This window comes from Ceratotherium simum, chromosome 31 (genome assembly GCF_057802395.1).
Source record: "Ceratotherium simum simum isolate JZ-2026a chromosome 31, ASM5780239v1, whole genome shotgun sequence".
Taxonomy (NCBI): domain Eukaryota; kingdom Metazoa; phylum Chordata; class Mammalia; order Perissodactyla; family Rhinocerotidae; genus Ceratotherium; species Ceratotherium simum.
In genome coordinates, this window is record NC_141930.1 from 32,792,992 (window position 1) to 32,894,671 (window position 101,680).

At 37.7% G+C, this 101,680-nt stretch overlaps 1 protein-coding gene across 7 annotated transcripts; it reads left to right on the forward strand.

The window, feature by feature from the left end:
- The first annotated feature begins 17,587 nt into the window (after positions 1 to 17,587).
- On the forward strand, positions 17,588 to 92,245 carry PCMTD1 (protein-L-isoaspartate (D-aspartate) O-methyltransferase domain containing 1). Of its 7 annotated transcripts, none has more exons than XM_014791526.2 (6): positions 17,588 to 17,733; positions 67,077 to 67,179; positions 73,131 to 73,322; positions 78,661 to 78,832; positions 80,681 to 80,804; positions 88,814 to 92,245. In XM_014791526.2, exons 4-6 carry the CDS (start codon positions 78,779 to 78,781, stop codon positions 89,179 to 89,181), a joined length of 546 nt encoding a protein of 181 aa, XP_014647012.1. In that variant the 5' UTR covers positions 17,588 to 17,733; positions 67,077 to 67,179; positions 73,131 to 73,322; positions 78,661 to 78,778; the 3' UTR covers positions 89,182 to 92,245. The 7 variants fall into 7 exon arrangements, 6 of the variants coding, with proteins under 6 accessions (XP_014647012.1, XP_014647011.1, XP_004435748.1 ...); XM_004435691.3 differs by lacking the exon at positions 73,131 to 73,322 and adding an exon at positions 53,545 to 53,975 and having other exon boundaries at positions 17,590 to 17,733; XM_087420576.1 differs by lacking the exons at positions 17,588 to 17,733; positions 73,131 to 73,322 and adding exons at positions 51,091 to 51,149; positions 53,545 to 53,975.
- Positions 92,246 to 101,680: the final 9,435 nt, after the last annotated feature.

The window sequence follows — 101,680 nt, forward strand, 5'->3', positions numbered from 1 at the left end:
TATACACCCTCCAGAAGATCTAACTGCTCTGTAGATTTCACAACCCCTGCTTGTGCATGTACCTCCCAGCTGGGATAAGACGATAACTTTGTTCTTTTGAGTTCCTTAGGAATGTGATGACCCCTGAACAGAGAGTCTATGCTGATAGCCATCATCAATGAAAACTGCAAGATCTGGTGTGGCACTCCCAGTCTGTAACACCCAAGGGTCAGCATTCCTAACCCCCTTCCCTATAACCCACCGGCCTATATAACTGCTGTAAGATTTTGTGCCCCTTAAGATGGTTCTTTGGACATGAGTTGGCCATCTTCCCTCTTGCTAGCAAGCTGTAATAAAAAGTCTTTCCTTGGGCCGGCCCCGTGGCTTAGCGGTTAAGTACGCGTGCTCCGCTACTGGCGGCCCAGGTTCGGATCCCGGGCGCACACCAACGCACCGCTTCTCCGGCCACGCTGAGGCCGCGTCCCACATACAGCGACTAGAAGGATGTGCAACTACGACATACAACTATCTACTGGGGCTTTGGGGGACAAAAAAGAGGAGGATTGGCAATAGATGTTAGCTCAGAGCTGGTCTTCCTCAGCAATAAGAGGAGGATTAGCATGGATGCTAGCTCAGGGCTGATCTTCCTTACACAAAAAAATAAAAAATAATAAAATAAAAAATAAAGTCTTTCCTCTCCTACCACCTTGCCTCTTGACTATTGGCATGTCTTGTGGCGGGCAGATGAACCCCCTTTTTGGGCGGTAACAAAATCTCCATTTGTTTTTTTTTGTGAGGAAGATTGACTGAGCTAACATCTCTGCCAATCTTCCTCTATTTTGTGTGTGGGATGCCACCACAGCATGGCTTGATGAGCAGTGCGAAGGTCTGTGCCTGGGATCCGGGCCTGCGAACCCACGGCTGCTGAAGCAGAGAGCTCAAACTTAACCACTACACCACTGGGCCGGTCCCCAAAGTCTCCATTTGTAAGGGTGCCTTCCTCTCTGTGCCAGGAAGGAAAGGATGACTAAGTCTCCAGAAACTCTTATCAATAGAGAAGGCAATGACTTAAATCTACGTGACAACTTTACCCTTGTTTACTCTGCTAACCTCATCTTAACAACAGAATGTTAAAGCTATTATTCAGGGGCAGTGAGACAGCCAGGAGCAAGCGCAGAAGAGAAAATTTTGATCTGCCAATTGAAACTCATCCTGCTAGTGCTTCTGCATACCAGCCTGACCTTCCTGATCTCTTAAACCTTACCCCATACCCTGAATTGGGGAGACAGAGTTGAGAGCCTTTCCTTCTGTCTCCTTCCCAATTGATTGCATAATAAACCGCTTCTTCTCTGAAATGCCAGTAGACCACAGTGTTGGCTTCTGTGGCTTCTGTGCACATCGGGTGGAGAGCCCTCGCTCTGTAACACAGGGGCTCTTTGAAGAGATTAGGCATTTTACTCTTGGATGTCCTCAGGCATCTAAGCATAAACCAGGAATATATATGGGATTATCCAGGAAAGATTTGTAGAGGAGCCTCTTAGCTAATGGAGTGAATCCCTAAAACATACATAGGAGACTCACAAGGTTCTTGGCAGAAACAGTGAGCTGAACTGAACTGAACCGAAATGGACAAAGATAGAGCAAAATGAAGGAAAGCTGCCAAGGCTGTCAGACACCCAAAATTCTACAGGCAGAAAACAGGATGATCCATTGGAAATACTTGCTGCCTTTCATGAAAAAGGAAGGATGACTCCAGGTGTGGAGCCAAGAGGCCAGAGGGAAGAACTGCAAGCTCAGAGGACAGAGTTAGGAATTCGGAGAGTGAATCAGTGAGTACAGATCATTTGTTCCCAGGCCCTGAAACCTAATGGAGTTTGTCCAGTTGGAGTTCTAAATTGCTTGCAACCCGTAACTCCTTTTTTTCTTCCATTTTCTCCCATTTGGAATGGGAATGTTACTAAGTGGTATCCTATACCTGTCCCACATTACATTTTGAGAGCAGATAACTTGTTTCCTAGTTTCACAGGTCCACAGATTGACAGGAGTTTTGCCCCAGGATGGATTATACAAATTTAAAAGAAGTCATACAGAATATATTCTTTGAGTATGTTGACACAAAATAACCACTGACCATTCTATAGATAAGAGAAATAAATTGAGTTTTACTTGAGCCAGAGGGAGGATTATAACTCTGGAAGGCCTTGGAAAGCATTCCAGAGAAGCATGGTTTTCAGTACAGTCTTATATATTTTTGGAACAAAGAACATGCATTAAATACACCCAGGATACATTTTCATCAAGGTTTCAAAGAGGTATTTAGTTGTAAATTAGCAGGTCAACATGACCCCGATGTTGGGAAAGGGACTAATCCGGACGTTACCAACAGGGTGTAGGAGGGGAAGTGTGCATTCTTACCTTAAGAGAGTGCATTCTTACCTTAATGCTTAAAGCAGATGTACAATGTATGTTTGACAGGCCATAAATCAGGCTTCTTTAGTTCAAGCTGAATCAGTTTTGAACCCAAATAGCTACCCCATATATCTCAATGTGTGAAAATCTCTTGTCAAGCACAGTGGAATCAGATAGAAATCAGCGGCAGAAAGATAACAGGAAAAATCACCAAACTTGAGAATTAAACGATACACTTCTAAGCAGTCCATAGATTGAGAAGGAAATCTCAAGGGCAATAAAAAATACATTAAACTGAATGAAAATAAAAACAATATATCAAAATTTGTGACACACAGCTAAAGAAGTACTAGGAGGAAAATTCCTAGCAGTAAAATGCTTATATTAGAAAAAAGTTCCAAATAAACAATCTAAGCTCTCGCTTCAAAGTACTAGAAAAAGAGCAAAATAAATCCAAAGGAAGCAGAAATATTAATAAAGATAAGAGCAGAAATGAATGAAATTGAAGACAAAAAACAATAGAGAAAATCAATGAAACAATAAAACTAGTTTTTTTGTAAAGTTCAATAAAATTGACAGACCTCTTGGAAGACTGACAAAGAAAAAAAAGAGAGAAGCACAGATTACTAACATAAGGAGTGAAACAGGGAATATTACCACAGATCCTGCATTCATCAAAATGATAATAAAGGAATATGAAGAAAACTCTACACACGTTTGACAACTTAAAAGAAATTACCACAACTCATCCAGTATGAAATAATTTGAATAGCCCTATAATTACTAAGTAAATCGAATAATAAATTGTAAATAAAGGCACACAAATTGGAAGGTAAGAAATACACTGTCCTTATTTGCAGAAGGCATGGCAGTCTACATAAAAATCCCAAGAAATCTACTCACACACTTACAAATCTCCTAGAACTAATAAGTGACTTCAGCAAAGTCACAGGATACAAGGTCAACATACAAACATCAATTGTATTTTATATACTAGCAATTAATATGTAGAAACCAAAATTAAAAATTCAATACCATTTACAATCACTCAAAAAAAGTGAAATAAATACTTAAGTGTAAATCTAACAAAATACATACTGGATTTGTATGCTGAAAACCACAAAACTAATAAAAAAATCAACAATATTATAAATTGAGAAAGATTCTGGGTTCATGAATGGGAAAACAACATAGTATGTCAATTCTTTCCAAATTTTGAGATACAGATTTAACATAATCCCCACCAAAATTCCAGAAATATATTTCTGTAGATATAGACAAGATTATTCTAAAATTTATACAGAAAAGCAAAAGAATTAGAACAACTAAAAGAATTCTGAAGAATCAAGTGAGCAGAATCACTCTGATTTCAAAACTTGTTTTATATATACCTAGAATCATAAAGACTATGTGGCAGTGACAGAGGGATAAACTCATAAATTAGAATAGAGAACCCAGTAAAAGCTCCATATACATGGTGCCAACCAATTTTTGACAAAGATGCAAAAGCAATTTAATAGAGGGAGGATAGTCTTTTCAATAAATGGTGCTACAGCAATTGAATATTATAGGAAAAAAATGAAACTTAACCTAAACTTCATACCTAATATAAAACATTACGTCAAAATTAATCACAGATTTAAATGCAAAATGTAAAAGTGTAAAACTTTTAGAAGATAACAATAGGAGAAAACCTCTGGGACCTGGGGTTTGGTGAAGCATTCTTAGGCATGATCTCAAAATATCGATTTGTAAAAGACAAAATCGATAAACTGAACTGCATCAAAATTAAAAACTTTTGCTCTGTGAAAGATCCTGTTAAAAAATAAAAAGAGAAGTGATAGGGAGAAAATATTTGCAAACTACAAATTTGACAAAAGACTTGATGGGGTTCAGGGCAGGCCGCCCCAAGATGTGCCACTCTGGTATGCAGGTTATTTCAAGCTGAAGACAATAAAAGCTCAGAAGACTCTGAAAGAAACTTTGACCTCCCTCCCAACTAACCGCCTATAAGAGTTTAAGGTAAGAGGCCTGTCCGGGGGATAAGTTATCCATCACTATAGATAACTCTGGGTATCGATAGACTGGGAGGGTCCTTGCTAAGCCCATTCTTATCAAAGTTCTGTTTACCAAACATTTATATTTGTAAGGGAAATCTCCATTTGTAAAGGTACCTCCCTCTCTGTTCCAGGAAGAATGGGGGATGACCTCATCTCTAGAAACTTTTCAATGCAGAAGGCGAGGCCTTAAATCTGCATAATAACCTTACTCTTGTTTACTGTGCTTTTCTGGTAATCTCCCATAACTGACTCCCCCACCCCCAACATCCTCCTTTGTCTTTACTTGAATCTATTTAAGAAGAGAACCTCTGCCATTTTGTCGAGTTAAGCAGTGGGTCTCTCCCATGTATACATGTTATAAAGATTTGTTTGATTTTCTCCTGCTATTGGGTCGCATGTCACTTTAATTTGTAGCCCAGCCAGAAAGGACCCAGAGTAGGTAGAGGATAGTCTTCCTCCCTTCAGACTCACATCTAGAATATGTCAAGAACTCTCAAAGTACAACATTAAAAATATGAAAAATTCAATTAGAAAATGAGAAAAAGACATAAAGACACACTTCACTGATATATGCAACAACTTGGGTAGATATTAAAGACATTATCCTTAGTGGAAAATGCCAATGTCAAAATGTCCTATATTGTATGATTCTATTTCTATAACTTTCTTTATATGACAAAATTATACATGGAAAACAGATTAGTGGTTGTCAGGGGCAGGGATTGTGGGGGAGGGGTTCGTGAGTTTATAAAAGGGCAGTAGATGGGAGATCTTTGTGATGATAGAATAGTTCCGTCTTGATTGCAGTGGTTGTTACAGGAATCTACACATGTAATAAGACTACGTAGAGTTACATACATAAGTAATGTCAGCAAGATGATAGACTAGGAGGTCCCAGCTCTCCTCCCCTGATAAAAACAATGATTGAACAACTACCTATGGAAGAAAATAGCTCTGGGAAAGTTCCAGAGCACAGTTAAGAAGCTACAGTAACCCAGAATAAAAACCAAAGACGGCTGCATAGAAAAGTTTAGGAAGCATTTACCTGTATCAACCTCATCCCCCAGACTGGCATGGCTTGCTATTGAGAGGGATCCCCTCAGCTGCAAGTTCCCCCTGTGGGGGAAAGGGAGAGCAGGAGGACCCCAGCAGCCATCGCCACTGCAGCAAACCCCTGCAGCCTTTGCCACTGAGGACCCCCACAATCTTTGCTGATGCTGACAAAGATGCCCAAACACCACACTGCTGTGCCCCACCTTCCTCACTTGGAGCCGCCTCTGTACTCGCTGCCCTTGCCCAGCTGGAGCCATCCCTGAGACCCTCTCACCAGGGCTGGGGCCGTCATATGCACACACACCACCAGCCCCTAGAATGGGTGCCACCATGTGCCCCTAGGAACTAGCACCTCCATGGAGCACCAAAACTGGTGTCCACACACATCCCTGGACTGGTGCTGGACTTGTTGCTGCCATGTACCCCATCCAGCAGGCAACTTCGCACTACTGCAGGTGAAGGTCTTTCCCCTCTAAGCCAGTCAGTAAAGTCTGGAAGAGGTGGCTGTTCCTTCAAATGTGCAGACACCAACGCAAGGCTACAGGAACACAGAAAATCAAAGAAACATGACACTACCAAAGGAACACAAGACATTTCCAGTAACCAACCCTAAAGAAATATAGATATGCAAACTGCCTGATGAAGAATTCAAAATAATTGTTTTAAAGAAGCTCAGTGAGCTACAAAAGGACACAGATAATGAAATCAGGGAAACAATACATGAACAACACGAGAAGTTCAATAAAGGGATAGAAATCATAAAAAAGAACCAAACAAAAATTCTGGAGCTGAAGAATACAATGAATGAAATGAAAACGCAATAGAGAGCTTCAGCAGCAGACTTGATCAAGCAGAGGAGTTACACATCTATATTGCACTAATGTCAAGTTCCTGGCTTTGATATCGTATTATAAATACGTAGGATATTAAACTGGGTAAAAGGTACATGGGAACTCTCTGTACTACCTTTATAATTTCCTGTGAATCTATAATTTATTTCAAAATAAAAATTTAAAAAGAAGAAAAAGGTTGAAATGTATTCAAATAACAACGATTAAGAATCTTAAAGACATTAGAAACATACTGAAGAAAGAATGTATTTTTCTTACTAATAAAGAAAACAAAAGTACTCTTCAAATAAAGATGACAACAAAACCTGTAATAAAGCAAAATGAAAACATGGCATGATTTTGAGAAAATGATAGACTATAACAAAGCAGCATCAATTTAAACATTTCTTCTTAAGTGGTACACTAATGGTTTCTGGAGTGAGCAATATTTGCATAGTCCTAGTGATAGCTGGACTGAGATACTGATCTGGCATCATCAGACAACAGCCGTCAGACCCCTTGGCAAGGTTCTCAAGATCACCCTGAGGGGAGAAAAACTATGTGAACCAACATGAAGAATTGAAAATTTGATAAGGACAGACAAAATTTGCAAAACAGCAGGATCCAGTCCAATTTACAGGTAGGTAACAAAACCATGTAGCTTATAGAGGTGACAGATAGCTCAAAGACAGTGAACAGGACTAGAATCTCATAACCCAAAGGGTGGGCTATAGTTGTCTATTGAAACATAAAATTTCTCTCTACAGTCAAAACAAATGGTTAATTTTCACAATAGATATGCTAATAGACCAGTAATGCAGGTGCATGAAACAGCTTATGGTTTATGCTCCTGACTACTATTTAAGTTAGGGGGCTATACAATATACATATATTTATGATGTATGTATTTCTGTTTTATGATTTTTTATTTTTTATTGTTAATGCTATTAGACTCAAAGGATCGTGAATAATATTTTGGATTTTGTTTTCTTGTCTGCAGTTGATTCTCCTACTTGTTTAGTGACAAACACAACCTTAAACTCTCTCATCTTGACGCTAAGAACTGGAACTAGGGTCCTCAGAGTCATTGTTCCCAAGATTGTGACTAAGCATGAAGGTAGTGGCAAAGGAACTTACCTGTCCACGTGAGAGTATATTTTTCAGCTTCATAATACCAACAATATATAGGCCCCTTGGTACCTGGCTTCTTGTTTGCAAATCTAACAATGAGACTTTTTATGCTCATATTCTGTTCTTCTCGGAAAATGGGAAAATTACTCCCCCACCCCCCTGCACCTTGCAGATAGACTGAGCCATATGAATAGTTCTGGCTAATGAGTTGTGGGCAGAAGTGATGTGTCACTTCCAGGCTGGATCATTTATTCACTGGCATAAGGTACTCCAAGAGCTCTCTTTTCCTGCTGTAACCATTGTGGGAAGCACGTGTTAATATGGTGGTGTCTGGAAAGCTGAGCCAGTCCGTGGAGGACAGCTGCCTAGAACGGCACCTGATAAACTTCTGTTGTGCTAACACTGCAATTTTGTGTTATTTGTTAGAACAGCATAATCTAGCCTATGCAGACTGATATAATTGAATGAGTTATGTATCAGGAAACCATATAATTTATCATCCAAACTTGGACACTTTTGGGAGTGAAAGGGTACACTATCTATTAATAACTACAACAGGACAACAGACATAAACTGGGACTGTCCTGAGCAAACCAGAATATATGGTCACCTTAAGTGTGTGGTAAGTAAAAGCAGAGGTGTTGAGAACATCTGACCACCAGGCAGCTCTCTAATAATATTCTCTAGTGCCCTGTTGGAATGTAGTTAAAACCACAGCAGATTGTGCAAGTTTTAGATCATAAGTCAGTATAGTCAAATTTTTTTTCCAGTCAAATTAATTTTGAGTTTGAGCTTATATTCTCTGGAACTAATGAGAAATTCGAATTTGAATTATAGTTTCAGGTCTCCCACATTAGGATGATTGAAAAATTCTGAGTTCTTATCTAAGGTCAAATCATTGAGGAGGCTCTGCTGGCCATGAGCCATCAGTTCACAGTGGTTACAGCTGAGATGCCCGTTATTCCAGCTGGAGTGGATCCTTTACTTCTGGAGGTTCTGCCGATTTCCTTCTACCTTTGGAGCGTGAGAAAATGTGGTGAAGCTGGAAACTTCAAGTCTAAAAATCCAGTCTCCCTAGATATACCGTGCCTCTATTTCCTCTAAGGTTTTGTCACCTGCTTGGGTCACTGTTTGGTAAGCAGGTTTTTGTTTTGTTTCACTGCTCTTTGGACCCAGGGTCATCTGTTTCATTCCCATTCTGGGGAGGGCTTGGGGGGTTGTTGTGCAAGCAACGTGTGCTTTCTGCCCTGCCAATAACTTCACCTCTTCAACAAGGCAAGGAACCACTTGACTTGGCTACCTGCTAAAACAGATTAAGGGAAAAGGAAAAGATGTAGAATAAAAATATAAACTAGTATCTCAGCGATATATTTCATCCTTCAGCCTTTTAATCAGAAATTGAAGGAAACTAAGAAAACAAAAAGTCCTCCGGCCTATAACAATCTAGCTATAGCTTACACTGAGGCCAAAAATTATAATAGTAGAACATCATTATTTACTTCCTTTGTAAGAATTCTAGATTTTTTAAAGAGTTGTCTAAATAAAAATACTCCTGGAGGGAAATCAAGCTGATTTTATATACGAAGCATCTTGGTGTGAATTCCTTTATCATATCCTATGGTCTTTCCAACACGGTTCTAGCTGGGTCCTGGGTCCGACAGGACACATTATAGAGAAGCAGGGAAATGCTGGGTGATAGGACAACACAAATGCGGAAGGTGTGGATGTGACCGTGGAGGGGTACCTACACAGCCTCGGGCAGCATGAGAGCACTATTGACTGAGGTTCCCAAAACGAGGAGGATAGCTGTGACATACTGCTCATGTTACACACTGATTTATAGCTAGTCCTGGCACGGGCGTTGGAAGCCGTGTGATCCAACCACGTGTGCTTTTTTGGACTGCCTTTATCACTTAGCCATGACCTTCAAATTGGGCAACACTGAACACTTTTCCAGAGTGTTTGGTGTGGAACAGACTCTGTAAATATCTCCTTGAAAGGACACAGAATTTAAATCACATTCTGATTTATCCAGAATTTTTGCTAAAAGGAATGTTGTTGACTATGTAGGCCAAGGCTTTGTTTTAGAATTTTTCATTTAAAAGTCTCTGTTCTGCCCTAATAATAGATTTGTTGTCACAACTCCTGTTTTTAATATTATTTTTAGCAAAACTACCCCATTTAGTGGGATTTTTAAAAACACTCTATTTGAAGACCAGTTGGCTCTAGTCACTTCTTTATAATTACTGTGTTCAACGATTATCAACCTATTTAGAGCAGGAAGAATCTATAAATACTAGTTATCACTTCAGTGCCTGGACTCATTACTGTGGTTGAGTATCTGATCAATAAAGACACGCTTATTGACCGAAGAATTTATCATCTTCGTTTCAGAATTCAAATGACCTAGCTTAAAAAAAATATATACACACACAAATACAGTAACTTCATTTATACTATGAATCACTAAGGCAAATTCAAATGGTTTGATCTCATAGCAATAGTTATGTACAGTATAATTTTTACTTCTGATATAAGGCACTAGAGTCAATTACACGTAAATAAAAATGAACATGGCTCCTCATTGCCTGCTGCATGAAATCGAATGACCACCAAAGTCAGGTCCCAGTTTACCTTTCTAGACTTAGCTCCTATTATCCTTTTTGCACTCCGTGTTCTAGATAAATGAGATTAATTTCTGCTCTTTGAAAATACACCATGAATTACCTATTTCAATGTTACTCTTTATGCTATTCTCTACCCTAAAATGACCATTCTCATCATCTTTGTAGTGCAAAAATTCTATCTAAATTTCAGATCTTGATTCAAATTTGACTTCTGCCATGGAGAACTTCTATGAAACAATAACATCCTATTTGTACCCTTTTTATTATGTCATGGGTCACTTTCTTCCCTGTATTATTTGAATAAAAGTTTATTAAGAAAGTGACCATGTCACATATTCTGTATATCTTCAGCATCTATCATAGTTTCTCTGGAAAATTTCAAATGTTCAGATTCTTTAAAAATTATTAATTTAAAATTCAGTTACATTTAAATTTAAAAATATTTTTATCTATAGTTTCAATGCATCTAGTTTACAAACAGAATTTTTAATGAAAGAAAAGCATTTATATAGGCTAAAAACCATACTAATTTTAATTTTAGAGTTAGTCACTATTTACTACAGACAATAAATTAGTAATGCTTATTTTCCTAAAAGAAATTCCTTTTGTTGATAATTTTTATATTCCCTTTTATGGGAAGAATTTCCTGTATCCCATCAATATTTAACCTACTGTAATTGCCAAGTTACCATTAATACTCAATCCTTCTGTAAAACATGAGGAGCTGACCAAATGACTTCTAAGACAATGTTCAGTTCTGAAATTCCTTATACTAGTAGTCCATAATTCCATCTTCTGTTTTATACATAACTGTACTAAAATATGGTTTCCAAGAAGTCAAGGGCCTTTCTGACTTATTACCTGCTGTATCTCCCATGCAGATTAGGTATCTAATCTCCCATCTCCCATTAGGTATCTCACATCCTAATAAATAGTTGTTGAATGAATGAGTGAATTAATCAATTAACTATAGTGTTTGTCTTCCCTCCCCCAGAGATTTATGTATTATGGAAATTCTACTCAAAGCTTTTTTTGTGGAGCCCCTACCATGAGCAGGCCACTGTGCTAAGCCCAAGGCCCCTATTAAGCTTCTCACAATCTGTTTGGAGAGTCCTGTCAACAACACAAATTAAATGTGAACACTGCTCTGAGAAGTTGAAAACAAGATCATATGGGAAAAGTAATACAAAAGGATAAGAAGAATCAATTAATTTGGCCTATGTGAACTTCATTAAATGGAGAATGGGAGGTATAAATGGTTTTTAATTTTCTTTCTCTCCTTCCTTACTTCTCTCCTCCTCTCCCTCTCCTCTTTCCTTTTCTTAGCAGAGATGTAGTATTTTATTTATAGAATATAATTCTTGTGGTACCAGGGAACAGGAAGTATAGAAATGGGTACACTTCCAGTATTTTTCTCACACTAATTCATTCGTAAAAGACTAATCTTAGCAAATTTGAAGGTTACATGCTATTACTTTTTAAGTTTATAATAAAAGTTTGCTTATATGCAGCTCTGTGGAATAAGTCTTGGTATGAAAAAGAAAAATCTAAAAATGGATCTGAATCCAGATGCAAGATGAGGATTAGATTTCTCTTCTCTTAAATATTAATGATGCCTAAAAATGGAATAACTTACATTTTCTATTTACTAGTGCCTGAGCACCCATGGTAGAAAAGATAATGAAAATTTGGAAAAAGGAGGAGAGGAAGAGGCTAAAAGTCTTCCTGGAAATAGAATATCTTAAATGCCATTTTCCCCAACAAAATAACATCTTCATTATAGCTATTACTTTAGTAGCTTAAAATATATATACCTATGATATATAGTTAGCTAATTAGAGTAATTCCTTCCCTAAACTCATTCTAATGAAAGGGAAAACCACATAATCATATTTGATTCCAGAAAACAGCCTGCATTGCAAATTTTGAAACTAAGATATCATGTAAATATTTATCATAGGGAAATGATTTTAACTTATTGTACTTTTAATCTATTAGAGAAGGAGGCAAAATCTGATATGTGGAGGGAAGACAGGTTCTAGGGCAAAAGAAAAAGTAGGCAAAGATAACTATACAATCATTATACAATTATTTCAATTGTTTAAGATGAAGCAACTAAAATTCTTATGTCATCACTTCCAAATAGTTATTTCATATATTTAAATATATATAGCAATAAATTATCTAATTCATCAACTTCTTAGGCTCATGACATAAAAACATAAAAACATATAAATAAGCATGTTAGACACCCCAATCTCTCAAATCATTTTATAAGTGAAATTTTCTCGTTAATAAGACTGGCACTTGTCCTTTATTATTCTTATTTTCACTGAATCTTGATCAGTTTACTTACTAATAGAATAGATATTATACATCGCTTTAAATAACATTTGGTAAGAAAAGAAAAGAATTAAAGTACCAAAGTATGCATTTGTAAAAATAAATAAATAAATAAATAAATAACATTTGGCCAATTTAATATTAGTATACAATTATAGTGTTAGGCAAATGCAACAAGATGAGTAACCTCAAGACTTCTCAATTTAGGTGATCAAAGGGGCTATCTGTATAGCTTTCTTTAAGTATAATGACTACTCCGAACTTAACAGAAAAGAGAAACAACAGCTGATGTAGGAATCAGTAGTCCTTTATCAGGTAAGCTATTATTAAGTAAATTCTATAAAACTGAGAAATGCGGCCTAAAACAGTCATTTAAATGTCTTTGATATTTTTACGTATTGTTAGATAAAATAAGAGAGATCTATATACAAAAACAATATAACACATATGTACATATATTATGGTTTAAAATTATTAAAGAGATTACATTTCTTATTAAAATTCATTTCTAATTGGATATAGTCCACACAAACAGGTTTCATTTTTAATATTGAATAGAGCAGAAATTTTGAAAGTATCCACTTAAAGAATAAGATCAAATAACTTTATGAAAATATAATTGTACTTTTAATTGTACATATAATCTCTTTATTACTTAGATTTCAATGGTTACGGAATTTGAGAAGCTAAAAGCAACTTTTCTGCTTTTCAGTATTTGCTATGAACGCTTGGTGGAGGGAGGTTAGGACACAGCAAGGTATGTGTATTTACATTTGTTGTCTCATAAGAGTTGAATTCTTTGACGTTCCAGATTTTTTTTTTAAATTCTTTTTTTTTTTTTTAAAGATTTTATTTATTTTTTCCCCCCAAAGCCCCAGTAGATAGTTGTGTGTCATAGCTGCACATCCTTCTAGTTGCTGTATGCGGGACGCGGCCTCAGCATGGCCGGAGAAGCAGCGTGTCGGTGTGAGCCCGGGATCCGAACCCGGGTCGCCAGCAGTGGAGCGCGCGCACTTAACCACTAAGCCACGGGGCCGGCCCTAAAAATTCTTATAATAAAATAACTTTACATAAACTTTGTCCGTTTATTAACATATTAGGAAGTTTCAGAAAATTTTAGAATAGCTTTGAAATGCTGAGAAAGGCTTGAGAAAGACTCATAAAGGAAATGTGGCTCAAAGGCTTGAGAAAGGCTCATAAAGGAAGAAATATTGGGGTAGGTCCATGAACAATGAGTATAATTTCCTTAGACGGGAGATGATATTATAGACATTGGAAATACCAGGAATGGAATATTTTCACCAAAGGAAGGCTATTTCCTACTCAATTTCATATCTATTGAATTATATTTTAGAAAAAAAGTAAAGGATGTACTGAAAAAGTGTATTTCATGGTTTGAACCAATGGTTCTCAAAATTGAGCATTCATCAGAATTGCCCAGAAGGCCTGTTAAATTGGGATGGGGCCCCCGAATTTGCACTTCGAATAAATTCCCTTATGGTTTGATTCCTCTGGTCCCACACCACATTTTGAGAATCACTGGTTTAAACCAAGTCTTCTTCACTTTTCTCTGGAGGATAGCTACTTTTATATTGTCATAGAGATCTTTATCCTTAATTTTGGACATAATGTTTCTCAATATGTGAGGTAATAAGTGACAAGAGTGGAATACCAAAGAGACGTCTTGTAATAAAAAACAGTGCTAATGGCTACAGACAAGGGTTGTCAGTAAATTAGGGGATTCCCTTTCATCTCTGCCAGCTCTAAGACTGCTTTATATTTTCTCAATTTGTAAATTATAGATATCACTTATCTGGAATGTAGGGTCTTAAGCTCTCTCCTTCATTTTCAAATTCTAGTCCTACTCTAGAAAACATTACCATCTTCCCAAGTAACTAAATTTATGTTTCTTAAAATCAATAAGGAAATGCTGATGTGTTTTGTTTTTCAAACAGAGAAAAATAAGTACAGTGAAACGAATTCTCTTTTAGAGAGAAGTATTTGTTGTCTTTGTTTTTTTTTGAGGGGGAGGAGGTGATGGACTTGTAATTGTACTGAAAATAATACAGGGAAATAAAATTACAGAATGAAACAGTTCCATATTTAGTAGGATTTAGCTCTGGGATTTCCCCAGACATTGCAGGTCAAATCAAAGATATAAGGAAATTCTTTCAGGCCTCACAGACCAGACTTGGTACTATAAACCATAACCAAGGTCTATTAGACAACACAGGTGTTTGCAAATAACTAGATGATTGAAAGTTAATCTGGGCAACATACGGAGACCTACAATTCTGAGGCTGAAGAAGACATGTAATAACTCTGCCATGCCTGTGGGAACTGTGAACTCCTACATGGTGACAGTAGTTTGTATGCTTAATTTGATTTTTTCAATAAGCATTTGTTGAATGCCTTATGCATTCAAATAATAGAGCATTTCTGATTTTACAAGGCTCCTGTATACACAGTATTCTGTATTCACAAAGTATTCACTTTGGGTATTTTCTGCTTAATGTTAAAATTGAAGCAACCTGGTATGAAGAATTAAGTTATTACAGCAAGTGTTACTTGTTGCCAGGACTAGACTTGCTGCAACAATTGTCCACGAACTCTAAGAATAAATTGCCCATGTAGGCTATCTAAATTAATCAATGTCTAAATAAATCTCTAAATAATTCTAGATGATGGAATAATTTAAAATTTAAATTATCCATTCAACAACTACAGAGTACCAACATTGTAGCACTGTATTAGGCACTGGAGAGCCCTAGTGAACACAACAGGCACGTGCCCAGACTTTGCGGATTACAGATTAGTAGGAAAACACCCACCAGAAGTCAATTATACATGGCAGGTGCTATGCGGAGGCATAACCAGAAATGGTCTGAAGGTGGAGATAGGTGGAGCCACGAAGGGTGTGTATCATGGGAAGATACAGAGTTGATGGCTTATTTGCTGACAATTGGCCCACAAGAATAGCACTTGGTCCTGTTTACTAACAAAGTACTTACTAGTATTCTTATTAAAAATGATGTGTGGTCAACATTAACGAGTAGAGGAAGAAGAGAAAGGTCTAGAACTCTGAAAAATTCATATAGCAGAATGGAGAACACAAATACATATCAAGAAATGGGAAAAGAAACAGAGGCGAGGCTGTCGCAGTTGTTTAACTATTTTAGCTGTTTTCCTAACTTAACCATTTCTTCTTATTTTGCTTATGGTAAGATATTTTCATGTGCTAAAATTTCTGCTTGGAATAGCAGGAAGCTAATCTCGTAAGACTGTTATAGGATCCCACCACTGATAGGAGTGCCCTCGGACCAGGCAGAGAGCCAAAGAATCCAGATGAACAGAGACTTTGCAGTTAGGAGCTAAACGTCCACTGGATATGCATTTCTATTTTAAACCCAAATAAAGTTATGGAGTTGAATGGCACACCACCTTAGCAGCAGTTTTGTTCTTGTTTGTGAAAAATAAATGGCAAGCAATAGGATATCTTGGAGCATATGAGGAAGCCATTTGGGGTAAACCCAATTCCGCCTGAGTTTGTTTTTCCAACAGGGCCTGTTGCCTTCAAACATGGGTTGTGTATCTGCATATCCCAAAGAGAAGAGTAAATGCCCTTAAGATAAGGATGCAACTTCCCCCACATTGGCATCTCCTTAAGGATAAGCATTTCTCCCTAGGCTAGGATTTGATTGCTGCACTCATCCTGTGACCACCCATGGAGACAGCAGACCTGCTCCCTGCTGGGTCCATCAATAGCTATTCTGGCAGGGCAATCTGGCAGGCCATCTTGTGGCTATTGTAAAACCGACACTGCAGTCCTATGTGATACCTGCTCTTTGACAATATATAACCGCTCTGTACACCTGACTTCTTTGGTGCCCTTCAGGGAGGAAGGCCCCAGGCTATGGTCCTCAAAAGTTGGCTCATAATAAACTCACCCCAATTTTGATTTATAGATCCATTATGACTTATTTACGTTGACATTTGCAAGTTCTTATTTTGTGATTTCAGCTTTGCCTTGCTTGCATGTCCTTCTTTCATGCACATGTTAATGAAACACTGGCACACCATCAGCTCTGCTGGGAAACAGTAACCTGGGCATCAAGGACGTTGTAACCAACTCTAATTCACCTTAGGTAACCTATAGGCGTAGATAGCCCTCCATCACTGCCTACAATATCTAAAGTCAAAACCGAACAAACTCAAGCAATGCAAGCCTACTACTGGGCTGCAGGGGCACGAGCCAAGACTAGGAAATAGGAAAGCAGAACACCGGCACAAAATTGCAGTGCCTCTGAGCAGACACTGCCTTTTACGCACGCTAGAACTCACTGGACAAGTATGCACAGCTGGTTTACCGACGAGGTTCATGGGGCAGCCTCTTGACCCCCCGGCTCCCTCCCTCGTCTCAAGTTTCCCTCCCTCTCGCTCAGCAACCGCCCCCCCCCCCGTGGCCGGCGAGGGACGCTGAGGCGCCGGGCGGCCCCGTCCCGCTCGCCCGCTCCCCGCCGCGCCCTCCGGGGCACGCGCCGGCCTGGGACAGCCGCGTCCGCGCCGGGCCAGGAGCGCGGACGCCCAGGCAGGCGCGACAACGCCGGCCCCGGGACGCGCGGGCCTGGCGGCGGAGGCCCTGCCCGCGGCGCTGGGGACTTCTGACGCTAAGTGGCCCGTTCTGGAGAAAGACCCTCGGCTCCGCTCACAAACCGGCGAGCACTCTCCAGACAGCCCCTGTAGCTACCACGCGGGGAAATACCCCCAGCGAGGCTTCGACACCGAGAGCCCCTGGCCGGAGCGCAGCGGAGCTCCGCGGGACAGCCGGGTCGAGGCCTCTACCCTCAGCGTCCCCACCGCCCCGGCTGACCGCCTGGCGACCGCTCGGACCCGGACCGTCCAAACTCGGGGCAGGGGGCGGGGAGGCTGAGGCCCTGCTCTCGCGGGATCTCTCCTAACCGCCGCCGTCTCCAGGCCCTGTCAAGACCTCGCGTTGTTTGGGCCTGGGGGCGGAGCGATCGCGAAGTGGGCGGAGCCGGATGGGGGCGTCCCCATCCTTGTTGACTTCGGCGTTCTCTCGGGGCGGCCCTCGCGCCCGCGGCTCTCCGCGCATGCCCAGGTCCCGGACGACTCCGGAGGCCCCGACGGTCCGGCTGCCCCAGCTGCAGGGCCGGGCCCCGCCCCTCCCCCTGGCGGCGGCGGCCGTGTTGTTGTGGCGGTGGCGGCGGCGGAGCTGGCTGAGTCCTAGCGCCTGACCCAGCGCGCCGCTGCGGAGGGGCCGCTCCGACCGCCTCGCCGCAGGTAACGCCGCCGCTGTGGGCTCGGGCGAGCGGGGGTGGGGGGTCAAGGGAGGCCGGGAGGTCGAGGGTTGGGGAGTCGACGGGGGTCGAGGGCTGGGAGGTCGGGGGCAGGGGGTCGGGGGCCGGAGGTCGGGATCCAGGGGGCCGGAAGGGTCGAAGGGGCCGGGAGGTCGGGGACTGGAGAGTTGGGGGTCGAGGGAGGCTGGGGGCTCGTGGGGCTGGGAGGTTGGGGTCGGGGTTCAAGGGGCCGGGAGGTCGGGGACGGGGGAGTTGAGGGGGGTCGAGGGAGGCTGGGGGCTTCGAGGGGCGCTGGGAGGCCGGGGGGTCGGGGTTCAAGGGGCCAGAAGGGCCGAAGGGGCCGGGAGGTCGGGGCCCGGGGAATTGGGGGGTCGGGGGAGTTGGGGGTTCGAAGGGGCCGGAGGCCGGGGTCCAGGCGGCTGAGCGGGGCCGGGCGCGGGCCGTCCCGTGGCGCTGACCCGCAGACTGCCCGGCGCTGCGCCCCTCGGACGCCGCGGCCCCTCGGGCCTTTTCCGATCCACCCCGTGACTTTCTGTTGTTGTTTTGCTTTTGAAGGAAGAGTCCAACCCACGTAGGCTCGGAGCAGCCTTGGGGGCTGGGAAGGGCCTGCGAGGCTAGAGCAGGCGCCGAGCGGTTTCGTGCTCGGTGTTCTGTGTGGGAGCGTTTACTACTGTGTGAGTGCGGGGCCCGTCCTCGGGCTGTTTCAGACCGGCGTCGAGAGGACCGGGAGTAGAGCCGGAGGGAGTAATTTTGCAGATCCAAGATTTTTTGTTTTTTTAAGTTCTGATACTGTGTTTTTGTATGTCCCCTTTCTAAAATTGAGAAATCATAACTATGTTTTTAAAGTTACAAATTAGAAGAATTTGGGTCCGGAGGAGAAACTATGGTTTTGCCGATAGTTGTTTTCTCCCAGTTATTTATTTTTTAGAATTACAAGAGTGTTATGTGCTCTTTAAGAAAAAATAAAGCAGCCTAACAGTGAAGACCTCTGCGCCCCCCGCCTACCCCGCCCCATTTTTCCCTCTTACTGCTCGGGGTGACCAGTCTTCAAATGCAGTGTTTGGCCTCAGGACTTTTCTGTGCATATAAGTATGTTTTAAAAACAAAATTGGGGTCATATATAGTATATAGTTTTTATTGGCCAACAATACTCACAGATATTCCTCCATTTTATTACATACCTCATTGTTTTTAAAAGTTATGTAGCTGTATATGTTTTTATTGCTGAACATTGTCTCCAATTTTCCTATAATCTTTTAAATAGCTTTTAAAAAGGGTTACAAACCAATGTTTTGAAACATAATGTGATAAAACTAAGAATGTCTAAGGCCCTTTGGGGATACTTACATATTAGGCAAGTTGAGTAATATGTTTACACAGCGCTTAATCGTAGCTTACATGCGGCTTGGATGGCTTCATAAAGCAGGTTACAAAAATAGGTTACTTTTTGTTTTTTTAAGTGCATTTTTCAAAGTAAATTTAAAATCTGTACGGTCAGTTGACAACAAATTCACTTCCTTAAACATGAGCTGTGTGTGCCAGTGGCCCAGAAGTTTGTATTTTAGACAGGTGAAAAAAACAAAAAGCTCAGAAAACAGCCATGGATTAAATTTTGGTAGTGAACCGTAGAGTAAATTGTAAGTAGAAGGATGATAGTACACTGCTTACTATTAAAAAAGACAGAAAGCTGTATTACATTTTGTATTTCTGTGTGCAGAAGAGCTGGAGGCTTTGTTGACTTAATCACTGACTTGTATTTATTAAAAATGTACTGTGTGTTCATCTTGGTGCTAGCTTCCAGGGAAAACATAACTGAGTAAGATAATCGCAAAGAACAGTCTAGTTCTAAACATGTCTAGCCTGAAATCTTAGGCTCAATTGTGTAGCGTTTTATTATTTGGGGAACTGTGTTTGAAAGGAATCAAAAACATCCGTGGCATTTTAGTTATCGTTGCTGGTAATTATATGCTCTTTGTTATGTATTTCTCACAACATAGGTGACATTCTCCCCATTGTATAGGTTAATAAACAGAGTGTCTGAGAGATTAACTAAACTGCTCAAGATCCCATTGCCTTTTTAGTGGTGGTGACTGTATTAGACTCAGGCATGCTCAATCTTTGTTTTCTGCTCTGCCATCGTGCCTCCTATTAATGAAAACGACCTTACAAAACTGTTGATCTTAGAGTTTCCTCCTCTTTTTTTAGCTTGGAAATGTTCCTTACAAAATAGAGACATGGATATATCATATGCATTGAAAAATAAAGAATAAATAGTGTGAAATAGTAATGATATCTTTTTAGATGAGATTGCTGGTGGTGTATTATTAAGATATTAAATTCCCTGAGCTGATGCCATTAACCAAGAAGATGGGGGATTGTGTTACTTTAGTCACTCTGCTTGATGCCATGGTAAATTTGGGTATTCTAGTAAATTGTAGCTGTTACAGGTGCTTTTATTCCTTATAAACTTGGATGGATAATCTCATTTCACTTAACATTATTTTTATGAACCTAGTTGCACTCTTTAACTTCAGCATTTGCCATATTTGTTTAAACTACATAATTGTCACATCTGCTGGAAAAGTGAAACATTACTATGCCATAATATTATGACACATACTCTGTTGTCTGTCATGATGCATTTTTACGAGTCTATAAAATACCAAAAATGTAATAAAATTATAATCTTTTTACGGCCCTCTTTGTATTCTTTTCATCGTAGTTTACAAAGTATGATCAATTGTAATATGTATTCAGAAGAAACCCACATATGGGAAAATATTTGAGCTTTTATTTTTGACAGTTGTTAAGGATGGTGATTGGATTCACATCTATACGGCATATCTGCCATCGATTCTCTCTTGGACAGCTTACACTGGGTCTGAGTGGCTTTTATAGTTGTGGGACACAAAAATGTTTCAGCACCAGAAAGATGTCTTTAGAATATATTGAGATCTATTGACTTAAAACTATTGGAGAGCCAGGAATCCAATGCTGTGTGTGTGTGTTTTCAGAAATTAATAAGAGGAATCTTATTGCTGATGGGAGGAAATAGAAAGTTTATTTTCCAATTTAGCCTGAAAATCCCTTTGGGGACATATACTCATGAGTAGCCAGAAATCAATAAACTATTTAAGTCCTATGAATGATAACAAAAGAAGGACTGTGTATGATCTAGAGTTTAAAATCTAGTTGGGATTTGAAAACTAACAGTATAAAACAATTATTGTGGAATTGCATAGAGGACCTATTTCCTGATAGTTCTCTTTCTAGGGAGAAACTAGGTAAGATGAAAGAGAAGCCAGAGTAGAGGGAGAAAACATGAGAATTGGTGGTCAAAGCAGACAGGGAGGAGGGTTTCCTTAAAGAGTGGGTAATCGGTAGAGTCAGGTGTGTGGATGGGTGTCAAGGAGTATGAGAACTTAAAAGTTATAGTTCTTTGAGCTTTGAGATACTGAAAAAATATCTAATTATAATAATTATCTTGTGTTAGCTGTGTCCTGCTGGAGGTTGAGTTGGAATAATTAATACTTTTCAGTAACTTGCAGGCTCTTAAATACCTGTAATAATCACATTATCGTTAAGTCAGTTCAGTATAGTCTGCAGTTACAGTGAGCACCTGAAGAGCTGTGGACTGTCGAGTGCTGTGAAGTCCTTGTCCTGTTACTTCTACAAGCCAGCACCGCAGACTTGTCCTCCTTGTGGCCATTGTTTATTTTCTCATCTTGCCTCTTAAATACAGGTGTTACCTTAGATTGAGTTCTCATCTTCCGTTTTAGAGCTGTATTTTCTCCTTTCTGATCCCACACAAACCCATGCTTTCCACTGTTCATTCCTTCCTCATTGCTGAGGCCCCAGTTCTGCATCACCAGCCTCATTTTCTTTCCTAAACTTCAGACTTGCCTTTTGTTGTTCTCCTTTCTAGACTCAAGTGGCTGTAGTTTTATCTTGAGTCAGTGGATTCAGAATTAAACCGTTTCCTTTGCGAATGTAATTTTCTTCCTTCATTTCCTTGTTTTATATTAGTGATCTTTTAACATTTTCTTAGTCATCTAGGTTCAAAATCAAAGGTCTCTTTTGATTCTTCACTCTCCCCTTTTCTCAGAAATAATTTCTTTGCCATTTTATTGCATCGTGGTTCCTGATTCTCCTGCCTCTTTTCCATTTTCCCAGCAATGAAGTACTTTTAATCCCTTTGCCTCAACTGCCATTAACAGGAGACACCCCTAATCTCTAGGTTTTGCCATTCATCATGCACACTGCTATCAAATTAATTGTCCTAAGTGCAACCCTGATCATGTTGTTTTCCCTGCCTGACGGAAATAAACAAAACAAAAAACCCGAAAACACTTGTTTCTTTTTTTGAGGAAGATTGGCCCTGAGCTAACATCTGTTGCCAGTCTTCCTCCTTTTTTCCTTCCCAAAGCCCCAGTAGATAGTTGTATGTCATAATTGTACATCCTTCTAGTTGCTCTGTGTGTGACGCCACCTCAGCATGGCTTCATGAGCAGTGCGTCTGTCCACTCCCAGGATCCGAGCCGGGGAACCCCAGGCCGCGGAAGTGGAGCCCGCGAACTTGACCGCTGCGCCACCCAGGCTGGCCCCCTCTTGTTTCTGATGTCAGCCGCTGTGCTGAATGCTTTGTTCTCATTTGGTCTTCATAATAGTTTTATGTTGTAGATGCTACTGTTTTACTTTACAGGTGAGGAAATTGAGACTTCATGGGCCTGAAGGGGTTGTTAGTAAGTAGAACTGGAATTTGAATCCTAAGCAAGTCTTTGTTCCAAGTCTTTCTTGACCACTGTGCCTCCACTGAGTGGCTCCTGATCGACTCTGGAATAAAGTCTTTGTTCCTCAGTGTTGCCTTCAAAACTGCATTATTTGGCTCCAGTGTTCCTTTTCAAATTTATTTCTTGTTTTACTCAAACTTAAGTTTATATTCTTTCTCTTCCAGAAGAAAAAGAACTTTTTGATTTCTCATGCATTTCCACGTTTTGGAATTTTCTCCCTTTCTCATTTCTGCATTTTGAGATCCTCCAGGGAAAAGGCTAGCTCACACACCTTATTTCCCTAGAGCCTCTTTCCTGTCTGTATGGTAGTGAGGTCTCCTCTCATGTGTATGGTTGTTTAACCTCTTGACGATAACTTTCTACTCTGAATTTGTTTTTGAGTATTCTTAATGGTTGTAATTGGATTATAAAATGCTTTAATGCAGAAACTATTTCTTACTGTTTTTTCTATCTCCCAGTGGATGCTCAGGAAATATGTATGAACAAATATGAAAATGACCACTGGTCAACTGCACCTTTAATGGCATTTAAATAGTATTTGATTTTAGTTGCTGAATGGTACACAAAATAGTTTATTGGAGTTTTAAATTGTATGTGTATGTAACAAAACCAGATTTTCTTGTTGTAGGCTATCAAATGAGTTCTTTACTTTTAGATCAATTACTAGGTAAGTATGATAAGTTGTTTATTTTAAAAAGTTCAGTTTTGTTATTCTATGCACGTCTGAGTTGTATATAAAAATTCTTAAAATTAATGGTTTGACATTTGAATTCTTTTCCATGCTGTTGAATTAAACACATTTTCTAATGAACTACAATATTGTCATAAGCTCCCTGGCCTCACGGTTTCTTCTCTGCTTATATGGATATGAAAGATAGAATAAAACTGTGCCTATACTGCAGGGTCGTTTTATTCCTCTTGGTGATCTCGGGAAGCTCCAATTATATGACCACCTGAAATGCCCTCACACAGATTGTACATAACTCTTTGCCTCCTAGAGAGTTCATGAAAATTTCAGACTTATCTGAATCTATCAAGGTTAATGGTTCCCATGCAGAGGTTACAGTTTTATATTTCTCTTGTATCTGCCTTTGCGTTCTATATCGTATTATAGTTTAGCCACTTAAAAAGTGATTAATTCTTGCTTTATTAAATAAAAATATAATCTTGGCTGTTAGATTGAGAATGGAGGATATCTTGCTGATGGTGATAGGGTGAGACATTTGGGGTTTCTTTTTGGAATGCTAAGTGCGTGATTATAAAGGAGTGAGATTGATTTTCACACTAATCAATTGTCAGTCTGCCTGCTCTCAACTTTATAAAGTGTTAAAGTAATCACAGATACTCTGAAGATAAATGTTTTAAGCAAGTTTAAAATAATTCATTGATTTTAAAAATAGGTAATATAGTCACATGGTTTTAAGTGGTACAAAAAGTTTTATAAACTGAAAATGTCTCCTCAGCCTTCCACTTTTCCCAGTGGGAGGTAGCTACTCATCCATGGAATGATATAAAAAAAAATTATTTGTATACAAGTAATTATGAATAAATACAGTACTCTTTCCACTTATGTAAAGATGAGGTGTACTGTGAACAGTTTGTCACTCAGTATATCTCTAATATTCCATATCACTAGATAAAGAACTGCTTCATTCTTTTCAAAAACTTTTTTGCAGCCTCCAAGTTATATTATATATAGATTGTACATAATTTATTTAACCATATTCCAGACTGATGGGCATTTAGATTGTTTCCAGTTTTTTACTATTTTATCCATTGAGGCAACACTTTGAAGGAAGAGAAATAAAAAGTAGAAGATCTTTCCCTGCAGGGGAAAAGAAAGCTTGAAAGCTAAATGGATATTTCTTGGTGGGGAATGAAATGGATTCCTTTTCTGGCTTGATGATTGATGGGTAAGTGAACAGAGAGAAGGATGGAGTTACACGAAGATGCTCGCTCGAGTCCGTAGTTGACAGTTGAATTGGAAGCGTAGGGGTGGGAGTGGTGATTGGTAGCAGCGCCTGTCACCAGTTGTCTGCTCTGGGTAAGGAGCCCTGCATGTATGTGTTTAGAAGTTCAGTGCGTAGAAATGATACCTGATATCTGGAAACTTCTGGAACTATGGTCTTTAATAGTATATTTAATGTAGGAAGCCTGTTCCGGGGATGAGCTAATCCCTGTGTATCATCTAGAAGGAAATGTCATGGCCTACAGTGTGATATATTTTGTGTGGTCATTAATTTTCTTATTATTATTGTGTTCAAAGATAAGATTTAAACTACTAAAATAAAGTTAAATTCCTCCTTCAGCAGACCTCACTCGTCCACATCTGTTCCTCATTGGTGGTTTGCGTAATGGTTTTTTAATAATGTGGTGTGAATCCTTTCAGACTTTAACGTATAAACAAAAATAACATATTCATGCATCTTAAGAATGTCAGAATCCTATTGAATAACAAGTAAATGGTAAGAATGATGCAAGTCAGAATTGTATGGAATAACAGGTGAATAAGGTGATGGTGGGATACAAGATAAATAGTGAATGCTCTGATTCCTCCAGGCGCAGGGTGCTATAAATACAGAGTATTATTGTGCCAAGTGTAACAGCTGCTTAGCTTCTGCAGCTGGTCTATCAGGTTACTCCTAATAAGTCATTTGAGGTTTCCAAAGCTGTGCTTTTTTTTTAAGTAGTAATATTGACTTACTGAATCATGATGTATTTGTTCTTTGTCATTTTCCAGTCATTCTGTCCTGAGTACAGGATTTGGGTGTTTTTCTGATAGGCATCAAAAAATTAGTTTTTAGATGTTTGATAGATACGTCATTTCTTTTTATGATGGTGCTGTATATGCTGCTGAAGTCCATATGGTTTAGATTTTTTTAACAGTGGTTCATTTGCACTGTTTCTGAACACCTGTGACTCTTTTTGGTCACTTAACACACACTTGACTAGTCATTGTAGAGATAGTATGTAAATTGTCGTTTGTTTTTGTTTTTTCCCCCATGTAATAGCAGTAAGAATACATTGTAGAAAGACTAGAAAATAAGGGTAAAGAGGAAACATCATCAGGAATGTTATCACCCAGGGGTGTATATCCTCCAGTTAATTCTGAGAGACTTCTGTGTTACTGAGAACACCAACTATAAAAGCCTGCCTTTATAAATCCTGCTGCCATATAAGGCAAGTAGATTTGGTGATGGAAGCATGGAAAATGTGAGTGCTTGAGTATTCTCTGACCTGGATACTTTGCTAGGTAACCAAGGCAGTGTTAGGTCCTCGACTCAGCATGTCAGGTGATTTGTGCCCATGTACCGGGGGCTTGGTGGCTTCATGGTTGGTGATGGGAGCCACAAGTGTGTGGGTGTGTGGATCAGTCAGTGTGCCTCTATCACTGCTCCTAGATTAATAGTTCAGAGCCTTTGTATCACTGTATTTTTGTAGCCCATTTTTAAAATACTGGACCTTAAGTTTATTAGAAAGAAATACTTAGAGATGCCATAGCTCAAAAAATAAACACAAAACCATCTTTGTTTTACAGTATTTAAAAGGATGGTTTAGGGCTGGCCTAGTGGTATAGTGGTTAAGTTCAGTGCGCTCCGCTTCAGCAGCCCAGGGTTCGCAGGTTCGGATCCTGGGTGCGGACCTACACACCGCTCATCAAGCCATACTGTGGCTTCGTGTACTATAAAGTAGAGGAAGATGGGCACAGATGTTAGCTCAGAGGCAATCTTCCTCAAGCACAGAGAGGAAGATAGGCAGCAGATGTTAGCTCAGGGCCACTCTTCCTCACCTGTAAGTCCTGGTCCTCTCAGTTCTCATGTTTTCATTGCAGTCTCTTGATGACTAGAGTAGATTTTTAAATTCCTGATCACCTTGATACTCAAATATAAGAGCAAATTTTGGAACACATGAAGGTAGTAACTACAGTTTTAGTTTCAAGGAAAAGCCTGGCAGCGGTCTATAGTGATTTAACATATATTGTAAATCCCATCGTAAAAGAATTACTTCAAATACTTCTAAACCATTTTAGTGGACTTGACTTTTTTCCCTGAAAATAGAATGATTTGAACCTTTATTCTTCAGTGAACCAGAGAAATTACAAATGGAAAAAGAAAAATTTAGGCTTTTCTACAGTGATTTATATAGCTGTCTGTGTACTGTCACCCTTCATGAAATTGATTCAGTTCTAAAGGGAGGAAAATAACTATGGACTTAAAGTAGTTGAGCTACCTCAGTGTTTATGTTAAAAAAGCTTTACATAAGCTTTCTTTTTCTTGTTAAGGATTTGTTCAGTTATCACTGTCAATTTTAGTAATCACTGGTTTTATTGTACCCAGATAACAAAATGAATGCAGTTCACACTAATAAATAAATTGTGTATATATGTGGACACACACGGGTGCGCGTGCACACACGGACATCTGCAGTGCACAGCTCCAGGAGGCACTGTTCACGTGGAATACATTGTAATCCGCGTGCCCTGTACTGCTTCAGGAAAACTCGCACTGTTTTTGTGTGAATGGAGCTTCCTGGAATTGTGTGATACGAAACGGTAATCTTTTTGGTGCTTTAACATTTTCACATAACTTTCCATTTATTTATTTAGTCTTTACAACAGTCTTGTCAGAGGCAGATGAGTATCATTATTCTCATTTTATAGGTGCGTGAACTCAGACTCGGTTACTTCCTTTTCCTGAATTTGCTTTGTTTTCTGTAAAATGATCTACAGTGTTTAATGGTACAGGATTTGGTCCTTAACCACTTAAGACCTAGAACTTAACCTCAGTTCTGCCTCTGAAGCAATTTATTTAATCCCTTTCCTTGATTTGCTATCCTTGAAAATTATACTATTACACAGAGTTTTGTTAATATTAAGTGAATTAGTGTACTTAAAACAGGCCAATGGGCCGGCCCCGTGGCTTAGTGGTTAAGTGGGCGAGCTCTGCTACTGGCGGCCCAGGTTCGGATCCCGGGCGCGCACCGACGCATCGCTTCTCCGGCCATGCTGAGGCCGCGTCCCACATACAGCAACTAGAAGGATGTGCAACTATGACATACAACTATCTACTGGGGCTTTGGGGGGAGGGGAAGGAGGAGGATTGGCAATGGATGTTAGCTCAGAGCTGGTTTTCCTCAGCAAAAAGAGGAGGATTAGCATGAATGTTAGCTCAGGGCTGATCTTCCTCACAAAACAAAACAAACAAAAAAACAGACCAAAGCCTTGATGTGCAGTAAGTGATGATAGTTGCACTAGTAATAAAGGTAATATTATTTTGTGAGTCATACTGCTTTTCAAAGATTATGAGATGAGCCAACACTTGGCAGAGAGTGAGGGGTCTAACACAGCAATAGTATCCATTTAACTAGAGGCCACACTTGGGAGCAGGCTCACCATCAATATTGTAGGCATGGAGCCAGGAGTCAAAAACCGAACAGCCAAGGAAGAGCAAGGACAGAGACTGCTGTGTACTCAAGGACAGGCCGTGGGGCTGTGTGACGCCCGACGTAGTCGTGTGTGAAGTAAAGCAGATTTGAATCATTTGGCCACACAGAAAGGAGAAATGACTGCAGTGAAAGGGAGAGACAAATTTCTGAATTGTGGAGTATTTGTATTGCACCATTAGTCCCTGAGGTGTTCCTAACATACCGTTATCACTAATGTTCCTTGTAATGATTTGGAGCCACCAAGAAATGGTCGAATTATGTTGGATATTCTCTAAGACTGTGGAATTGATACACTATAGAAAGGCTTTTATTAATTTGTTTTTAATCTTTAAACTTGAAGAAGTTTCTTTCAGTTATCTCTAACATTAATTCTTTTTACTCTCAGTAGTGCTAGATAAAAAACATTTTGCTAAATTTAAATATGTACATTATTTCACTTAATTCTTTTTTTTTTTTAAAAGATTTTATTTATTTTCCCCTCAAAGCCCCAGTAGATAGCTGTATGTCATAGCTGCACATCCTTCTAGTTGCTGTATGTGGGACTCGGCCCCAGCATGGCCGGAGAAGCAGTGCATCGACGCGCACCCGGGATCCGAACCCGGGCCGCCAGCAACGGAGCGCACGCACCCAACCGCTAAGCCATTGGGCTGGCCCATTTCACTTAATTCTTAAAGCTGAGATATAGTTGGTGGTAAGGTTAATGGTGTTTTAAGGTAAAGGCCGGGAGTTCAGACCTTCAAAAATATGTTTGATTCTGGGCCTTTTTCTCACTGTTAGCCCAAAGCTTATTTGCTCAGGGTCTTCTTGCTTGCTTTTATATCCTTTATAGTGCCTTCTGTTATGTAGAGCATTATTAAAATCAAGTGCTCCTAAATGCCTTAATCTTCGTTTGGCTAGTGTGTCTTCCCATTCATTTTTTATTTATTTATTTATTTATTTATTTATTTATTTATTTATTTATTTATTTATTATTTTTATTTTTTTTAATTTTTTGTTTATTGCAGTAACATTGGTTTATAACATTGTAAAAATTTCAGGTGTACATCATTGTACTTCTATTTATGCATGGACTACATCATGTTCACCACAAAAATACTAATTACAACCCATCACCACACACATGTACCGAATTATCCCTTTCACCCTCCTCCCTCCCCCTTCCCCTCTGGTAACCACCAATCCAATCTCTGTCCCTATGTGTTTGTTTATTGTTGTTATTATCTACTACTTAATGAAGGAAATCATACGGTATTTGACCTTCTCCCTCTGACTTATTTCACTTTGCATTATACCCTCAATGTCCATCCATGTTGTCACAAATGGCTGGATTTAAATCGTTTCTTATGGCTGAGTAGTATTCCATTGTGTATATATACCACAGCTTCTTTATCCATTCGTCCCTTGATGGGCACTTAGGCTGCTTCCAAGTCTTGGCTAACGTGAATAAGGCTGCAATGAACACAGGGTGCATGTACCTTTGCAAATTGGTGTTTTCAAGTTCTTTGGATAAATACCCAACAGTGGAATAGCTGGATCATATGGTAGTTCTATCGTTGATTTTTGAGGAATCTCCATACTGTTTTCCATAGTGGCTGCACCAGTTTGCACTCCCACCAGCAGTGTATGAGAGTTCCCTTCTCTCCACATCCTCTCCAACACATGTTGTTTCCTGTCTTGTTAATTATAGCCATTCTGACGGGCGTGAGGTGATATCTCATTGTAGTTTTGATTTGCATTTCCCTGATAGTTAGTGATTTTGAACATCTTTTCATGTGTCTGTTGGCCATCTGTATATCTTCTTTGGAGAAATGTCTGTTCAGGTCTTTTGCCCATCTTTTAATTGGGTTGGTAGTTTTTTTGTTGTTGAGATGCATGAGTTCTTTATATATTTTGGAGATTAAGCCCTTATCAGATGTATGGTTTGCAAATATCTTCTCCCAATTGTTAGGTTGTCTTTTCGTTTTGTTGATGGTTTCCTTTGCTGTGCAGAAGCTTTTTAGTTTGATGTAGTCCCATTTGTTTATTTTTTATATTGTTTCTCTTGCCCGGTCAGATGTGGTGTTTGAAAAGATGTTGCTAAGACCGATGTCGAAGAGCGTACTGCCTATGTTTTCTTCTAGAAGTTTCACAGTTTCAGGTCTTACATTCAAGTCTTTAATCCATTTGGAGTTAATTTTTGTGTATGGTGTAAGGTAAGGGTCTAGTTTCATTTTTTTGCATATGGCTATCCAGTTTTCCCAACACCATTTGTTGAAGAGACTTTCTTTTCCCCATTGTATGTTCTTGGCTCCTTTGTCGAAGGTTAGCTGTCCATAGATGTGTGGGTTTATTTCTGGGCTTTCGATTCTATTCCATTGATCTGTGTGTCTGTTTTTGTGCCAGTACCATGCTGTTTTGGTTACTATAGCTTTGTAGTATATTTTGAAATCAGGGAGTGTGATACCTCCAGCTTTGTTCTTTTTTCTCAGGATTCCTTTAGCTATTCGGGATCTTTTGTTGTTCCATATAAATTTTAGGATTCTTTGTTCTATTTCTGTGAAAAGTGTTGTTGGAACTTTGATAGGGATTGCATTGAATCTATAGATGGCTTTAGGAAGTATGGACATCTTAACTATGTTAATTCTTCCAATCCAAGAGCACGGAATATCTTTCCATTTCTTTGTGTCTTCTTCAATTTCTTTCAGCAATGTTTTATAGTTTTCGGTGTACAGATCTTTCACCTCTTTGGTTAAGTTTATTCCTAGGTATTTTATTCTTTTTGTTGCAATTGTAAATGGGGTGGTATTCTTAATTTCTCTTTCTGCTACTTCGTTGTTAGTGTACAGAAATGCAACTGATTTTTGTATGTTGATTTTGTATCCTGCAACTTTACCATACTCGTTTATTACTTCTAAAAGTTTTCTGGTGGATTCTTTGGGGTTTTCTATATATAAAATCATGTCATCTGCAAATAGTGACAGTTTCACTTCTTCCTTTCCAATTTGGATCCCTTTTATTTCTTTCTCTTGCCTGATTGCTCTGGCTAGGACTTCCAGTACTATGTTAAATAGGAGTGGTGACAGTGGGCATCCTTGTCTGGTTCCTGTTCTTAGAGGGATAGCTTTCAGTTTTTCACCATTGAGGATGATATTAGCTGTGGGTTTCTCATATATGGTCTTTATTATGTTGAGGTACTTTCCTTCTATACCCATTTTATTCAGAGTTTTTATCATAAATGGATGCTGTATCTTGTCAAATGCTTTCTCTGCATCTATTGAGATGATCATGTGATTTTTATTCTTCATTTTATTAATGTGGTGTATTACGTTGATTGATTTGCGAATGTTAAACCATCCCTGCATACCTGGAATAAATCCCACTTGATATCAAAAACATAAAAGGAGGGAGGAGGGTAGTTAAAGAGTACAGCTTTCAGACAGAGGTCAAACTAAAGTGACCATCAATTCTGTATAGAAGAAGTAAGGAACAGAGAAGGACTACTAAAACACTGAGGGAAAAAAAAAAAAGTTAAAAAATGGCAGTAAGTACATACTTATCAATAGCTACTTTAAACGTCAATGGACTAAATGCTCCAATTAAAAGGCATAGGGTGGCTGACTGGATAAAAAAACAAGACCCATATATATGCTGCATACAAGAGACACACTTCAGACCTAAAGACACTCACAAACTGAAAGTGAAGGGATGGAAAAGATACTCCACACAAATGGCAATGAAAAGAAAGCTGGGGTAGCAGTACTCATATCAGACAAAATAGACTTTAAAACAAAAACTGTAAAACGAGACAAAGAAGGGCATTACATAATGATCAAGGGAACAATCCAACAAGAGGATATAACACTTGTAAATATCTACGCACCCAATGTAGGTGCACCTAAATATATAAAGCAATTATTAACAGACATAAAAACAGAAATAGACAGTAACACAATAATAGTAGGGGACTTTAACACTCCACTTACACCAACGGATAGATCATCCAAACAGAAGATCAATAAGGAAACATTGGCCTTAAACGACACACTAGAACAGATGGACCTAGTAGATATATACAGAGCATTCCATCCAAAAACCGAAGAATACACGTTCTTTTCAAATGCACATGGAACATTCTCCAGGATAGATCACATATTAGGCCACAAAACAAGTCTCCATAAATTTAAGAAGATTGAAATAATACCAAGCATCTTTTCTGACCACAACGGTATGAAACTAGAAATCAACTATAGGAAGAAAATCAGAAAAGCCACAAATACATGGAGATTAAACAAAATGCTACTGAACAACGATTGGGTTAACGAAGAAATCAAAGAAGAAATCAAAAAATACCTGGAGACAAATGAAAATGAAAATACGACATGCCAGAATTTATGGGATACAGCAAAAGCGGTTCTAAGAGGGAAGTTTATAGCAATACAGGCCTATCTCAACAAACAAGAAAAATCTCAAATAAACAATCTAACAATGCACCTAAAGGAACTGGAAAAAGAAGAACAAACAAAGCCCAAAATCAGTAGAAGAAGGGAAATAATAAAAATCAGAGCAGAAATAAATGAAATAGAGACCAAAAAAACAATAGAAAAAATTAATAAAACCAAGAGCTGGTTCTTTGAAAAGATCAACAAAATTGACAAACCTTTAGCTAGACTCACCAAGAAAAAAAGAGAGAAGGCACAAATAAGTAAAACCCATTCATTTTTAGTGATAAGACAGAAAGCATTTACCTGTGAGGTAGTCTATTTGTAAAAGGGTGCTCCCTCTTGAGGCCAACTTGGAATCACACTTATATTAAAGTCTGGACAGTTTTGAATCTGCTACAAATATCCTGGTGCGTATCAACAGCTAAGAAGAGGTGTGGACTGGCACGTACAGGGACTCACTCGTGCTGAACTGAATTTTTGCAAGTACTCGGAGTGAATCTGTGCAGTAGCTTTCCACTATTCTAAAAGTAAGGTCAGGAATTAAGCAAAACTGAGCCCTAAGCAGTTTTAAGCTTAAAATTTATATTTAGGCACAGTTTCTCTCAATGGTGTAAGATATTAAAAATGCTGAAAACTTTTGTGATACTGTGTTACAGGGTTACGACTGGGCATATGTTTTCTTTTGTAAGATGAAATGATTACATGGCTTAATAGTAACTAAACCAAAGGTTGGTTTGGTGCAGTGTTTCCACTTGGTACTTCAAATTGAGAGTCCAGGTCTTCAGAAAGTTCTTGTACAGTTAGTCTGTCGTATAGGTAGTATTGTTAGAGGGCTTTGGGCTGTCTTAAGAATGTGAACATGCATTCTATATAAGAGAAAATGAATTTCAAGTTCTTTCAAGGAATAAGAGCATATCTCTTGCTACTGATTATCCTTTCGATCTCTTATTTCCTTTCCTGTATCTTGGCTGAGAAATAGGAGAGGTGGGGATGGATTTGGGTTGCAGATGTACACATTTAAGTTGGATTTGTTTGATTTCCTATGGAGTAATGTTCTGCTGGAGAGTAGAGGGCAAATAAAGTTTGGGTAGAGTAGTAGACAAATCATAACCTGCACCCCCAAAAAAGATGTTCATGTTTTAATCCCTGGAACCTGTGAATATGTTACCTTATATGACAGAGGGGAATTAAGGTTGCTAATCAGCTGACTTTACGATAGGAAGACTATCCTGGATTAGCCTGATGGTCCTAGTGTAAAAACAGGGTTCCTTAAGAGGGGAAGAAGGAGGCGGAGTGAGGAGGACTCAGCCGGCCGTTGCTGGCTTTGAAGATGGAGGAGAAAGAGGCATGAGCCAAAGAAAGCAGATGCACACTAGATGCTCAAAAATGCAAGAGAACAAACCCCCTAAAGCCTCCAAAAAGAAAACTTGTCTGCACCTTGATCTTAGCCCAGGGATACCTGTGGCAGACTCCTGACTTTCAGAACTGTGATACAGTAAACTTGTGTGGTTTTAAGCCATTATATTTCTGATAATTTGTTATGGCAAGGATAGACAACTAATACAGGTAAGTATATTGTGATCATTTGATTCCTTAGAGAAATGACTGCTAAGCAACCCCTGCCCCCAACAAAATGTTAAGATGATATTTACAAAAGTGATAAAACTAGTGCTACTAGTTTAAATGGGGGTGGCCTTGAGTCCTGCCAGGTGGGATTTCCTCTCATTTTTGCAGCATCCTGGAGGCACTTCTGAATTTCTGGAGCTTTTTCCTTTCTTTAATGATAAAAGTAGTGTATTGGGCAGGTGAATCAAAATGGTATGCAGGATGCTGTTGAAGTTGGGAGAACCACAGGTATAAAGTTAGTTAGAGTAATCCTGCTTAAAGTTGACAAGGATAGTGACAGAATGGGATTTTCACTAAGAGGAATGGGAGTAATTGAAGAGAGTAGCTAGTTTGAAAGGTGGGGGGCTATGTAGAAGGTTTTGGTTTTGGACATATTAAATTTGAGTTTATGATGGGAACCTCCTCTCCTGTGAAATTAATCTGGAAACTTATTAAATACACTGGAAAATTTGTGCTGAAGAGGATAATTTTGAATCAGGAGAGCAGGAGAATGGAGAAATACATGCCTGCCCTAAAATCTTTGAGACAGTATGTTGGAGGAAGGCAGGGACCAAATTGACAGCTAGCTACTTAAATTGTTTTTCTGGCAGACAGAAGCTGGGGTCCTTGTGAATTTGCTACAGTGTTTCCAGTTTGGGGGAAAAAAGTCTTGTACTTGAAGAAGTTGTATATACCCTTTGTTCTCACTAGGAAAGAAAGACTATCCCTGTGCATTCACTGTAAATACACAAAAATGAATTGCCACCCTAGGCTCACCAGCTGTAAAAAATGTTTGGAGAAATTACAGTAAGGTAGTTGGATAAGACAAATTACTAAAAATTACCATCTTTGAAAGTATTTTTGTTCCTCTAAAACACATACCTTCCCATCCAACATTCATTAAAACAAAACAAATGTTTATAGAAACATAAGGCTCTCTTTCTGGAAATTACCACTGTTTGGTGTTCAGTACATCGCATTGTTAGTACAGTAGCAAAGTGTGTGGCTTATTTACTGACATTTACTATTGCTTTCTTCCAGAATTGTTTTCTGCTCAATGAATGATATAAGAAATTTATTGAATTCTTTAGTGCCTGTTTATGTATTTAGTTTTCCCTCTGTTCCTACAACTCAGGGGCTGTTTTTTCCAATAAATATTTTTGATGGTCTTTTCTTCTTTCAATTTGAAATGGCACTAACAAGAAGTAACCTTTCGCTATTGCTTATCCCTGGCATTTGTTTAAAGAATTTGACTTTGCTATTTCCCTGCTCCTTTATTCCTTTGTGGATTTCTATTTTTAGCCTGCCTACTATGCCTACATGAAATGTAATGCATATTTCAGTGGTTTTATTTTGTCCTTTTCCAGGTGTGCTAATAATCATTACAGTCTACAGAGGGGAAACAAGGGCACCAGAAAGATCATGGGCTTCAGTTAACAAGCTCATGTTTAAGCTGACTCCCAGTAGATGAGGCCACTAAGTCATCCTCCTGTCTGCAAGTTGGACTCGGATGGATTTCCTGAGCAGGAACTTAAGATGGCAGAATTGGCAGCTGCTGCCCTCAATACTCTTAGTCACTGTTGGCTGTCTAACTTTTCCTTTGTGATCAGGATGGACAGCTCTCATAGCACAGAAAAGCTGGTGACAAGTATTTAACATTTTGCCAAGAAAATAAGATAAAACACACCCAGATACTTAGAAGTTAAAAAAAATGGGGAATGTTGAGCCAGCCATGATGGCCTAGTGATTCAAGTTCGCCACGCTCCGCTTTGGCAGCCCGGGTTCGGTTTCTGGGGGTGGAACCACACCAATTGTCTCAGTAGCCGTGCTGTGGCGGCAGCTCACATAGGAGAGCTAAGACTTAGAATTAGAATATACGACTATGTATTGGGGCTTAGGGGTGGGGAGACAAAGGCGGGGGCATGTCTGCAGGATATGGCAGTTTAAGTCAAATCCAAGGGATTGTGGGTATTTTGGCTGGCAGAGTCTCTGGATCTCTGTTGTATTCTTAGTTCATTTTATTGCCTAATTGCTTGTCCTTCATTTCCAGATTGACCTGAGTGTAGTTTTTCTGGGTTTCAGGATTGTGTCAGTCTAGTCCAAATAGGAAAGAGAAACCACAGAGTACTTGAATGGGGAAAGTTTAATGTAAAGAATTATTAAATATAATGGGATTAGCTAATAAGTAAAGAGAGCTCTGCAGTATAGAAATAGATAAAAGGAGCAGCCACTACCCCTAGGGCTGTGATTGAGCACCCAAGGAAGAGGCCCACCCAGGGCTGAGATCCAGACTTTGTTGAGAGGGTGTGTGGCTCATTGGACGTCGGGGAAGTTGCTGTGGTGCCTTCTTGATGGAAGTGGCAGGAAATCTGTTCTCTAGGGTACCAGGGAAAAGTGTTAACAGAGAGGTGTTTCACCGGGGGCTGTCTTCTACAAACTGCCCAAGGGAGGGAGCTGGGGGAAGCTACTGGCTATTGGGCACTGCAGGAGGCTGGTGTTGGAGAACCTTTAGCCACTGTAGAAGTCTGCCAAATACAGCAGCTGACCAGGAAGCGAAAGCCCTTTCCTCCTGCAGTGTCGCTCTGGCGCCATCTACACAAGCTCTGGTGGAATATTACCCATCAGTTGAAATTGATACAGGAGTTTTTTTTTTTCTATTTTCTTAATTGAATAAATTTGACATATAAATTTAAGGTATAGATCATATTACTTTGATACAATATAATTGCCTTTGTAGTGATATTTATCACATTACATAATTACAGTGCAATGTGGTTGTCTGTATTCATTATACTGTGCGTTAGATCTATGGCTTATTGACTGCTTGTTGCAAGTTTGTACCCTTTAACAACATCAGTCTTTTCCCGCTGCCTGCATCCCCTGGTGACCACCATTTTTTACTCTCTGGAAGTAGAATATTTTTGATTTGTACTTAATCTCTGGTGGAATCAGGGCAATGTACTGCTGCTCTGTGCCTTTCTTACAACACAGCTCCATTGCTCTTGCTCCCTTTGCCTTATAGAAACTTCTAGCGAAAATGATGGTAGACTCCTTTTGACTTAGAGGCAAGTTCCTACTTGTGTATTTTGTGCTCAATCAGCTGATCTTGGCTATTTCCTGCTAGTCTCCTGTATTTGCACATTTAAATGTCAAGATGGAGTCATAGTCCTTGGACCAAATGTTTGAGCATTCTCCTTTCTTTTTACTATACTTACTCAGCTTAGTGACTCTATCTACAACTTGAGGAGGTACTTTACTCTTCCCTAGTTTATTTTAACGATATAAGGGTTTTGTTGTTGTTTTAAAAACAGCAAAGGCATTTTATCTTAGAAAAGTTATCACCTTTTGAGCTTTTATTTCATGATGTATTGGAAAGAAACTCAACCAAGATGCTAGAGCCATGAATTCTGTCAGTATGATTGAACAAGTAGTTTTCCCTTTGCATGACCGAGTGAACTAGGAATTGTAGGGTTTTCTTCTTTACAGTTTTATTGATGATTTTTCTTGCTTCTCACAAATATTAAAGTGTTGTTATTTATTTGGGTTATAGGCACAGGAAAATATATGGACTATGCCTTTGCTGTCATGGATACAGACTTTTAAAGTTCTAGAATGAGATTTCAAATGTCAGCAGTGTAGTTTGTTTTTGACTTGGCCTCATTTTATTGCTACTGCCATAGTACTTCAACTATGAAGAATTAGAAAATGTAGTATGCATGACTAGGTTGCTTTCAGGTTGACTTTTCTGAACCCATTTTTTAAATCTCTTGAGCATTTTACCAGCCTTTGTGTACCTCCATATACTTCTAGTATTTGCAGAACTGTTTAAATTGTTTGTTCTTCTGTGGTTTAATGTTACATTAATAATTCAGAAGAAAGTATGTTGAATTTCTTTCCTTCCCCTGTGTGTTTGTGTGTCTCTCTCTCTCTGTCTTTCTGTCTATCTTTATTTTCCTATTAATTAATAGTCTCCCTGTTTCCCATCCTGAAGACACTGAAGTGTCAACTCTTCCACCTTTATTGGGGACTCGGGCATCTCTACTGTTGTCTTCTCTGCCTCCTGACTTACCTATACCTATAGTATCCTTAATTCGAACTGTTGAAAATTACTTGTAGGTTTAAATACTTTGTGATAATAACTTTTGGTATCACAGGTTTATCAGTCTCTGGCTATTACATTCCTTGTTGATTTGCTTTTATTTTGAACTCCTGAAGCATTTTCTGTGCCTTTTTTTTGGTACTGTATCACCAACTAAATTGTAAGCTCCTTAAGATGTTTGTCTCTTCTCCAGTGAAATACCCCAAAGCAGGCTATATTAATAAGCGTTGGAGTATATAACTTGTCTAGTGCATAGATATGTCTACCGTTCTTGCCATATTTTAAATAACTGGAAAACTAAACTAAATTATTCATTAGTGGGGGTCTTGAATTATCTCTTCTTTATTGTATAAGGCACACCAATCTTAGAGGCAAAACAGTCAGCCTTTGGGGTCTGTGTAACTCAAGTATTAGTCTCACCCTTTCATTTTTATTAAATGAATGTCATGACAAAGGTATTTTATTCATTTGTTTAGTCTCTTTTTCATCATTTACTGATTGCTTCCTGGATATTAGGCCCTTTGCTAAGTGCTAGAAGTAAACAGGTGAATAGCATGTAGAGCCTTCCCTTGAAGAGGCCACAGTCAAGTGGGTGGGAAACAGGATAATACCCTTGTGGAGAGGTGATATGGGGATATATTCAAGGTTTCTTGAAAGCACTGAAGAAAGGCATTGTTGACTGGAATATGTCCCTGCAAAATTTATATGTTGAAGCCCTAATCCCCAATGTAGCTGTATTTGGAGATGGGGCCTCTAAGGAAGTAATTAAGGTAAAGTGAGGACAAAAGATTGGGGCTCTGATTCTATAGGATTAGTGTCTTTATAAGAAGAGCCACCAGTGAGTTTGTTCTCTTGCTCTGCATGCACACACCAAGGAAAGGCCATGTGAGAACACCGTGAGAAGGCAGGAGGAGAGTCCTCACTAGAAACTGACCATGCTGGCACTTGATCTTGGATTTCTAGCCTCCAGTACTGTGAGAAAGTTAGTTTCTGTTGTTTAAGCCACCCAGCCCAGTCTATGGTATTTTGTAATGGCAGCCTGAGCTGACTAACATAGGCACCTAAGGGTTCTGGAGGTGGGCCTAGAGAAAATTTCTAGGAGGAGGGGGTTACTTCTCCTAGAATGGTTGAGAGATAATTGTAAAACACTGGGTTGGGTGCTAGGTATCTAATAAGTGTAGTAGTTATTTAGTAAGGTACTTAAATATTAAATTTTAATAATGAGATAGACAAAATCAGGTTGTTGAGTTCCAAACAAAGGTTGAACTCATTACACTCTGTCTGCCTGTGGATGCATATACAACTGCAACCATATTTGTAATACTGTTGTCAAATGGGTTGGGGTTGGGGTGACAGTCTGGGAAGTTGAGGCTTTTGTGTCATGACCTGTTTTTCTGTGGAAGAGGAAGTACGACTGTTGAATGTGGAAGATCCACCTTGAGAGGGTGGTGGCAGTGCTAATGAGTTGCTGTGAGGAATGGGAGCCGGAGGTGAATAAAGACATAGGTATTGCTGGGTGCTATTGAAAATCCAGCTGAGATTGGGGAACGTAAATTTTTAGTGATAGTAATCCAAGTAGTGGATTTCTTTCTTAGTAACACTCCATAGTATAAAAACTCCACAGAGAAGAGAGATTATTGGATTGGTCCTGAGTCAGGAGTTTGCAGCAGGAGTGAGGCAGAAAGTTAAAGCTTAAGTGAAGCCATGTTCATGGGACCTCTTTGGTGTGGGAAGAAAGTAATATTGATAGGTGTCAGCAGATTATGGCCAATGGGCCGAACCTGGCCTGCTGCCTTATTTTGTATAGTCTACAAACTAAGAATGATGTTTACATTTTCAAATGGTTGAAAAAAAATTAAAAGAGTAATATATTATGATGTAAAAATTATATGTAATTCAAATTTCAGTGTCCATAAATGAAAAATTTTTGGAACAAACCATACTCTTTCATTTACATGTTGTTTTGGCTGCTTTTGCTCTACAAGCACAGAGTTGAGTAGTTGTGACAGAAGCTATGACTTGCAAATCCTAAAATATTTACTATCTGGCCTTTTACAGAAAAAGGTTGCTAGAGGACTAGTGACACTGAAGATTAAATGTAGTGCTAGAAAAAGAATGAGCAAACGAAATGTAAGATGTAATTGTAGAATAAAATAAGGATTCAGAGTTTGGACAGTGGGTGAGTAGGTCCTCAGAGTGTAAGGAGTTGAGGTGGTTCTTACCTTTGGAGCTTGAATAGTTGTTGAAGATGCCCAGGATGATGGTAGGAGTTGGGGAGCAGAGAGTACTGCAGTTGAGATGCCAGAATTCCCACTAAAGATGGAAGAGTTGATACTCTAGTGTCCTCAGTATGGGGAGTTGAGATATTATTATTAATAGATAAGAAAATGTAATAAATAAAAATGCAAAACATATTTTCCTACGCCTTTGCTAACAGGAGTTTTGTTTTAAATTATCAATTTTTTAGGCCTTCATTAACAAGGAAAAGTATGTATGTAATTTGTGTTTTCTATAGCTTTCTATTTTATATATGTATGTGCATATGTGTATATGCATTTCTGTGTGTGTGTGTGTATAAATGTATATTTTTTCTTTTTTACTCAAATCATGAGTTCATACTGATTCCTCCAATTCCATCCAACATCACAGGGCATATCCCCAGGTCTTTTCCAAATCTTTCCGTGCTTTGTTTTCCCTCAGAAACTCCATAGAGCTGTTGAGGTCGCATTGAAAATTGGCACCTAAAATCCAAAGTATTTTATATATATCATATATTATTACTAGATATAGATTTTTATACATTCAATACATGTTTCTTGAAATAGGAACATGTTTTTTTGTGAGGGGATTAAGTAGGTCTGTATTAAAAAATAGAAACAGGTAACACCTATTGAGTGCTTGGTATATATTATCTCAGATACTTCTCACACTAATCCTGTGAGGTAATTGTTGCTAATACGATTTTTACCATGTAGCAGCTGAGGCCTAGAGAGGTGAGTTACGTTTCCTGAGGTCACATGGCTAGAAAGTTGTAGAATTAGGGTTCCGACCTAGAACCCATATTGTATTACATGATCCTTTATTTAAAGTGTAATTTATATTTATGTTGAAAAGAGCACTTTCTGATAGAATATGACTCATAATGAATATACAGCTTGATATGAAGTTATAATTTGATATACTAATATTCGTTCTACAAATGATCCTTCTAAGGTTAGCAAGTGAGTAAAGTAAAATTAAGTTATGTTCCTATTGATGTAAATCCTGTTGAATTCTGACCAAAATTTTACATTGCTGAATGTTGTGACTCACTACCGTAATCTGTGTGGATTCAGCCTAGATATATTTAATACAATATTATATAATTTTTTCTGGACGTTGATAATAAGTCATGAACTTTCCTGTGAAGAAAGTGAATAGCTTAACAAGAATAAAAATAAAATAGTCAAGTAGGAAAACAATGATTTTAGCTCTGACTTTTGTTATTTTTTTTCCTGTAATAGTTCAATTTTCGGTATGTTTTTCCTTACAGTCATCAACAAGCTGTCATAAGTCAAGTTTCAGTAATATTATTTATTTACTATTAGTAACTAAAATATTAGTGAAATAGGAAAATCTTTAATTCTTTTTAAAGGGAGCATTATGCTCACTTAGTTTCAAGAAATCTAAACAAAGGAGTAAAAAGGTCTTTTTGGCCTTATATTCGTATGTTCTAATGTTTGAATAGATTTTCTCCTAAGATTATTGTAGAATGATTTGCAGAAGTTAGATTTCTTTCTGTCTTCTGTGATCTTAGACAGGGCGGCTCCCGGGGCTCACTTCTTTGTCTGTGAAATGGAGTGAGCTCTTCCTGCAAACCTTACCTCATAAGAAAACTCTTTAAACTGAGCTTTCTTTGTTACTGAATGAGGAAATCATCAAATGAAGTCTTCTTGTGCGAAAGACTTAAAAATTAAAATATCCAAATGTAATACTAATTACTTTGAGTAACTTTTTGTTGAAAGAACATTTAGTGTTTTAAAATATACTGCTAATAAAGATAATTTTACTCACACAGTTTGGCTATTGTTTATAATTAGAAGACCAGTCTAATTAATATGAAATAATTCCTTACATTATTAAAAATATTCAGTTGTATGAATTCATTTTAGCCAAATTGAAAGTAATTTTTAAACATTTTTCTGAAAATACACTAACCATTTAAGAGACTAATTTCCTTGAACAAACGCTGTGTTATGTGAACTGAAGCCATCCTTTGACATTCTCTTCTCAATGTGCCTGTGTCCTACTCAACTTGCTGGACCAATGGTGAAGAAGTTGTTAAATGCAGCTTGGAGGGAGCTACTGAGCTATAGTTTAAAAAGCTTTCACAAGCATTTTGGTTGCTCAGTTTGGACAGTTTTCTCCAGATAAGTTTTATTGACTCGAGGAACCACTGATGACAAATTAATTGTTTAAATTTAAGGTTAGCCTCCTAGCACTTACTTTAGAGCTTTTAGCGTTGTTACGATGATCCTATGATGACAGTTCATTTTTAGGAACTTAAACTTTTCTCTGGGTCATGAGGAAAAATAAGAGTAGAATTATTTGTCCCAATAAATGAAATGAAGTCATCAGTGTGGTTTTGTGTGTGTGTGAATTTCTCAGGGCTCTCAGATCTATATTCCTAGTTGTTGTGTGTTCTTATTTCTGATAATGTGAATATTAGTAGTAGTGCCTAATGTAAGATCTGTGAATAAGACTGGAATATCTCTATTATATGGGAAATGTAAAACAAACAATTTACTCTTTCTCAGTTTTCTTCGTTTGTATGGTACAGGTAGTACCACCTGTCCTGTGTAAATACCCTAGAGTAATTATGAAATTATATGAGTTGGTATTGAAGCACTTGGAAAAATTAAGAATGATATATAACTAGGTATTTCGTTTTATGCAGCTTTTACTAGTGTCTGTCCATAGATAAAATGATCATCTTGGACTTCAGAAAGATGCCATTTTATAAGGCCAAATCTTTGTAGTTAACCTGTTTATAATCTTTATTTTTGTATAGTAAATAAGCTTAGACTTTTTGAAAGTTTTTAAAGGTACCATCGAGATGATTTAGTGACCTTATTTTCCAGGTTAAAAAAAAAAAAACAAAGCCAGAAAAGGTAATGACTTGCTCAAAATCATATAGTGTGACAAGGCCTGTCTTTGTGTTCCACAGTATGGTAATGTACAGAAAGAATATTTTTGGTGTGAGCTCATGTTTTGGTTTATTTTATGACATACCAGTGGAAGGGACCAGATATAACAGATACAGATCATCTGAACTGATGAGTAGCTCCTAAATCATGTAATTTTGCTTTGGAATATTGTTTTTATTTGAATATTGTTTTGTGTGAATTCATAACTTTTCAAATAAAATAAGCCACACTTTGAAAGCCTGACGCAAGAGGAGCTGAAAATGCATACACTTTTCTCTCATGCTTCGCCGTCAGTCTCATTACGTCCTGCGAGTATGGTCACTTGACATTTGGGACCCAGAAAGCTCAGCTCCATGTTGATATTCTGGTTCAGGCTTGCCTGAGGTGGAGGAGGTGAACAGCTTGTCTGTTGTAAAGGTTTTTCTCAGCTGCGGCTCTTTTAAGGATTTTTGTTTTTTAAAAAACATTAAGGATGGTTAATATAGCACTTCTTACATTTCTTGAACTGAAAGACGTTAAGCAGTAATCCTCAAATCTGAGACAGGTATTCCCTGAGGGTTGATTTTGATAGGTCAAAGATATATGGAACTTTGCAGATTGAGGGTGTTTGTAGTATATGATCAGGGCTGTGTTTAGGAACACAGATGCTTGCATTGTGTGGTGAGAAAGGTTTGAAGAGGTCATGTGTTCAGATCTTTGAGTAAAATGAGGAGAGACTTCTTGGAGGTATGTGAAATCTGTAATGTTCAAAATAATAAAATTTCAGATTGAGTTGCCTCATAGCTTGTCGTTTTAAAAAGTTTTATATTCCTTTATCACCTCATGTCCTATACCTTGAACTTGCATAGAACTACCACCTACTGTTTCTCCATCTTCTTTAAGTTCATGCTGTTCTTCACTTTCCCAGGCAAGGAGAGTAGGACAATTAAAAGGATGAAGGGGAAGGTGGAGAGGAAAAAGAAGGCATAGGAAGCAACACTGGAATAGTGGAATTGAGAATATAACTGAAAAGTCTACCTCTGTGAATATAGGCGTCTTAAAACTTGCCAAATATCAAAATATATAACGTGGAAGCTTCCAACAGAACTTTCTTTTATTACTTTCAACTATTTGTAGTAGTGAATTGAAGGGTTAGGGGAAGAGAGAATCTTGAATTATTTTTAGATAGTGGCTTATCAGTTGTCTGATCAGATGAAGATTCCAGAGTTCAAGGGAATATAGAGGAAAAAAATATATCTTCACTTTGCTGTAGCCATTAAGTTAGTTATGTTCAAATCTGAAACTATTTCCTAAAGTAGAAAGTTAGAATTTACTGTCATGGTGTTTTATGTTTAGTCAATGTTTATTAAATGCTTGTTAAGACCTTTACAACTGTGTTGAATATTTTAAATATGACATTATTTTATCTTTATTATTTTATTTTATCTATATTATTATTTTATTATTATTGAGTTTACAATCTGGACAGAAAAGATGTGTTGAACCAAAGAAAAGTATTCAAGACAGCTAATTTTTGCTAACTTATATAACAAGTGCTCCATTAGAGAAAAAAAATTAGCACGGACCGAAGTTAGCTAGAGGGCTACCAAAGAGAGGTTCAGTTCCTGCCTGCGGCCTGAGCCCGGGCGATGGAGCGCGGAAGGGCTGCTGGTCCTGACCCCGGCCTCTCAGCCCAGTTCACGGCCCCCAGCGTAACAAATTTGTGACGTGGTTATTTTTCCCATTTTATAGATAAGGAAACTGAAGATCACAGGTTAAATAATTTGCCCGAGGCTGCACAGTCAGTAAGTAACACTCCCTGTTCTGTTCTTCCTTTGGAGCCCAGAACACTAAGAGGGAGGAAAAGGAGGAAATGAGAGGTTGAGAGAGAGGAAGAGAGATCTGAATTGAATGTCTTTTCAGCTAAGAGAATAAAAAGTTTACTTTTGAATTATGGGTCAGGAGCCTCTGCAAGTTGTTCTATTTCAAGAGGGTTTCATGGCTTGACAGACTGGATTTGAATTGTGGCTCGGCTACTCACGAGCTGTGAGTTTGTCTCCTGATCTCTCTGAACTTGCGTCTCCTTTTCAATAAGATGAGGTTAGTGCCTCTTCGTAGGAGTATGGTGAAGAAATAGAGCCCAGTGCCTGGTAGGTAGTCGGCACATAGGAAATTGCATGTATATGTTGTCACTGCTAAAAAAAAAATGCAGGTTTGTATTTATCATTGGTTGTCGAGTTAATTAGATGTTCTCGGCAGCTTTTGGCATGTGAGTAGTGAACCTTAGGTTAGCCTATTCTTTCCTTTTCTTCCTTTCGTAATTCTGTATTTTTATTTCATCATGTCTATTTGTCATCATTGGGAAAAATTATTTTCCTTCGTTGCTCCACATTCAAAGCAACCTTGGTCCATGACTCCCATGACAAGATCCTTGAGGGCTTGAGGAAGAAAGATCTTTGTTCATGACCTCAAATAGTGTGTTCTCCTTTGGATCATTAGTCTCCTTCCTCCCAAAGCTGGGTGAGTTTTGTCCTCACCTTTGCAGAGAAAGGAGCAGCAAGGAGCAATTGGCTGCTTGTCACTGGTTGCTAGGAGGGGAGGAAAGTGAGTCAGTATTCATTCTGTTCTCCTCCCACTCCGTTACATCTGTCTGCCATCTGTCTGCTTCCCGCATCCTTTGACTTGTCTTTAACCTTTCATAAAACATCCCTAAGCTGCCTGCAAGATACCGTAGTATTGAACTGGGCCTTCATTAGTTCTTTGACTGAACCAAATACATTAAGGCCACACATCTAATTTTGAAAGAAAAGCAAGGTACTTTTGGAACACTTCACAAATCATTTCAGGTGAGCTTATGTGAATGTGCCCTTTGGTCCCCTCAATCCCCACCCCAAACACCTACTAAAGAGAAAATGCCAAGGAGTGAAATTGTGTTTGAGGGCCGGCCCCGTGGCTTAGCGGTTAAGTGCGCGCGCTCTGCTGCAGGCGGCCCGGGTTCGGATCCCGGGCGCGCACCGACGCACCGCTTCTCCAGCCCTGCTGAGGCCACGTCCCACATACAGCAGCTAGAAGGATGTGCAGCTATAACATACAACTATCTACTGGGGCTTTGGTGAGGGGGAATAAATAAATAAAATCTTTAAAAAAAAAAATTGTGTTTGAGTAAATATGACGACTTTCTTCTCAAACCCCTTAAGACATAATAGCTTAAGCTATTCAGTTCTTTATTCTATTCTGACACTTTTCTCTTGTGCTTTTTTACCTTTTCTTCTTTTTCTCAGATTCCTTATTTTGCTTTTGTGGTTTAAGGCAGAACTTGAACACTCCTAAAATTTTTTTTCTTTTCTATGTTAGAGAAAATGGCAAGAGTTGGGCAAAAAAAATTGTGATCGAAGTAACAGAAATGCTGAGGCATGGACAGCCATTTCTAGATAACTAAAACTCAGCTATATTCAAATGCAGGATTGACTGATGCTGAAATAGCAGGGAAATTTGAGCTCTAGGGAACCTTAGGAATCATAGAATTTAGCCTCTTCATGTCACAGGTGAGGAAATAATGTTCTGGAGAGTTGCCCAGAACCATACAGCATCAGTGGGGCCAAGAGTAGACCTTGGTCTCCTGACTCGTATTTGGCACTTTTCCATGACTGAGATGGAATTATTTCAGAATTAACAAATGGCACTCACATTCCATGACCTAATGCTGTGATGGCTTTTTTAATACTGTTTGCTTTACTCTCATAAAAAATGAAGTGTGGGCCGGCCCCGTGGCATAGCGGTTAAGTGGTCACACTCCACTGCTGTCGGCTGGGGTTCGGATCCCTGGCGCGCACCGATGTACTGCTTGTCAGGCCATGCTGTGGTGGTGTCCCACATAAAGTGGAGGAAGATGGGCATGGATGTTACCCAGGGCCAGTCTTCCTCAGCAAAAAGAGGAGGATTGGCGCGCATTTTAGCCCAGGGCTAATCTTCCTCACACACAAAAAAATGAAATGTATTTCAAGCTAGGGGACTTGTTGAATTATCAGAATATTCACTACAGATTTTAACTTGCAAACTTTTCATATGTACGTTGATTATAATCAGTTCAAAATCCCATTGTCCAGCAGTTAGGGGACTGGTCACCTCCTGGTGCATCCATGTGGTGGGATATCACACCTCTGGATTTTGGAAGCATTTTTGATGGCATGAAGAAATGCTTAAGACATAATAAATGAAAGTCTGAAATAATATATACAGTACAATACCAATATTGTGTCAAAAAAACCAAGCCTATAGATGCTTAAAAGTAAAGAACAACAGTGGCTCTTTGAATGTTGGGATTATGAATAATTTTTACTTGGTTTTCAAATTTTCTACAAATGTATATACTACTTTTATAATCAAGTTGGTGAATATTATAAAAATGTAATTTAATTTAACTTACAATAATTCACTTTCCGCCCTATTTCTCAGAACAATGTATATGGTAAAATGACATATCTTTGAAGCTCTGTAGCGTAAATTATTTATATTAGGATCTCTTTTTTTGTTCCTTGAGTTTTGTGCTCTAGACTATTTGATTAAACGTATTTTTATTCCTTAGGAAACTTCACCATGTGTCTTCATTGTAGTTCATCTGGTCTAAATATATATATATTTGTATATGTATATACATATATATATGTATCTCTTTTATTTTTTACCTTGTCAGTTTTGTTCAAATAACGGATATACACAGTTTAGAAAGTCAAGTGATACCACAAGCTTTGAAGACAAAGCATAGCAATTCTTGGCTTCCCTCATTTCCACCCCAAAGCTCACACTCCAGAGGAAGTTCAATGCGTTTAGCTATTTTGTGGGGAAGTGAACTCCACATTGCTAACTAAGATGCTTCCACTGCTCTTTTTTCATTTGTTAAGTTTAGACAGCTTTTGCTTTCTGTTATCATAGATGACACGTTAACTTCCGTGCCCCTTTCACGTCTTTCCTCTCCTCCTCCCATTGTTGTTAAAGGATTGTTCAAATTAAATCAGCAATTATGTGTTCACTGTTACGACTATGTAAACATTGTCCCCTGCAGACCAAATAATGTATTGTAATTATATTCCCTTTTTTTTTTGTGAGGAAGATCAGCCCCGAGCTAACATCCATGCCAATCCTCCTCTCTTTGCTGAAGAAGACCGGCCCTGAGCTAGCATCTATTGCCAATCCTCCTCCCTTTTTTTTTTTTTTTTCCTCCTTTTCTCCCCAAAGCCCCAGTAGATAGCTGTATGTCATAGCTGCACATCCTTCTAGTTGCTGTATGTGGGACGCGGCCTCAGCAAGGCCGGACAAGCGGTGCGTAGGTGCACACCCGGGATCTGAACTCGGGTCGCCTGTAGCAGAGCGCGCGCACTTAACCGCTAAGCCACGGGGCAGGCCCCAATATATTCCCTTTCTTTTGCAGTTTTGTTTTTTTCTTAACTTCGTATTTTTAAATTAGTCATACAGTATGCCTCTCATTTCTCTAAAAGCCTTCCCTGGCCCCCGTTGTCTGCAGGAGGAAGTCCAAGTTCAGTGTATGTGTCGCCTGAGAGCTTACCTGGCTCCTCTTGTTTTTCTGGCCTCTGAAAGTACTACTTTCTGTCCCTGTGCTTCAGCTCTCTGGTACTATTTGTAGTGCCTTGAGTGGGCGTATTGTGTCCTTGTCTTTTCTACGTCCCTGAACACTTGTCCTTCCTTCTGCCTTCTGTGTTTACTGTTAGCGCACCAGGTCTGTTTTTGCCTGCCACCCAGAAAGCCAAACACCCAGACGACGAGAAGGGAGAGAGGGTTTATTAATCACAAGGCAGCCAAATGAGGAAATGGGAGAATGAATTTCAAATCTGCTTCCCTGAAAATAGGGACTCGGGTATTTATAGGGTAGGGGACAGAGTGGTCTGAAATGCTTGGAAGTGAGGAGAGATGAGGTAATTGATGATCTGCGCAAGCGTAGTCGGGCTCCGTGCTTCTTTGTAGGACGCATGTTCACAGAATGATGGCGCTGGCATGCTCTGAGGGTGGGGTTTTAACCTCTTGATGTCAAAAGGTTGCTTATCCGACACATCTCTGCGTGGGCCCAGTTGATGGGTTGGTGGTCTCAGTCCGACCTGAAGTGGACAAGGGGTTCCAATTCCTGAAAAAAATAGCTTGCACACCCATTACCATGGTGACCCAGGCTCCAGGGAGATGTCACCCATAGGAAACTAGTGGGAGTCAGATACCACATTGCCTAAACAGCACAGTTAACAATGGGCAAGTTTACCATGCAGATTTAAGTCCTCACCTTCTGTCTGAGGCGGAAGTTTCTAGGTAAGGCCATCCCCCTCTTCTTCCTGATACAGGGAAGAAGATACCACAAATGGAGATTTCCTTTACAAGTGTAAATGTCTCTTACAAAGGGTAACCAGAACTAAGAATGGGCTTAGCAGGGACCCTCCCAGATACCCGGAGATGTTTATGGTGATGGCCTGTTTTGGGGGCAGGCCTCTCATCCCAAATTCTGGGCGTCAGAGTGTCTTTCAAGCAGAGACATATTTTGAGGTGGCCACTTCCTATCCCCCGTAGTTACTAGCTGCTTAATCGTTAATGGCTAACTGTTTGCCAGTTTCATTACCAAGGCTTCATCTTCTCTAGGAAAATCTTCCCGTCCTTCCACCCCCACCCCCACCCCTAGCATGTCTGGGCTAGGTGTCCCATAACACCTTTGTATAACTGTACCATGGCTCTACTCATCCGATTTTGTAATTGTTTATGCCAGCTGTTCTCCAGATGTGGTCTGGGGTCCCTGAGGTCTCCTAAGATCCTTTCAATGGTCTGAGAGGTCAAGTACTGAGTTTTTCTACTATAACATGTGAAAACACCTAATGTTTTGCAATATAGCAGGGCTTGTGGGAAAAATAGCCTTGGGGCATATCACTCAAAACTTATGCAACTGTGTAGCAAGTTTACCAGCGAAAACAATAGCAATCCTAATAAAATTTCTAGCATAGCTAAATATCTACTGAGATTTGCACCTAGCATCACAGTTAGTCAATCTTTCACAACCTTAAACCCTAGGGTTCATCTTCCTCCTTTGAGATTTAAGCCCTGGAAGACAATTTGCTAATGGATATCTTTTTATTTGCATATGGATGTCATTTTTATAAAAACTTTAAAAATCTGGTTCTGGATATAGCCTTCACTAGTCTGTTGTTTTAATTCAGGGAAAAGGTCTTAGCAATTTTTCATCTGCATTCACAGTGTCCCTAGATCGCTTGAAGATACTGTTATCGGCGTCTTATTGCCTTATGGGAAGCTACTCTGTATTTTCAGCTTTTCGCTTAAAGATTTTCATAAGGTGCTAAGGGATCTCTTTAATATGTGGAAGCTTGTACCTTCCTATCACTGCAAAACATGAACATGTATTGTGAACCACTCAACTTCCTTATTATCTCCACATCATCACCCTATTTACTAAATGTGTGAGCTAATTTGTGTTAAACATGCATTGTAGCCGATTGTACCTTGTACCTCCTATTCCAGGAAACCAACTTCCAGACCGCCTCTTTCCTGAATACCCTTACTGCTTTCCGTTCAGATCTTTTGTGTTTCCTGTCAGACCGGAGAGAAAGGAGTCCAGGAAATCTGGTTTCACAATTTTGCACGGCTTCTTGTTGACAAGGCAATGTTTTCTCCAGCCTTCTGAATACCTGGTCTCAGGTCGCTTGCAGTACATCTGAAACACAGGTTACACTGCACTTTCTAAAATGGAAATGTAATTATCCCTCTCTTGTTAGTATCTGTGACTGAGTCTCTCTCTGTTGCCTCTAGTAGATGTTCTGAAGTTAGAGCGGACTCATGGGTCTCTAGGAACTCGAGAGCCTTCTGAAATGGTATGCAAAAACTGATTTGTTCATTTTTAAATAAAGAGAGGGACCATAAATATGATCAGACTCTCAAAAGGTTAAAAAAAAAAATTACTGGCCTACAGAATAAAGGTCTCACAGTGCTGAAAAGTACCCAACTGCATGCAATTTCTCAAAAGTATCTTCGGCTCTCTTGCTTTAATACCAGCTGTTTTCTCAGCCTGTAATTCCCTTCCTCTTTTACCTATGTTACACAGTTCATGCCTTTAGGAAAGCTTTCCTTGATCCCTGGATCTGGTTCCCTCTTTGGGTTCCTCTGAGCTTCTGTAGCAACAGTCACATGCAGTGTAGCACTCCATCTCTTTACAGATGGGTTCTCTGTTGAAAGTGGGCATGTGAATGCCTTCCTCATAGGCTTATTGTAATCTTTAATGAGATAATATACAGATAATGCTTAATACAGTGTCTGTCAGCGAATGTTAGTAGTTGTTGTTTGCATGGGTCGTCGTCTTGCCTTTCTCACCAAGAGTGTGATCTTCTGTGTAGTAAAGTCAACATTTGTTTGTTTGTTTTGTCATGTTTATTTTGGATCTGTTAGAGTTCAGAAGGACCTGAGAAAGTGTCAGGTCCCTCTTCCGCCCTAGAACCAAACAGAAGGGAAATAATTTTTCAAACTAGTAAATTATGGCATTTTCAGGAGATGTTCATTAAATGTCTATGCATATATGGTCAGAATTACTCATAAAGTCCTCAGGCAGCTGCCACACTGGAGACTGACAGAAGCTATCTCCCAAGCTAGTGTGGCCACTTTTTCTTTCGTCTTGGAAAGACATTCACTCTCTGAGTACCAGATGAAAAAGTTAACCTGTGCTTAGAGGGCATGTCATTAAAAAAAGTCTTTAAATGCTAGAAGTGCACTCAGCAAGTCAAGATTCTTGAACTACAAAAGGACGCCAAAACTAAGAACTGTCGAAGGAACAGTGGATTGACATCTCCCATTGCAGTACACGTATGAAATACACTCATTGCGGAGAATGGTACTATAAGCCCTTGTACTTTTTAAATTATTTCTTTTTTGGGTTCTGCTGGGCATTGGACCCAGCCAGGTTTGTGTAACTGAGTTTGAGTAAGTTAAATAGGAGTGTCACCGGGGTTCGCAGTATTTCCTCTGCTCTGAAAGTTAAGGAGATCATAGGAAAAGACAGAAGGGGGCACACACAGACCATGGGACAGGCTCTGGTGAGGAAGCTGCCCCAGTAGTGCTGGAGCAGCTTGGTGCAGTGCCAGGGGCCTGGGGACCCTAGGAAGCTTGAGGCCCCAATTGCTTTTCTTCTCTAAAGTCAGGAGGAAGGGTCCAGCCTTGCCAGAGTTAGCGGTCATAACTCTTGTTTTTGGCCCTGGGTATTTCATTTCTTGCTTTCCCACTCTGCTGATTTATTAATTCAGAAATGAATTGATAAATGAATTTACTTATTAACTATGGTTGAATAAAGCTTAAATTGTGTATTCCATATTATGTATTGAAATTCCTACTTTATCAAGTTGCACTTATGTTTCCATTCAAAGATGCTGAGTTGATTTGTTAAAGAAGTTCAATGTGTGTGTATGTGTGTATAACATATGTTCTAGTGCTCAAAGTTGTTAATAAAATTTGTGGTCTCCTTATTTATCTCAAGGTTTACCAGGCAAAACAATCTTAATACATACATACATATGTGTGTCTGTATATATATATACACACACACACACACACACATTTTAAACATATGGGTCTGTTTTTTTTTTTTTTTTACATTTTTTCTTCAGTGTTTGGGTAATATATATGCTTTGTGTTAACATTTTGAATTTATGTGGTGCATTTAGGAATTGTTAGCGGATTCTTAAGTTTAGGAATTCTAAGTCAATCAGGTAATTCATGCATATTAAACTAGGCTTACCATCTGACCACGTGGCTTAGAAGAACATGGTTGCTGGAGTCTGAAAGACCTGGGACCATGTCCCAGCAGTGTTGCTTTCTGGAGCAGCACTGTCCAGTATGGCAGCTGTTGGCCACATGTAGCTATTAAGCACATGAAATGTGGCTAGTGTGACTGAATTTTAAATTGCATTTAATTTTAATTAAGTCTAGGTAGCCACGTGTGACTAGTAGCTACCATGTTGGGCCTCACAGTATGAGGTGACTTAAATTTTCTGTGTCCCAGATTTCCTATCTGTACAGATGAGATCATACATAGGCTACCTTTTGTGGTTGTTTTGAGAATAAATAAAATAATATGTTTAAGGAGCTTAACACTATGCCTGGAGCAGAATATGTCCTTGAGAAATGGTAGTTAGTTATAATGACTTATATATTTAATAAACTGGAATTACTTTCCTTTTGAGCGTTAATTTAAACCTGTTTATTTTTATTCTTCCCTTTCAGGATTAATTTATTTTTGGAAATCAAGTGCAATATTAAAAGGAAAACAAACCACACTACATTATTGGAAGCCATTTCTGCTAATTGTAATACATTTTAAAATTTATGATTTGATTTGAATACTATCATGGGAGGAGCTGTGAGTGCTGGGGAAGATAATGATGACTTAATTGATAACTTAAAAGAAGCTCAGTATATCCGCACTGAAAGAGTGGAGCAAGCCTTCAGAGCGATTGATCGCGGAGATTACTATTTGGAAGGCTACCGAGACAATGCTTACAAAGATTTAGCCTGGAAGCATGGGAACATACACTTGTCAGCACCTTGCATTTATTCTGAAGTTATGGAAGCATTGAAACTTCAACCAGGATTGTCTTTTCTTAACCTGGGAAGTGGAACCGGATATTTAAGTACAATGGTGGGCTTAATTTTAGGTAATTTTTTTTTTTGTAAAATTCTATTTTAAAAAGTAAGCTGAGTTTGTATTACTGTTTATGATTTACAGGGTTTGTAACTTGGTGTACAGTATATGTTTGAATGTATATACTCAAAGTGTTTATGTTCCTTACTTAAGTGTGGAAACAGAAGGTAGTAGTAATCTTTTCTTATTCTCAGCCCTGACCCTGATAGTTAGCTTCTTCCTTCAATCCTAGACTTAAAAAGCTTTTAGAACTGTTTTCCAACCCCTAATCATTGTCTCTACTTAAAATTGAGCAGCCGGTAGGCAGGAAACTCAGGAGTACCATGTAGTCTTTCAGTGAAGTGTTCTTACTGCTGGCATAGAGAGTGTGATAGTTATCAGTGTCCCATTTAAAGGGGACGGTGCTGGGTTTTTCTTAGAAATACAGGAGTCTATGGGATATAGAGGTTGTAGCACTGTGAGGCAAAGCAAGGGATTGGAGAAAAACACAGAAGAGAGAAGTGTATGTTGTGAAGCTTTCAGCATACCTATTGAGGGTCTCTTGTGGCAGGCGTTATTCCTGGCATGAGTATGCAGCAGTGATTGAAAGGAACAAATATCTCTGCCTTCGAGAAGCTTACTGGGTGCTTACTGCGAGGGCTGGGCATTGTTTAAAGCACTTGACTTATAATAACTCACTCACTGTTCCTTATAATCCTGTGAAGTACATACTATTATGATTCCCGTGTATATAGGTGAGTAAACTGAGGTACAGAGAGGTTCAGTAACTTTAGTCTAAAGTCACATAGTTAGGAAGTGACAGCTAGGAACTATGGAATGTAGGTGGGAAAAGCATTGTTGGAGGAAAGTCTGCTATAAGACATTATGATGTTGGATGAAGGATGAACAGCCATGGATTTTACTAAGCCACTTAGTATTTACTGAGTGCTGCTGTGTGACAAACATTAAGGTAGAGCATTAAAGCCCACAACATAGATTTTGGTCCTTGAGTTCACAGACTGGTGGGGGTGGAGAGACCTAAGAAAATGAACAGTTCTCGTGCAGTGTGATGTGTGCTATAGTTGAGGTATATGTCCAAGTTATAGGGGTGAGACTGTGGTTTAAAATTCACTCTAAAGTGACGGGGAATCATTGAAGGATTTTAAAGAGAGGAATGACTGCACTCTAGTAGGTGACCCTATGTCCCAGTGTGCTGGGGCCGTCCTAGTTTATCCTGTTGTCCTCGCATCAGTATTAATACTGTCCTTTTCATTCCTGAAGTGCAAAGTGTCCCAGTTTGGACAGTAAATTATGTGGTCATGTTATATGACTTTTAAGGCATTTTTAGACCTGAAACTCTTCTTTCCTACATACTGGCTATCCTTTACTTTCTCTCGTAGTCATGGAACCTGCCATCTACTTCATGGAAAAAAAAGCCTTTTTATCCCACAACTAAGGCAGTTACTGATACATAATAACAGCTCAAAAATGGTAGCAGATTATTAACTGCTCAAAAATGGTAACAAATTATTAATTTTTACTAAGAAAGAAATTTAGCAGCTTACATTTAAATTGGTGCTCCTGTCTGTCCTGAGATAGGAATTTCTCAGCAGATTGGGAACCCAGACATCTATCACTTCTATCACTAGAGCCTCCTTGAAAAAAGAATCTCTAGGGTTGGAGATAGTCTCCAAATCAAAGGAACTTAGCAGGGGGAGTAGAGAGAGCTTCTTTTCAAAAATGGGAGTTGCCTTCCTTGAACCCGTGCATTTCTTGACCAGCTCTGGCAACTTTAGGCTGGCATTCAGGCCTCATACCATGTCTGGCCAGCTTTAGAGCGCCTGTTTTCCTGTCTTCTACTTCTCCAGCCCTGTCAGCTGGCTCCTGCTGAGGGAGGTCAGTCTAGCCAAAGGCCTGGCAGCGGGGAGAGGGGCTCATAATTAACAACCTTGGTAGCAATGAGGTCACCCTCTTAAACTCCATTCCGTAGTCCCAGTCTCTAAGAGATTAGATTCCTGTGGCCAGATGCATTTGTAGGCCAACCTCAAACTGAATTGTATCTTGATTGTGTTTTAATCCATACCAGAGGGCAGTATGGGGAAACAGATCCTTCTGTAAATGATCCACAGTGCACTAGATATTTCCTCCTGTTAACAAGGCTCCAGGGAGTCATGGATCTTTAGTTATGTGTATGACTACGGTTACTGAACATTATTCCAGGGTTTATCTATGTGTGATTCTGCACAATCAAATCAATATAGAGTTCCTCTCCTTTTAATGGGAAATAATCATTTGGGAAGAAAGATAAAATAAAAAAATTTTAAAGAAGGAAAGGCAGAAAAAAGAGTGTAAAATTATGATTAGAGCTAATAAATCTTGGGATCTAACTAGCTTCTGAGGAAGCTTAATCTTTTTTTCCTTCTTCCCCCTTTTTTGGTTTGTGTTTCGTGAGCCTTTAAGTCAAGGAGGGGAGGATACATCCATAAAAATCACTTAGAACTAGATCCAAAGAAAGATGCTTGCGTGCTCCCTATAATTATCTGAGTGTGATGCATCAGATTTGGCTTCACTGCTTCAGTGGCCTCACTAAGAGAACTCCTCTCCTTATTAAGTAGCTGTGACACCATGGCTCTCAGCCGTGCTCCTCTCCCAGTCACAAGACGGTGATGACAGGTGCTCACCACAGGCCGCGATTCTCAGCTGGGGGCATACTCAGTGTAATCTGGAGGAATCGAGCTGAGGCAGGGAGAGCCAGGGCGTCTGTGGTTTGGTAATGCAGACAAGGAAGGTGCCCCTTGAGGAATTTCCCCTGCCCCTCCAGAAACACCTGTAGAGGATGGGCTACAATCTTGAGAGAGCTTTTGTTCAGTGAGAGGAAGTTGCGTTTATCTTAACTTCCAGAAATTACTTGTGATTAAAGTACACTTGAAGCAGTTACTCATAAAATTTTTGCTTCATACCTGGAGAGTGGATCACTCCAACTGCTAAGATGCCTCATGTAGACAACTTGTTTACTTTCAAATTGAAGATAAATCTTCCTTGTTCTACTCGCTTCTGCTTAAGAGTCTTCCTAAGACTAAGGATTTTCACAGAGAATCTAGTACTTAATAGATTCTCCTCTCAGTGCTGTCTTCTCACACCTAGGGAATCCCATTGAAAAATAGGGTGCAAGAAAAGAGGCCTCCCAAGTCCTGTACTTCCCAGAGTTGAGTTAAATATCAGAGCCATGAAGGCAAGTTATTCTGAGGTAAGAATGGTTCTTCTCCATTGTGATCCTTTTTGCTTAGAGATTCACTCCCATTTTCTTACATAACCCATAATATAAAAATTATAGTTTTCTTATAAAACCTGTAATATCAAAGTTCATCCAGCTTAATGACTTGCTTAGTCTCTTGCCTAGTTCCTGAGTTAATAGGACTGACTCTGGAGGGTCTGCCAGAATCATTCCAACACTATGTATGTCGCCACCTCAACCCTACAACGTTAATTCCTAAAGGTGAAACAGTTGACAAGCATGTGTGCTTAACAAGAAACTTACTGCCAACATATATAAATACCTAGAACTGCTGTATTGTCCAAAGAGGTTGGTTAGTTAAGCGACATGTTGCCATCATGTTTGGTGTCTATACTCTTTTTACCTCAGGGCATTAAATGGTACTTATTCAGCTACCCTTATATTGCCTTTGGCCTCAGATACTCCTGTTTCCTCTCTCGTTTTAGCTCCCCTTCCTTCAATGAAGTATAATTTATATATGTAAAATTCACCCCTTTTAAGTGTACAATTCAGAGAATTTTAGTGAATTTTCACAGTTGTGCAAACGTTGCCATAGTCCACTTTGAGAACACTTCCACCTCAAAAAGATGCCTCATGCCCAGTTGTGTCAATTCTGTCCCCACCCTAGCCCCTGGCAACCACTTACCTACTTTCTGTCTCTGTAGATTTGTCTTTTTTATACATTTCATATAAATGGAATCATAACAATGTATGGTCTTTTGTGTATGGTTGTTTTTCACTTAACATTATGTTTTCAAGGTTCATCCATGCTGTAGCATGTATTAGTACTTCATTTCTTTTTATGGTTGAATAACATTCCATTATGTGGGCATACCACATTTTGTTTGTCCATTCGCAACTTAATGGACATTTGGGTTACCACTTTTTGGCTATTATGAATGATGCCGCTATGAACTTGCATGTAAAAACCTTTGTGTGGACATCTGTTTTCATTTCTCTTGGGTGGATTCCTAGGAGTGGAATTGCTGGGCCGTATGGTAAGTTTATGTTAACTTTTTAAGAAATTGCCAAACTGTTTTCTAAAGTGGCTGGACCATTTTATATTCCCAGCAACAATATATGAGTTTCCAGTTTCTGCACCCTCACTGATACTTATTTTTTTTTTAATAGCCTCTTAGTGGGGCTAAAGTGGTATCTCATGGTTTTAACTTGCACTTCCCTAACGACTTACGATGTGGAGCATCTGTTCCTGTGCTTTTTGGTCATTCCTATATCTTTGATGAAATGTCTATTGAAATCTTTTCCCCATTTTTAAATTAAGCTGTTGGTGCTCTTTATTGAGTTGCAAGTGTTTTTTTATATTTTTTATATACAAGCCCTTTATTGGAAATATGATTTTCAAATACTTTTTCATACTCTTTTAAGCACCTCTTTTAACTCTCTTGGCTCACTTCAGACCAGAGACTCAGGGAGATCCAGAGTGGTCTTCTGCCCTCCCTCTCCCTCATTATTTTTGGTAAGGCAAAACACATTCTGCAGGTTTCCAGGGTTCTCTCTAAGGTAGATTATATTTTCTGTGTTAAACCAAACCTCCGCTTTCTCGCTATCCTCTATCCTCCTTTTTTTTTTTTTGGAGGAGATTTGTTTTTTCTTTTCAGGAATTACAAAGGCTGTTTTTTGGGCTCTGAGCAAAACTATTTTGAAAAGAACCCTTTATTTAGGCTACTCACATTTTCTGAAATCAGTAAAGCTCCTCACTGTTTAAACTGTTACTTCTTAGTACTAGTTAGGCTTCTGTGCATCTTTTTTTCTGCCCATATTCCCTGTATTGAGTTGCCACCACTATTCTGTATCTTAGGGATTTTTTTTTTTTTTTTAATTTTTTGTTTATTGCAGTAACATTGGTTTATAACATTGTAAAAATTTCAGGTGTACATCATTGTACTTCTATTTCTGCATAGATTACATCATGTTCACCACCAAAATACTAATTACAACCCATCACCACACACATGTACCAGGGATTTTTCCCCTCTCACTTCTGGTTGTGATCATGACTTTCAACCATCTCCTTTATTGCTGCTACCTCTGAAAATCAATACCCTGATGATTTTGTGGTTATGGATATTACTGCTAATTATTACAGGGCAACAAATAGTAATAAAAATATCAAATATTAAGAAACAGTACAGGTTTTAGAAATTTTACAAAGTTTTCATAGTAATTTCTTGTGGTTATATTTCCTCACACTAATCCTAGAAGTTACAAGGCAGTTCCCTCAGTGGTGTGAAAAGTCCTAGGTGGTTCTCTGAGCATCGTGAGTTTGTACCTTCGAGATTACCTCTCCCTAACTTGGATCATCCGTGTACCAAATATAGTCCATCTGTGTTATTTGTGAATTCGCCTACTTGCTGAAATTTATTTGTAACCTCAGATCAATACTCGCGGGGCTCTCCAGGTCGTTCATGCATGTGCGCAGAGGAGTGAACAATTGGAGTGGCTCTAGGAGCATGTTCTCAGCTGGACTGGAGCAAGGGGAAGGTCTGCCTTCTTGTTTCAGCTGTCTTACAGAGATGGTCAGAGGATGGGGACGGAAGGGGGCGGTGCTCTGGAGCCCATTTCTGGCCCTGTTAGTGGGGTGGCCTCAGGCAAATCACTTCACACTTCTGAAGCTTGTTTTCTCTTTTGTAAAATAAAGAAAATAGGCTATCAGGGTGAGTTTTTAGGATTTAAGATTATAATCTATTTGAGGTATATATACATATATATATTTACATATTTCCTCTAGTAGCAGTGGTTCAGCATTTGCTATTTAAGTGTTTGCTGGACTTTATAGAACATAAACTACCACAGATAATGAGTATCGACTGTATATTTCAGAAAATTACTAAAGCTTTCTGAATCCGCCTCCTCATGTCTAAAGTAGTTTGTGGATCTCTGCCTCCAGTGTAGGAGCTAGCACCTGTGGAATATCTTTTTCTCCTCATACACGCAGCAGGGCTTCTTGGCCTTTTGGAGTTCCTGGTCCCTTCTAGAACCTGCCTTCACGTTCTCTCTGGGTATGACTCCTGTAGGGTCAGCCCATCTACCCCGCACAGCTTTGGCCTTCAAAGATTCTTTCCCTGGATTTCACATATCTTTGCATTGCTTTCATCAACACTTCCTCTGCCCTTTTATGGAAGCTTCTTTGGTGTTAGCTTATAGTGAGGGGGGATCTTTCTTCTGTCTTCAGGTAACAGCCACATGCGGAGGATTCACAGGTGTCCAGCACCAGGGTCTGTCTGCTGAGCTCTGGACATTCTTAATCTTCCAGGCTGTGCTGACAAACCGGATATTTAAACATGCAGTGCTTACTGCATATTTCTTTAGTGTGCACAAGATTCCAAAAGTTCAACCTGTCTCCAACCCAAGTTATCCTTTCTTACTCTATCCCACACAAGACAAGTGGTTTACATCTTTTTCTTCCTCCTGTGTCCCATTTTGGTAAAAGTTACTTTTTTCTACCAAAAATGACTCAAAGCAGAAACCTGACCATCAGTCTCTCTTCTCTTTCTTTAATTATATTTTGTGAAATAGGTAATATATTCATAGGGTTAAAAAATCCAAAAGAATCAAAAGGCATACTTTGAAAGGTTTTCCTTGTCTGCCTTTCCTCCATTTTTATCTAGTTGTCTCTCCACTTCAAGAATAACTTTATAGAGCCCTGGCGACACCTGCATTTTTACATGATACTCACATGATATTTATAGGCATGATAGTTGACTTGAAATCAGAAGAATTTTCTTAAATACGTAAAGGAAAATAGGTATTGCATTTTTAGAAGATTTCTATCAAACAGCTAAAATTAATAAGAAATTTATTTTGAATGGAATCTACTTATCTGTAAGATTTACTTCTGTGGAATGCTTCATTCCGTGATAATATCAGATAAAATAGATTTGACATATACTTAAGATTTTTTGCCAGTATATTTTATTTTAAATCAAAACATAAAAATATACATTTTTATGCTTTGTGTATATACCATTTGCTTCAGTCTTAAATTTGGGACCATAGCTACATTCATATACTTGGTCATTCTTTCAGAAAGTAACAGTTTGACACTGGGCCACACATCCCATACCCTTAAAATTGTGCATGTCATTTCTGAACTGGCCATAGAAGCAATGTGCAGGTTTTACTGGCTGTTCTTCATTTAGTTCAGTAAATATATGTTAACTATTTCTGTGAATTGGTCACCACGCTGGCCCCAGGGTATCTTCAGGTACTTCACAAAGGAATATGCAGCGGAATGAAAGAACTGATGAAAATGGCATCCGGGGAAATGATTGCATTAAAAAGAATTTGCATCGAGATCTAAAGCTATTTAAATTAGCTTTTAAAACTATTCTCTATTGTGTTGTAGTTGAGCACTTTTTTCCTCAGTTTATTGAATTTGCTTTGATAGAAACTTAATCTCTGTTTTAATGTTCCAATGTAGATGTATGAGATATAGCCTTAAGTTTCTCTGGACATGTTAGACTTGAATGTTATCAGCCCGCTGGATGGAAATATGTAAATGAACTGTGTTTCTAAGATTCAAGTGTAATAAAAGAAAACAGCACATATAAGCTGAGAGGAGCCCAGGGGATTAGAACTGGGACTTTCTGGTAAATTCCAAGACTTGCTTCGTGAGGCCTTTCCTAAACTTAGCCAAGAACAAGTCTCTAGTTTTAGATATATCCAGCTAGGTTAAGAATGGTTAAGCTAACATGGCAAGATTCAGTAAACATTTGACAGTATTTGTGTTTCTTTAATATGCTTTTTTAATGTAATATGATAGGATGGAGAAACCATGAGAAATTAATTGTATCTTAATAAGTGGCAATATGTTATATGAATCTCTTTATCTATTTAACAATTACTTAATCTTTTCCTGATTCCTTTTTCTCCCCTTTATCTACCTTTGCACTGTTTTATGCCTCTACATTATACCCCAGGGTGTTCATAGAAAGAAAGAAGGAAACCTCTTGTCTGCTTCTCACTTCTTACTGTCTGTGAATACTTATAAATCTTCCCAAAGATGCCTTATTTTATTCAACTAAAATTAGTAATAAAATACCAGTGTAACTTATTGAAAGATGATTTTACATATATTTTAGTTCTCATCGAGAAACTTGATACTAGTTTCATAGAAACCAAATAACTGACTCACCTACTCCCTCTTGTGGTAAATATTTAGTTTTATCCAAAATGCTTTTGTTTGTAGTTATTAACTCTTGATATCATTTTACCAATGAGAACAGAGATTTGGATAGCCCAGGAGATTTAAAAAATCATTTAGATTGGGCTTTGTAATAATCAGGAGAGTGTGGCTAGTGTGTTCAACCCGGGCTGCATGTTAGGGTTACCTGTAGAGCCTGGGCCACACCCTGAGGGATTCCGTCTACCTCTTTGGGGTGGGACCCAAGCATTTACAGTTTAAATCAAATTAAATTTAATTTACTTTTAAATTTAATTTACAAATTCTCAGGTTATTCTGATATGCAGTCGAGGTTGAGAACTACTTATATAGGTTATGGTTTTGGTTCCACAACTAACCAGTTCTGTATATAAGGAGAGGGCACATTATAATTTCAAATGATTTGTACCCATCTTGTACTTTACAGTGTGGGAGGCAGTTTTACGTAACTTACATGATTTTTCCCAGGGACCCATTTTATACAGTAGGAAAGACTTCCAACGGTGACTGGTCTCCAATTATACCGCTGTTAAGAGGAGGAACCAGGATTGGAAATGAAGACATCTGCTCTTAAATCCACTATCTTTCTCACCACCCCAGTGTTTAGATCTCAGAGTCTGCAGTTGAAGTGATGGATCTTGAATTGGTTCATTTTTAGAGCTCTCTTAAGTTATGTATTATGAAGTACTCTTTGCTTGTGGCTATGTTCTGTAAATTAGCTTTACCCAAAATACTGAAGGCACTGAGAACTTCATTCAGATGTTGTGTGGAGCTGTCAGATTTCCCTGGCCTGCCTCAGGCAGGTTTCTGCCCTGTACACCACACTCAGACAGCTTTCAGAGTAGGGGGAAGCTGGAGTGTTGGGCGTCATATTAGGTCAACAGATGTGTAGATGTAAGTAAGAAATGTAGATATTGCATAGACACTTGGTACCTAAACCTGATAGGTATTGACCTGTATGTGGAAGGTTTGATTATTGACTAACTGGTAGATGATAAATGAGCCAGCTTAGATCCAACTACTACGAAAGTAAAGCAGTCTCTAGATATTATTATATTGGAATTTTATTATATTTGTTATTGCTCTTAATAAATGGGCTTTTGCCAGCCTTAAAAATCATTTCTAATGTTATATGGGATACTTAGGTTTTTCTAATAACCATATTTGTCTTAATAAACTTCGACTTTTATGTGTTTCTGTTTTCTCTTTAATATTTAGCTATTAAAGGTAGTGGTCAACTGTTAGTACTTTCTCTTTTTTAATAAGCATTATAAAAGTTAAGCCTTTATTATTTCGTAGAAAAATCTCCACATTGGCAAATACAAATAATATTGGAATTTATTGAATACAAAGTTGAATTTATGCTTCATCTGTTAGATGGTATTAGGTGTTAATACTGTTTTACATACGGTTTCATTTTTTTCCATTGACAGCTTGTACTTTTCTATTAGAATTATTTTATAGTTATTTTGTTTATTTGAAAATCTTATACTCTTATTTTGTTCATCTCTTTGACTAGCGTGTTATTTTTTGATTGAAAAAGTTATGCATGCATACAGTTAAGACACACTTTAGACAAAAGGTGTAATGATGAAAATGTCTCCTTCCCACCTCAGACCCCTTAGTCTCCTTCCTCAGAAGCAGCCAAATATGGTTTTTTAGTTTTCTCCATTTTATTTTTCTGTTCTGTTTAAGACAGATGTCAAATATGAGTTGTAACAAACAGCATCACTACATTTTTATCTTGCACTTGTGTTCTAGTTGTATATCACATTCTAAATAGATGAGATATTGGTGACATTACTATTTAAATTCTACCTTTTATTAATGTATTATTTTTGATTTATTTTTTTACATATGTTAATTGCTATTCAGTTTATTAGTGATAAAGATATGTCTCATGTTATTTTAAAATTCTCTCCATTAAAAAATCATAAATGGTGTTTGCACTAGAAATTAATGTTTAGTATATTCTGTGTGTGTGATTATAATATTGTCAGACAAGTCCTTTGTAAATGAAATTATCTATATCTTGTGGCAAGGTGATGTGAAATACAAATTAGGTGAAAAACATTCTTAGGAAATTTTCTTAACAAACCTTAAACTTTATTTCCAAAAGTTGCCAGTTTGCTTTTAGGCAATAAGCAGAAAGCAAGAAAAGGAAAAAGAGACCAGTGGTGTCTTAGGTGACAACATCCTGTGTAGTCCCTTTTGATCTAGAACTCTGAAGTTCAGACTCCCTCTGTTAAATAAGACAGTTTGAAATATTGAATAGAAGCTTGATTTCCAGATTCTTTGCTTGACACCTTTATTATAGTGCTTATGCATTTGGTCTTACAGGAAACTTCAAATTCCAGCAATATTGACCTTTTTTATTGATCTTTTATCCATGTAGCCCTAGTTTTGTTTTTTCATAAAAATGGTTGATTAGTATAACTAGGTTCTTAAGGGGTAATGAAAATATAAAAGTCTCTGTTATGTTTTACATTCAGTGGGTCACCTTAAAGGAGTAAAAGGAAAATTAGATTCATTTCATAGAGCAATATTTTCTGTACTGTGTACTGAATGTTAAGTAAGTGTAGTTTAATTGGAGTGTTTTAAATGAGGAAAAATTTATTCAGTGTTTCCTAACATTCTTTGTTTCCTTATGGAAATTCAAGTTTTCAAAATATTCAGATTCAATACTAAGTTAAAAAGTGATGGCACTCTGTGTGCTTCTCTAAGTTTAATTTTTTTGCCCCTTTTATTTTTTGAAAAAAGGAAATTTTAGTTTTAGTCAGTTTATCTATGGTAATAATAAGGAATTATAAGAGGTCTCAAATGATATTGGACTGATGTTCCAGTTTTCAGAGGAAGACCAACTGCTCGACAGTAAGGAAACAAAAAACAAGAAGAAAAACATTTAAGATTGTATCAGTCAGAATAACTTATTTTAAAAAGTATAAAAACATTGCAAAGGAAGTTAATTCTATCTCTTGTTTGATGGCTCAAGTACCTTTCTCTTTAATCTTTTTATATGAATATATTTTTCAAGTAGAATCAATTTTTTAAAAAAATAATACTAATCAGGGGCCAGCCCCATGGCGTAGCGGTTAAGTGCGCACGCTCTGCTGCTGGCGACCCGGCTTCGAATCCCGGGTGAGCACCGACGCACCACTTGTCAGTCCACACTGTGGCAGCGTTCCACATAACGTGGAGGAAGATCAGCATGGATGTTAGCTCAAGGCCAGTCTTCTTCAGCAAAAACGAGGAGGATTGGCGTGGGTCAGGGCTGATCTTCCTCAGAAAAAAAGAAAAGAAAAGAAAATAATACTAATCAAGGGCTGGCCCACTGGTATAGTTGTTAAATTCTCGTGTTCTGCTTTGGCGGCCTGGGGTTTGCGAGTTCGGATCCCGGGTGCAGACCTACACACTGCTTATTAAGCTATGCTGTGGCAGACATCCCAGATATAAAGTAGAGGAAGATGGGCACAGATGTTAGCCCAGGGCTAACCTTCCTCACCAAAAAAAAAAAAAAAAAAAAAAAAAAATCAAATACAATATGATAGAAATATGATAGGTTAAAGCATTACCTTTATCTGATTTTGGCTTGAAGATAGTATCTGAATATTTTGGTTTAATTTTTATAGTGTAAGTAGTTCCTAGATCACAAACCATTTTTTTCATGTGCCCTCTGAGCATTCAAACACAATAATTGATGACTGTGATTTTTTTTGTTGTTGTTATTTTAAAATTCTTAGAAGTCGGTAGAGCTCCAGTATATACAAATATTGTACTTTTGCTGATATTCAGTAGGGGTCACATCCAGTTAAGTAGTTTCTAAGATACAGAAAATAAGTACATATAAGATACAGAAAATAAATAACATATACACACTTTTTCCTAGGAGACCAATCTCAAAGTAAAACAAAAATATAACCAAACTGTTGAGTGAAAAACCTGGTTGACTCAGTTTGAGAAGTTGGAAAGGAACCTTATGCACAGTAGCCTTAGGAAACGTGAATTTCGTTGGCCATATTCTCAGTGAGCAGGTACCAGGGTGGGCAAAGGAGCCGTCCCAAGATCATCTGGGGCTGAGAAAGGTCTCCCCTATTTCTCATTTCTGGAATGTCACTCATCCTTGGCTATGTGTGAAAAGAAATGCTGAGTGAGAAGTGTGAAGTATGCTGGAACAGAAGAGTAAAATCAGCTCTGCAAAGAGCACCACATTCTGCTCGACAATGGGAGCTCCAAAAAGCAGACTGTGGTCTTTGTCCTCGAGGAATTTAACATTTATTGGGTAGCGGTGGGGTGCTGTGAGATGTTTCTATAATATCCATGTTAGCCTTTGGTTTCAGTCATTTTAGAATTACCAAACTTTTGACAAATGATAAATGAAAATATAATGGTAAAGAACTTAGACTTCATTTAGAAATATGATTATGTCTTTGGCAGTATTGTCCTGACAGATAAGCTGCTCCCTTGAGAGAACTCTGTATGACTTATTTTTTCTGATTTTTTTCAGTTGTTGTTAAAGCAATGTAAATAAATTTCCATTCAGCTTTTGAAATCTGTGGCTAGCAGATACTCACATATTTCAAGCCCTGTTTAAATGCTCCTGTGGTATATGAGCAGAAAATAAAAGAGTCTGTAAAGACATATTAATATTTTTTATAAAAATGCTGCTGCTACGATTGCAGGTCCTTTTGGAATAAATCATGGGATTGAGCTTCATTCAGATGTGGTGGAATATGCCAAGGAAAAACTGGAGAGCTTCATCAAAAATAGTGATAGCTTTGATAAGTAAGTATTCATATCTATAGTTTGGGTTTGAAAGCACTTGATAAATAGCTACGTGTGACATATCTGTACTTCAATGCTATGGTTTATTGAACCTGAATTGCTCAACTGAATGCAGCAAAAATGAGTGTGGTATAAAATGAGAGAATAAATTGTTAGAAAAATTATTCTATGCTGTAATTTTTATTCTGTGTAAGTCTATAGTAAATTATAAATAAATATCTTTTATTTGTTAATTTTATGCTACTGTCACTTTATTAGTAGGGTAATGTTCCATTCGTTAAACATCATACAAGTACCTTTTCTGAAGATATAATGTAAAGATGCTTGGCATTAGAATACTTTTCTGGAACTGTTTTATACTTTTGGTAGTGATGTAATAATTAGGTTCTCTTTATTTGTAATGTGAGAGTGAAACTGTTAGCATACAAAAGACTTTCTTAAAAACATTGTCACTTTGTAATATATCTAGAGGAAACTACAATAAAAATAATATATTGATATATCTTGAGATAGAGTTGTGTATAAAACCATCGTTTTAAACTCATACTTTCCCTTGAAGAAAGACTGCCCAGGCTTTGGTTCTTGAGCTTGTCAGGAAGTCTATTTGGTGCATAATGTTCGTAAAATTAAGCAGTGATAAATCCATGGAGCAAGGGCTTCTTATGCTAATGTCCAGTAACTCGGTGAAACCTATGTAAAGTGTGGAGGGCATTTATTTCTCTCAACTAGTCATATTTTCAGAGAAAGAAAGCCTTAAAAAGGATAGGAATTGCAAGCTTAGAACTCAGTCATTTTATATAACAAAGTTTTAGTGCAAAAGCATTCAGAGTTCCAACTCGGTTTGTTGGGAGTGGCCCTTCCTCACTTCCTCTCTAGGCCCTGGCCATGACCGTGACCCTGGGGATGAGAGACTTGGGGGAATCTGGATCAGAGCTGAGACATTTTTCTAGAGAGTTGAGGCTTGGGGGATAGTGCCAAGAGGAAAGCCGAGAAGACCCTGTGCGTGTCCCGGGGTGTTTCCTTTCTCTCCCTTCCTCTGCCCCTCCTCCTTCCCCAGGGCCTCTTCTCTTCATTCCCCTTGCCCCTGCCAGTTTGTGTCTACCCTCTGGCAAGTGGCACTTGATTGGTTGAAGAATAGAACATTGGTGTGCTGTAGCAAAATCCTCAGTGTCTTAGAGGGAAGGGGAGGTCTTGGTCTGCCTAGGAGTGATTGTAACTGGGTTGTTCAAGACTCCAGTCGGGCAAGCTTGAGAGAGTTGGGAAATGCTTAGGGTTTATTTTATTCTATAATTATGATGGCTTTGAGCAAGACACTTGAATTTTCTGCAATTTGCTGAACATGATTCTTTATCTTATTTATACTTTATAAATAACATTTAATTCACATTTTGAATCATTTTTCAAGGGTTTACCGTGTTGGTCCATATTCTGAGAATAATATATTGTTGGACAGAAATAAATTTTAACCCGTTATTTTATAAGAAATTGGGATTAAATTTTAGCATCGCTTTGTGTTTTCATCATTTGTATCTTATGATTAGTAGCACAGTAAGTGCTTAAGATATGGACATGAATATTTTTTATATTGTTTACTAGGCCTATAGAATTTTGTTGAATTTATTGAATTCCTGCTGTTTTAAGTAATTTGTTTTGATGTTGAAACTTAATGTACACATAAGGACCTTTTGAATACATTTGAGCTTAGAAAATATAAACGTAATATTAAGCAAATGTTTAAGGTCTATTGTAAGATCCAATATATTAGATAGTAATACATTTCATATGAATACATGAAGGCAACAGATAATTCAGTTTTGGGTCATTAATCAGGCAGAACAAACTCAAGGAAGAAGCTTGAATCACTGAAGCGCCTCTAAGCATCTGTGGAGCTCAAGTTTATGGCTGACAAGTGGGCATGGTCCTGGAAAATAGTAAACTGTCGTTACTTAAAGCATTTCTATGTTGATGGAATTTAAATATTAAATAATCCGTAACAGATAAAGTTTGTAGACTATATATTTAGGTATCTCAGGTTTTAAAAATTTTCTAAAATTGTTTTCATGTAATTGTAAAATGATCAAATTTTCTTGCCTTGTATTTCTTGCGTTTTATTTGTTGTTGCTGTTATGCAGATTTGTTATTCATAAAATGATGAATCATAAAACATGGTGATGACTGATATAGATGTTTCTTTATAATTTTTAATGGTTTTGTTATTTTAGTTAATCAGACTTTATAATAGTTGTTTCTGAAGTGTTGCAACCTATTTTTAAAACAGATTCTAATATTAATAAACTAGTTTGAAAAAATTCGTTCTGAAAATGTTATATATTCTGGTTTTCAAGTAGTGTTCTGAAATATTAGTTATTAATTTCAGATTATAAAAGTATCTTGCATACAAAGAGTAGTAGGTAGTGGGAAAATGTTTCATTCTACATAAAGTAGTGAGTGGTTTGAAGTTAAGTAATCCAAGTTGATGAGTCATTCAATGGGCTCCCTTTTGGTCTTTTTATATCGTTTGGTTTTGGTGACAGAAATTATAAAGATATAGTAGTTTTCTTCCTATCCTGTGTTTTGATGATTTCTTTGCAAGTTTTCTTGATGTTTGTGGATAATATTTCTACTTATTTTCAATTTTTAACTGAAAAACTTGCCATACAAGTAATTGGAAAAATCTCATTTCCAAGCAGTTTTATTTTACTTAATTATATACAGGGCATCAAAATACGTATTTTAAGGAAATATAAAGTAATCCAGGAAAATTAATTGCTAGTTATGTATTCCTTAGTACTAGATTGTACTTGATTATATGTAAGATAGAGAGAATAGATAGCTAAAACCTAATACTCTTCCAATGTTATTTATCCTGCTGCTTTGGATCTTTTTTATCAGTTCCTTTTTTCAAAAGTATTGTCATATCACTTATGGTTTAAATCGCATCTTTAAAGTTCTCTGTTGGGGATTATAGTGAACCCAAATATAGTAGGTGGGAAGTAATTCATTAACTACTCAGCATTAGAATATACAATGTAAAATGACCTTTTAAAAAATACAAATGTGTGTTTTTGTGTGTGCTTTATAAAAGGAAACTTGGTTCCTGAGTCTTAAAAGTGGTACTCCTTTTAGAAAAAAAATCATTATTATAATGTATGTACTTTTAAAATATCTTTCTATGTCTTAGTCCTATATCAGCAAATGAAATAATTTTGAGAGGTTACTCTGAATTTACTGTGCTTGGAGGTTGTAGGGAAGGGGGAGCTCTCTTGTATGGTTAGTCCTTTGCTTTACTTATGGTATTACCAGATTCATTGAAATTCCCTCATAACACTGACATTTAATTTCAAGGGTCCTCTAAAACGTTGACAAACTTTTCTAGTAAAGGATCAGATTGTAAATATTTTAGGCTTCCTGGGCTAAATGGTCTCTGTTGCAACTGCTCAACTCTGCCATTGTAGTACAAAAGCACCATAGATGCTATGTAAAGGCATGGACATGGGGTGTTCTAGCAATGCTTTGTTTACAAAAACAAGTGGCAGGCTGGATTTGGCCTGTTATCCGTAGTATGCTGAGGCCTGTTCTACTCTTCACACAGACTCTCCAGAACATGTTTATTTTAACCCACTCTGATCTAGACAGGTCTTGGGGCCTAGATTTTAAAGGCCCTTAGGTGTCTGGCTTTCACGAGGAAAGGAGAAGTTTGGGAAAGGTCAAATTATATGAATCTGTATTTGTACACGTACAGTAAGCAGAATAATCCCTCCGGCTGTAGTTACTTGGAAGAGTGAGTGAGTTAAAGGAGCCTAAATTTTAAACCTTTACTCTGTAAATACTTTGCAAATAAATGCTATGCGAATTACCAACTTATTTATAGCTACATTTCTGTATTTATGTAATATGTATACATGTGCATGTAGTTGAGTTGGCTTCCTAGAATGGATGCTTTATAGAGTGTGCCATTTCCTTGTAAAGCAATAGATCCTATCTCCCCTCCCCTCCAAGGATACTGTAGCTGATTTTGGAAGTATTCTAATATGCCAAATGAGTGCAGCATAGTTTGGTTTATTGAGGATTTTCATTCTATTTGAACAGAAGACCATTGTTTCTATATAGTTTGTCATATAAATGAGTCATGATATGAGTACTGGAAACAGTAATGAGATGTTAAAAAATAATATAACCTAGTACAGCCATGCGCCACGTAACAACGTTTCGGTCAACAATGGACCACACGTACGACAGTGGTCCCATAAGATTAGTACCATAGAGCCTAGGTCTGTGTAAGTACACTCTGTGTTGTTCTCACAATGATGAAATCGCCTAACGATGTATTTCTTATGATGTATCCCTATTGTTAAGTGACGTGTGACTGTAGGCATTATCTGTTCATTAAGTACATTATACTGTTCTAAGTGCTTTATCCACAGTACTAGAGGCAGTACTGGTGTCCACATTTCCCAGATGGGATAACTGAGACAGGCTGTAACCTGAGCTAGGCCAGTCTGTTTAGTTCTGATTTAGCTATGATGATGTCAGCACTAGTTTATTCTAATATTTCTTCCCAGCAGTAAACTGCTACCAATGAATTACAGTTTAGCAACTTAGCTTCAAACATAAAAGTTGAAGCTGTGCTTTTATTTTCATCATTTATTTCCTTCAGATTAGAATTAAAGAGTAATTGTTAACATGGTTAAATGCACTATAGCATTTTTATTAGAGAGCACCCCTACCCTGTTCATTAATGAGTCTTACTACCTATGTTGTGAATTACTGTTGGAGGCAGGGATGAGTTGGAGAGGCAATGCATTCCTCAAATTTAGTTGAGGTATAAGTTTTAAATTAAATTGAATTAGTATAATTTTTTGTATTTTATAAGGTTTAATTGATTTATGGCAATATCTAGTGTCCTCATTTTATTTTTAGTTAGAGGTTCATTTTCCATGTGATTCTATTTGCATTGGAAAAATTAAATGCTTCTGTCCTGTCAACTTTATCACTAGAATAGTCATGCTTCAGCTCTAAGAGAATTATGGCATACTTGAAGTAGTTTTGCTATCTGTAAATATATATTCAACATTATTTCAAAATATATCATAAATTTGAACATTTTGCTGTACTGATAATGTTCAGATGGTAGTTTTGCAACAATTATTGCAGATTGTAAAAACAGTTTTTAATCATGACAAACATTCAAATGGTGGGATAGGAATGCTTTGAAATAATCATCAAGTCAGTCAGTTATATTTTAACATCAGTAAGAAATGGCATGGGGAAAAGTTTGATGGCTTCAAACACAGTATTAGGAGAAGAAATTGTTGTTGAAATACAGGAAGGATCACTTTGATATGATGTACCTGTTGCATTTCTTATAAAATGTTTAGAGATTGTTTTTGATCCTATGGATTTTCCTAAAGCTTCATTCAATGAAAAATCACTGTATTTACTCTTAACACTTTGCTTTAAATAATGCTTGAATTATTCTGACATGAGTTTGATGCAGTTGGAAGGGAAAACACTTGAAAAGGTAAAGTCTTTGTTTTTTTAAAAATTTTTTTAATTCAATAGCTTAATTATTGACTGTAAGGATTTTTGAATTGTATAACTGCATTTGGAGATCAAGAGATTGTTTACCCTGGGTTTTCTTCCCAATGGAAAGGTCTGAAGTTTTGACTTGTTTTAACGAAGTAGTCATAGCTCTTAAAACTCAAAATGTATATTTTGACGAAGTGTTTTAAGAAAAAGAAATTTCTCTGATTCATTTGGCAAGTTTTTTGGATGAGGTATGAGAACAAGGTAGGATTCTTTCTGTGTCCTTGAAATCCTTTATTCCCTTGGAATAATTGTCTAGACTTTCAATGACAGCATCCTGTGGCACATGATAAACTAGGTGTGCAAATTGTCAGCCCCCACTTCCACAGTGTATTGAAGGGGAATGTTGTTTTTTCTACTCTCAGTCAGCTCCTAGACCTAGACTATCCGTCTAAGAGGGAAGCTGCAGGGCAAGGCTAGGTCACCCTGGTCTCCTAGCAGCTTATCAAAAGAATTATATGGGCAAGTTGGCAAGGTCCCTGCTGTGAACGAAATCATCTGTCCGTCTCAAGGTGAAGATATGTCAACATGCATCTGTAAAGAAAACCACTGCTAAGGTAAGTGATTAGAATCCTGGTGTTATTTTGGGCAAGTGTTCATGTTGTAAACCAAGATATATACGTGCTCTACATTTTCCCACAAATGATTTTCAGTGTACATTTTAGTAAGAGTATGTCAAATATTTTTCCCTCTCTGCATAAGAGAGTCTAAATAGCAGTCATTAAATTTTCAGGTTTAAATCAATAAATAATTGTAAGTCTAAAGTGAATGAATTTGCAGTTACTATACACATTTCAAAACTGTTTACTTTTTTTTGGTATACAGATAACTTACGTTGTTACGTATAATTTAGGAATATGAGTCATCTCTATCTCAGAAATTTTGTTTTGGAGATTTTCTTCAAAGAATAAAAATGATTGCTACTTTTCGTTTTACTAACAGACATACAGTTTTAATGAACTCCCCTAAATCAAGTATATAAAAACCAGGGAAAAAACACGTGAACCATACTTGGATGAGTAAGATTATAACCACATAGGAAGTATCATTTTGGTAAACTTGCTGTTTTTTTTTTTTCTTTTTCTTTTTTCCTTCTCAGGTTTCATTTTGTGTGTGGTTGATGTGAAAAGGTGGCATTTGGATTTTCTCTTTCACTATTTTTAACTTAGATTTTATGTGTAAATCAATAAATAGTACTATTTTATAATAAACTGAAAACTTCTGCTGGTTAGCTTATTGCTACAGTCTTCCAGGTTATACAGAAATTATATTTGTGGTTTTAAAATATATCCTTTGCCTATAGAGGTTTGTGGAAACTTAGGTAAGATGCAACTTTCAGAAGATAGGGAAAGCCTAAGGAAGAAAATGTTTTCTTTATTTTCTTCCCCACATTGGAAGAATTACTAGGAGTTGTAATTTACTCTGATAACATGGTAGCCATCAACTCGGTCTCAAATCAGTCATTTAGTTCTTTTTACATATGATATGAGCATGATAAGATATAGATATGGGCATATCCATAAACATTTGCCTGAAAAATTTTAATCATAGACTTTTTGAAAAAATATTATTAGTGGTAGAATTGGTATGAATTTATTTACATAAAATGCTATTATAAAAGTAAACTATAATTTTAGTATTAGAATACAAAATGTCTAAGTAGGATCCTCGACTGTGTACCTAGTCAGAAATACTAAAGCTCATCTGTAAGTCCTTAATTAGGAAAGATAATCCTTATCCATTTGCATATTTAAAAAATAATGTAAGTATATGCAATTTGAGGGTTGTTTTGTTTTATTTACTAATATGAAGGATTCATGTATTATTGGTGGAAAAGGTCAAGCCATAGTTATAAGTATCATAAATAACCCTCAGATGGGACACTATCTCTGGTAGACACTTTTCTTACAACTACTAAATTGATAGTGTTACAACTTTTTTGTAATGTGTTTGGCATGTGAATTCTCTACTGAGCTCTAGATGTCCAGTTCAGCATTTAAAAATATTACTTTTCTCCCCAATTTTATTTATGTCCTTGAAGCTTTACTCTTTTGTTATCTAGAAATAGTCCAGTCCGTTTGGAATATTGTCTTGTTTGGAATATTGTCTAGTTTAATTAAACTTTCAATTTCGAGTATTCTGGTAAATGAAATTAATTTAAATATGTTAAATGCAAGTGTAAAGACCCCATGTGAGCATTTGTTAGAAGTATATGTTCCATTTGCATTAGTGGAAATTATTTATAAATTTAGAGATCAGATTTTTCTCTATAATGATCCTTTCTATTACTCCCCAAGTAGCGGCAAATATACTTGTTCCGACCTGCATTGCAAGGGAAAACATGAAGTTGTTTCCTAAAATAGGGGTAGTTTATTTAAGATCTTTAAAAAGTTCCAAAAAAAATGTCTTTCAGTTATAGGACAGTTGATTTATTCATTAAAGGCAAGGATTTGTTTTTTTTACTATTTGAGTTTTGCTTTTTTTGGCATTTAGGGGAAAAAAATCATGTATTCTGTGACATGAAGCTACAGTTATTTATAGTAACCAGTTTACTAAAACAAGAACTGTCATAGTTGATATCGAGAGTGCCATAGGCACATATTTTTTCTGTAACTATTTCTGGACAAGTTTCTCTTCTAGTCTTGAGATTTTTGTGATAAGCATATTTAATTTGTCAAGTTTGGGTTCCTATTCAAGATTGGTTGGTGGAAAAGTTGACAAAACATTTGTTTCTTATATGGTTCACTTATTTAGTAAATGTTTTTTGAGGACTGTAATAGGTGATGGAGATACAATTAAAATTCAGAAGAAATATTCAAAGAGATGTGAGGAAAACATTTCAAAGGAAAGACGGTTAAAAGAGAAGGTATTTGAAGTTCCTTTTGACAAGTGATGAGTAGAAGGGTAGTTGTTTAGTATTTTCAATTTATGTGGCTATTGAAAAAATATATATCCACACACATATATATAAAAGAAATACTGAGATATTTTACATTATTTTTGTACTAAATCTTTGAACTCCCATGTGAATTTTATCCTTACAGTACGTCTCAGTTTGGACTAGCCACACTTTAAGTGCTCAATATCCGCGTGGGGGCCTGGTGGCTACGATCTTGGATAGTGTGGCCCTAGATTGTCCTGTCTCACCTTTCAGATCACAGCTTGTCATTTGTTAGGAAACCTTTCTCTGATTCCCTAGGTCTTTCAGTTTCCTTTCATCCTCAGTCTTTTAGAATTGTATTCTTTTCCTTTAGAGCATTTATCATAGTTCTAAGTTAATCTTTACTTAGTGAGGTTGTTTGATGCTTGTCCGTTCCACTAGATAATAGGCATGAGTGTTTCCCATTGTATTGCCAGTCTTTAAACACAACTGGTGCCAATAAATAGTATTTGACTTAATGAGTAATGCTAATTACTAGTATTGGGTAACTTGACCAGAGTCACACATTTGATTTTAGAATCAGGCACTAAATTCTTTCTAATTCATTTTGCTGGGATGAGTATGTATAAAATATCACTAATATGAGAAGTGGTTTTAATCATAAGTTGTTTACTTCTAATGGTGTTTTCATAGGTAATAGTTCTGTAAGCTGTCATGTATTTTTAACTAGTAGGAAGCTTTTAAAACTATAAGGATATTTTTGAGTTGATTTAACAGACCTGATGATAAAAGAGGTTTAATAATTCAAATTTTTTTACTTAAATTTCCTGCTCACATTTATCCTGAAAATTATAAGACCTACTTAAATTATTATAAAATTAAATTATTTAAAATGAATTTTTATAAGAATGAAGATTTTTGGATACACTTCACTGAATGTAGTAGTCTAACTTTTTAAAGAATGCTTACCAGGTGAGTTTGATAAAATGATTAAACCACGTGATCCTCAGTACATAATTTACTAAAAAGCCAAGAAATTATATTTTGGTCATATTTTAGGCAATCATAGGTTGTACTATAGTCTTGAGTATAAAAAAGAAATTAAACATGGTCCTTAACCTAGGTAAGTTCACACTTTTGTGTGTACTATGTAAGTAGAAAGAGTGAGATGCTGTTAAAGAGTTGGGTAAGATTTCGTTGCAAAGCTAATATTTGAACTGTATCTTGAAGGGATAGTAGGTGTTTATCAAAGGAAGAAGAGAGGGAAGGGTATTTCAGTCAAAGGAACAGCAAATACACAGTTACACGGTTTCAAAACACTTTGTAATAGTTCCTCTAAGCAATTAGCACTAAATAATTCAGTCTGGCTACAACATAGTATGTATGGGTAGGCGCAGAGCCAGGAAATAAGTCTGGAAAGGCATCTTGACGCTAGATTCATAAAGAGCACCCTGTGGCACTCTGAGGACCTTGGACCTATTCCTGTGCAGTAGGGAGCAAAATGATGGAAAGGAGACCTGAAAAGTGAGCAGTGAGGAGGCGGTTACAGTAAAAGAAATAGTAGGGCATGGACTGCCTTAGTGTGGGGGGTGGGCAGAGGGTACAGGGTATACACTGTTTATTCACCCCCACGCCAACCCCTTCCCCTCCACCAAGAACTCATGAATTGAGGAGAGGGTATAAATCGGGCAGACTCTTCTTTAAATATCAGAGATCATAATGTGTCTGTGTTACAGTGAATTTTAATGGAAACTTACTGTGTAATAAGTCTGTTAATTACTAAAGACAGGATACATTTTACAAAGTAAAAATGATTATGATTCACTCGGTGTCACTTTTCACTGCATGCTGAGACTAAAAATGTAAATTATTTCATCCTCAGTGATAGCCTGATTTTGCTGTGTGGTCATATTAACTTTAAACAAGTTAACAGTGAAAGGAGGGGGCGGGCCCTGTGGCCTAGGGGTCCTAGGGGTTCAAGTTCAGCGCGGTCCGCTCTGGCGGCCTGGGTTCGCGGATTTGGATCCCAGACGCGGACCTACTCCACCCATCAGCCATGCTGTGGAGGCATCCCACATACAAAGTAGAGGAAGACTGGCACACATGTTAGCTCAGGGCGAATCTTCCTCACCAAAAAAAAAAAAAAAAGTGAAAGGATATTCCATGAATTAATTTAAAAAGGGGTTACATGTTTTACTAGTGCGTTGGAGTTTTAATTACATGTTATATGTTAGAGACTATTTTCAGACTTGTCAGAATTTAAGGAATGAAGTAGAAGTCTAAATAGGATAGTTTGTAAAAGCATAACTCTGTATACCATGAACCAACACTGGAACCAGGAACAAGCAGCCTGAATAAAATGCCGTGGCTTTGAAACTGTCTCTCTTCTTTTGTTGCATAGGGAGATTACAGGGGCCAAAGCAGCAGTAAGAAAAAACGCTATTTATTCTGCTTTCTGTCCCAATCCTGTAACATAGCTTTGCTGAAATTTATTAGGAAAGTCTCCCTAGTCTTAGTGGTTGCAAGGGTCTACGGGCAGGACACTGGCGTGTTTTCCTGACAACGCTTTGCCACTGTCATACACAGCAGGCAAGTCAAACCGAGCTGAATGCTGCACGAGTCCTTCCCGTTTCCACTGGCCCTTCAGCTGTGTTTGGAAAGGGCAGTGGAGAGTGGTCTGACTCTTGTTCTCATCCTTATCATGTGTCATTTGTGGGGCATCACAAGGTTGGTGTTGTGACAGGCTTTTCATTATATTCACCTTTTAAGCCTTAAGTGAGGTTTCAGTGTGGCAAAAATAGGTTAATGTTTTAAAAACATACTGTATTACTGACTGTAAAACAATATATGTGATCAGTGTTAAACTTCATAAATGATATTTAAATCAAATTTCATAATGATATTCTTATAATTGATTTTGATAACTTCACTATTTCAAAGAGCTGAATTATATTATTCTTTTAGATATAATCTTTTGTTTAAATGAATTAAAATATATTTGTTTTTCCATGCAGATTTGAGTTCTGTGAACCTGCATTTGTGGTTGGTAATTGCCTCCAGATAGCATCTGACAGTCATCAGTATGATCGAATTTACTGTGGAGCTGGAGTCCAGAAAGACCATGAAAACTACATGAAAATATTACTAAAAGTGGGAGGCATTCTAGTCATGCCCATAGAAGATCAGGTGACTTCTGCTGTCCTTTTGCTTAATGGCCTAGGAAGCAAACACATTAGTTTAAGGTGGGAAGTGATACATCAGTGAGAAGTACATTGTAATTTTTAAAGGAGTACTTTTCTCAGATCTATATAGAAAAAACTTGAAATGGAGTCTTAGTGATTTAAGCAATGCAGAGAGAGAAGAGATCCCTATACTAGGATTAGAGGAGACGGGCTTTCACCCAAGCTTAGCTGCTGCCTGAGTGGTGTTGGCCTGGGTGCTCCCTCCTCAGTTTCCTCACCTGGAGGTGTTGAGTTGAATGTGATGATCTCTGCTAGCTGTTTGGTTTTCAACATTCTTTAATTCTTTGAACATACAGAAAAGAAATCCTGTTTGGGGTTTGGTCTGAACTGCTTAACTCCGTTAAAGAAACAAGTAAATTTTTAGATTTTCATTTAGTACTGTGTAGATCCCTTTTGAAAATATTCTTCAGCTGCGTTTGGTTTGGAATTATTAGGTATAATAAATATATGAAATACTAATTTATTCACAAAATGGGTGGGGCTTTCAAGACCAAATTACTTAAAAAATTTATAAGAATGTATTTCAAGAAAGTGTCTTTAGGGGGCTGGCCTGGTCCTATAATGGTTAAGTTCGTGCGCTCCACTTCGGCGGCCCAAGGTTCGCAAATTCGGATCCCAGGTGCAGGTGTACACACTACTTATCAAGCCGTGCTGTGGTGGTGTCCCATATAAAATAGAGGAAGATGGGCATGGATGTTAGCCCAGGGCCAGTCTTCCTCAGCAAAAAGAGAAGGATTGGCAACAGATGTTAGCTCAGGGCTAGTCTTCCTCACACACACATACACAAGAGTATCTTTAATATTCGTTAACCTAAATCTGAGATTTTTAAAACACCTTGTGGTTTGTACAGTAGAAGATAGATTGTCTAAGATGACTGGGACTTAGCATGATCATTTTGGAGTTTATATATCTTGGGGGGTCCCTTAACATCACAACACGTTATTTGCAGCTCAGTGGATTTCACCATTACCATGCATTGTGCTCTGTAGCAAATTGTTTGTCAGTTATTAAAAAGACAATATAAAACCATTCATTAAAAAACGTTCCTGGGAAAATGTTCCTTGGATGCTTCTAGAGTTGAGATTCCTAGATGAACAATCTTTTTCTGTTTTCCTTTAAAGATGCTTTTTCAAACATTTAAAATATGGTTTATCATTAGTATTTTATTACATATTTGTTATATACTGTTGTACTAATGCAAAATATAGTAATGGGCTGATTTTTATAATATAAACTGAAGATACTAATTCACTTTGATTAAGCTGTGTACTGAGCTAATATTTTTTTCCAAGAACTAGCAATGGGTGTTTGCTGAGTAGCTATAACTTCTAATCCCTTTGTGACTAATTGCATTTATTTGTGAATTATCAGTTAGAATCTATATTTTATTACTATCATGGAAGATCATGAAGTTGACTCATTGGTACAGTAATCAAAACATGGTTTTATTAGTTTAATGCTTTAACTAAACTACTGAACCCATGTGAGACGTATATTTTGGAAGCCAGTGGCAGGTATGGATTGGAATAATACCCCTAGAAGCTATCAGACCCCAAATATAACATCAGAGTCACTTGGCCATATTTGGATATTCCATTTGCATTGAAATATCTATCGTGAACAGCAAATATATTACTTTATGGTAAATATTTAAATGAAAGTAATTTGGTTGCATTCAAATATAAGTGATTATATAGCAGTCATTGACAATTATTCTTTAAAACAAAATTGTGATGAAGGTGATCACGTTTCTGGGATTAAGTTATTTTATTTCTCTTTTCCCTCTAAATAGTTAACACAAATTATGCGAACTGGACAAAACACTTGGGAAAGTAAAAATATCCTTGCTGTTTCATTTGCTCCACTTGTGCAACCAAGTAAGAATGATAATGGGAAAGCAGATTCTGTGGGACTCCGTAAGTAGCTGTTGGTCCTTTTCAGTCGAACTGTGACTTAACTCCTATGCTTGGGGTTTAATGGACTATGTAATCATGGAGAATTAAATCAAATATACAGTAGTAATATATTCAATATATGAAGGATTTATTCAACTTTTTTTGTGTGTGTGTGTGTGGATGAAGCCCCTACCTCGCACGAGGCACTGTTAGCTGCCTTCATGGAAACAGGAAAAGAAAGGGCAGGTCAAACAAAAATGAATATATTAATTATAGTAAATTTGTTGGCATCATTTTTCATACAGAGGGACAGCAAACACAAAAGCCTTTGTTTAGGCTGAAAAGAGCTTGGTCGTTCCAAGACCAGAAATATATTTTAGGGTAGTTAAAGCTCATTGGCTAGGCCGTAAAGGATAGATTATACAAGACTTTCGTTACACTCAAGGAGAGAGTCAGTGTTGCTGTGGATCTAGTTGTTTGAAGTTAGGAACGTAGTGAACTGTGTAGACGGTGGAGGGAAAGAGGGATCTGAAGTTTTGCCTTGAGCGGGTAACTCAGTGATGGCACCGCTCATTGCTCTTTGGAATACTAGGGGTGCGGTAGTTTGGAAATAGGTGTAGGGAGATCAGATACTTTATTTTGACCATGTTTGAGTTTCCTGTTAGCATATAAATGTCAGGTAGTCAAGTGGATGTAAATCTGCACGAGGGAGGTATCAACTGAGAATCCTAAACATAAAGCTGGCACTTTAAGCCGTGAGAATGGATGAAAACACTTAGGGGAGAGTGGAGATGGAAAAGAGGTGTTAGGATTGGACCTGTGGTCCACCAAATTCAGAGATAAAACAGAGGAAGACAAATTTTAGCAGAGGAAGGGCCGAGAGATGGGAGGACACCAGTGTGCACAGTGTGAAAACCAAGAAAGAAACGTGTTTCAAGAAGGAGAGTAATCAGTTTAGTGAGGGCTACTGAGATCTCTAGAGAGAAGAGGTGAGAGAAATATTAATTGGTTTAACATATATCATGGTTTTAGAAATCGTTAAGTAAAGTTCTTTACCAAAAACGAACTTTACCGTAGTAGACCTCTTGCTTTAATTTGCTTTTTAAATGAATTTATTTCATAGGAACCTGGCTTTATAGAGAAATTTTTTATTTTCGATGTTCATTTTACCCTCTTTCAAGGTATGTAATTTTGTGGCCATTTGGGGTGGTTTTGGGAATTATATGAAGTAGTATTTATAAAGTGTTTGGCATGTAATAATTTTTAGGATCAGTAAATTACCCCCATTTTCCTTGCTCAGGTTGTTACCAATGGAGAGATGGACTTGATCAGATAGCTAGGAATTGAAATGTCAACTTTTTACCAACCAAAGTAGGTGGGGGAATATGGCTTAGGTCTGTACCTTTAAATTAGACAGACTTAACCCTCCCAGTTACAGGCAGCAGTGGCCAGCCCCCACCATGTGAGCTTACCCTGTAAATATGTGGGTGAGCAGAGCTCCATTGTGCACTTGTAAGTAGACATATCCCAGAGGAAAAGAGACATATCCCAAAGGGAGGAGCCACCCATGGCTGCTTCTTCCACACACACAGACTATACAAGCCGCTCCTCCTGCCTCAGGGAGGAGTGAGTGTGCTGACACAGAGACCTATGGAGCTCTGCGGTAAACGTCAGGGGCATGGAGGTCTCTTTCTCGGGACCCTGGGAGAGGGCTCACTAGCGTTCTTCTCTAACAGGAGCTGCCGTCCAAGGAGACCTGTTGACCAGTCTCTATGGATTCATAAGATTCATACATTCTGACACAGTGCTCTTATTTTGATCTCATTTAGAAAGAAGTTAGGCACTCAGTTGTAAAAAAAAAAAAAAATTTGAACCTTTCGTAATTTAGAAAGTGTTATCAACCATTTTTTTCAGATATACTTGTTGCTAATACATGCTACTTATGGAAAAGATTTGAGTCAACCTACACAACAAATCCACATAAAACTATTATATAAGGAAACTTGAGTATAAGGAAAATTAAAAATAAAGTAAGAATGATAAAAAACAAACCAAAGGATTATAAAAAAGACTCATTCTATTACAAATGTAAAGTTACTCCGCTGAAATGTTAAATTTAAACTTCTTTCCAGTCTAGTCAAAAAGAGATACATGCTGGGTATGATCTGGGACCGAAGGGGATTTCTTTCTTTCTAGCACCAGAATCAAGTAATTGTCACTTATATTTAGCTGCATTATACAGTTATTTCAGTGAAGTCTACTTTTTAGTAGACTATACACACACCACACCCATATATATACATGTATGTATGTATAAATGTATGTGTAAAATATATGTACTATATAACATAGTAGACTATACTATAATATTGAATACTTAAACTCCTTGCTAAAAGCAAGAGTAGTAACAAAGCTATTTCCTTGCTTCTATTTTCCCAACATTAGAATTACAGTTTATTTATGACAGTTTTATTTAACCTGTCATAACTTGTTGGAAAGTCACAAAGAGAAGTAATGAAAAAATTCTCTGGCACAATTTGGCTTTGACAGTGGCCTAGCCATAAGCATAATGTGCATCTTGTGTAAGTGTACTTTTAGAGCCCCTGTAGATTTCTGTGCAATAGCTATTTAAGTGTTTCACTTCGTAACTGACACTGTTAGAACCCTCAGCATTTTTCTTTTTATCTGACAGTTTTCCTGGTTTCCTTTAGGAGAGTCTTGGTTGTAAATGTGGTTTATGGTAACGTAATTTATGAATGATGATATGCTGTAAATGAACAGTTTCTGTTCTTCATTTTAAGGAGTCAGCACAAATAGATCTAGGTAATTAATGAGACTGTCATTGGTTGGGTTGATTGACATTTATAACTGTGAATGTAAAGTAGGAGTAAATTTAGTGGAAAAGGATAAAATGGGGGAAGAACCTAAATTAAAAAAAATCTTTCACACCTCTGAAATATTTACAGGTGAAATGATCTGTCTAAACTTTTCGTCAAAATAATCTGGGAGAGGGATGGGAAGAGGAAATGGAGTGTTGATGAAGTAGGATTAGCCATAAGGAGTAATTATTGAAGCTGAGTGTTTGGTATAAATGGGGTTCCTTATACTATTGACTCTCTTTTTGTATGTACTTGAAAGTTTCTATCATAAAAAGAAAAAAAAGTCATCAGCTACCAACATAAAAATGAGTCAGGAATTTGAATTTCTAAAAAACGCTTCATGTAGTAATGTTCGCAGAATGAAAAAAGTTTGAAAATTATTGTCAAAATTTAATAGGATGTATGGAGAATAAGAGCCAGTTTCCTTTTCTGTTAAAATAGCTTTCTGTTCAGAGAACATTATTTCATTAATTGTAGGGAGTTAAAATATGAAAGAATGTTAGTACAAAAAAAACCCTAAAAAAGTACACAGGCAAATTCTTGGCTAAATGTATTTTGTAGCTGTGAAATTGCTCATATAAACAGTTACTGAAGTGTGGTTATAACTTTTCCTCAGGTTTATCACTAATTTTTATTCAACTTAAAGTCATATTTCTTTGTTTTTTCTTTGATGTAAGACATTCTAAAAACGATACACTGCTTAAAGTTCAGGGCAGGCCCCTTGGAAAGGGGTAAAGGAAAAACTCCATCAACTAAAGGAAAACTTTGTTTCCTCTGTGCACCACCCACCGAATACTGGTGTACTCCAGGTGTGTGGGTTTTTCCACATCAAGCAATTCTCCATTTCTTTGCGGACACCAACTAGGTGTCCTGTGATCTAACTCAGTTCTGACACTAACCTGTGTTAGCACAGACCCCACAGGTTAAGGGTTCTATCCCACAAGACTGCCCCTTTCTTCCAACTTTAGACACCAGTCCCAAGTGCAAGTTGTCACCCGTGTTTCTGATAGCCTGGCTATATATCAGAGGCTCCCATGACCCCCTCCTAGAGTGCGATAATTTGTTAGAGTGGCTCATAGAACCCAGGAAAACAGTTTATTTACTAGATTATCGGTTTGTTATAAAAGGATCCAACAGCAGCCAGATGGAAGTGATGCATAGAGCAAGGTATGTGGGAAGGGTGCAGAGCTTCCATGCCTTTTTTGGGTGTGCCACCCTCCCAGCACCTCCACATATTCATCGGCCCAGAATTGCTGAACCCTTTTAGCTAGGGCTTTTATGGAGGCTTGATTGATTATATCATTGGTCATTGGTCATTAACTCAACCTCCAGCCCGTCCCCCTCTGAAAGTTCCAATCCTCTAATCACATGGTTGGTTTGCCCTGACAACCAGCCCAGCATCCTTAGGGGCTTACCAAAAGTCACCTCATTAACATCAACTTGGGTGTAGTTGAAAGGAACTTCTTATGAACAACCTTTATGCTCTTATCACTTAGGAAATTTCAGGTGTCTTAGGAGCTCTGTGTCAGGAATGGGAAGCCAAATGTATATTTCTTATTATAAATCATGGTATCACAAGGGACAAAAGAGACTTCATAAATTGTGGCACTATACCAGATTGAGCTGTTTGAAGTTGCTGTTTTTATAGGTTAAAAATAGCAAAAAATTGTTGGTTTTGTGGATTTTACCTAAATAAAATGCCCTTTTCAGTCTTTGTTAACAAGTAAAAATGTAAGTGCTGACTGCTGGGTTCCTATAAAATCTAAATAGAGACTTCCTTTTGGGAAACAAACAGAGCTTACATGTGTGTGTTAGAGATAACCTTAATTGTAATTTTGGAGTGAAAGCTTCAATTCAGAATAAAATTTTATTGCAGTCAGGATTAGTATTTTCTGGTCCATTAAATTCTTCTCTCATAACTGGAAGCATTAGAAACAAGGGAATGTTAAAGAATAGAAAATATTGGTGATTTTTTAATAGGTAGGGCTGAGAATTATCTAAAAGTTTTTGTATCATTCAGAAGAACTTTTAAATGAAGCCGATGTGGATGCTATTTTAGGACTTCTGAGTATTAGAAACTGCTAAAATAAAGTCTAAATCCTTTTCCACTCTGGGTCTAGTTGGTTTTTATGAAGTTCAGGTATTCTGATAGTTTAGGATTGAAAGCTTCATTATTCTAACAGTGTCCCTGGAATAACAGACAGTGTTGGCAGAGGAATAACGTAATTAAGGTATTGAAAGAGAATACCAGTAATGTAAGAGAAGTTCAAGTGCAGCTGAAAAGACTCATTATAGCTTCTATTTCTTAGCTCCTTTTAATTTCTAAAACTCTTTTATAGATTATTTTCCACCCTCCCCTTTTGCAGAGTCTGCGCGAGCTTCGGCCTTTCTTGTTCCCTGTCTACACTTCCTTTTGGGCACTTTCCTGGTCTTTGTATGTCACAATGGGCTGATGACTCCCAGATTTCTATCTTCAGCCCTGACCTTGCCCCTGAGTCTCAGAGTCATGACTAAACTGCTTGTGGTTGGAAAGGAGCATAGACTCTGAAGTCAGATGCCTGCATTCAGGTCCCAGCTCACATTACTTAGGACCTCTGTGACCTTGAGCAAGCTATTTAAACTCTCTTGACTTCACTTTCCTCACTTAGCATTAACTGGGTTGTTACACGTAAAACATCAAAATGGTGACTGGTATGTCGTTGTTATTATTCCTGAAATCTCCATTTTGTGTAGGTAATAGACACTTGAGTTTTAACACAAACAAAACAAATTTTTGATTTTCTTCTCCTCAAACTGTTCTTCCTTTTTGTCATGTCAGTAATTGACATTAGTGTTTGCCTAGTCGCTTGGGCCAAAAACTTTCCCACATGCAATTCCTGTTCATCCTGTCTTCAAAATATGTTTCAGATTTGTCCACTACTCTTCATCTTTACTGCTACCCTCCCCCACTCCCACTTCCACCATAGTGTGGTCATATCTCACATGGATTACTGGAGTGTTCCAGCTAACCTACTTTCTCTCTTGACAATCTGTGCTCCACAGAGGAGCCAGAGCATCATTTTCATGTAACCTCTGGCTTATGAAAACCCGTGAGTAGCTGCATGGTAAATGTAATGCACATTCCACAAGACCATGCATGATCAGGTTTTTTTTTACTATTTTCCTCCTGCTCCAAACTTCACCTACACTAGCCTTCTTTCAGCTCCTTGAACATGCCAAGCTCATGTACCTCGTAGGGCTTTGATATTCCCTCTGCCCCAAGGTATTTACATGGCTATTTGCTCATGTCATTTAGATCCTAGCTCAGACTGACTTCCTCAGGTAGACCATTTGGACTGCCCAATCGAAAGTAGCCATGCCCTTGTGTTACTTTCTGCATCATTGGTGTTTTTTCCCATATTCCCTGTTTTGTTTTTTTTTCCATAATTATTTTTTATCAACACCCTCCCCCCCCAAACATATAATCTGCATAAGACCAAGGACTTTCTTAGTCTAAATCATCTGCTGTCTGAATGAGTTCTTTAACAGTACCTGGTATATAGTTTAACACAGAGTTGTTGAATGAATGTTAAATAACTTAATGAACAGTTTTGTAAGGTAGGCAAAGTGGGTGATATTTTACACGTTTTAACATAGAAGGCGTGAGATCTCACATCTGTTGTTACTTATCCATGTTCACAAAACTAATTGTTGGGAGAAGCAGGGTTTGAACTCCAGTTGTTGTAGTTTCAGTTTCCACCTCATATAGTGCGGGGCAGGCCCAGACAGTAGAACAAATGATTTCTAGCCAAACATGCCCGATATGGCTCTTTGGAATTCTTTTCCATTTCAGGTTTCAGTAGAGAGTTGAAAAAAGACAATTTGAAGAAAAGGTTTTGTAGTGGGCCAAATAGGTGTATGTTAAGGGATCTTTGAATCAGTCTAAAAAGTCTCCTATCCTGGGGTTTTGTGAAAAGCTATACCTACTACGGCAGGATGTATCCAGTTTGTGATTGGGCATAGCCCAAGGCACTGGGGTACCGGGAGAAGAACACAGGAAGCACGTTGTGAGCCTTGGACAGCATGATGTACTGTGCAAGGCTAGTGCCTACAGGGCCCTGTGCAGAGTGTGAAGAGGAACGCCACGGCTCCTCCCCTCCTAGAGCTCACAGTCTGATGGCAAAGACAGACCACACGTGAATAACTCAAGAAGGCAGGGTTTCAAATGTTCTAACAAAAACTTTTGGAAGGGAGGCATCCAGAAAAGAGTATCAAAAGTAAAGAAATAAAAAATAAATGATGAAGACTTTTTTAATGTTGTTTAACTATGTTTTGTTTAGATATTTGAGAAGGATCCTTGACAATAGTTTTATTTCCACAGGGATGGAAACTAGGAGAAGTAAATTTCAGGTGGGAACTATAGAGAATTTATTTCTCTATGTGGAAAGTATTGGAACAGGCTACGAAGAAGAGTATGTGGTTCTAGGGCTTCTGCATTTATGTATCTGAGGGAGATGGGAGGGAAGCAGACAGGATATGTTCCAACTCGGTGATGTATTGGATAGAAGTGAACATCAGTAACTTAAAGAAAGCTTTGGTGTTTCTTTGGGCTATTAAAGTGTTTGTTTATCATGCTGGTTTCTGGTTTCCCTTCGCCTATGAACCAGTTCTGCTTGTTGATTTACAGAAAGATAGAAACTGTGTGTGTGCACATGCATGTGTGTAATAGCTTTAGAGTTCAGACTGAGGCAGCTGTTCAAATGTTGCCTTTGAGTTTTTTGACTAGGTAGTGCTTTCAACATCAAAAAATATAAAAAAATATGTACAGTAAAATCTCACTCCTATTCTTGTCCTCTAACTACTTAATTCTCATGTACTCTGTTTCTAAGTTCTCATTTATCTTTCCAAAGAATCTTTATGCATATGCATGGGAACACACACACACATATCTGTACACGTAAACTCTGTACTGTCCACTGTTCTCAGTGCTTAGAATGGTGCTTGGCGTATAGTAAGCATCGTGAAATCTTTGTTAGATGAAAGCCAGAGTGTTTATACTTTCTATGTTTTCTAATATTCGCTGAGAAATACATATTTTGTTCTGTGAAGAAATGAACAATGTATAATGTTTTGCTTTTTGTGTTTTGTGTGTGTGTGTGTGTTTCTTTTTAGCCCCCTGTGCTGTCAGGAATCTCCAGGACTTGGCTCGTATTTACATTCGACGCACACTTAGAAATTTCATAAATGACGAGATGCAGGCCAAGGGGATTCCTCAGAGGGCTCCCCCCAAAAGGAAAAGAAAGAGAGTTAAACAGAGAATTAACACTTACGTATTTGTGGGTAATCAGCTTATTCCTCAGCCTCTAGACAGTGAGGAGGATGAAAAAATGGAAGAAGATAACAAAGAAGAGGAGGAGAAAGATCACAGTGAAGCCGTGAAGCCAGAGGAGCCACCTCAGAATTTACTGAGAGAAAAAATCATGAAGCTCCCCCTTCCTGAATCTTTAAAAGCTTACTTGACATATTTTAGAGAAAAATAACTTAGATCAAGAAGAAAGAATGCCTACTGATAATTCCTTTAGTCTTGAAAATGTAGCATTTGTTAGGAGTTAAAAGAGAGAATTCTTTCTTTCATCAGAGCAAATTATAGTGGAAAAAAGTATAACTTGTTTGTGTCTTAATAAAAATGATGTATTCAGTGATTAAAAAGAATCCCTTTTATAAAATATATTTTTCTTTAAATCTTAGAAAAATTACTGTTTTAAGTCAGAGTGACTCCAAGAGTGGAATGCAACAATAGTCAAGACTCTACTGTAAATCCTTTTCTGATTCCTTGCAGATTTGTAGTGGTGAGGGTTAGATTTAATTTTATAGAAGGTTAAATAACTGTTTAGCGTATATAATCTGATTTGAATCGCAGCTGTTTGCATATCTTCTATGGAAACTTTCTTCTCTAGTAAGGAAATCAAATGCTGTGTAGACCCACTTTTGTTGCAGTCACTATTGCTGAGTTGCTATAGATGTATTCCGGGCAATATATGAGTGCAATAACAATACAGATATTGAATAATTTAGCTTTAAAAAAAGTTTCATGGAATTCAACAGCACTGCTACTTTTGCTTTTGAATCTATTGCCAAAAGACATGAGGAAAAGATCTGCTTCTCTCATAGAGATTTTAAGAGCACATCAAGTGAATATTGAAGTAAGAAGTATATACTTAATACAACTCTTAATTTGTATGGACCCTTTACATTTTCAGTATTTAAAAATAATGAGGTTATCTTACTCTCTGGTGTTTTAGAAGACAGTTTTTTCTAGATTCTAAAATGTTGGCTTTAAAAAAAAATCCGTCGTCCTATACGACTATTGACAGCACAGACAGCGAGTGAATAAGCCTGAGTGACAGCCAGAGCAGATTTGGATAACGGGTACACTTCAGCAGACAGGACTTTTTGTTCATCTGAATATTTTGTCTTTGACAAGGCAGGGCTGAGCTAGCCTACACTTGCTTTGCAATTCATCTTTGTAGTATAGGAAATATTCACAGACATTGTATGTAGATGCCTTTTGCTTTGAAAATGCAGTTCAGAATCATAGTGTAATCTTTGGGACCTACGTTGTGCTCATTTAACTTCTTCCCATGTGTTTTTTTTGTTTGTTTCTTTGGGTAGAATTATAATAATTTTTATTTTTCGCTTAATATCACGTACTTAAACTATCCATCATTTGAATGTTAGTTATAGCTTATCAGTGATAAAACAGGTAGTAAATGCCATTATTGGTTTGTTTCTTTTCTTTCTACTAGGGCCTGAAAACAGTCATTCCTTGTTAAGAAAGTCTACAGTATAACATATTTACTACTTAGTGTTACATGGATTATATATTTTTGAAAAGGACAAATTTGAAAGTATCACTTATTACCACCAGCATCACTATTAAACAGTTGATCAAATATGCTTAAGGCAACCCAGTCAAGGTATAGGGAAAGGATTGTTATCTCTCTGCAAAGATTCAACTATTAGTAATATATAGATGGTTTCAAAAATCTCAGCTCTGGTAATTCCACACATCTAAAAGCAAGTGCTTAAAATATTCTAAACATGAATTATTCCAAGTAAATAAGGATATTTTAGTAGTGCGAAAGATAATTTCATGAAAGATATTTGTTTTATACCAGTGATTGGGGATATCGCCACAGTTTTTCATAGATGATTACTAACTGTTGATGCCCCATCTCATTTCTATCAAGGAAAAAAAATAGTTTCATACAATTGTCATCTGTTAGAAATGTTCATTTTCTTTTGAATTAAATGTTAGTTTTAGGAATTTAATCTTGAGTTCCTGGTGCCCATGTATTTTTTCCAGCATCCCCACCCTCCTTTGTTGTTGGAGCTGGTGTCCAGATATGTAAACATACATATTCTTAAATGATGATTTTACTATTCAAGGGAGAGATTTTGTTAAGGATATATTTGAAGATTGACTTTTCATATTGTCTTTCATTCTGTTGACCTTGACAAAGTGTACAGCAGATTTTCATGATCATTGCATATTTTTTGTCATTGATATGTACCTTTTGTGTTTTTAAATGCATTCATTTTACAGTTGTGGCTTAATAGACTTCAAATAAAGAAGTAGAAATAACTAATGAAATTTCAAGTGAAAGCCCTTTTATCGATTAATGGAAATATATTAGAATGATTAAGAATATTTTGGTTTGTGTTTATTTTTTAATGAATTCATGATTACTTAGGTATGGATAATTATGCTTTATAGATGAAGTAGCAAATAAAGACAGAGTAAAGTTAATTGAAAATGATGAGGAATATATTCATGGGATTTTACAGCCAGATAAAACAAAAGAAATAATCTAATCTAGTCTTTTATTTTTCAGAGAGAAAGTAGGCCTAGGGAAGTAGCATGATTTTCCTAAGTCGGACATCTAGTTGGAGATGCTTGAAATAGCATCCAGAAAGTGGTTAAGATTCGGCAGCTGGGGTTTGTTTCCAGTCAGGGAACCACACCCTCTGTTTCTCAGTTGTCATACTGTGGTGGCTGTGTGTTGCTGTGATGCTGAAAGCTACGCCACCAGTAATTCAAAACCCAGCAGGGTCACCCATGGTGGAGAGGTTTCAGTGGAGCTTCCAGACAAGACAGACTAGGAAGGACTTGGTCACCCACTTCCAAAAAATTGGCTGTGAAAACCCCATGAATACAGTGGAGCATTGTCTGAGATAACACTGGAAGGTGAGAGGATGGCACAAAAAGACCGAGCAGGGTTCTGTTCTGCTGCAAGGTTGCTAGGAGTGAGAATCGACTCCATTGCACTAACCACAATCTGATAAAACCCGAGAAACTATCAACGACCCAGAACTACCCAGGAGATAATTTGCCTGTACTGCTTGTTGGTCTATATATTTGGTTCTAGTATTAATAAAGAAAAATGTCATTAAAGTAGCGTACATAGTGGTTAAAATAAAATGCAAAATTGTAAGTGTTGGTTTCTAGCTGTTTGAGATGATAAAAGTGAAGCAAAACCTGTTAAATTATGGGAAGACTTGGAAAATTATTTTAAATAAACAGTTGCATATAATTAAGCATCATTCTCCAGTGCACTGGCTTTTCTTTTTCTCTTCTTTTTTAATTAGAAAAATCTCAATACACCTATGGATATATGCTGAGTTATGGTATTCAGTTTTCTGTATTTGGACATCTCATTTCCTTTTGACTATTGCCGCCTCTGAAGATTTAGGGTTTTTTAAAAATTTATTTTTAGAAAATATTCATTAGATAATGAAGGATATTTATAAGATATCTGCAAAGTACAAGGAATAATAATTCAAAAATAATTCAGTGTGCATGTAACTACACGTGTGTACCTACTACTAGGGTTGCCTACTAGCATTACTGTAACCTGTGTGCCGCTTCCCAATCTCATCTTAATCCCTACCTTCTCAGGGGTACCTCTTTTGTATTTATCAGAACTTTGCTTTTTGCTCTAGTTTTACCCATATGCTTGTATCTCTAAATAATATATTGTTTGGCTTCATACATGCTCAACTTGGTGTAAGTGGAATCATACTGTATGCATTCTTCTGCAGCTCACTTTTTTGCATTACCATTTGGAGATTGGTCCATGTTGTATATTATGTTAACATTCACAACTCACAGTTTAATTATTCATTCTGCTGTTGATGGACATTTGTTCTCTCAAATAGTTCAGTTGTGAACATTCTTCAACATGTCTTGTGGCTGTAGATGTGCACGAGTCTTCCTAGGGTGTATGTCTAGGAGTAGAAGTACTGGGTCATAGTATACGTTTACCTTCACTAGATGGTGCAAATTTGTTTCCCAAAATAGTGTCACAATATATGTTCCTTCCAGCAGTGTTTAAATGTTCTAATTATGCTATATCCTCACCTACATTTGATAGTGATTTTTGCCTATTGGGTAGTGTGAAGTGATATGGGCTTTGTTACTTGTTAAGGGGGTCTTGTATCTTTTCAAGTGTTTCTTGGTTTTCGGTTTTTTCTGTTAAGTGCCGGTTCATGTCTTGTAACATTAGGTAGTTTCTTTTTTAAAGAATTGGTTTCTAGGGTTTCCTTATGTAGTTTAGATATTAATCCATTGTCAGTTACACGTATTGCAGATAGTTCCAGGTAGTAAACATCTTTACTGTAGACATCTTTGCTGAAAGCTTTTTTTCTGAGTAACTAATTGGCTGTGGGGCTGTTTTGCCGTAAAAGATGAAATAACTGGGTGACAGGTGTTTTTTTTTTTTGCAGTTTGGTTTCATTTCTTCATTGATGAAGTTCTCGCAGTTACTCCCATTTTTATGTAATATAAATCTTAGCCCTTACAAGGGGCTATACATTGATGAGTAGACATGGTGGTGGTGGTCTTAAAATAGTTAGCATTTCTTCCAATTAGCCATATCTTACTGATGGCTTTATCGAGCTGACAGGTGGCTTTATCGAGCTGACAGGTGACGATGATTTGCCCCAAGAGTTGGTTTTTTATTCTGAAACACACTACATTGGAGGAGAAAAAGAGGCCAAGGGCCTCTTCTTCAAGGGAATAGATTTGAACCCACACAGAAGGAAGAAACCCGTAGAAGTGCTGAGTTAGGTACAATTCACACACAAAATAATCAGTTCTTGGTGCAGCATTGCCATGCATCTGCATACACACATTTTAAATGTTTTCAAATATTTTGTATTTTGCAAGAAAGTCTAATTTCGTTATTCATTTTTTCATGTTTCATTATGTCCTTTTAAATTAATGACCCTTTTTTTATTTTTCATGATTTTCTCTTTTACAGCAGAATTGCCTTTATGGCCAATTAGTGACGTGGCGAAAACGCTGGTGGCAAAGATGTCTGTGGCGAAACCAGCAGACACGCCTGCAAATATCTTTTCTCAGTTTGTGGCTGTTCTCATTCTGTTTGTGGCGTCTTTTGATGAACTGGCATTTTCAAGTGTAATTGTCAAATTCATCTTCGCACATGCGCAATCCCAAGGTCGTGAAAATACTAGCTTATATTTTCTTAGAAAAGTTGTGTGATTTTTGTCTTTCATGTTTACGTCTATAGTGTACCTGCTCTTGATCTTTGTGTCAGGTGGGAAATAATCTAGGTTCTTTGTTTTTTTTTGTTACTTTGTTGATCAATTGTTTCCGCACCATTTTTTGAAAAGTCCCTGTTTTTTCCTCTGATCTGCGGTGTTAACTTGTCTTAAATTTGTTTTCTTATGTTGGTGCTCTGTGTCTAGGCCTTCTGTTATTACTCGATTTATGGATCCCTATGCTAAAACTACACAGTTTTATTTTCTGTGTATTTACAATAATTCTTGATCTAGTAACATAAGTCCCTTCAACTTATATTTCAGGAGTTTCTTGGCTGCTTTTGGACCATTAGACTCTGATATGCATTTTAGAATCAGCTTCTTAGATTACACACACACAATTCTTTTGGGATTTCTTTGGCATCACATTGAATTTATAGATCATTTTATGGGAGAGTTAACATGTTTATGGTATGGAGTCTTACAGCCCATGAACATGGCACTTCTCTCCTTTTATTTAGATCTTATTACGTCTTAATAAAGGTGTACAATTTTGTCTCTAACATCTTTTGTTAGATTTATTTGTAGATATTTCATGTTTTTCAGTGCTGTTGTATTTATTAAAATTATATTTTGCTCCTTTTATTCATTTTTTTACATTACTGAAATCTAACACTGTCTTATGATCCTTCTAAGTTTTCTACATAGACAATCAAATCATCTTTAAATAAAGACAGTTTATATTTTCCTTTGGATTTTATTTTTTCATTTTGCCAGATGTGCTGGTTGGGGCCTCCAGTATAGTGCTGAGTAGAAGTGATGAACAAGAGAAGCCATATTTTTTGTTTTATTTCCCCTGTATGGTTGTTTTTAATAAATGGCTTGGTGTGTCTAAAAAGAATATATATTCTGCATTTCAGTGTAGTGTTCTATAAATGTCAGTTGAATCAAGTTTCTAATTGTATTGTTCAAATGGAATATTGTCTAAAGGTTTGTGTATGTGTGTGCTTACACCATCTATTAATTTCTGGCATAATCTCTCACTTTGATGATGGAATATCAATTCGTTCTTGTAGTTCTTTGAATTTTTGCTTTGTGTATTTTGATGTGATGATACTACATGATAGTACACTTCAGGTTTGCGATGTCTATTTGGTGATTTGAACCTTTAACATGTAGGAACCCTCTTCATAGTCTTGGAGTCCGAGTCTGTTTGGTCTAATGTTCATATAGCAGTTTTCTCTTGATTAGTAGTCACATAGTGTATCTTTTTCTATTTTTATTTTTGACCTTTGCTGTATCCTTATGTATTAGGTGTGTTTCTTATTAACAAAATATAGCGGAATTTCTTAAAAAACTTTTTTGACAATGTTTGAATTTTCCTTAAAGAATTCCATCCATTTACATTCATTATAAATATTACTACAAAATGATATTTTGTGCTATACATTTTTAAAAAAATTTTTTCATTCATTTATTCAACCAGTGTTTACAGAGTGATTGCTGTGAGCCTGGCACAGGGCATGCTGCTTCTCTCTTCTGCTTTTTTCTTTAAATTTATATTTTGGTTTTTTTATTGTGGTAACATTGGTTTATAACATCATATAAATTTCAGGTGTACATCATGTTCACCACACAAAAACTAATTACAATCCATCACTGCACACATGTGCCTAGTTACCCCTGTCACTCTCCTTCCTCCCCCTTTCCCTCTGGTAACTGCCAATCCAATCTCTGTCTCTATGTGATTATTCTTTTTGTCTTCTATTTATGAGTGAGATCATATGGTATTTGACTTTCTCCCTCTTGACTTACTTCGCTTACGATAATACCCTCAAGGTCCATTCATGTTGTCACAAATGGCCATATTTCATCCTTTTTTATGGCTGAGTAGTATACCATTGTGTATCTGTACCACGTCTTCTTTATCCATTTGTCCCTTGATGGGCACTTAGGTTGCTTCCAAGCCTTGGCTATTGTGAATAATCCTGCAATGAACGCAGGGGCGCATGTATCTTTACGCAAACGTGTTTTCGTGCTTTTTGGATAAATATCCAGCAGTGGGATACCTGGATCGTATGCTAGTTCTATTCTAATTTTTTGAGGCATCTCCATATTGTTTTCCATAGTGGCTGTACCAGTTTGCACTCCCGTCAGTGGTGTATGAGAGTTCCCTTCTCTCCACATCCTCTCCAACACTTGTTGTTTCCTGTCTTGGTAATTATAGCCATTTTGACGGGCGTGAGGTGATCTCTCCTTGTAGTTTTGATTTACGTTTCCCTGATAGTTGGTGATGTTGAACATCTTTTCATGTGCCTGTTGGCCATCTGTATATCTTCTTTGGAGAAATGTCTGTTCAGATCTTTTGTCCATTTTTTAATTGGATTGTTAGTTTTTTTGTTTGTTGAGATGTATGAGTTCTTTATATAATTTGGATATTAACCCCTTATCAGATATATGGTTTGCAAATATCTTCTCCCAGTTGTTAGGTTGTCTATTCGTTTTGTTGACGGTTTCCTTTGCTGTGCAGAAGCTTTTTAGTTTGATGTAGTCCCATTGGTTTACTTTTTCTATTGTTTCTCTTGCCTGGACAGACATGGTACTTGAAAATATGTTGCTAAGACTGATGTTGAAGAGCGTACTTCCTATGTTTTCTTCTAGAAGTTTCATGGTTTAGGTCTTCCATTTAAGTCTTTAATCCATTTTGAGTTAATTTTTGTGTATGGTGTAAGATAATGGTCTACTTTCATTCTTTTGCATGTGGCTGTCCAGTTTTCCCACCACCATTTATTGAAGAGACTTTGCTTTCTCTGTGATATGTTCTCGGCTCCCTTGTCAAAAATTAGCTGTCCATAGATGTTTGGGTTTATTTCTGGGCTCTCGATTCTGTTCCGTTGATCTGTGTGTCTCTTTTTGTGCCAGGACCATGCTGTTTTGATTACTATAGTTTCTAGTATATTTTGCAGTCAGAGAGTGTGATACCTCCAGGTTTGTTCTTTTTTCTTAGGATTGTTTTGGCTATTTGGGATCTTTTGTTGTTCCATATAAACTTTGGGATTCTTTGTCTTATTTCTGTGAAAAATGTTGTTGGAACTTTGATAGGGATTGCATTGAATCTGTAGATAGCCTTAGGAAGTATGGACATTTTAACTATGTTAATTCTTCCAATCCAAGAGCATGGAATATCTTTCCATTTCTTTGTGTTTTCTTTGATTTCATTCAACAATGTTTTATGGTTTTCAGTGTACAGGTCTTTCACCTTTTTGGTTAAATTTATTCCTGGGTATTTTATTCTTTATGTTGCAATTGTAAATGGGATTGTATTCTTAATTTCTCTTTCTGCTACTTTGTTGTTAGTGTATAGAAATGCAACAAATTTTTATATGTTGATTTTGTATCCCCCAGCTTTACCATATTCATTTATTATTCCTAAAAGTTTTTTGGTGGATTCTTTAGGGTTTTCTGTGTATAAAATCATGTCATCTGCAAATAGTGACAGTTTCATTTCTTCCTTTCCAATTTGGATCCCTTTTATTTCTTTTTCTTGCCTGATTGCTCTGGGTTAGGACTTCCAATACTATGTAAATAAGAATGGTGAAAGTGGCCATCCTTGTCTGGTTCCTGTTCTTAGAGGGATAGCTTTCAGTGTTTCACCATTGAGAATGATATCAGCTGTGGGTTTGTCATATATGGCCTTTATTATGTGGAGGTACTTTTCTTCTATACCCATTTTATTCAGGGATGCCATATCTTGTCGAATGCTTTCTCTGAGTCTATTGAGATGACTATGTGGTTTTTATTCTTCATTTTGTCAATGTGGTGTATCACATTGATTGATTTGCAGATGTTGAACCATCCCTACATCCCTGGAATAAATCCCACTTGATCATGGTGTATGATCTTTTTAATGTGTTGTTGTATTCAATATGCTAGTATTTTGTTGAGGATTTTTGCATTGATGATTATCAGTGATATTGGCCTGTAATTTTCTTTTTCTGTGTTGCCCTTGTCTGGTTTTGGTATTAGGGTAATATTGGCTTTGTAGAATGAATTAGGCAGCTAACTCAGGGGAAGAGCTTCCCCTGCTCTTCAGTTTTTTGAAAGAGTTAGAGAAGGATAGGTATTAAGTCTTCCTTGAATGTTTGGTAGAATTCACCAGGGAAGCCATCTGGTCCTGGACTTTTATTTTTTGGGAGGTTTTTGATTACTGTTTCAATCTCCTTACTGGTGATTCGTCTATTCAAATTCTCTGTTTCTTCTTGATTCAGTTTTGGAAGGTTGTATGATTCTAAGAATTGATCCATTTCTTCTAGGTTATCCAGTTTGTTGGCATATAGCTTTTCGTAGTATTCTCTTATAATCTTTTGTATATCTGAGGTGTCCGTGGTAATTTCTCCTCTGTCAATTCTGATTTTACTTATTTGAGCCTTCTCTCTTTTATTCTTGGTGAGTCTAACTAAAAGTTTGTCTATTTTGTTTATCTTTTCAGAGAACCAGCTCTTAGTGTCATTGATTTTTTTTTCTGTGTTTTTTTAAGTCCCTATTTCATTTATTTCCACTCTGGTTTTTATTATTTCCTTCCTTCTACTGGTTTTGGGCTTTGTTCGTTCTTCTTTTTCCAGTTCCTTTAGGTGCACTGTTAGATTGTTTATTTGAGGTTTTTCTTGTTTGTTGAGATAGGCCTGTATTGCTATAAACTTCCCTCTTAGAACCGCTTTTGCTGTTTCCCATAAATTTTGGCATGTCGTATTTTCATTTATTTCCAGATGTTTTTTGATTTCTTCATTGACCCAATCATTGTTCAGTAGCATTTTGTATGGTTTCGACATTTTTGGCTTTTTAAAATTTCTTCCTGTAGTTGATTTCTAGTTTCATACCATTGTGGTCAGAAAAGATGCTTGGTATTATTTCAGTCTTCTTAAATTTATTGAGACTTGTTTTGTGGCCTCGTATGTGATCTGTCCTGGAGAATGTTCCATCTGCATTTGAAAAGAGTGTGCATTCTGCAGTTTGGGGATGGAATATAAGAATGTACTAATTCCTTCTGGTCTAATGTGTCATTTTAGGCCAGTGTTTCCCTTTTGATTTTCTGCTTGGATGATCTGTCCATTGGTAGTAAGTGGAGTCTTCAAGTCCGCTACTATTATTGTGTTGCTGTCTATTTCTCCTTTTATGTCTGTTAATAGTTACTTTACGTACTTAGGTATTCCTATGTTGGGTGCATAGACATTTACAAGTCTTACATCCTCTTGTTGGATTGTTCCCTTGATCATTATGTAGTGCCCTTCTTTGTCTCTTGTTACAGTTTTGTTTTAAAGTCTGTTTTCTCTGAGATAAGTATTTCTACCCCACCTTTCTTTTCATTGCCATTTGCGCGCAGTATCTTTTCCCATCCCTTCACTTTCAGTTTGTGTCTTGAGGTCTGAAGTGTGTCTCTTGTATGCAGCATATACATGGGTCTTGTTTTGTTATCCAGTCGGCCACCCTGTGACTTTTGATTGGAGCATTTAGTTCATTGACATTTAAAGTAGCTATTGATAAGAATGTACTTATGGCCATTTTGTAACTTTTTTTCTGGATGTTTTAGTAGTTCTTCTCTGTTCCTTTCTTCTCTTACTCTCTTCCCTTGTGGTTTGATGGCTTTCTTTAGTATTATGTTTAGGTTCCTTTCTCTTAACTTTTGTATTTATTATACGTTTCTGGTTTGTGATTATCATGAGGTTCATATATACTAACCTACTTATATAGCAATCTATATTAAGTTGATGGTCTCTTTAGTTTGACCTCTTTCTAAAAGCTCTACTCTTTTACTCTCCTCCTCCCACATTTTATGTTTTTGGTATGGTATCTAACCTCTTTTTGTTTGTGTATCTGTTACCCTCTTAACATAGAAATAGATAATTTTAGTACTTTTGTCTTTTGACCTTCCTATTACCTTCATAGGTGATTGATTTACTACCTTTACTCTATATTTGCCTTTACCAGTGATGTTGTTGCTTTTTTTTTAAATGATTTTCTTCCTATTTGTGGTCTTCTCTTTTCCATTTAAATAAGCCCCTTTAGCGTTTCTTGTAAGGCTGGTTTCTTGGTGATAAACTCCTTTAGTTTTTGCTTGTCTGGGAAACCCCTTATCTCTCCTTCCATTCTGAGTGATAACCTTGCCGGGGTAGAGTATTCTTGCCTGTAAGTTTTTTCCTTTCAGCACTTTAAATATATCGTGCCACTCTCTTCTAGCCTGTAAGGTTTCTGTGAGAAGTCAGCTGATAGCCTTATGGGGTTTCCTTTGTATGTAACTTGTTGTCTTTCTGTTGCAGCTTTTAGAATTCTCTCTTTATCTTTAATTCTTGACATTTTAATTATGATGTGTCTTGGTGTGGGCCTCCTTGGGTTTATCTTGTTTGGGGCTTTCTGTGCTTCCTGTACTTGGGTGTCTGTTTCCTTCCTTAGGTTAGGGAAGTTTTCAGCTATTATTTCTTCAAATAGATTCTCTACCCCTTTGTCTCTCTCTTCTTCTGGGACACCTATTAACACGGATGTTAGTGCACTTGATGTTGTCTCAGAGGTCCCTTAGACTGTTCTCGTTCTTTTTAATTCTTTTTTCATTTATCTATTCAGCTGTGTGATTTCTTCTAGTCTTTCTTCCAGCTGCCTGATCTGTTCTTCTGTGTCATCTACTCTGCTATTGAGACCCTCTAGTGAATTTTTCATTTCCAGTATTCTTCATTTCTGATTGGTTCTTTTTTATATTTTCCAATTCTTTAAGTTCTCACTGAGTTCCTCCATTCTTCTCCCAAAATCAGTGAGCATCCTTATAACTTTTAGTTTGTACTCTTTCTCAGGTACATTAGAAATGTACTATTTCATTTAGTTCTTTTTCTGGGGTTTTGTCCTGTTCCCTTACTTGGAATGTATTCCTTTGCCTCCTCATTTTGCCTCTTTCTCTGTGCTTATATCTATGTATTAGGTAGGTCAGCTACGTCTCCTGATCTTGGAGAGGTGGCCTTATGTAAGAGATGCCTTATGAGGCCCAGCAGTGTGCTTCCCTCTCATCATCAGTTCCAAATGTTCCAGGAGTGACCCCTGTGTGGGTATGTGTGTCCTTCGGTTGTGGCAGGGTTGCTCTTACTGTAGGTGCTCAGGAAGGCTAGGCTGTCCCCTTGGCTGGCTGGTTGTAATGCTCAGCTATGTGTGGCTGCTACAGACCCTTCAGTCACTTTATTGGGCATGGGGAGCCCCAGCACAGTTGGCTGTAAGGTCTAATAGCACATTCCTGTTGCAGTTTTTCTGGGTTAAGTGCGTAGGTCCCCAGCATGACGAGTTGCAAGGCTCAGGGGCTTACAATTGCTGTAGGCCTCCAGCCTGCAAGGCTCTTGTCAGCTCTCTCAGGATTGCAGCTGAGTGGGGCCGACCCCAGACATGGGAGCACCCAATTATTTCAGGCTTTGGAAGGTGGGGCTGATCCCCTATGTGGCTTCT

Excerpts from the sequence above, each read along its gene's own strand:
- PCMTD1 (XM_004435691.3), top strand. The coding sequence starts at position 53,669 with ATGGGAGGAGCTGTGAGTGCTGGGGAAGATAATGATGACTTAATTGAT. Across the intron at positions 53,976-67,076 it reads AATGGTGGGCTTAATTTTAG|GTCCTTTTGGAATAAATCAT; the intron begins GTAATTTTTTTT and ends CTACGATTGCAG. Across the intron at positions 80,805-88,813 it reads AGCAGATTCTGTGGGACTCC|CCCCCTGTGCTGTCAGGAAT; the intron begins GTAAGTAGCTGT and ends GTTTCTTTTTAG.